We start from the raw sequence: 144179 nt of genomic DNA on the forward strand, positions 1-144179 counted from the left end.
AGCCATAATCACCAATATTAAAATAATAAAAGGCTTGCAATATTGTAGTTGATTTGTGATGAATCCAGAATGTTTGACATTTGTTTTTTTAATTGCATTACAGGAGATAAGGAATTTTATCACAATATTCTAATTTTCTGAGACAGTCCTGTATATATTTAATTTCTCATGTTAATTCCTTTTAATTATTGCAATGATCTCAATGAGAAAAAATAATTTGGCCTATATTATTTCTTTTACTTTTATGGAATAAATACAATCTAACAGGTCAAAAACATTTTTTAACAATTGCTAAATATTTATTTGTAATCCATGTTATTATAGCTCATATATTGAAATATAAAATGAAAATTGAAATTTTCATTATAATGTCATGTAAACACTGGACAGCTTTTTTACTGTTTATCCCCATTTATCTTACTGAAATGCAGAAAATCCAACAATTAGTTAAAAAACAAAAAACTCAGGTTGAACTTAGAAATAAGAAATTGTCAAAAAAAAATTGCAAAATTTTATATAAAAACTCAGGTTGGAAAAAATATTTAAAAAATGTACTAACTAAAAGACACCCCTCAAAATTAAATTGCCTAAAGTTTAAAAAAAATGATAAAATGTTCATGTATTTCACAAATTCTTTAAAGCTGAGCTCAGAAGGTATATTAGCATAACAAATTACTCCAGAATATGTACGGAATTCCCTTAAAGAAGTTTCCTCATGCTGGAAACTGACACTTCTTTTATCGTTGACATCACTACAGTTAACTTAGTTTGATAAATGGATTTCTAAAAACGATTCCTGAATATGATTTTTATTCTTTCCTCCAAGTCCTGTCGTTTGGAGGGGACAAATTTTCGAATCGTTCGTCTGGGCGAAAAGAAGTCAAACGAAAAAGCTGAAAAACCAAGGGCCTCTTTATTGAGTTACTTCAAAAGTCAAACAGATGACAGTGTGCGGTGGCGACGGCAAACTTCAGCAGTGAAGAGTGAAAAACACCACATTTATCGAACCCTTCGGGTGGCTTCGGGGGCCGACCGCCGCTTCAAAACAAACAAAAAAAGGTGTTTAAAAAAACAAACAAACAAACTCGTGCTTCGACCGGAACACCGCGGGCATGGGATGGGGATGGGATCACGGAAATGGTAAAATGTTACGTTAACGCGGAAAAAAAAATATATAATAAATCAACACATCGTGCCTGAGAACAATCTCCACCAAACTCACATGCAAAAAAAAACAAAAAAAAAAAACAAAATAAAACAAAAAACGTGGCGGAGCAGAGCTCCTGCTACTGGAGTGCGGTCGCCCTCAGCAACAGCTACAATCTTACAGTAAATGTCTCCATGTGCAAATCCACAATCCTGGTACATTTCTAGATGAAACACAGGCATATTTCCTTTTCAAAGTACCAGTAGAAAACTAAAATAAACCAAACATAGTGATTGAAAAAAAAAAAAAAAAAAAAGGTAGTTCCAACAATTCCTGGGCTTTACATAAAAACGTCAAAAGCATTATTATATATATATAAATACATATATATATATATATATATATATATAAACAAACCAAGAAAATACAACCCAAGATTTGTGAAAAAAGGAATATCAGTTCTTTTCCCTCAAGTTACTCTCCTGCAACTTTAAACTTTGCAAATCATTTCTCTGAGTGTCACATATCAGTAAATTATCCGTTAGACCCCACAAAACAAAACTTTACCCCTCTATAAAGTGTGCTCTAAAGTCCGATCCCTTCGCGTTTCGGTAAAAAAAAAAAACAGCCCATCCGCCGATTCTCGCGAATCGAGTTTAGCGGGCGGGAAAAGAAACCGCCTTTCCGTCCGTCGCTGCGTTAAAATAATACTGAAAGGTGCGGCGGTTTGCTCGCAGACGCCGCCGAAGTCAAACCGCCGGTTTCCCCTCCGGGTTGTAGGAAATCCACCGACGTGTTGTGAAACCCTGAGACACCCACACTTGCACGGTGGACTTGTTGTGCCCGACGCTACGACAACGATACGACAACCTCATGAACTTCAGCGGGTCGGAAGCGAGCGCCGCTAATATCTTCTCAAAGCCTGGCCTGCAGGGTCTTCTCTTAGTGTTCCGTTATTTGTATTTTTTTTGAGGTTCGACGCAAAGAAAACTTGTTGTCTTGAACGCGGTTATTCTGATGGATTAACATTCACTATTTCACTTGCTACATTTACTTTTCAACGGTTGCTGGTTGTTTATTGTCGCTGGTAGAGGAGAAAGCCCGCAAGCGCCAGGAGCGCTTTGGGCTTTCAGGTCGGTAATTCCAAATTAATTAAAAAAAAAAAAAAAAAAAAAATTCTCTGATTTTTACATGTGCTCTTAAAGGCTTAAAAAAAAAAAACCTTCAGATAATTTCTTCCGCGTGTTTTTTTTTTTTTTTTTTTTTTTTTTTATTTTTTGGGTCTATTTTCAAGTAAAATATTGCTCATAGTCTGAGGATTTTGCCGCAGATGTTTTCACAGACTTTCAGGTCATTTAAAATCAAATATATATATATATATTTGCGTGTAAAATTTTGCTCTTTGACTTCATCGTAAGAGGTATTATTATATTTGTCCTTCGATGCCCCCCTCACCGCTCCATTCAAACTCCCTCTGCAACCCGCGAGTCAAACACTGGTGAAATAAAACGCCATGCGGCCAGAAAGAGGTATCATATTATCTGACCTATGTGCCGAGTAGGAAACAAAACAAAAAAACAAAAAAATAAGGTGATAGACCTTTGTGCCAATAGGATTTCAGCAGCACGTGTCTAAATTGATTGCACTATACGTGGTGATGGATGAGCGCTGCTGCTGGTGAGCTGATAAATAGAATTAGCCAATAAAAGTGGCAACAAACCTTGTGCGCCGCCGACAGTTTGGTCAGTCTTGAAACGTGATAAAGCCGTGATATCGGCGACCGTTTGTTTGTTCAGTGCACGTGCGGTCGCCGCCGGTGACGACGACGATCCCGTCGCGGATCCCGAAAAAAAAAAAAGGCAGCTGGGGAATTTCCGATCCGGCGCCGTCACGTTTTTAAGGCTCTGCTCTCTCGTCTTGTGTAGCGGTGGACTTTTTGATTGAAAATTAAAAAAAAAAAAAAAAAAACGTCATCAAAAAAACAGCTGATTACACAAAGCGGGAGAAGACGAAGGTGAAACACTGGTGTTGACGAGTCCATCGGGTCTTCGGCTTGTTTTCTTTGCTGTGATCGCGGCTCGTCAGTCCTCTCGGGACAAATCGCCAATCGAATCGGCCAAACGTTGGCTTTGTCTCATTAAAAAAAATAAAATAAAATAGGAGTTTCCCACCGTGAAGCGAAAGGGTTCATTAATTCCGACCGGGAGTTAAAATTTCCCCCGAGGTTTCGGAGAAAGCCATGTCTGTAAACACTGGAGGACGACGCTCCTCTGACGGTCTCCAAGCACTTATGCGACAGGCTTGAGGACAGAACGTAAACACCTCCCCTCCTTCGTGAGCTCCCGGGTGAAACACATGCAGGGCAGCGGGATGGCGTCCTCCCGGCGGGAGATGGTGTTGAACTTGCACTTCTTGAGGTGGTCCGCCATGCTGGCGATGTTGGCGAACTTCCACTCGTTCACCGTTCCGAAAGCTGTGCTGAACCTCCACACCTGAAAGACAGAAAGCGCGGCGGGGCTATTAATTACTGATTTTCCGGACTATAAGTCGCGTTTTTTTTTTTGTTTATAGTTTGGCCGGGGGTGCGACTTATACTCCGGAGCTTTAATAGAACATTGATCGTCACACACGCATGCCAACCAATCAAAATTCAGCGGGGGCGGGTCATGGCAGAAGTGCGTTGTGAAAAAAGATGCTACCAGCGACTTCTGTACCTCTGAAAGTTGATCATTTCAACTGATCGCGCCAACTTCTAAAAACAACTGAGAAGGGCTGAACAAAAATGGCACCGAAAAGAAAATCATATTCTGCAGGTTGCAAGCTGGAAGAAGTTAAATATGCAGCCGGAAACGAGTAGCAGGGAGAAAGTTTGAAGTTAGTGAGAAACTTGTAAGGGACTGGCGAAAAGAGGAGGTTACTTTTACTAAAATGAAGAAAACTAAAAAAGCTAATCGGGTGCTAAAAGCTAGCTGGCCTCGGCTAGAGGAGCGAGTTCACACTTGGTGCTTGAACAAGGTGCTTCCAGGAGAGGCTTGTCAACACGACAGTTGCGTCTTCACACCCAGGTAGTTGCTAAGGAGATGAATAGAAATGAGTTTGCAGGAGGACCTTCCTGGTGTTACCGCTTCATGCAACGCAATCGCCTCTCTATCAGAGCAAGGACGCCGTCCTGTCGGGATCCAGAAAGGCTGGAATAATTGGAACTGCAAGTGACGATGACTCTGACGTAGCGACGTACCGGTAGAAGAGGAAGCGGCGCATTGTCTGCCTTCTGAGTTGGCGGAGTTGTTCAGAAGTGACACCGAAGAAGAAGATTTCGTTGGATTTAGTGATTAAGAGTGACATTGATTGTTTGGTTGTAGCATGTGCTACATGCTATCGTTATTTGAATGACTCTTACCGTAATATGTTACGTTAGCATAGCCTGGCAGGCACGTTCTCAGTTCGTTGTTTATGCGTCATATAGGCTATACTTGTTCTCCTGTTGTTCTATTTTCATTTTAAATCGCCTTTCAAGATGAATTCTATTCTTGGTGTTGGATTTTATCAAATAAATTTACCCCCCAAAAATGCGACTTATACTCCAGTGGGACTTATAATCTGGAGCGACAAATAGTTCAAAAAATATGGTACTTAAATCGCAATAAGGGGGGGGTTTCCGGACGCGAATCACTGTCAGACATAACTGCATCATCTAATTTTAGACTCACTAGAAGTCCGGATTTGAAAATCTGCCCTGCTCGGATTTGATTCGAAAAGATTCACTGTTCACAACACACCCTTTTCTTTTTGGTCGTAAAATTCGAGCCGTTACCGTAATTTCTGGACTATTGAGCGCACCTCAATAAAAGCAGCACCGGCTAGCTGATCGCTAACTGGGGCTTCCTCCTGCGCACTAAAAAAACGTCAAATTCGTCTTCTTCGGTTGAACGGACTCAGAATTTCCTGGTCATTTCATCGGTCCGATGTGACGAGGATAAAGCTCGTTAGCGTCCCCCACCCAAAAAAGTCCATATATTAGCCGCATCGTTGTTTACGTGAAAAAAGTCGCGGCTTATCGTCCGGAAATTACGGTAATTTATATGCCTAATGTCTATCGACGCTAATGTCTATCTATACTATCGATGCTTCTGCTAAATTTGGTCTTCACGTTGATTTTTTTGCACATAATATCAGCAAGACCTTCTTCTTTCGGCTTTTCCCTTCAGGTGTCGCCACAGCCAGTCAACTTTCTCCATCTAACCCTATTCTCTGGATCCTCCTCTCTCACACCAACTACCTTCATATCTTCTCTCACTACGTCCATAAATCTTCTCTTTGGTCTTCCTCCAGACCTCCTGCCTGGCAGCTCCAATTCCAGCATCCGTCTACCAATATATTCTCTATCCCTCCTCTGTCCATGACCCAACCATCTCAGTCTGGCTTCTCTGACCTTCTCTCCAAAACATCTAACATGTGCCGTTCCTCTGATAGACTCGTTCCTGATCCTCTCCATCCTGGTCACTCCCAAAGAGAACCTCAACATCTTCATCTCTGCAACCTCTAGTTCCGCCTGCTGTCTTTTGGTCATTGGAACAGTTTCCAGTCCAAACATCATCGCTGGTCTCACCACTGTCTTGTACACCTTTCCTTTTATTCTGGCTGAAAGTCTTCTATCACATAGAACTTCTGCCACTTTTAAAGACCATCCTCCGTGAGTTCGATCCTGGCCCGAGGAGTGAACCGCTTCTTTGACAGCGAACGTTCGGGGAAAGAGTCCGGGTTTAAAAAACATTGTGCGCGAAGCGATCCGATCCAAACCTTGTCCGTGATCTGCCAGGAGGGAGAGCCGTCGGCACGCTGCTTCTTCTCCCAGAGCAGGACGACCATGCCGCGCATCTGGAGCAGGCTGGCGCAGACGTCCCTCATGGTGCGGGACACTCTGGACAGCTGACACAGGCTGAAACTGTCCAGGAAGCTGGCGACGTGCTGCAGCACCTCGAACGGGAGGCCGCTGAACTGATCGCACCGCGGGCCGAAGCGCCGGCCGCTCTTCGGGAGGCCGTCGCCCGCTCTTAGCGGAAGGCCGGGCTGAACGCCGAAAGATCGGAGGTGGCGGTCGTGAATGATCCGGAAGCCCTGCACGGACGGGCAGAAGCGCCTCTGGGAGTAGGTGCAGCCGTAATAGGCCAGCGGGCAGCGCTGCTCCATCCAGCCGTTGAGTCCCGCGTGAATGTCCCCGTGGACGTTTTTGAAATGCGAGGAGAACTCGTCCCTCCGGAACAACTGGCCGCACACAAACGTGAACATGGAACGCTGCTTGGTTTGGTACCGGGCGACGCACTCCAGCACCAGGTCCAGTCGGAGTGTGTGGAAGGGGCTCGGGTTGGAGAGCTGAGGGCTGGCGTGGTCGCAGGCCGAGGCCGAGGCGATGTCTCCCACCATGGTGTTGGTGGCCAGGATGGCGGAGGGGAAGGAGAACGTCTGCGTGCCGAAATCGATGTGGTAGCCGTCCACGAACCTGCTGTCGGAGATCCCGCGGCCTCCCGGCGAGTCTCCCAGGCAGAAGAGCAAGGCGGCGGTGATGAGATCGATGCCGTGGAGCCCCATGGGGTCGTCCGCCACCTCCAGGTCGGACGTGTCCACGGCCTTGTCCTCCATCTGAGGTCTGAACCAGTAAGGGTCTGACAGCAGAGTGCGGCGTCCGGACGGATAAGTAAACACCTCCACATTGTGCAGCTTCCCCCCGAAGCACCTGTACCTGAGTTCGGGAGGAAGGTACGGCAGGAAATTGATCACCAGGTCGGACATCACGAAGGGCGATTCTTCCCGAGGCCTCGGAGGATGCGGCTCCGCCGCCGGCACGAAACTCGGAGGAATCTTCGGCCGGTCGGGGCCGGAATCGTCGACCGGCTCCTCGGCGTCTTCCGCCTTCTCGTCGAAGAACACGTCGGCGAATTCGTTTTCGTCCTCCCAGCCGATGCCGTTGTCCCGGTCCGTGGCGGCCGCGCGGTCCGCGCCGCCCACCGCTCCCAGCTCGCAGTCCGAGTCGGAGTCGCTCTCGTGCATGTCGACGTTCTTTCCTCCCTCGGCGACGTAGCCGGGATGACAGTCTCCGTTCCCCCCGCCGTGGATTCCCCCGTTCTTATCCGTCTTTTCCCCGTTCAGGTTGCCGACGATCACGTCGAGATCCTTGGAATTGTTCAGGAGTTCCAAGGCGGCCGTTTCCCAGGCGGCCCTGTACAACTCACTGCAAGGCTCCTCTTCCATTTCCACCGCGCCGTTCCCTAACGCGGCCTCCGTTCCGCCCGAAGCCGCCGCCGCCACCGCCGCCGCCATCTTATCCGCTTCCTTCTCCCCGTTCTTGGACACGGTGGTTGTGACCTTCAGTGACTCCAGCAGCATCCTCTGGTCCTGCAGGGCCAAGGCCATGTCCAGCTGCTCCACCTCGTCAAAGTCTTTGCTCAGGTTCTCGTAGGACTTGCGATCGGCGTAGCTGACGGGCCAGCGGTTCCACTCCATGGTGCAACACACGATGCTCGCCGGGCAGGTCTCCAGGTGCTGCGCCATTTTGACCCTGGGAATTGTGAACGGGCAGCCGAAGCCGCTGTTCAGACACGGCAGCCGCTCATACGGACACAGCAGGCGATGCTCCTGTAGTTTGCACGAGTGAAAAACCGCCCCGCACACCAGGGGGCAGCCGATGAGGTCGCAGGAAACACCCACCTCCGTTCTGACCATGCACCTCCTGTTGATGCATTTAAGGCAGTGGGGATGCAGAGACTCCATATTCGCCCGATCGCTCCGTTCCCCGCTGGTCGTGGCAGAAAAACGGCGTGAGGCGTTCGACCCTGAAACACAGAAAAAACACGTCTTGAGCTACGACACTCATTCTTCAGTTAAAATAACGCGGCTATCGATGAATTATTCTGTGCGAAAATATCAATGTCACAAAGAGTACGGCTATCACATGGCTGATTTTTTTTTTTATTTCGATCATTTCGAGACACAACTTTACTTTTTGTTTTTCATTGCTGATCTCAACCGTGGTGAGCGATAACTTTATAGTCATTCTGTTTTATTGCTCATCTCTAATTCCTTTTGTATTCATTTCATTGTTTGGAACGTGATGTTGAAAACACCAATGAAAAAAACTGCTAGTAAGTCATTCAAAAAACTGCAAGGAACAACTGGTAAAACACCACGATAATAGCCAACTATATCATGAACCGATCTTATGAATTGCCTGGAAATTTCTTGAAAATATTTAACATATTTGTATTCAGTAACAGGATGAATACCAAATATGAGAACAAAACATCTTATTGATAATGTTTCCTGATTAAATGATAAATTTAAAGTTAGTTTAGTGACTCTGCTGGCGTCACACTCTGTACTGAAATATTTATTTGAGCTTCACCCTTTTTCTGTTCCTGAGCTAACATATGATGACAACATATGATGTTCATTATGAAAATTGCAATACTATTGTCTTTTCCACTATTACGACATATACTTTGGAGGCAGTCCTTCTTGTTTTTCAAACAGACTTGCAAAAATTGAAAACGATTCACCGGTGGGCTGGCTTGTCCTTTTTAAATACCACTATTTCTGTCTGCGCGTCAGTTGAAGCACATAATCAAGAGATATTTTTCATGTTGTTTGGCATTCAAATCAAGCTAGCGTGGTTCTGTTTAGCATGTACCTTTTATGCTAATCACTTTCCACAGCAGCCTTTTGGACTGAAATGGACAGAAAAACAGAGCAGAGCCGGTGATAACCGGGGTATTATAAAACAAGATTCTGCTGGTATGGTCTCGCAACGTCTACCTCTGGATTACAATTGTTATAAAAGTGGTTCCCTTTTAGGAGCTGCCTGCTCTGAACACTTGCAGATCGACAAACAGATTGCAACATTCTGGTCATTCACATGTCACCACTCCTTGGAAGATGCGGTGGAACTGGCCCGCGACTCCAATCTTTCTGGATTAGTTTTCTTTCCTGCTTGCTGGAATTTAATTCTAAAGCTTTGTTCCCACTCAAACTTGTTCCTTTGTACGGCGATTTAGGTCCGATTATCAGACCTAAATTAAAGCTCTGCAGCTTGTACCTGCCGATTAAATAACATATTAGAGTGAGCATCATTTCAAAATAGCTTTCGGACATCAGTGTTTGCCAGATATTGAAATCATTCATATTGTCCCCGCGTCATAAAGACACTATGACAAAGTGCCACGATGGCAATTAATCTAATAGTTTAAAAAACATGACCAATTTCTTTCAATAACTAGTTTGTGTTGTGAAAAAAATGAAAGTATTTGATTCCATACAATGACCGGAAAACTTCCTGCATAATTCATCCTTTTTATGACATTGAATTTAGTGTATTTTGGGTTATTGTGACCATTTGAATGCAATAGCTTGAGTTCCGCGAAGCGCTGCTTTTCCGAAATTGCAGAAAATCATCAACATATTACCTTTGCTAAAGAACAATTAGTTTTGTGCAAGGATCGATTGAGTCTAGCTTTGATGACAAAAAAGGAATCAGAAATCCCGTCGCCTGTTATGACATTGCAGTCACACACACACCCTGATTTACCGGGAATTAATGATAACTTCTTGTTTCAATGCAAAATGGATACATTGAAACAGGTATCTCCTGCTATGTCATCTCCAACCAGTACCAGTGCATGTTTACAAACTCTTAAGGCTATTGACAGACATTTAACAAGACTATTTTCACACAATGTAATAGCATTTTCAGGACATGATCTTCACCTGGTAGCTGAAAATAAGTGCCAAGTGAAAAACCTGTTGCAGATGTCCTAAGTTTAGGTGACTCGCAACAAATCCACAAAGAAAAAACACGCGAATCATCATTGTGACACTGTAAATAGATCCGTGAGATAACGAAACCCAAGGTGGGACTTAAATGCCCCACAGCAACAACAACAACAATAACCCTGCAAGTCCGAACAACGACATCTCACAGGAAAGCTATTGTTGCGGGGGTTTGGAAAGAACCGCTAGGTAAATTACGCAAGCATGGATGGCAGGTTAGCAAACCGGGCTGCAATACACAAACAAAAATAACACCGGTCGTTTACCACCTTTTCCAAACAACAAGAAATGTTTGAGCGACTGCACGAACGATTTGATTCCTTATGCAATAAAGGCAGTTTCTTGTGACGAATGCGCTCACGATAAAAGGGGAACAAACAAGGCACAAAACTTTGTTCAACAAAAGAACACCAACAACATGGCCAGTCGGCTATCATGCTAGCACTTTTTTAGCCTTCTCAGTTAGCTGCTAGCCTCTGGAAAGTGCTCACCCGACAAACGGGGCTCCAAGACTGTCCTGTACGTGTTATTCCGGTAACGTCAGCTCCGTTAGCACCGACAGCAGGGGATCTACGGCTGGAGGAGCATCTCACGGCATCCGGTGTTAGCGACACCACCGCTGTTCTGTGCCGGCCGTTGATTTCACGCCACGGCTCCTTTCCTTCGCCGTGACTCTGATCCGGCTGCCTCCCCCCTCCCCTCCCAGGGCGCTGCGGGATTGCGTCATCACGTCATTACGTCTTACGTCATCACGTAAGCCACCAGCCCTTAAAGGTTTGTAAACATAGCAGAGCCCTGAAATAGCCGGAGCGGGGAAAAACCCCGAGGGAGGCCTTCGACTTTCAGTTAAAAAAAGTATTTCGACACCAGACAAGGCTTTTTCTCCCTCTCCCCCTGACATTTGTGTATTTTAACACTTACCCGACAATCTGGATGAAACAATCCAAAACCAGTTAGAAAAAAAAAAATAAAAAATGTAAATCTTGCCAGAAATGACAAAGAATGAGACATAGAAGAGTGACTACAAATCAGTGTTAAATCATATTAAGTTTTAAAACATTCTTTAAAAAATTAAGAGACATTTTTACACCGGACACTTTTCTGCACTTTACATGCAGCGCAGTAATCCTTGCACCAGCACTTTGTGAGTTGCACACCAAGCTGCACTCAAATGTCTTATTACTCTGCCAACACTGTTCATATCTATAATAATGTTACTATCATTGTTTCCTATCCATACATATCCAAACCCACAGCGGACAGTAAAGTTGGAATTTCACTGTACAGGGAAGCATATTTTCTGCACCGTGCAACAACAAATGCTTTGAATCTTGAAATTCTCCACTAACTCTGCACTTGCACTTTTTTCCTTTATTTTTAACGACTGACTTAAAACACTATGCAACTTAACCTTTAGGTCTTTGTCTTGACCTTGTTTTTATTTTTATTTTTGCACCCGTAGATCTTCCAAGCACTGCAATTTCAATCCTCTGTATGCATGCAATATATAGCGATACTGATAATTCAACTCGACTTTGACTGCACTTCGAAGGGTAAGAGGAAATTGTATAACCAGAAATTAATATCAAATCATAAGGAGAAATTACTAAAAATGACCAAGGTATGATCAAAACGTTGCTCAAAAATCACAACGAACAGGTCAGTGACTTAAGCAGTATATGTGTAAAAAAGGATTACCTTTTCAAATGTGATTTAAGCGATACGTGTAAAAAAGGATTACATTTTCAAATTCCTCCTTTAGCATGACTGAATATATCAGATCTTTTTATTTTTCTCATTTCAAGCTAAAACTGTCTTTGACAATATACCTACTTCATCAATGTTCATGTTCTGGAAGATCTGCCGACAAACGAATCCAGATTTTATTCAAAACTGTTCAAATGTTACCTTTCAATGTAAAAAAAAATAAAGAAATCGGAAAATATATAAAATACACCAATCAGGGTGCGACGGCAGATTCTCGTAGGGATATTAATGGTGCTTTGCGTTTAAAGAAGAGTTTTGATGACGTGGCGCCCTGTTCTGCTAATCCATAACCCTAAACTTTGTTTTATAGAGGGTTAAACAATCTTTTGCTTTGTGGATAAAGGCAGTTAGCCATCAAATAGATTTATTCGGGGAAAAAAAAAAAATCACAATATATTTGCGTCATCAAATCGACCAAACACACAGGAAGTACCATAATGGTGCGATAAGCAAATCTGCGTTTTTAAGCGTAAACATAGAAAGCGAGCTGGAGAAATATTTGATGGATATTTTTATTTAAGTTGATTCCTTACAAATGACGGGGACCATTTTTCCTTAAGAAACAATCCTCATATGTCCACATATGTCCATTTGACAGCTCCCCGTCTCACGAGGCCACCTCAGAGATGTGATGAATGTTGGACAGGGTGAGCTGGGCCTCGCGTGCCGGATAGAAACGTCTGGAGCGAATCCACAGCCTCCCAAACACCCCGCTGATCAGCAACAAGACCACCAGCAGCCCCCCGAGGACCAAGGTCTGCACAGGAGGGACTCCGCTTGTTTCTGCATGTAAAACAGCTGTTAGAATTTCTGGAAAAACAGCCACGGTTTCAGCCAGAAGATGCCGTTCTCCTCTTTTACAAGAGTATGAAACTGCTGGCCTACCTGCAAACATCACAAAACCGCTAACTTGTGCATTCACCGCTTTATTAAAAAAAAAAAAATAACGCAGAGTAGCAACGCGTCAGAAATCATCCGACAAAGTGCATCCTGGAGCGACTTTTCCGAAAAAGTAAAGGATTCAACCCATTCGCTTTCTCACCCATTCATTTATCTGTTATCTTTTTTATCCCGTTGGTCTCCTGCCTATCGTTTTTTATTTATTCTATTCTTATTATTGCTAATGTCACTCTGTTTATGTTGTCGTTTAGCTGCGGTTGTCTACTGTCAGTTTATTTGTGGACGTCTTTTGGTTTTTCTAATTGTCTCTCAATTAATATTCATATTTATTTGACATTCGACACTGCTGTGACAAAAGTATTTCCCCCTATAATTCCCCATAAAGTTTATCTTATCTTACCTGTGGATCAAATCGTCTCAATAGGGTTTGTGTTTGTGAAAAACGGATCAAAATGATGACAACGCCACTGTGCTGAGACTTAAAAAATATCAATATATACATGACGGCTTCTTGGATCTGTGAATTTGGTGATAACTGATGATTCAACACAGTTTATTATGAAAAAGTAAATATAACATAAAGTAAATAATATTATCGTCATTAAAATAAATAATAATATGCTTGGAAAGAGTGTTCAGGAGGTGTTTAAGATCCGAGTCAATATAAATGAACTACGAGGTATTTGTATGTTTCGAAAAGCAAGCGCGCAAACAAATGTAAAAGGAAAATGCATATAATTTATTTAGCAAATGGAAATGAATAAATGACACACGCTTTATAGAATCCAAAACTTAGTAAGAAATAATATGAATAAAAAATGTAAAACTGAATTATGAACACAAGTGGGAGTGCGTGTCAACTGCCAAGTGAATGTATAATATTAATATGAATAATAAATACAATTTTAATATTTAAAATGGATCAATGTAAGCCAAAGCTTCAGCCTCCATTTTTTTTGATCAAGGCAAAGTATTTTTTTTTGGTTTTGTTTTTTACGCACAACTATTTTCTCATGTATTTATGTGTATATATTGTTATTAATTAATGTAAAATGTAAAAAACCGCACGATGACAATTGTGCCTCGTCGCGGGCGCACGTAGAGGAGAGCTGCATCCGTCTTTCAATCTCCTCGGGGGTTTGTGACAAAAAAAAAATAAAATAAAATAAAAATTAAAAATATTATTTAGAAAAGTTGGCGAAACATACTCAGATCGGGCTTTTCGCTCTCGCTCAGAACTCGTCTTATCGGCCCGTAAGACACGGTGTGGGACACGGGGACGTCTCTGCGCGTCCTCATGAATACGTCCTCCGTGGAACAATTCTGCGAAAAACAAGAAAAAAAAACAACAAACCAACCCTTGAGCACCTCTGATATCACAAATTGCAAACTTTTCTGGCTCGGAAGGGTCGACAAATAGTTGTCGTGTCTATATTAAGGAGTTAAGCTGCACATTAACTAGCGGGCCGCGGTCCGACTCACAGGCCGGCAAAGCCCCGGCGTGTTGTGGCAGATCTGGACGTTGCAGTGGAGGAAGACGTCGGTGTAGGAGCTGCCGACGAACTTGAACATTTGTATCCTGAACGTGGCCTCCGGGCCCTGGCCGTTCTTCAGCACGCTCAGGGTTCGCTCGTTCGTCAGGACGGGGCAGCTGAGGGAGACGGCGGGGAACAAAATGAGATTTCGGGCGATAATAACAACATATTTCACAGGTTTTCTGACATTACGTGAGGTGCTTTTTCTCCTCTTGCATTGTGAAAACATTTCCCCGCTGTTGCTAACGGAGCCAAATACTGCCTTGTTGTCAAGGACGTGCACAGCTGTTGAAGTGACGCGCTCGTGGCCTCTCAGGCGGGAATCACATGACCCGGCTCTGAGGCTTGTTGTCTGGCCGGCTCTCTAAGCAACAAACTCTCTGATTTCAGATTTCAACAGCTCCACCATAAGAGGACTAAGAGCTCTTACGGTCGTGTGGTGAAACGGCTGGTGTGCACGACAACGGGCCGGGTTCAAAATACACACAAACAAATACATGATATCGAATCCAACCATTTAGCTGTGAGGTTACGAAACAACGGCCATGACGGTGCGGAGAAAACAATTATCTTAGTTGTTTTGATTGGAAGATCAGTAACTACAGTTTTATTGCATTGGCTGTGTTTTTGTTTTTAGCGGTGTTAAATCCAGCTTGGTGTTTTCTTTTTCCACGTGTGAGTGGAACGTGTGTGTGTGTGTGTGTGTGTGCAATATGTGAAGAGAGCGACACCATTGCAATGGTTGATTGATTCAGGCGTTCATTGATTGATTGACTGCTTCCATAAAACGTATTTTTTCAGTCATTTCAGTAGTAATAAACATCCCATTTTCAATCATTTTTGAGTTATTTAAATTAAAATAGTTCTCTATGGCCTCTCGTCAAACATTGTGGTCGGTTTAATCAATGATAATTTTTCTAGCATGAAAATATAACGTTTTCTTTAGAAAACAATTATGACAGTTTTGATTGGAAGATCAGTAACTACAGTTTTATTGCACTGGCTGTGTTTTTGTTTTTAGCGGTGTTAAATCCAACTTGGTGTTTTCTTTTTCCACGCGAGTGAGTGTGTGTGTGTGTGTGTGTGTGTGCAATATGTGAAGAGAGCGACACCATTTCAATGGTTGATTGATTGAGACGTTCATTGATTGATTGGCTGCTTCCACTATGCTCGTTTTGTAATTCCTAAAACTAATTTTTCAGTCATTTTGGCAGTAATAAACATCCAATTTTCAATTATTTTTGAGACATTTAAATCAAAATACTTCTCTACAGCCTCTTGTCAAATGTCGTGGTCGGTTTAATCAATGATCATTTTTCTCGCATGAAAATATTACGTTTTCTTTAGAAAACAATTTTGATTGGAAAATCAGTAACTACAGTTTTATTGCACTGGCTGTGTTTTTTTTTGTTTTTAGCGGTACTTAATCCAGCCTCGTGTCTTCTTTTTCCATGTGTTTGTGTGTGTGTGTGTGTGTGTGTGTGTGTGTGTGTGTGTGCAATATGTTAAGAGAGCGACACCATTTCAATGGTTGATTGATTGAGGCGTTCATTGATTGATTGATTGCTTCCATAATGCTCTTTTTGTAATTCCCATAACTTATTTTTTCAGCCATTTCAGTAGTAATAAACATCCAATTTTCAATCATTTTTGAGATATTTGAATTAAAATACTTCTCTACGGCCTCTCGTCAAACATCGTAGTCGTTTTAATCAATGAACATTTTTCTAGCATGAAAATATTACATTTTGATTGGAAAATCAGTAACTAAAGTTATTGCATTGGCTGTGTTTTTATTTTTAGCGGTATTAAATCCAGCTTGGTGTTTTCTTTTTCCACGTGTGTGTGTGTGTGTGTGTCTGTGTGTGTGTGTGTGTGTGTGTGTGTGCAATATGTGAAGAGAGCGACACCATTTCAATGGTTGATTGATTGAGACGTCCATTGATTGATTGACTGCTTCCATAAAACTTATTTTTTCAGTCATTTCAGTTGTAATAAACATCCAATTTTCAATCATTTTTGAGTCATTAAAATCAAAATACTTCTCTACGGCCTCTTGTCAAATGTCGTGGTCGGTTTAATCCATAATCATTTTTCTAGCATGAAAATATTACTTTTTCTTTAGAAAATAATTATGACAGTTTTGATTGGAAAATCAGTAACTGCAGTTTTATTGCATTGGCTGTGTTTTTGATTTTAGCAGTATTTAATCCAGCCTGGTGTCTTCTTTTTCCGTGTGTGTGTGTGTGTGTGTGTGTGTGTGTGTGTGTGTGTGTGTGTGTGTGCAGCGGGTTGGGTGCTTGGGTTTTGTCAATTTGCATCGATTTGAAGAGAGTAACAACATTTAAATGGTTGATCGATTGAGGCTTTTATCGATCCATTACGCTCTTTTTGTAATTCCTCAAACTAATTTTTTAAACTAAAACGCATCAAATTGTCATTTTTGAGTCATTTAAATGAAAGAAAACTTCATATTTTCATGTTGGAAAAAAATGATCACATTACCGTAAAACAGTGGTAATATGATCATTTTTCCAACATGAAAATATTAAGTTTCCTTTCGAAAACAACGATGACAGTTTCGATTGGAAGATCAGTCACTACAGCTTTATCGCATCGTTTTTTTTTTTTTTTTTTTTTTTTTAGCCGCGTTTTTCCGCGATTGCAGATGTTACGTCATTTAAATGATTTTCCGGAAACACACCTGTCCCTGATGAAGGTGTACTGAATGTTGCTGTAGGGGTCGCTGGTCGGCGTCGCCCAGCATCGCTCCATCCGCAGCATCAGGTGGGCGGGGATCTGAAAGACAGCGCAACTTTACGCAACCAAACACGTTCAAGAACTGCAAATGATGATTGACGGTAAATAAACAGCAGCTGATGTTACAGCTTCGCTTCAAGGACTTTTGTGTCAAAGGGGTGGAGTGTTGGATTTCCGGCGTCTGACCTCATTACTTATTGCCCAACGTCGTCTAGCGACGTGCTCCACCTGATCCCAAAATAGCCGTTAAAAAAGGAAAAAAAAAAATCTGTTTTCAGGAATTTGCCTGAAAATTCGATCAGGCATCACAAGTTCAGATTTATTTTCAATTTACTTTTAAAAGCTGCTGCTTTTGTTTACATCGGTATATTATCCCTGGTTTGTTAAGAAGAATAAGAATATTGTTGATCCATCTCCCTCTCTTTCCCCATCTTCCTTCCTCCTCGTCTTCTTTTTTTTTAATTTAATTTTATTATTATTTCATTATTATTATTATTATTATTTATATTATTATTTATTATTATTTTTCATTATTATTATTGTTTATATATATATATATATGTGTGTGTGTGTGTGTATATATATATATTTTTTTTTTATTATTATTTTTTTTTTTTTATTTATTTTTTTTTATTTATCCCCAAGGAAATTGTTGTGCCAGAGTTACAAGAAAAACATAACAATAATAAATAATAGTAGAAAATTGTATAAACAGTAAAAAAAAAAAGGGGGGAGAATAATAAATACAAATAAACTATTAAGTGTCTTAAGTAACAAGTGAAAACTATAAAATGTCTTAAGGTCTTAAGTATCAAGTGAAAGATAAGGAGTGCACAAGAGTATGAAAAAATATTGTACATGTAGCTGTTATGAAATATTGCAGTTATGAAAATAAATACAGATAAATGATTACAATTTACAGTGAGTGGGTGAGATTTAAAAAAAAAAAATTTTTTATAAGGTTTAAGATTTTAAGATTAGCTTTGTGCGACCTGACCTGACCTGTTTCTTGAGACGCTTGTTAAACTGAGATTTCCTCTGTAAACCAACAATTTATCAGTCTCGGAGGAAACATTTGTTTTTGTTCATGTGTTTTGGTTAGCTAGGATCTTTCAAGTATTAAAAAAAGTAAAACAATAAACCTCCCTGTCCGGTTTTGCATCGATTAAGTCCGATTAATTAGTCACTTAGTTAATCTTAATCGTCAATAATCTCACATTTTACCATCAGAAAAGTCAAGTTTAACGTTATCTTGGGTTCATCATCCGGGAATTGTGCGGCGATTTGCCAGATAAAACGGATTACCATGAAAACTTTGACAAAAACGTCCTCATTCAGGGTCAGCGAAGGCACTGTCATCCATTTGTTCTCGAAGGCTTCGTCTTTGTAGAGCAGCATCGACACCGAGAAGTTCCCGTCCTCCGTGTTCAGCGTGATGGTTCTGGACAAAGATGACGCCGTGATATTAAATAATCCGTAATTTCCAAGCAGGGATATCGATCTTTTCAGGAAGACCCGTGAAATAAAGGAAATAAATTTTCACGCCGATGCTTCGGCGGAGTCTCGTCAGTTCGACATAGATTTCGAAAGGATTTACGATCAACAAACCCGAACAGCAATAATTAAATCGAATCGTCAAAATAGCAAGAGTGGACTTTTTCATAAGGTCCAAATTTCGTTTTTTCCTAAAAAAATGAAGTTTTACTTACCTGACATCCACTCTGATCATGTTTTCTCCGTAAGGCTGTTGGACCATGTAGTTGATGGGATAGCGGCACACAAACGTTATGTTGACATAGTTTCTGGTTATAATTTCAGAATCGTTGTTGTGGATGGTGTTTATGAACATGATGTGTGTGTCGTCCGATGTCTGGGGGAAAGAACAAGAAGATACCGAAACATATTCGAGAAATATTACGATAAGACTATTTTTGTTGTTTTGTTTTTTCCTTGTTGTTCTCTCTGCTGTCTATTTATTTGTGTATGTCTCTATTTATATTCATATTTATTGGCACTATAACTGTTACACTGATGTGACAACCAAATTTCCCCTATTGGGATCAATAAAGTTGATCTTATCTTATATATTGAATAAATGGAATTATATAGAAGTGTTCAGAAAAGTATTTACTTAACAGGACTTGATATACACTGATCCAAAAAATAAAGGGAGCCTTAAAATAACACATCCGAGATGTGAATAAATGAAATATTCTTGTTAAATACTTTGTTTTTTTACATAGTTTGAATGTGCTGACAACAAAATGACTCAAAAATTGTCCATAGAAATCAAATTTATGAACCCATGGAGGTCTGGATTTGGAGTCACACTCAAAATAAAAGTGGAAAAACAAATGTAACGTCATTAAAACAAGTCAAAATGAATCCGTGTTGCTTCATTAATTAACACTTTGATTTCACACAAGTGTGACCAACTTGGAGTTACATTGTGTTGTTAGAGTGTTCCCTTTATTTTTTGGAGCAGTATATATATGCATATATGTGTGTGTATGTGTGTGTGTGTGTGTGTGTGTGTGTGTGTGTGTGTGTGTGTGTATAATATCCTTTCCTTCCTTTTTTTTCCTCTTTACCCGTCTTATCAACTGTAATTTTCACGACAGTGTCCTTTTAGATTTAAATCTATTTTGTCTTTTTTTCCTGTAAAATATTTGTTTTACTCCCGGCTTTTAAAAAAAAACACAAACAAACAAAAACTACTAGCTCTTATAATAAGGAAAAAAAGTTCTGCAGTAGTTCTAATTCCAACCAGACACTTAATAGTTTATTTGTATTTCTTACTCTCCCTTTTTCTCTTATTTTTTCACTGTTTATACAATTTCTCTACTATTATTTATTATCGTTATATATCGTTTTACTTGTGAAGCGTCTTTGAGTGCCATGAAAAGCGCTATACAAAACGTATGTATTATTATTATTATTATTATTATTATTATTATATTTTTCTTGTAACTCTGGCACAACAATTTACTTCGGGATAAATAAAGTTATTCTTATTCTTATTTAATTGAATTTGATTTTTTTTGATTGAATGATTTTTTTTTTTTTTTATTTAATGATCGTATTAATTCATAAAATATTTGAATTTGTCTGGGATCTGGTGTCACAAACATGACGGAGATGGAAGGAGGTCTGAAACCCTTCTGGGTAAAGAACAGAGAAGAAAAATAAAGAAAAAAAAAAAAACAGAGAAAAACTGAAAAGCCAGTCAGGCAGCGGTTGCCATGACGAAAGGATGTGCCAGAACTTGCGGACGAAGCGAGGATCGCCCAAAATGGATTTGGCGGAGGCGATCCACCCGGCGGCAGCTGAGAGGAGCGACGCGGGGCGTCTTTTAAACCCCCCGCGATGTTATTAAGAAGGACAAGGTGGCAAAGCGATTCCGAGCTCTTTTCAAAGCTTCCACACTCCAGTTCGCCGTCAGTCTCTCAACGTCCGTCAGCTCATTGATCCAAATCTAATCCCGGGGCCTCCTAACCATCCCGGGGTGAGTCGCTTTTACACAATGCAGTACTTTAAACGCAACGGGGGGGGGAAATCTGGATCCTGCCGACGGAGGAGAAGGGCGACCTTCATCCCCAGAGTCGTCCAAATCCTACATTTCCGGCAAAACTGCCAACCCCTCATCGCCACAGCAGCCACCCCGCGCATGATATATCTATTATATCAATGCAGAGTGAGTGGCCTGCAATTTGCACAATTTTGTACGGCAATTTATTAATACGTACACATATATTGAACCCCTAACTGCTCCCCTAGCGCGGGGTTAATTGCAAAGAACGAATTTCCCCATGGGGATTAATAAAGGAGAAACTATTATTATTATTATTATTATTATCATCATTATCATTAATATTATTATTATATTATCATTATTATTATTTTCACTATTATTATTATTATTATTATGATCATCATCATATTATTATTATTGTTATTATTACCATATTATTATTATTTTTTACCATATTATCATCATTTTTATCATCATCATCATATTATTATTATCATTCTTATAATTCTTATATCCTTCTGATAATATCAACATACCATTATTGTTATTATTATTATTACCATATTATTACTATTATTATTATTATTATTAATAAAAATATTCTTATTGTCATCATTGTATTATTATTATTATTGTTATTATTACCATATTATTATTATTATTATTACCATATTATTATTATTATCAATATAATCACCATCGTAATATTATTATTATTGTTGTTATTATTATTTTTATTACCATATTATTATTATTATTATTATTACCACCATCATCATCATATTATTATTATTATCATTATTATTATATTAGTATTATCACTATTATTATTATTATTATTATTATTATTTTTTTTTTTTTTAATTATTTTTTACATTTTTCTCTTTATGTTCACAATTGCCCAATTGCCCTTCTGGGAGAAATTACGTTTTTCTGATTCTGGTTGGAAGCTTCGTGTCCAAGCGGGCTCGGCAGTGAGACGGATGGATCATAGTTTGCTTCTCTGGTGAAAGTTCACCGAAAAGCACGTCACTTAATCCCCTTTCTCGCTCTGTAAATGTAACCCACTTCCTTCAACAATCTTCTTCTGGTCGCTGACGTGCTGAGAAGTGTTTAAAAAAAAAAAAAAAAAAAAAAGCCGGCGGATAAAAACGCTGCTTCGGTATTCTGTTCAGACCCGACTGGATCCTGTGAATTACCGCGAGCCCTCGACTTTTACTACCTCTTAACAAACAGCGCCGCGACCCAACAATGGGAACGTGTGTCTGCAGCAAAACAGCTCCTCATGAGGCCGAATTTAGGTGACATGAAATCTCGGCAAAGAAAAAAAAGACTTTAACACTTATAACTTAATGTGTATTTTTTTTTAACACAACATTCCTGCAAACTGCTTTTCTTTCTGAAAGCAAAACCCCCGAGCAACGGATGAATTCCTTCTTATCTTCTCCGATCTTCTCCAGCTCATCAGGTGGAGCTCCATCAGGTGGAGTTCAGCTATTTAGCATTTTAAACAAAGTTTTCCTTTCCTTTAAATATAGGCTGCTCAAAATAATAAAGGGAACACTAAAATAACACTTCCTTGATCTGAATGAATTAAATATTCTTACTAAAAAAAGTCGCTATTTATATTGTCATTTCCTTTCTGGTTGTGTATTTTTCACCCTTACCGTTCCATTATATTCATATCTCAATTTATATTAATTATTATATTATATTATTAAGAAAAAATATATTATACTATACTTGTTTTTTTTTTTTTCTTTTTTTTTTTTTTTCTGACATTATAACTGTAACACTGCTCCGACAAGGGAATTTCCCCTACGGGGATCAATAAGGTTTATCTTAAATAACAAGATAAGAAATGGCAGAAATTGTAACAGGCTGGGAGTCGCAAGTCGGTTGACCTTGAAACCAAGAAAAGCCATTTAGGTTTAAAAGTTTTTTTTTTTTTGTTTTGAAGGTGGTTCAGCAGCCGGGGACATTCTTCTCTTCTGGCAACACCAGCTGTCTAATCCAGCGGCAGGTTTACTCTCCGGGTTGAACCCTATAAAAGTGCTGAGTTGGAGCGCCGGGAGATTTCCTCCCCTGTACAAAGTTGTGGTAACCTCTTTACTCCAGAAAAAAAAAAAAAATCTTTTAATACTTCAAAAATTCGAGGGCACTGTAGAGCCGCATTTTGTAATAACGGTGCATTTTGTAATAAACGTCCAAAATGTAATAACTTTTTCATTTCATTTTGTAATAAAGCCGCATTTTGTAATAAACTGCCGCATTTTGTATTAAACTGCCCCAACGCATTTTGTAATAAATGTTGCCGCATTATGTAATAAGTTATAACATTTTGAGAAGATTATTACAAAATGCACTTGCAACTTTTTTATTCTCTAGGAAATGTAATAACATGGAATTTATAGAATATTCTCTATTAATGCAACCTTTGAATAGTGTACTGATAGTAATTGCTAAGCACTGCTACTGGGCTAATACAGTGATGCTAAGAATAGGCCTAGCTTTTACAAATACTTTAAAGTAAAATAAAATACAATTAACAAACTTATGCTTTAGAATTGTTATTACATAATGCACCATGTTATTACATTTCCTAGAAAATAAAAAAGTTGCAAGTGCATTTTGTAATAATCTTCTCAATATGTAATAACTTATTACATAATGCGGCAAAATTTATTACAAAATGCGGCTTTATTACAAAATGAAATGAAAAAGTTATTACATTTTGGACGTTTATTACAAAATGCGGCTCAACAGCACTTTTGCGCTTCATCTGGGATTTCGTTTCAATTCCGACGAATCGCGATTTAAGGGCTTCTTATCGAACGAACCAGACAAATAATCATCATTTCCATGTAAATCCACATCATCTGGGATTACAAGGGGACCCAAACAACCCCTCTCTTTTCTTTTTTTTTTCCTTTTTAAGTAAAGCGAACAACGCCGGCCTTCATCCCTGACACGCCGGTCCCGCCCCCGGTCCTCTTCGGCCCCCCCGAACCCCCACTTCTGTCTGGGCCGGCGGTGCGAACCCCCTCCCTGCCAGACTTATTATTCAACGCACTGACGTCACCGTTGGGTGACAAAAAAAAAAAAAGGGAGGGGGAGAATTATTCCAGATATTTATTATAGTGTTTTTGCACGCCGCGACCGTGCGTGTCGTAAAAATTTGAAAATTTACTCTGACGGGGATTTTTTTTGTTGGGTGTTGTTTGTCTTCCAATTGGCTAAACATGATGTCGTTCTTTTGTGCGGCGTCGTCCTGGAGGTCTCAGATCACACGCCGACACTAATTTAAAAGTTTAAAAGTCCCTCCGTCCAACTTTTACAAGAAATTTTTCGCCCCAGATTTCATTTTTTTTTAAATTTTTTTTTTTTTGAAAAAAGATGTTGTTTTCCCAAACATGGTTTACTTTTTGTTTCTTGAGAAAAGTGATTTCAAATTCTGTGCCGTTGAAGAAAATCTTTATTTGATTGTTTGTTGCTTATTTTGGCTGGTTTGTCTATTTGTTGATAAAGAATGCATTATTATCATTAATAAAATTAAAATTACTATCATCTAAAGTACTTTTGAGATATTTGGACAGCGTTTTAAACATTTCTATTGTTTCCAGAAACAGATTTGTTTGCAGCTTTTTTTTTTTTCTTTCCTGTTTTTTCAACTTTAAGCGGGATTTATTTTTTTGCGTTTCGCATTAATATGTGATAAACGCGGAGTCATACCGTCACCGTCCCGCAGTCGGAGAGATTGGTGTTGATGCTGAAAACGTAGCTGTCGTCCACCTCCACGCCGCGGCAGTCGGGATCATTTAAATGCAAATCCCAAACCTAAATAGAGGAAAAAAAAAACAACATAATAATTCAAGATGTGAAAACTTGGAAAGAGAAGACGTGATTGTGAAAGGCGTTGCGGCTCACTTACATAAACCGGTGGGACTTTACTGAGGAAAAAGGCGCTTGGAAGAACAACCTCCATGTGGTCGTTGGTGCAAATGACCGTCTCATTGAGCTCTGGGAAGTTACAGAAGGGTAAAGTTACACATTAACGCGTTTAAGTGATTTTTTTCTATTTTCGCTCTGCTAAATGGTTATCAAGATATTTAACAATAGGTTTGCTAGTGTTATCTTAGCATCTGTTGGGGAATGGAGGGAAATTTAACTCCGGTTTTTGGAGTTATATTTCTTTTTTATAGTTTCTGAAATGCAATCTGTATCTGATTTCACAAATATTGCACTGTTTGAATGCAACATGTGTCTTGAGTCGTAGGTTCACCTCCGACATACCTTTATTTCTTTCTTTTGATGATGACTGTTCTTTTTATTTTGATTATATGCTATTTATCCTTAATTTTTATGTACCTTTATTTTTATTTTGATCTTTACTATTCTTTTTCATTTTTATTATTCACAATTTAATTATTTATTTTTACATACCTTTAACTTCATCTTTATTAATTTCTTTCGATCTTTACTGTTTTTTTTATTTTATTTTTATTATTCTCTTTTTACATACCCTTAACTTCATTTTCAGTTCTTTCTTTCGATCTTTACTGTTCTTTTTATTTCATTTTTATTATTCCCTTTTTTTATTGCTACATACCTTTACCTTCATTTTTATTTCTTTCTTTCGATCTTTACTGTTCTTTTTATCTTACTATTCACTATTTCATTCTTAAGCTTTATTTAATTTCTTTCTCTTGATCTTTACTGTTCCTTTTATCCTATTTTTATTATTCGCTATTATATTTTTTATTTTCACATATCTTTGACTTCATTTTTATTTCTTTCTATTAATTGGTACAGTTAATTTTCATTTTTATTATTCACTATTTTATTCTTTATTTTTTCTTACCTTTAACATTGTTTATTTCTTTCTTTCCACCTTTACTATACTTTTTATTTTCATTATTTGCTATTTTATTCTTTATTTCAACTTTATTTTATTTATTTCTTTTGACCTTTACTGTTCCTTTAATTTTTATTATTCACCATTTTCTTCTACATACCTTTAACTTTATTTTTATTTTCATTTATTTATTTCGATCTCTACTAATCTTTTCATTTTATTTTATTTTCATTATTCTCTATTTTATCCTTTATTTCAACTATTTTATTTCTTTCTTTCGATCTGTACTGTTCTTTTTATTTTATTATTCACTTTTTTATTCTTTATTTTTACAAAGAGTTTGATTCTTATCCCCCCGACTGGGTAGCAGGAGCTGCTTTCACCGGGGGATCGATAAAGTATTCTGATAATTGTCTAATTGAAAAAGTCGCCACACCGCCTTTACCAGTACAAGTCATGATATATATCTAATAAATAATAAAAACCATATATTTTGTAAACTGTACACAACGCTTAAAATAATTCGCGCAATGTGTCTATCACCTTTTTAAGGGGGCAGATTGTGATTCTCGTTTTTTTCCTTACACTCAAACCAATTCCACACGGTACCGCTAACTACGCATCATTCATTCATTATTTATCATACTATTGTGCACTCCTTACCTCACTTGTTACTAAGACACTTATAGTTTTATCACTTGTTTGCTAAGACACTTTATAGTTTCACTGAGACACTTTATAGCTTTTAGTTTATTGTATTTCTAATTCTGCCTTTTTTCTTTTTATTATTTATTACTGTTATATTTTCTGTAACTCTGGCACAACAATTTCCTTCGGGATTAATAAAGTTGTTCTTATCTTATCTTATCTTAAACAGTATAAACAGTAAAAAAAATGAATAAAAAAAAAGCGGAAATAAGAAATTAGATGAACTACAAAGTGTCTTACGTACCAAGTGAAAGATAATGAGTGCACAAGAGTATGAAAAATATTGTACATGTGGCAGTTATGAAGTGAAATAGTTCAAAGTTATGAACATATATACAGATAAATTATTACAATTTACAGTAAGTGGGTGGGATTTTTTTTTTTTTTTTAACGTTTAAGATGTTTAAGTTGTTGTTTAAGTTGTTCTTATCTTATTCTTTCAGAGATCCAAAGCTACAAACTGTTTTCGCCGTCGAACGTTTCTCGCCATATCGACGCGGGTGTGAATACGACAAGCGTGTTAAGTTAGCATCACCCCAAAACGTTGCGCGGCGTTGCGCGAGCTCACCCTCCTCCCCTTGCGGCGGCGACACGGTCGACATCCCCGTCCTCGCGGTGACCAACAGCCAGGCAAAGACCAATCTGACAGGTGCCATCTTCCTCCGGATTCCCCTTCAACGCCGCTTCCTCTCCGGTATCTTCTAGGACGTCTCCCTGCGCCTCTTGAGAATCTTTCTCCCGAACTGGCGGGCGGGTTGGCGACTATTCACCGCAGCTCGCTGTCACCGCAAGACGTAGTGCCCCCCTCTTTTAGTCCTACCCTTGAAACAGGGCTCTAATGAACTGGGAGCCTCCCTCTGGCCTTAAAACACCAGCTTGAATGATGTCCCCGCCAACAATGAGATTCCGCACATGAATAGGGGGACCTGGGGGGAGTCCAAGGTAACACGTATGTCACTGCCTACCGCAGCCACGTCCTCTTGGTAAACATCTTACAAGTGTCCTCTTACTACGGGGGAGCAACGGGACGTCTGGTAACCATGCAAGGAGGAACAAGAGCGCCGAGCCGGTCGTTCTTTGTTGCCGGCGGCCTTTGTGCGAACATCTTTACTCGTGAAATCTTTACTAGCGCGGGAATCTCGGTCGGTCGGGCGAGAGGAAACTTATTACGGGTCAAGGGCAATTCAGGCAACGAGTGTTTGTGGTAGAATAGATAAAAAAAAAAAAAAAAAACACATTCGCGGAAGACGAGGAAAAGCGGGTTTTTTTTTATCCAATTTTAAAAATGCACTGAAAGACAGAAAGTAGCTTTTTAGAAAAGGACGGGATCTCTTCACCGCTGAGTGTTGCAAACTTTCCAAACGTTTACGACTTTAACTTTACAAGATGAGTTTCCAAGACACAGAATCGGATGTTTTTTTTTTTTTTTTTTTGTCGTGGAGAAAAAGACAATGATTGTCTGCTATTGTCTAAGCAGACAAACAGCTGAAAGAAAAAAAAAACAAAACAAAAAAAAAAAAAAACGAGTGCTGCTTCCTGCTCGCTTCCAGTTTCACAGTAAAAAAAAGGTAAATAAGGCCGAGCCCCGGCTCCCCGTGCACAGTTATTGCCCTAAATCGGTGAAAAAAGCACAAATCTCCCCATCGTAGCTTTAATGAAGCGTTTTCATCGTCTCCCGGTACAGTAAAGTGTATAAACGCACAATCCTATCAGTTCAACACAACATTATTGTACTGTACAGTCATGTGTTAGCATCAAGCAAACCCAGACAGCTGAATTATTATTGACGTTACAAAGTCTTCATCGACACCCGTGACAGCGAGGGATAAACCCGAAGAGATTTAAAATTTCCACTGATTTACAATTAAGAAACACGCCATTTTGTATCCCGTTCTCGGGGATAAAATGTCCTTTAGCGGAAACGCGCGTGTCAACTTCCAGGTCATCATTAAAAAAAAAACAAACAGAGTGGAATGTAGTTGATGGATCCTTACTGTGTGCAGGGCGCGGATGTGTGTGTGTGTGTGTGTGTGTGTGTGTGTGTGTGGGGGTCTGTCCTCGGCCGGAGAGGCTTCTTCTTCACTCCAGAGGTTCGGTGTCGTCGGTAAAAAGGTCAGCCAGGTCGGCCACCGTCAGGACGGCGGCCTCTGCGTGCTTCATGGGTGCGCTGGTGTGACTGCAACCAAAAACAGAGCTTCGAAATAAAGTGGGTTTAGGTGAACGCCGATCCAAACGGCGACAGGAATTTTGGACATTTTGGACGATGTTACACTTCCTGTTAGCCGAAGAGCACATTGTAAAAAAACAACGCGAAGCAAATATCGCCCGTCACGACGGGTATTCGACCGAATATCAGCGACTGATAATGAAATCTGTTAAATCCAATTACGTGCGAGTTAAGATACATTTGGATCTGTTGGTTCTACCTTTTCTCCGCAGTTTTCAGCATGGCTTGCATTCTCTCCTCTATGGTGGATTTGATGAGGAAGCGGTGAACAAACGTGGGCCTGGCGGACAGAGAACGTCAGCACAAACGGCACGTTAGCGTGTTTTCCGTCCTTTTACGAACGACAACTCCGAGAACACGTCATCCCCGGAGCCCCGTTGAGCCGCATTTTGTAATAAATGCGCAAAATGTAATAACTTTTTCCATTTCATTTTGTAATAAAGACGCATTTTGTAATAAACTGCCCCCAATGCTTTTTGTAAGAAATTTTGCCGGATTATGTAATAAGTTTGTTATAATGTTATAATAATAGGATTATTACAAAATTGCAACTTTTTTTATTCTCTAGGAAATGTAATAACATGGTGCATTATGTAATAACAATTCTAAAGCATAGTTCATTTGTTTGTTAATTGTATTTTATTTTACTTTAAAGTATTTGTAAAAGCTAGGCCTATTATTAGTATCACTGTATTAGCCTAGTAGCAGTACTTAGCAATCACTATCAGTACACAATTCAATGGTTGCATTAATTAAGAATATTCTATAAATTCCACGTTATTACATTTCCTAGAGAATAAAAAAGTTGCAAGTGCATTTTGTAATAATCTTCTCAAAATGTTATAACCTATTACATAATGCAGCAACATTTATTACAAAATGCGTTGGGGCAGTTTCATACAAAATGCGACAGTTTATTACAAAATGCGGCTTTATTACTGAACGAAATGGAAAAAGTTATCACATTTTGGACGTTTATTACAAAATGCGTCTCAACAAGCCCTCGGTGCTTTCTGTTGGCGATAGGTTTTCCAACTATTTGAGAAAAATACAAAAACAGACTCTTCCTTCTGATTTCCATAGCAAAGCGACGTCGAATCCAAAATGTTTTTTTCCTCTACAGACATCAAAATTATCTTTACCATCTGTAAAATTCCTCAAACAACGGCAGGTGCAGAGCAGCTCTGCCCGTTACGAGGAGGATTTGTGGGTTTGTTGGCAAACGCAACTAGCGCAGAATTTATAGTTTGACATTTCTGGAAATGCGCTTGTTTGCGTAATGTCTAGAATCAGACAATTTACAGGGCGGTTATTTCTGAAAAGGTAAATATGAAGCACGCAGTCTGGACACAGCTCGCCCAGCGCTGTCCAAAGGTAATAACACCAGCACGTCAGCAGCGCGGCTGCGGGATTTTAGAAAGAAAAAAAACAAAAACAACCTAATATTGAATATAGAGACTGCAATGCGGTTTCCATTTCAGCAGGAAAGACAAAAATAAAAATCATCATATTCATTTTCATTAAAAAGAAACAAAAATATATGCAGATAAGTATGAATCTTGCAGAGATCGGTGCCAAATAAGTGTTGAAAATATGATGTGCAACCATGTAGAGCCTCAGTTCGTGTCAACTTCCAAAAAAGCGACTCCCTGCGGTTTGACAAAGATAGGACTTTATATGAAATCCTGATTTGTGGTGCAAATGGATCAATTAGGCGTTTAAATAGGGGATATTTTTATGCTTCCATGTGGCACAATAAGGTCTAACACAGGTGTGCCCAATACGTCGATCGCAAAGATAGTGTGTGTATTAAAACGTCAACCGATCCTCCTCACTATGAAATTCGTCACTTGACGGATCTGACCTTTACTGACCCGGGCGTCACTGCGCACGTGCACATAACGGCGCGTTTTAGCAAGCTAGCCAGTTAGCCTCCAATCTATGTCATCCGCCGGTCTGACCTTGCTATACCGAAAAAGGGAAATGCGGAGCGGCATTTTCCGACCGTTTATAAAAACTACAACGCCGACATCCATCTGAAAAGTGAGCCGAGAAGAAGAAAGGTGAAGGAACTATCACCATCTTCAAGAAGGGTCAGAGACGAGGCTCAGATCTTTCAACGTCTGCCTTTCACACCACCGAGGAGCTCCACTGAACGCCACAGGACGTCTTTCCTACCTGAGGCTATCAGACTTTTTAATTCCTCTCCCTTCAGCCGCAGGGAATCTCAAAATCATAAACCTTAAAAAAAAAAAAAAAAAAAAATTCCACCCACTACTGTAAATTGTAATAATTTATCTGTATATATGTTCATAACTGTGAACTATTTCACTTCATAACAGCTACATGTACAATATTTTTCATACTCTTGTGCACTCCTTATCTTTCACTTGTTCTAATTTCTTATTTCCGCTTTTTTTTTTTTTTTTTTTTTTACTGTTTATACTGTTTAAGATAAGATAAGAACAACTTTATTAATCCCGAAGGAAATTGTTGTGCCAGAGTTACAGAAAATATAACAGTAATAAATAATAAAAAGAAAAAGGCAGAATTAGAAATAAAAATAAACTATAAAGTGTCTCAGTGAAACTATAAAGTGTCTTAAATAAAATTAAAAAGAAAAGTAGAAAATTTACGAAAGAGACACTAGGTGAGGAGAAACTCTGGCAGGCAGCCGCCCGAGGCAGCGCCGGAAGTGGAAGTTTATACAATTTTCTACTATTATTTATTATTCTTATGTTTTTCTTGTAACTCTGACACAACAATTTCCTTCGGGATTTTTCTCACAGCTAATTTTAACACAGCGAACACAGCTATTTACCAAAAAAGTGCTGTGTTGTAGTGTGCCGTACGGGTTCATGCAGTTATGCGAGATCCACCAACATTTATTGTGTCAAGTATACTCAGTAGATATATCAATAAATATACTGCTCAAAAAAATAAAGGGAACACTTGAACAACACAATGTAACTCCAAGTCAATCACACTTGTGTGAAATCATAGTGTCCACTCAGGAAGCAACACAGATTCATTTTGACTTGTTTTAAGGACATTACATCAAAGTTGGATCAGCCAGGAGTTTGTTTTTACACTTTAATTTTGAGTGTGATTCCTAATCCAGACCTCCATGGGTTGATACAATTGATTTCCATGGATCGTTTTTGTGTGATTTTGTCGTCAGCACATTCAACTGTGTAAAGAGCAAAGTATTTCATAAGAATATTTCATTCATTTAGATCTAGGATGTGTTTTTTAAGTGTTCCCTTTATTTTTTTGAGCAGTGTATATATAGCTGCAAACAGTTGCGCGGTTTCGTACTTGGTCTGGCCGATTCGATGCACCCGTCCGATGGCCTGCAGCTCGTGGGCCGGGTTCAGGATCGGCTCCACCAGCAGCACGTGGGTCGCTTCGATGATGTTCAGCCCGTTGGAGCCCGTATGCAGGGGGAGGAGGAGGATGTTGGTCTTATCCTGATATCTGAACGAACTCAGGTTCTCCTGGAACAGGAAAGTCCAGTTTAAATCAACTCAATCTGGTCTTCAACTGAAAATGTGAATCAATTAATTGTCATTTAGTTCTGGTTGTGTACTTTTCACCCATATTGTTTCTTAAAGTTGTCCATTAGTATCCCTGATGTTGTTGCTGCTGACTGTTTATTTGTGGATGTCTTGCTATCTTCTGCTATCTATTGATATTTATATTCATATTTATTTAACTTTTTTATTTTTTGACGTTATAACTGTTACGCTGCAAAGGAATTTCCCATATGGGGATCAATAAAATGAATCTTATCTTACTTCTCTTAATTGAACAATTGAGAAAAATGATATCTAACATTGAATCATATTCAAAACAAAACAAAAATTAAAAGGAAAGGAATTTTTCCATCTTTTGGTTCTGAAGACACTCTTTTGGCAAAAAGGAAGAATTATTACACGCCGGCGTTTTTGTTTTTTTAGCTATTTCATTATTATTTCTATTCCTTGTAAAGATATGTTTTATATTAAGATATTTGTACAATTCTGCAGAGATATTTATTACCCTTTATTTTGATGTTTATAATGTGATGCTTCTACCCCATGTGCACCCCAACCCCCTCAGGGATAACTAAAGTTTATTCTGATTCTGATTAAACTAAGCAAAAATACAGGGGTGTGTGTTTTCAGGTTGCACGAGGTAGAGGAAGGTAGAATGGCCGTCGTGCCGATAAAGACGTGACGATCCTGCGCAAGTGGCGAGAATTCATACCTGGAATTTGTGAATTCCGTTGATTTGAGAGAAATCCATGTTGTTGTCAAATAAGGCCTTCGCGATGATGTCCAGGACGCTCTGCCACTGCGCAGCCCAGAAAAAGGAAAACCGGGTTAAATCCGGACTCGCCGTCCCCGGGACAAGCCGGTACCTGATGGGAGTAGGGGGTGGTTGACCGTTACCGTGGAGAAGACCAGACACTTGGCCCCGGGGTCGGTCACCTGGATCTTTATCAGGGTTCGCACTACTGCCTCCACTTTTGTAGAGTGGCTCCCCTGAAATGCAAAGGGAGCAGAACCGAGTGGCTACAAACTGGATCCAAATCGGAGCCGCGGCAAACCGACGGCATAGAAGACAAATCCCCGAATCTCCATTCGCATCCTGTTTATTTTTGTCGTTATTGTTGTCGCTCTGTTGTCTGTTCTTATCCTTGTTGTCGTTTTGGTTTGTCTATTCTCACCTTTGGTGTCTTTTTTTTTTTTTCCCTCCATTCTGTTTATTCTTATCCTCTTATCCTTCTATTAATTTGTGGATATCTTTTGCCATCTTTTAATTGTCTCTATATTCATATTGTCTCTATATTCTATTGTAAGTCGCTTTGGATAAAAGCGTCTGCCAAATGCAATGTAATGTAATATATGCATATTTTTATTGATACTGTAATTGTTGCAATGTGACATAAGAATTTCCCCTATGGCAGACCTGGGAATTTTACACATTTTTTTTATCCAGCCCATCAAACTATTTTCTTCTTCTTTTCCAAGTATTTGCAATCCATATTGAATTTAGAAACTCCTTGTTTTTTTTAAATTGTGTTTAATTTTGTACGAGTGATTCCCTACAAAATAATGTCGGTGCATTTTTAAATGATCATTAATGATGTAAAAGTCGAATTGAAACGTCAGAAAATTTAAATATTTAAATTGCAATCTTCATTTTGTTCAGTTTAAGTGATACCTAATTGGCCCCCGCATAACAATTAAATAAGAAATGTGGCCCACCAGCCAAAATAATTGCCCACCCCGGCCCTATGGGGATCAATTAAGTATATCTTATCTTATCTTGTCTTATCTTAAAGCATCATTCCAACATCCAATACATCAAATCATTTTCCCTTGAAATGTTGGCTTTTATTTGTTCAATTAAACTTTTTTTTTTTAAACTAATAATCCATCAGGATACAACGTCTAACAAAACATCAAGATGGGAAATGAACATGACGTTGTATCAGTCATAATAATTTTCACTTCCTTTTCTGCAAATTTCTTTTATTTTAAAACATTTGCCATTTATTGGTCATTTTGCTGATAACCTGCTTGAATAGTTTATCCCCCTACGTCTTTAAAAGTGATGTATTTTGCAACTGACCACAATTTTGCAATTGTTTTTGACTCTCTTTGCTTCTTACCCTGCATTTAGTCCTTGAAATCCCGCTGCCATAAAACCACCTCATGCCACAACGGCGCTTTTGTCAATGCAAATTGTTCACTCTTTTAAAAACTTCTTTTTATCTTGACCTATTTGTGTTATGACACCAAAACGTCGTCGGAAAGCCAACACAAAACTGCGGACATGCAGGCGGGACTCATCGAGACCCCAAGCCTGCGACGCTGACTCGGAAATATCGGTTTAAGGACTTGTACCTCAGTTCAATCCCGATGTGAAAGGATGCTCGGCGATCAATGAGGACCGACCTTAACCGGGAACTCCTGGTCCTGACTAGACGTGTGGGTGGTGAACACGTAGGAGATCTCCGTGTGGGAGGTGGTCTGCCTGCAGATGGCACATTTGATGGCCCGCCGCCTGGATCCCACGCTGTACTGATCCACGATGATGGCGATGCATCCGTTACAGAAGCAGTGGCCGCACGTCAACACCGCCCACTGCCGGGATTCAAAATCCACCGCTCAGCGACACAATCGGTGGCAAAAATGTTCAGTTTTATTTCAGCTTGGGCTGTTTTCTGGTTATGGTGTGCAGCTGTGATTGGCCTGTTGTAACCTCACTTTTTTTTTTTTTTGAATCTTTCAATTACAGGTTTGAGACTGAAAGCTTGAAATAAACAAATGAGCATCCAAACAGTTAAGACCTTAAACCGGTGTCAAAGTTTACAAGGCAGTTTATTTTTGGTTATCCTTAGAGCACGAGTGTCAAACTCAAGGCCTGCATCTTAAACATGAGCTGCGGACATGCAGGCGGGACTCATCAAGTTCTATCCACCCCCTTGTACTTTTAATTTGATCACATTTTTTACTTGTTTCGAGTTTTATCCACTGCTTCCGTACTGTCTTTAATTTAATCTCATTTTCACCTGTTTTTAGTTTATCTCCTGTTTTTTAATTTGATCTCATTTTATTGTTGTGCTATGCGCTGCTTTGCTTGTAAACTTGTCGACCCTGAAAATGAGGGAGACCTCAGTGGTCTTACAAGTATAAATAAAGGTTATTATTATTATTAAACATCTTAAAAGGTCTGATTGTCTGATGTAAATAAGTGCATGGAGCATAAACTACATTTCACGCAATTCATGTCGATCATGTTACCCGTGAAGTGAAGGCATCTCGCTGTAAGATCGGCGTTAGATCCACATCAACGCCATTTTCAAAAAGTGAGATAGAGAAATAAAAACAATCCCTAAATGTCCAGGAAGAGAAAAGTCGATGCAGATGGAAGGCTGTTTCAGGAAAGATGGGAAGGCCAATGCATGTTTGTGCTTCAGGGAGAAAAAAAAAACGGTATGTCTTTTGTGTTGTGAGTACAATCTACGTTGGTATTTTGACACCAAACGCGGAGCTAAGTATGCTAAAGTTAGCTTTCCGGAAAAACAACACGTTGTACAAGAATTAAAAGCCAAACTAGGACGGCAGCAGAATGTGTTCACGAAAGCCGCGTCCAAAAACACCGCAGCAGTAGCTTTGTAATGAGTAAACATCATTTTTTTTTTACATCTATGCAAATGCTTATGTAACATTTTGGATTTGAATGAGTAATGCATTAAGTTACTTTAAGTAACTTAAGTTACTTTCTAAGTCACTTTTTACTGTTTATCCAATTTTTTTTTTTTTCTTTTTCCTTCTTTTATTTATTCATTATTGTTTTGTTTTACTTGAAACTCTGGCCCAACAATTTCCTTCGGGATAAATAAAGTTGTTCTTATTCTTATTCTTATTATTCGACATTACATTTGGTTACATTTCTACGGTTTCTGTTACACGAGGGCAATCATTCTGCTGATGCGCCCTCGGTGAAAATAAGTTTGAAAATAAGCTTCAGAGGATTCTTCTCCAACATTCACTGCAAATTTTCATCTTGGCTACACATCACTTCAAATTTTGGATTTTTTTCCGATGATCACGCACTGACCTCCTGCCCGAGCGGCCGAGCACAGATGGGACACGGCTCCGGGTTCAGCCCTCCGGTGGACTTGTCCTGGGACTGGAACAAAAAAATTCGTTCCTGAGCGTCCTGAGCGGTTCCGCCTTGAATTAAGAACGCGGTGCCGACAAATGTTTACCTTCTCCAGATTGGTGAGGTACAAAAACTGGCCCAGCTTCTTTTGCAGCTGAGACTTGGCCACCGCCTGGTCATTCAGGAGCTTAACTCTGTTCTGTTCCACCTGCCGAGGGCAAAGATCGGGAACGCAGGAAAAGAAATGTAAAGAGTGTTGTATCGTGCTTTCCGTAGATATTTTGTCTTTTAAACATTGTTTTGAAGAACTGACATCATTTAGGCCTGAAAAGTCTGCATTTGAATACCGTTACTTCCGGACTATGACCCGCTACTTTTTTCAAACTGCTGCTTAAACAATGATGCTGCTTATTTATGGATTTTTTGGGGGGCTGACAGCGAAAATCACGCCGCCAAAACATTTAGCAGCGTCACATCAGACCAATGAAATAACCGTCAGATTCTAGGCCGTTGGATGGACTTCTCCATGTATTATTTAGTTTTCATCTCTTTCATCATTTACATGCACTGTTTGGAAAAAAAAAGCACTTCCAGTATGTATGGTACGTATTTAGATTAGATTCAGATTAGATTCAACTTTATTGTCATTACACATGTAAGGATACAGAGTAACTAAATGCAGTTGGCATCTGATCACAAGTGCAAAAAGTAGAAGTGCATATGTGCAGAATGTGCGGTATTTACTGATAAATGCAGTATTTACAGAATAAATGCAATTTTTGGTGTTTTTTTTCCATCTCTTGTACAGTATCTCATAATAATATAGAGATGTTATATGAAAAATTATACAGAATATACAGATGGACCGAGAAAAGGAATGGATGGATGGATGGATGGATGGACTTTTTATTATTCATCTTTTTCATCAGCTACATGCACTGTTTGGAAAAAAAAAATCCAGTACGTATTTGTGGATGTAACCAGTATGTATTTACCGCAATTTCCGGGTGATAAGCCGCGACTTTTTTGACGTAAACAACGATTGCGGCTAATGTATGGACTTTTTTGGGTGAAGGACGCTAACGAGCTTCACGCCGCTAAAACGTTTATCCTCGTCACATCGGACCGATGAAATGACCGGGAAATTCTGAGTCCGTTCAACTCCGACACCGAAGAAGACGACTTTGACGGTTTCAGTGCGCAGGAGGAAGCCCGAGATAGCTATCGGCTAGCCGGTGCGGCTTATATTGAGGTGCGCTCAATAGTCCGGAAATTACGGTAATTAAAAGCTGGAAAACAATGTAAATATCTCATGTCACAACGTGGACGCCTGTAGCTTGTAGACAAGTGCGGGCATTTATTTTAGCCGTTGCAGCTTATATTCAGGTGCGCCTAATAGTCAGGAATTTGCTTAATCACATAAACACACTCATTTTTGGGTATCTCCAAAATAGCACAGAATATCACCGACCTCATGTGGCTCTATTATGTGCAGAAGTTTGGGCTTGGGCTCGTCGGGCAGGCGGACGCGGAGCCGCTCGGTGGCCATTCCCAGCTCGTCGATGGCCGACACGTGATTCCGCAGGACCATCCAGTACTCGTGCAGCACCTGAGAGGAGACACTTGCGGCTTTTCACCCGAGCTTTTGACGTTCAGACGGTAGGCCGGGGGCACTATTAGCACACCGACAAGCGGCATGTGCGGTTGACGGTTGCGAGTCTCTGTTACGCAACAAAAACTATTTACTCATTCATGAATTCTGCCTCCGTTACGAGTGAGTCAACCCGGATGTCCACAGGATCCCATGGTGTTTCCAGGACATCCGGGTTGACCAGTGTCTCACAGCTAGCATACATGTCCTGCACCAGTCTAACATACTTCTCTGCCACTCCAGACTTCCTCATACAATACCAGAGCTCCTCTCTTGGCACCCTGTCATATGCCTTTTCTAGGTCTACAAAAACACAATGCAGCTCCCTCTGGCCTTCTCTGTACTTTTCTATTAGCATTCTCAACGCAAATACTGCACCTGTAGTACTCTTTCTTGGCATAAAGCCATACTGGTGTTCACAGATGCTGACTTCTGCTCTCAGTCTAGTTTCCACTACTCTTTCCCATAACTTCATTGTATGGCTCATCAACTTAATCCCTCTATAGTTGCCACAATTCTGCACATCCCCTTTATTCTTAAAAATAGGCACCATCACACTTTGTCTCCATTCTTCAGGCATCTTCTCACTCTCTAAGATCCTGTTGAATAATCTAGTCAGAAAATCTACCGCTGCCTCTCCTAGACACTTCCACACCTCCACAGGTATATCATCAGGACCAACTGCTTTTCCACTCTTCATCCTCTTCAATGCCTTCCTCACTTCACTTTTTTTTCTCTTTATCTTCATATTCATATTTATCTGACACCTATAATCTGTTACGCTGCTGTGACAAAAGAAGGGGATCAATAACGTTTATCTTATCACCTACTTGTCAATCGCCTACTCGATGCACCGACCTTGTATTCCTTCTTCCAGTTCTCAAACAGCTCCATGAAGATGTTGCCCTCCTCCACCACTTCAGGGTCCATCCGTTTGGCCTTGGCGAAGGACAGGATGGCCTTCAACGTGCGCTCCATCTCGCTGGCGGCCCACAGGCCTCGGCTGGTGGTGGGAAGTCGATCGTCCACCAGCCCCTCTTCGTCCTCTATCATTTCTTCAAAGATGGCCGTCTGACCTTTCACCCTGCCGGGGGGGGGGGTTACGTTTCTGTTTAATCGTGAATCTTTTCTTCGCGCTGCACTTCGGCGAGCGTTCTTTTACTCACGTGTGCGAAAACAGCTTGGATTCGTAGTTGGTGAAAAGTTCATCTGCTTTGCAAAAAACACAGCTGGAACAAAATGACGGATGTGTTACGTTTTTGTGGAAAAACAATAACGTAATGTGTCGATCGGTTTGACAAAAGATCCGATCAGTCTTTTGTAGCTAAATTGTTTCAAAATCCTGCCATGTGTTACCACAGGGATTTTCAGATGCCTTTTTTACAACACGGCTAATGTTACAATGACGTCTTTCTGGTGATCAGACGTGATCAGACGTTCCTGTGCATCTTGTATTTGCAAGTGTATTTGCAGTCCCTATGTCCTCTATTGTAAGTCGCTTTGGATAAAAGCGTCTGCCAAATGCAATGTAATGTAATGTAATGTTAGGGGAATCATAGTCAAAGATTTGCAACTAAAATTAGTCCTTAATACTGACAAAACCAAACTAATGTTGTTTCCAAACTCTAGAAAGAGGCCGCAAGTTATTCCCAAGTGTCTTGCTTGATGACACTTTGTCTTTTAAGCCTCATGTTAAGAATCTTGTGAAGAAACTCATCGTGTTTTTTTATTCCGAAATATTTGCTGTTTTTTTTTTTTTCTTTTGAGGTCAAAAAGCGAGTTGTCACTGCAACTTTTTTTATCCATTTTAGATTTTTGGAGACCTTTTGTATATGAATGCTTCAGCTCAGTGTCTGAGTAAGGGTTGACTCGGCGTATCATGCTGCTTTAAGGTTTGTCACTAACTACCCGTTGCTGTGAGCTGTATTGTCGAGTGAGATGGTCTTCTTTGTCCACCAGATTTATTCACTGGTGCACTCTTACATCTGTAACTTAACCATACAGAGAAGTGTTGATTCTTATGGTTTACTTCACTGATTTGTAACTGTTTTATATGATTTGTATGTATTGTATTTTCACGACCATAAGGCGCAGTCTCAGCTATGTGTGCCATTATTGTGTTTAACACACACATAAGGCGCACCTGATTATAAGATTTTATATACAATCCACGCCCACACTAACGTTCTCAAGGTGTCCTCTACTACATCCGCCTTACAACAACAACACACACACACAAGCATACAAGTGTACGTATTTAAAAACAGAGCGGGAGCTAAACTGAGTTTAATATTCACTTTTTTTTTTTACCGGTAATCGTCATCAATCGAACCCATGGAAGTCCTCATCCTCTGTTTCTGATTTGAACAGCTGCGCTAAATCTCCATCGAACATGCCAGGTTCACTTTCTTCACTCTCAGAGTCACTTTCTGTGCCGCGCCGTTCCTCGAAAATGATGCCGGCTTTTGCAAAAGCTCCAGCAACAGTGCCAGCGGACACGTTAGCCCGAGCATCTACAATCCATTCGCAAATTGTGGCATAACTCGCCCCTTCCACTCTTAGTGAAGCCGTGGTCTCCAAGAAGACTTTTTGTACCCCGTTGTGCGTACCGCTACCGCGCTGGTCCCCTCCTTCTGCACAACGTGATTCACCGGGATGTCGAAAGTGAGCGGCACCTCGTCCGTGTCAGGGATGTGTTTGTCGGCGATGTGTTCAGGATTGTTACAACAACGATGTTCTGCATAACGCACACACCCGTTCTTTTAGATACAATCAATGCCCACACTTCCCCCTTTAACATACTCATGGTGTTCTCTACACAGGGCGCACTGCGCTATTGGGGCGCGCCGCACAATTTGAAGAAAATCTAAGACTTTTATATGCGCCTTATAGTCGCGAAAATACGATAATACAATGCTTCGGACTTCTGAATAAAATCACCGTTCTTGTTATTTCCCTGTTCATATGTTCTGCATTTAGAAGATCATAGTGAGCATTAATTTTATTGATTATTATTTTAATTATTATTTATTTTTATCTTATTTCTCATTTGATTTTTATGCACGGGCCCAGATATCGTGAAAATCGAATTAAATGAAATTTGCCTTTTAGTCGTGAAAATACGGTAATTTCATTTTAAATGTAACTGTATTCTTTTGCTGCCTCTTGGCCAGGACTCCCTTGAAGAAGAGGTTTTTAATCTCAATGGGACTTTCCTGGTAAAATAAAAAAGGTTAAGAATAAGAAAAAGAAATTCCTGACACCACACCCGAGGGCGATCGGTGACGTCTCACTTATTGAGCGGCAGTCGCATCGGCCTCAGGTGACAAACGGTGGCCTCGTCGATGACTTTTTGCGACGCCGGACCTTCGAGGCTCCTCACCGCGTCACGGACGGTCTTCTGGGATTTCAGCAAATCCTCCATTTGGCTGGTGAGCAGGAACTGCAGGCCGCAGCCGTCCCTGAACCTGCACAGAGTCACGCCGTCTGTTCAGGGACCGTCTTCACTCAGAAGCCCGTCTGGTTAGGTCGGATAAGCGCTTTACTTGTCGACCATGGAGAGCTTGTTGGCTTCCTGCTTGTAGCTGCAGGTCAGCTCGTTCTTGACGCGGGAAACCAGGTCATCGTCGCAGGAGTAGTGGATCGACCTCTGAATGACCTCCAGCCACCAAGGCGAGTTCAACTTGACCTTCGAAAACACAGCATACCTAATTGATCTTTAAAAGGTCAATGTTAAATAATCCAGAAGTTAATTTGAACTAGAAAATAAAGATGGGGTGTTTTAGCTTTTTCTCATTAACATGTCATCCTCTAAGTCTGTTGTCTTTTTTTATCCTTGTTGGTCTCAATCCATTCGCATCCTGCTTATGTTTGTTTATTCATTCTATTTTTGTCATCGCTATTGTCACTTTGTTTCTGTTGTCATTTAGTTCTGGTTGTCCGTTTTCTCTTTTTTGTCCATTCTTGTCCTCGACGTTGTTGTCTCCGCTGTCTATTTATTTCTGGATGCTATCCTCTAATTGTCTCTCTATTTATATTTACATTCGTATTTTTTGACACTGTAACTGTTATGCTGAAGTGATAAAAAAGGGGATCAAAGCACTTTAATTTATCTTAAATAATCATGAATGAATAGATGAAAATGTACTGAATAATACAAATTATGCAGTGTAAAAAAAATCTGATAAATATCCTTTAACTTTGCCTCCCGCTGGAGAACTTTCTTTTTCCTCCCTTTTTGATAATATGGTTACTTTTTAGACCCCCCCCCCCCCACCATTCTTGGTGCAATTACAGCACCAAAACATTTTAAATTCCTATTCGCTGTTCATGTCAAGCATTCCGGTATGACCTGTTATTACAATTACGTGTAATTTCGGGTTGTTTACCGGTTACAAAAATGAATGGAAAAATTGTGTTCTCACTTTGGTTTTCAGCTCCTTGATGTTCTGCAGCACCGGCTGCAGCGCTTGACGGGCGTCCGCCACCTCCGAGTCATACTTGGTCATGTAGTGCTGCCGCAGCTGCTCGGCCTGCGGAAAGAGGCGACGGAACGGCGAGGAAAATCACAACGGATGCGGGGAGGCGGCGCGGGATTAATCGAGAGGCCACGTGAGGTTATTCCGTCACGAATTACCTCCTCGCTCAGCCGGTCGTCTCTCAGCGTCGGAGGGATACCGGGATGCTTTGCATTCAGCAGCTCCATTAAGTTGTGAGTTGCATGTAACCTCTGTTTAATTAGAACAAAATAGCAAAGGCAATTAGCCGTTTTGTATCGATACCAATTTTGGACGTGGATTCTCGGCCTTCTATCTGGTACAGTGCTGTGCACTGGGGGAAGTCAGACTTGGTGCATCTTAGACCAGGGGTCAGGAACCTATGGCTCTTCTGGTGATGCCATATGGCTCCCAGACAATTTTGAGTTGAAAAAGAAAAAAATCAGTTTGGAACTGATTTTAAAATCTTTCTTCTTCTTCTTCTTTCGGCTTTTCCCTTCAGGTGTCGCCACAGCGAGACAACTTTCTCCATCTAACCCTATTCTCTGTATCTTCCTCTCTCACACCAACTACCTTCATATCCTCTCTCACTACGTCCATAAATCTTCTCTTTGGTCTTCCTCCAGACCTCCTGCCTGGCAGCTCCACCTTCAGCAACCTTCTACCCAGATCTTCACCATGAACACTCCTTTGTTCATGTCCAAACCATCTCAATCATCACTTCGTCTCGGTCATACGTGTCCTGCACCCCTGTGACAAATTTTTCTTTTCCTTTGGTCTTTTCCCTTCAGGGTCGCCACAGCGAATCCACTTTCTCCATCTAACCCTATTCTCTGTATCCTCCTCTCTCACGCCAACTACCTTCATATCTTCTCTCACTACGTCCATAAATCTTCTCTTTGGTCTTCCTCCAGACCTCTTGCCTGGCAGCTCCAATTCCAGCATCCGTCTACCAATATATTCTCTATCCCTCCTCTGTCCATGACCCAACCATCTCAGTCTGGCTTCTCAGACCTTCTCTCAAAAACATCTAACATGTGCTGTTCCTCTGATAGACTCGTTCCTGATCCTATCCATCGGAACTGATTTTAAAATATTTGTGATATTTCTTCATAATAATTTTAAGGTTGGATGGGGAAAGTTGATTCGCTGTGGCGACCCCTGAAGGCAAAAGCCGAAAGTAGAAAAAGAAGTATCTTCATAATACTGTGTCATTTTAAAGTAAACAGAAATTAGTTTTTGAAAATAAATTTCACGGGTCGCCCGTCGGTCGGGTTGGGAACCATTGGCTTCCGAGCACGTCTGGATCGTTGTAAAGGCGAAGAAATTAATTTTATCAAATAGCCGACTACTTTATCCGCATCAACCCTCGTAACGGAAAAGATGGCGACAAAAAAAAAAAGACGATGATTACTGTGCTTTCCAGGCTGCGCGAACAGAAGAATATGCATTTGGATCTGCGGTACGTTTAATATGCTATGATAAAATTGCATAGATGAAACGGTCAAATATAAAGTAGCACTTTGATCAAATCCATGCAGCACCAGAGGTCGCATTAAAAGTAAGACGTATTTCATTTTTTGCGCGTTAAAAATACTATATGGCTCTCGACGAAACATATCAAGAAATATTTGTCTTTTGTGGCTCTCCCAGTCAAAAAAGTTCCCGACCCCTGATCTCGAGTGTCTTTTGTCAGGTTGATATGGATAGAAAAACTCTTCCCGTGCTAATTTCAAATTCATGAAAAAAGCCCGAGTGGGATTAAGGGATGTACCTGTAATGAGTCTGTTTTCAGTCTTCCTTTGTGCTCCTCTGATGAACGCAGCACTTCTCTATACATCTCCGCCGCCTCTACATACTCGTCTGCGGGTGTGAATAGAGGTTACTGACACTCGATAGCGCGTGACGCTAATGAGGCGCGCTACACCGACCCCAAGCTCCGACACATTAGACATATCATTACCTTCACTTAGACGGCGGCGTGACGACAAATGGGGGAAAAAAAAAAAAAAGGCAAAGCGAGATCACGGGTTCTGCTTTGTCCGAACCGATTCCCATGGGAAACCGAGAGCAGGAGACGCGGGTTTTTTTTTTTTTTTTTTTTTTTTACCTCTGATGATGTGGATTCCTGCCAGGCCGTTGAGAGCGCACACCAATTGTCTGTGGGCTTCTTCACACTCCACTCGACATTTCTTCTGCAGGGACTTCAGCAGCTCCTCCATTGTCATGGTGCTAGAGAGTGCCAGGCAAACCGCGAATACTTAGCAACCAATTCCAGCGGAAATGTCCAGAACGGGTCGACTTTAAATAAACACAACCGTGCATCACGGTGTTCATGATACACCTTTTCTGAAGAGGCAGGAACTCCCCCCTCACGGCTTGCGGGTGGCAGCAGGCCTGACGCAGCCTCAGCAGCGGGTACAGGATGGTGGTGACGGTGCGACGGTCCAGGGTGCCGAGTTTCAGGCTCCAGTCGGAGATCTTCCTGAGTTTGACCAGAGCGTCCTGGGAGCAGACCTCGTGCTGACGGTGGTAGAAGTGACCCTCGACGGGGGAGAAATGAAGCCAGTGCACCTCCTCCGTCTGGGGGGGGATCTGGATCTGGGGGGGAAAAAAAAGAAGTTTATGATTTAAACCAAAAGGGTGCCAACTATGACTTCACTATAAATGAGCTTCAGTACAGTGTATTTTCTATTGAGATAACCTTAAAATGCATGTGTTTAGATCGTACCATAATTTCTGGACTATTGAGCGCACCTGAATATAAGCCGCGCCGGCTAAAAAACGCTGAATAAATAAATGTGTGTGTATATAGGCTGCACTTGTTTATAAGCCGCAGGTGTCCACGTTGTAACATGAGGTTTTTAAAAAGAAGCGTTTTTTTTTTTTTTTTAAACGTTTAATTAAATACATTCGCAAATATTTACCGGAAATGCTTTATTCCTGTAACACAGCTGATGAAAAAGATTAACAATAAATAACACAAGGAAAAGTCCATCCGTCCATCCCTTTTCTATCCCCGCTTTTCCTCCAGCTGATCGCTATCTCAGTCTTCCTCCTGCGCATTAAAACCATTAAATTCTTAAATTCATCCATTCTTATCCTTGATGTTGTTGCTGTTGTTCCCTCTGCTGTCTATTCATTTGTGGATTTCTAATTTTCTCTCTATTTATATTTATATTTATATTTATACGCTGCTGCGACAAAGAATTTCCCCTATGGGGATCAATAAAGTTTATCTTATCTTATCTTGTCTTATCTTATCTTATCTTAGTCGTCTTCTTCTGTGACTAAATGTTTTGGCGGCATGAAACTCGTAAGCCTGAAAAAAATCCATCAATTCGCCGTATTATTGATTAATCCGCGCTGTTCAAAGTGTGTGGAAAAAATAGCGTCTCATAGTCCGACGGTATTTAATCTGTTAATTTGTCAAACACTGATGGAAGCAGATAGAAAACATTATTTCTAAAGTGAAGACATTTGTAGGAATCCTAGCAGCCAATTATCTTTTCATTTGCTCAAACTTTTTTTTTTCCTCTGTTCGAAGAATGAATTCTTTTGCGCACAAGACAACTATATATTCTTATCGTTAACTTTGTGCAAATGAGCAAAATAATTAGTTGTTTAAATGAGAATTTATACGTACACGCTAGATCAGTGTTTCCCAACCTTTTTTGAGCCACGGCACATATTTTACATTCGAAAAATCACACGGCACACCACCAAATAAATATGTCCAAAACATTTTTTAACAAATTAGGATGAAACCGTAGTTTCAATTTACTTAGTGTGATATCTAATATATCTAATGTCTGTAGATTCATCAAGTTGCAATGCAAATTTCCCACTGATGTGCGACTTTTCCAGAACACTTTTTTCAATGTCTGAAGACATGTCATCAATATGTCTGAAAATGGTATTATTTGAGAGAACTGGCTATTTCTTTATCAACGCCAGAGCCGAGCATTTCTTCTACGATGATTTTGCCGGCAGGTAGTATTAATGTTTTGCTGTTTGGATTTAGAGACGAGTTCAGCAACTTTATAGCAGCTTTCACTGCTTTCTCACTCGTCTTGGTAGTTTTCAACAACGCTGCCTGTTTGTTTACGCAGATACAAGTACTTTTTATTTTAAAAATGTATCACGCAAAGCGTCACTAATCCCTCTGATACACAGATGCACAGATTAATTCCCTACCCGTTGCCATGGAATGGACACGATGCCCACATAGACATAGGAAGACACATTATTTGCGTTGGACAAATAATTTTCGGACCAATCAGGTGAAAGTGGGCATTTTTCCACGGCACACCTGATGATCTCTCACGGCACAGTGGTTGGGAAACACTGGTCTAGATAAATCATTTTTTCCATTGGACAGAATGATCCTGCTCCACGCGAGCTAGGAAAATATAAACATGTGACATATTTCTATGGATTTCTTGGGACTCGCCCTGCTTTACAGGTTCAGTAGGACTTTAAGAGCAATTGCATTGTTTTTTGTTTAAAGCAGTTGTTTTTCCAGTATGTTTTTACTTTAAACAGGCCACCATCACTTCCAATTTTCCCCATTCCTGCGAAATGCAAGAATGAACCGTCGTTCTCCAAAAATCCAAGACGTACCTGATCGATGACGTCTTTCTTGGCCGACCTCCACAACAGCTGCGCGATTACGTTGTACAGTGGCTCCGTGTTACCCCGGCGATAGGGGCGGTAAAGTAACTGGTCCCACCAGTGTTTGACCCAGAATGGGTCCACTCCCAGGAAGAGCACCAGGCCGTAGAGATCTACGCAGACGACAGGGTTGTTTTACTGCGCGAACTGTGCCGATGGCGGCTTACGTCGGCTGAACTTCAAAAATCCGTTACCCTCCAAGCCTCTCTGGACAGGCGTGCCGCTGACACACCAGCGGTTGGTCGACGCCAGACGGAGCGCCATTTCTGCAGCCTGGGGGGGAAATGAGAGAGCGATGGGCAACTAAACCCGGAGAACGCTGGATAAAAGACGATATAAACACGATTATTTCGTCATTTTAGACTTTTTATCCTTTAGATTGCATTATGGATTGAACAAAAATAAATCGTGTCGGTAAAAGTGGCAAGAAAAAACCCTATTCAGTAAAAATGACAGAGAACAGTTGCTAATTTTTATTAGCAACAGTTGTTAATTTTTATCAGCAACTGTTCTGCACTTGCAGGATAAAGATTCTGCTTTTGAGAATGTAGTATTGAATACTTTTCCCGCCTTATATAATTGAGTTTTGGACTTTCTCACTCACTGCTCACAGTATGTTCCATTTCTTCATCCTTCTCTAAACTTTCACGCCATCTGCAGTTTTTGACCTTTTTTTTTTTTTTTTTTTTCTTTAAATACCTGAAATGCTCACGATATCGTGTTGTTATCACGACAAATATGAATTCATTTTATTTCCCGGAGGACATTCGAGTTGTTGAGGAGAATTGTGGAGCGCTTCGTTTCGGTGGCGAGACACAACCTTAAAATTTCATTGAATTGGTTATTCTTTTACGGCGCGACGACATTTCCCCCTTCTCCGCAGCTCGCGCTCACCTTCGCCGTTGGACATTCCACCATCTGAGCCTCGTCCAGACAGATGCGCCACCACTCCACCGCCACCAGAGGGCTGGGGATGGCCATGTAGCGCTTCTGGTTGCGGAAGCGGCGCCCGTCCTGGCTGTTGCTGTGGGGAATGTCGACGTAGTTGAGCTCCGAGCGCAGCACGTCGTAGGTGGTGATGACCACGTCCTGCTGGGCCAGCATGTGCGGCTGGATGAAGCCGTGCTTCTTGACTCCCTGATAAACCTGAGATATCGCATGAGGATTACATAAGAATTACACTCATAACTGTATTCTGTGTTTGATTTCAATACCAGTGCAGGGATATCCCATCGAGGGTCATCCCGCCCAAATAAACCATTCCCGGCATGACAGGTCACTTCAAATCTTGCGAAAACTGGTCTGAGTTAGAGCCATTCATTCATTCATTCATTCATTCATTCATTCTCTACACTGTTGATCCTAAACCGATCCCATCTGTGAATGGGCGCGAGTCGCCCGGTGAAATTGTCAAAAAATCCACGTTAATTAAGGTTACGAGTTTGAGATGCCACTTCTCTTTCTGAGTACCGTATTTTTCAGACTATAAGTCCCACCTTTTTTCATGGTTTGACTCATCCTGCGACTTATACTCAGGTGTGACATATATTGTAGGAGTTCTGGGATTTTTTTTATTGGCTGTGAATGTCATAATTGTTATATTATAATTATTGTTATTATATGTATTTAATTTAATTTATTTATGCTTTTAATGTAATTTATTCATTATTTATTGATTTTTTTTTTTTTTTTTTTGCTGCCCCTCGTGGACAAATGAACTTTTTCCGATTCTGATTGTTATAATAAAGATAAAGTTTGTTAACCAGGAAATTGTCATTGTTGGCCACGTCCACTCGGATATGACGCTATTAAAATATACAATTTCATATGTTGTATTTTCACACTGACAGCTGCGAAAGTGCGCTCTAGGCTTGCGTGCCAGTAACTGCTACTCCCATTTCTCCTGCACCGCTAGAAATTTCAAATTTAAACATCAACGTTTAAAGACAGCTGAGAAAGACCGAACACAAACGCCCCCGAAAAGAAAATCATATTTTTCAGATGACAAGCTGCTAGTAGGGATATTTGCTGCTGAAAATGGTAAGCAAGCAGCAGAAAGAAAGTTTGGAGTGAGCGAGAAACTAGTGAGGGACTGGCGAAAAAGAGGATTCCATAACTGCAATGACCAAAACAAAAAAGCTAATGGCTAAAAGCTAGATGGCCACAACCAGTTTGGTAAACTTGTTATGCTACGTTGTTTATGCTAGAGTTATCTGAATAACTGTTAATATAGTACGTTAACCTACAAGACACCTATTCAGCCTGTTGTTCTCTATTTTATGGTTATAACAATAACTTGCCATTCAGGGAGAAACATCTGTTCTTGGTTTCTGATTTTACAAAATAAATTTCCCTGCAAAAATGCGACTTTTTTTTCTTCATTACGCATTTTTGGCAGGTGCAACTTGCATACTCCGGAGCGACTTACGCTAACTGTCTTTTTGGGAAAAAAACAAAACAAAAAACTGCATCTTCTTTAAAAGCTTTTGAGCAGCATAAATAAAGTAGAGAACACGCACGTGTGTCCTTGACCTTGCAGAAGGTCACATCTGCGAAAGCAGGATTCCTTTTTTTTTCTCACCAGCACCCGGAGCGAGGACGACCTGATGTGTCGGTTGATCTCCTCCACCCACTGGTGACAGATGGAGCTGGGGGAGATGATGAGGGTGGCGCCGGTGGAGACGGGCGTCATGGCGACCAGGCAGTGCGGGCAGTAGAAAGGAGTGGTCTGGAGGCTTTCCTCTTTGTAGTTGACGCAGGCGGCGTGCTGCCAAAGCTGGCATTTCATACACTGGACCTGAGCTTTGTAGTCCATGATGCCCAGTTCCCCGCAGATACACTCAAACCTGTAGTCCGGACTGCTGGAGGGGGCCGTCGACGCGCCCTCCGAGTCCGACGGTTCGGCGCTAGCCCTTATTTCGGGCCGGTGTAACGTTCTCTCCGGGTCCGATTCGCATTTACCCGCGGGCGCCTGTAAACCCGTGGTGGAAATATCCACCTGGTGGTCCGGCTGATCCGGTTTCTCCTCCCCGGGTGCGGCGGGTTTGGACGGAGGGGGATTCAGATCGCTTTCGTCTTCGGCGAGGGAGTGGTGGAGCGCCGCTTCCGCCTTCTCCTTTGCCCGTCTCTTAAAGGCTTTCCTGGGCGAACTTTCTGCAGGCTTAAAATTCTAGCCAAGAGAAAAAAAAAACGGATGAAAGTCAACCTTTCACACACCTTCATCTTTTTTTTTTTTTTTTTTTTTTTTACTTCTCCTTACAGATTTGGACGCCGCCGCCGCCGCCGTCAATGTCTTCTTGATGTCTTTGGAATTTTTTCCCAGCCGGAAAGAGCCGGCCAAGCCGCGACCTTTGACCCGGTTAACCAGCCCTTCGCCGATCAGCTTGTCCAGGGTTTTCCTGATGTGGTTGCGGTTTTTTAACAAGTTGTAGCCGTAGTGGGCGCGGATATAGGCGAAGACGGCGTTGACCGAGGCTCCGCTGCCGGACCGCATCTCCTTTATTGCGGTGAGCAGCATGACTCGAAGGGCTGGGGAAGATTCGATCTTTTAAGAGACACGTCCGGCGAAATATGCAACGTCTCAGGGAAAAAGCGTCTCCACCTACCCGGATAAGACGTTTTCACTTTAGGCTGAGCTTCAGGCTTGCGGCGAATTTCGTTTTGGAGTTGAGGAGTGGGAACAAAATAATTGACGGACTTTCCCTGCGAAGCCAACAGAATACGAGCTCATGAACAACATTGAAGCTCGATACACGAATACCACTTTACGAAGACAACAAAGAAAACACATGACCTGCTATTGGTTAAGGATGAAAAAAAATTAAAATAGAAAAACAGCAGGGAATTTTCTTTCTAAAATTCAGCAATAAAATATCGGACAATTAAAATCGTATGCGTAAGCAAGGATCAGGTTAATATCTGCAACTGGTATGACATGTTTAAAGATGAAATAACAATTTTTTTGGATATGTTTTCTGGGTTGAAAACCCTTTTAAAAATGTAATAAGCCGAGGCAAAGCTAGTGTATATTTATCAAAAAAAAAAAGAGGCTTGCAAAATCAACGCTTCGTTTAGATTAAAATCCCCATTAATATGAAGCGTTATTGAGAAATTTCATGATAAAAAAGATGCACACGCTTACACAGCCACACACACACACACACACACACACACACACCAAAACCAAACTGAGAACACTTGAGGTCAACTTGTCAAAATGTAATTGCTTCTTTTAACTGTTTGTAATATTGTTCTGTCTTTAACTTATTGCTGCCTCTTGGCCAGGACTCCCTTGTAAAAGAGGTTTTTTAATCTCAACGGGACTTTTTTCCTGGTTAAATAAAGGTTAAATAAAATAAACACACACACACACACACACACAGGGCAGAGGATCCTGACCGGGGGCAGGGTGAGCGCTTCCTGTTCCAGATTGGGCCTGGTGTGAAACAGGATGAGAGCCAGAACCTCCACCGTCTTTCCGAGCCCCATCTCATCAGCCAGGATCCCGCCGGGCCACTCCACGCCGGCCCGCGGGAACTCCCGTAACACGCTGGTAAAAACACGAAACAGAAAATAACAATGAAAGTAGAACGGGCTCCTGGGAACTTTAACTTAATGGCCTGACAGCAGTATTATATTTATAAATCTCAATTGCAACTGATTTATCATTACAATACGCAACTATAGGTAATGTAATCTATTACTTCTTCTTTTGCATTTGGCTGTTTCCTCAATCTAACCCTGTTGACCGCATCCTTTTCTCTCACACCTCTTAATCCATAAATCTCTTCTAATGTCTTCCTCTCGTCCTTTATCTACGTAACATCTAACATTTGCTGTTCACTCCCAAAGACAACCACAACATCTTCATCTCTGCTATCTCAAGCTTTGGTCGCGGATGCGAAGCCAAAAGCAGTTCCAATCGAAGTGGCGGACGCGGTGTTTTGCGGCGTGCTTGGAACAAGCATCGCTACAACTAGGGAGAGGAATCGTCCGTCCACATATGTCGGCGTATTTAGACCGCCGCCATCTACTTGTGTCTCTTTCTGCCGTCTGAAACAAAATGTGAAACTAAGGATTTGGAAGTTGGACTCTTAAACTGCACTGCCCTCCAGTGGATGCACCGCTTTGCAACTTAAATATGCATCGGAAGCACGATGGCTGTGACGCTCGACCTTAAATACGGATGTTCACGTACGTAACGTGAGCGTAGATGAGCCTTCAGCGATGGGATCGATGTGAAAAAGGCTAAATAAAGCAATTGAGTTCTTACTGTCCGGAAAAAGGATTGTAGAACAACTTCTTGCCACACAAGGTGACCATCTCCCGCCAGAGGAAATGGAGCGATGGCTCTGCAAAGCACAAAGCAAAATTATCGCAATTAAAAGAAGTCTGCATTAGCATTACAGGCCTCAAAAATTGAAATGAAATTTCCGCCTTTTTTGTAACCCCCTGAAAGTTCTTCAAGACTGCCTTACAAAAAACATTAAGGTCCAAACGCACCACAATTTAAATAAAAAAAAAAAAAAATCAAAATGATGGCAAGCAAATACACGCATATTTTCCTCAGAGACTGAATCCTGAGCAGAGATTTACAGTCCTTCAATTGACAATATAAAAATAAAACAAAAGTAATAAAATAAGATGTCAATTTTTCAAGATATGAAGCACAAATTTGAACAAATTTTATCCTTGAAATACACAAAAAAATTCACAATATGAATGTGAGAATGAGAAAATCAAAATGCGAAATTAGCGCGCTACGCTTCACAACGCTGAATTGGAGACTTGCAGAATCCTGAATTGCTTCCAGCGTCCCTCGTCCACTTCTTCTGAGTAGTTCCTATCTCTTATGTGGCATCATTTTATAACTTTATGTTTTTTTCTTTTATTTCCTATGGAAAATAAGCACAAAATAATAGCGACGCACGGACGATATCGCATGTGAATATAATCTCCGGCTGGGACGAATTCATTTGTTTTCTGTTATTCTAAATGGGGTAAAATCATTTAAGATCCGAAAAAAAAATCAACATTAAATTCGTATATTAAGGGACCTTAAGTGCCAAAAGTAATGAACTCCTTTTGTCAGGCATTTCCAACTTTATAGCGCACAAAATGTAACTAATCTTACCATGTAATGATCCCCGTAATTTTGTGGCGGCACAGATCTTGACTGCTGGTGTAGTTTATAGTTTTATTTGCAACCATTGAAAACAAAACGTAAAAAACGACAACCCCCGTAAAAGCTTCATATCAAAAGTAGAAAAATAAAACTTCGCATCGAGGATGACGTGACTTTCTCTCGTAAGCGCTCTCGCAATACAACAGTTTTTTTCCGGCGGAAGTAAGAAAATAAAATCCTCTTACCAAAATAAAATGTCAAATTCGGAAAACACAATCAAACAATTTACCTAAAATAATAACACATTTCAGGTGGTTATTTACATACCAATTGAAAGTGTTTCGGGTCCGATAATCGCCTTAATAGGCTATAAGTAATCCGGGATTGTCGGCTTTTTGTGCAAGAAGCACACTGCAAAACCAAAACCGCAGGAAAGAGGGGAATAAAAAAAAGAGATGTTTAATTATAAATCCAGGAATGAGTCACCTTTGCAGACGATCCTGCCGTAGTTCTCCCTGCGTAGCATCCAGTTGACGGCCTGGCTCTGGTAAGGCCTGAGCACGGGGATCAGGGCCTTGTGCTGGACGTCGTGCGTCAGTTCCTGGCCTTCCCTCTGGTGCAGACGCCTGACGTAGTCGTAAAGGTCCTCCACGCTCTGCCTCTCCAGGTCCGTGTCGCACTCCTCCTCCTCGTTCTCCACCGCTTCTACGCCGAAAAAGTGTTTCGAAGCGTTTCACACACACACATACACACACGGTTAAGAATGCATTGATCGGATTGGATGCAGTTCCAACTGACATACGCGCAGATGACCTTTGACCTCGGAGAATGAGGAGGAAAAAAAAAAATTCTTTTCTTTTCTTTGTGTTATTTATTATTCATCAGCCGTTTTACAGGCAGTGTTTGGGAAAAAAAGCATTTCCGGTGTGTATTTTTGGATGTTACACCGGTATGAATTTAGATTAGATTCAACTTTATTGTCATTACACATGTAAGGATACAAAGTGCACAAAATGCGGTTGGCATCTATTCAGAAGTGCAAAAAGCGGAAGTGCATATGTACAGAATGTGTGGTATTTATTGATAAATGCAGTATTTACAGAATAAATGCAATTTTTGTGTGTTTTTCCCTGTCTTATACAGGAGCTCTATAATAATATAGAGATGTTTTATGAATAACTATACATAATATACAGATGGACCAATAACTATAGAGATGTCTTATAGAATTCAACAGAATGGATAATATAGAGATGTTCTATGAACAACCATACAGAATATACTGAATTTCAAAAATTATACAAGTATAAATAGTATAACCAGATGAGCGGCTCTATTGAAGAGAATATGTTATTACCAGTTATACAGCTTTGAGAAATAGACTGCTAAAGAGCAGTGAGGAGTGCAGTGAACAGGTGCTGGTGAGGATAATTTGATAAAAAGATGTTTCAGTGTAACGTCTTTCTGTGTAAATATCTCATGTTACGACCTGGACACCTGCAGCTTATAGACAAGTGCGGCCTTCATATGTACTCGTATTTATTTAGTGATTTTTAGCAGGTGCGGCTTATATTCAGGTGCGCTCAATAGTCCAGAAATTATGGTTGTAACTCTAAATGACTTTTGGGCTTTGGAAAATGACGGCTTTGTTGACATCGGCCAAAATCCTAATGAGTACGACATCAGCGAGCGGCACGTACCAGGAATGATGAAATCGTAGAAATACTCCATTATCTTCTGCATGAGCTGGTCTGCCTTCTTCTGCCGACCGTTTCCCTCGCTGACAAAGTCCGGACTCCCGAGTCCAGTTTCCAGCAGGTAAATTCCCACCTGACAGAAGCACAAAAGTTATAGCAGAGAAGTACGTGTTAGAGACACTGTTGCAATGTAATGGTCCTGGAAATCATATATGCATATATATGTACATATATATATACATACATACATATATATACTGCTCAAAAAAATAAAGGGAACACTTGAACAACACAATGTAACTCCAAGTCAATCACACTTGTGTGAAATCATAGTGTCCACTCAGGAAGCAACACAGATTCATTTGGACTTGTTTTAAGGACATTACATCAAAGTTGGATCAGCCTGGAGTTTGTTTTTACACTTTAATTTTGAGTGCGATTCCTAATCCAGACCTCCATGGGTTGATACGATTGATTTCCATGGATCATTTTTGTGTGATTTTGTCGTCAGCACATTCAACTGTGTAAAGAGCAAAGTATTTCATAAGAATATTTCATTCATTTAGATCTAGGATGTGTTTTTTAAGTGTTCCCTTTATTTTTTTGAGCAGTGTATGTACACCCATATATGTATACATGTGTGTACATATATGTTTTAAATTTATACACACACACACACACACACACATATCAGACTTTTTAATTCCTCTTCCTTCAGGGAATCTTCAAATCTTTGCACTTAAGACCTTAAAACACTTTATAGCCTTGACTTTGACACTTTATAGTTTTATTCATATTTCTTATTCCCCCTCTTTTTTTTTACTGTTTATACAATTTCTTCTTTTATTCATTATTGTTATGTTTTACTAGAAACTCTGGCACAACAATTTCCTTCGGTTCGGGATGAATAAAGTTGTTCTTATTCTTATTCTAAGCACTCCAACCATTTTGGGGTAAAAAAAAAATAAAAAAAAATCGAACAAAAAAATAATCACATCAAGTATACAGGACTGTCTCAGAAAATTAGAATATTGTGATAAAGTTCTTTATCTTCTGTAATGCAATTAAAAAAAACAAGAATTATTTTTTCGTGATATTCTAATATTTTAAGAAAGGATTTTTGCGTTTTCTTAAGATGTAAGCCATAATCAGCAATATTAAAATAATAAAAGGCTTGCAATATTTCAGTTGATTTGTAATGAATCCAGAATGCATGACATTTTTCTTTTATGTAATTGCATTACAGAAGATAAAGAACTTTATCACAATATTCTAATTTTCTGACAGCCCTGCATGCATGTTTTTTGGTTTGCTTGTTCAAACATGTATTTATGTAACTGACACACGTAATCTTGCTTTTTACAAAATCTATATATCAATTGTGTTAATTCTTACCGTATTTTTCGCACTATAACGTGCACTTAAACTCCTAACATTTTCTCAAAAATCGTCCGTGCACACTATGATCCGGTGCTGTATGAATTCTTGTTGTGCTTACTGACCTCTAACCAACATTAAGCGGTCCACTGCGCTCAAACATCTGTCAAAATGTTTTAGCGCTACTTCGGGAAGCGACGAAGCCGCTCGGCTTGATTGATCGTCGTCCCGTTCCCACCTGACACGGGGACGGCGTATTAAAGTCGGTCCTGGGTTGAATCTGGGTTGCCACGCCAGACAACGTTAGATAACTAATTATGTAGCTCTGGAATAAAACGTCGTTCCAACGTCACACTAACTTCAGGCGTCAGCGATCCATATGGAGTATGTAATAGCGATACATACTGCGCTTAAAGTGAACATTACTCTGCATTTGTGTGTTTGAGGGTATGAGGACCCCGAAAATGGCGAAACTCAAAACTCAAGGCTTTCAGTCACGCAGGAGATGATGGGAACTGAGCAGCCACGAAAGACATGAATGAATCAACGGTACGGAAGTGGAGGAAGCAAGCAGATGAATAAAGTTTGACGACACTGACTGTTTTGTTTGGCTGTGGTCCGAAAAATACTTCATTTCGAACAATGTCGGACATTTCGATGAAACAAATAATAATGAAGCCACTCAGACCTTGAAAGAGTCCTCTTGGTGGCGGTGGCAGAGCTGCACCGTCCTCCTCTTTTGCAGCCAGTCGATATCCTCCAAGGGGATCCGACTGAGGCTGCAAAAAGCGGCGCAAGTGTCCTCCTCCGGCCGACACCGCGGCCCCTGGTTCTCCTCGAAGCTGCTGTACCTGAGGCAGAGTTGGCCGTCCTCCATGTGGAGCGTGAACGCTCTCCGGTCGCAGTCCGGCGGGAGGCGCCCCGGGAGGACGCTGAACTCCCCTATGAGTGCCGTCCAGACGTGGTCCATCTTGGAGGCCGGCGCCACGGTGAGGGCCAGTGACGCTGAGGTAGAGGTGCGGACAGACGACGTGCCGGGGAGGTCCTCTGCGCAGCAGGCAGAGCCGAGGGAGGCGGCGTCCGTTACGTCGCCGCCGGCGGACGGAGCGGGACCGCCGGACGAGGGGTCGGCGTGAAGGACGGAGAAGGCGGGCGGCCGGTCGTCATTCTCCTCGATGGACTCGTTCCTTCGGTCTTCCAGCATGTTCCATGTTAGCCTCTTCTTCGCCTCCTCGTCGACCCTCACCGGAGGGGCGCGCTTTCTTCGGTTACTCATTGTTAAACTAACAAAAAAAAAAAAAAGAAGAAAAAAACAGATTACAAGAGAGAAAAGTAGCCTTGAAATGTCTAAATCTTCTTTTTGGGACATTCAAACTAAATCTCACTTGTTGCAAACTTGCAAAATTTGCAGTAAATAGGATCAAAACAAACCAACATGAATTACCTTGATATACCTCGAGTTATGAGTAAATGCGGGATTAAAATAAAAAATCCAATATTCAGACAACTGGTTCCCAATTTCTATGTTAAAATATTTATTCAGATATATGATCAGGGGCTGAAGATGAGGTGTCATATGACAGGAAATCTCACAGTATTAATTATACTGATCAAAAAAATAAAGGGAACACTTAAATAACACAACGTAACTGCAAGTCAATCACACTTGTGTGAAATTTTGTATTTTTCAGATCGAGGATGTGTTATTTTACTACTTCTTCTTTCGGCTTTTCCCTTCAGGTGTCGCCACAGCGAGTCAACTTTCTCCATCCAACCCTATTCTCTGTATCTTCCTCTCTCACACCAACTACCTTCATATCCTCTCTCACTACGTCCATAAATCTTCTCTTTGGTCTTCCTCCAGACCTCTTGCCTGGCAGCTCCAATTCCAGCATCCGTCTACTAATATATTCACTATCCCTCCTCTGTCCATGACCCAACCATCTCAGCCTGGCTTCTCTGACCTTCTCTCCAAAACATCTAACATGTGCCGTTCCTCTGATAGACTCATTCCTGATCCTCTCCATCCTGGTCACTCCCAAAGAGAACCTCAACATCTTCATCTCTGCAACCTCTAGTTCTGCCTGCTGTCTTTTGGTCATTGGAACAGTTTCTAGTCCAAACATCATCGCTGGTCTCACTACTGTCCTGCACACCTTTCCTTTTATTCTGGCTGATAGTCTTCTATCACATTGTACCCCTGACACTTTTCTCCACCCATTCCAACCTGCTTGGACCCGTCTCTTCACCTCTTTTCCTCACTCTCCGTTGCTCTGGACTGTTGACCCTAAGTACCTGAAATCGTCCAGCTTCTTGATCTCCACTCCCTGTAGCCTCACCGTTCCACCCGAGTTCCTCTCATTAACACACATATATTCTGTCTTGCTGCGACTAACTTTCATTCCTCTCCTTTCCAGAGCATACCTCCACCTCTCGAGATTTTCCTCTACCTGTTGTCTGCTCTCACTACAGATCACAATGTAATCCGCAAACATCATGGTCCATGGGGATTCCTGTCTAACCTCATCTGTCAGCCTGTCCATCACCACTGCAAACAAGAAGGGGCTCAGAGCTGATCCCTGATGGAGTCCCACCTCCACCTTGAACTTCTCTGTTACCCCTACAGCACACCGTACCACTGTCTCACAGAGAGCATACATGTCCTGCACCAGTCTAACATACTTCTCTGCCACTCCAGAATTCCTCATACAATACCAGAGCTCCTCTCTTGGCACCCTGTCATATGCCTTTTCTAGGTCTACAAAAACACAATGCAGCTCCCTCCGACCTACTCTGTACTTTTCTATTAGCATTCTCAACGCAAATACAGCATCTGTAGTACTCTTGGGATGTGTTATTTTACTGTTCCCTTTATTTTTTTTGAGCAGTGTATAAAAATTCAATCACACAAAAAAATTCCACGCCTGATTTTTCTTTTTTTTTTTTTTTAAATAGAATTTCCCACCAATTATCTCAGGGAATGTTGGGATTATTTCAAAGTGAAATTCTGTTCGATCTCAGAGGATTTATAAGCCATCGAGTGAAACGGTTAAATAAAGCGAATAAATAAATAAAGCGCCAGCTGAGGCTTTGAGTCTGAATCCCTCTGGAGTTTCCCAGAGCCGCACTGACACCGACCTCCTGGGATCCTTAACAGTCTCTTAGCATCGATGTCAGATAGGAGCTCACAGCCCCTCGAGGCTCCCGGTTCCAAACCCAGTTCCCGCCTTGTCAAACGGGCACTAGGTGACACTGCGGAGGCACAACGGAAGGGATTCTTACGTTTAACACACTTTTTCTTTCTGATTCTCCACCTCACCACAGGGGATCATCAGTTTCCATCTCACCATGTCACAACTACTAACTTTAAGTCCTCTTTCACCACATGCACAAATCTCCTCTTTGGTCTTCCCCTTCTTTGCAGCTCTGTCTCCGACATTCTTCCAGACACGTGTGAGTCCCACTATCCTGTGGTTTAACTAATTTCATCCGAATCAATCTAAATGATGGCAGACATGGCTATTTTTCTTTGCAAATTTTAAAATTGCCTCTTGCTGCTTTTAATTATTGTTTTCCCCTGGTTTTAATATATAAAGGTACTCCCTTGTTAAGGCTTTGCTGCCTCCTTCCTGTTTTTTTTTTTTTTTTTTAATTTTTTTTTATAGATAAATTTGTGATCAATTCTTTCGAGGCCTGCACACTGCATGATGATCAGCCCTGTGGGCGAGTCCTTGTCCTCGAGTGAGCGTCAGACGAAATGTTGACTAAAGACATTATAGCTTTCTTTATAGCAGTGTTTGTCAACCACTGTGCTGCAGCACATTAGTGTGCCGTGGAAAAATGCCTCCTTTCACCTGATTGGTCCAAAAATGATTCATTCAACGCAAATTATGTGTAATTCCTACGTATATCTATGTGGACAGTATGCAGTGGCAGGCAGAACAATGAAATACCAACAGGTAGCGAATGAACCTGTGTTTCTACCTGCTGCTGCTCAAACGGCAGAGGAAGTAGTGATGCTAGGAGTGAGACGGCGACATGGCAGCGACATGCCAAGGATACGAAGTTTTAAAAGAAAAATTCTCAATGGACCCTCTGGTCCTGAAAAACATTGTGACCCAGATGTAGGCCCAAGTATGAGCAGAGGTCAGCAGATAGTAAAAAAACAGGAGAGCTACAGACAATGCAATGAAAGTGAGATTGCGTTTTCTCACTTCCTGCAAAAATATCAGCTTTGTGTTCAACCAAACAGGGCTAGATTTCACACTGAGTAAGTCAATTGAGAGTATAGTTTCATTCTATTTCATTAAAAATGTTTTTGACATTTATTCAGTGGTGTGCCGTGTGATTTTCTAATGTAAAATATGTGCCGTGGTTCAAAAAAGGTTGGGAAACACTGCTTTATACCAACATGCTATACTATATAGCACTATATAACTAATATATAGCACTTTCTCGCGCTATTCATTGGTGCAACCGCCAGCTTTCCCACCCGCTGTAGCGACTGAGCCACAGCTCAGTACTAAATCATGGACGCCAATCACCCCTGAATGGAAGAAAAAAATCAATACCCTTCCCTTATCATGTTTTATCCGCTCAAAAGAGATTAACAAGTCAAAATTTAAAGTCGAGGAAACAATAAAGCAACACGTTCTGTCCGTGATGCTGCAGGAACAGGGTCACTATCCCGCTGGGTGACTAATAAAGGAATTTCTTATTTTACCATTAAACGTTTTTATGAATGTGTGGGGTTTTTTTTTGCTAAAATTTAGAAAATGTCTGGTGAGATTTTTTACAACTGAAACCTATCAAATGATGAACATCTATTAGGTTAGAGTGGTGAAATGTCCAATATTACAGATGAACATTGCAAAGGGGGCCTGCTGAATAATGAGATATTCACTTGCATCCAGGTTACTCAGTGCTACTTTCCACCACCACATTTCTTGTGACCCTTGAATTTCATCTGCAATAACTATTTATTTCTACTTTTGGCTTTTCGTATTTTACAGCAAATTCTAAGCTATTTAAAATGGTAACTTGTCGCCTACCCATGCACTATTCAGCACAAGCTAACATTACATCACCAACTTTAATCCGCGCATAAACTTGCGGTATTCCCAAAACAATATCGCGGGTGTTCACATTCAAAGTGTATCAATCTTGCAAACTGAGGGTATTTCTTTTATTTTAGTAAAATAAATCATTTTCTACGGCTGCACAGACACCAGGGCTGCACAGTAGGCACGTCCGGGAGGCAAGCCAGACACTTGGCTAGGTCTTTTGTCGTTAAAATGTGTTTTTTTAAGGGCGAATTTAAGAGAGCGCTTACTTTATAAGTCTCCCGCCGACTTCTCTGACTTCTACCGCGGGATGAGAAAACCTGAAAAATCCATGCGGCGCTCGATAAACGGTCAGGAAAGCATCAAAACACACTTCATTTAGCGACTTGTGTGTTTCTGTCCGCCATTTTTAAACACCGGAAGTGACGTATAAAAGCGGGTGCGCGAAGGCGTTCCGATCGAAGTTGATTAAAAACAAAAACAAAAGGACGAGCTTTAAAGAATAAATACAATTTATATTAATATCCGTTTAAAAATCAAACTTTTTTATTATAAATGACAAAGTGAGAGAAAATGCAAAATAGTACGAGTTAGGTTGGCGAATAGAGAAAAAAAAACATCAGTAAATACATTAATAAACTATGAAAAATGCATTTAGAATAGACTGTAATTTTGACTAAATAAATTATATTCGAATTAATACCGAGCGGTACACAGTGGTACTCTTTACAAAAATCTTCTCATAGCTGCGCCTTCTTATATTCATGCGTTGTCGTCTTATATTCATGCACATGTAAAGTCTACTGCCCACTTAAACTGCGCTCATCCTTGAATCTGCACTTTGTAAGTCGCACACCAAGCTGCACTCCAACGTCTTATTACACCGCCGCTGTTCTATTGCACTGTCCATATTCATATCTACATAATCATATTTATAGTAATGTTTACACTCTTCCTATTAGCACATATTCAAATGCACTGCAGGCAACAAAGTAGGAATTTCACTGTACGATGAAACATGTTTCTGCACTGTACACCTGAAAATAAACGCTTTGAATCTCTTGAATGGGTATTTATAATGATTAACTGGGGAATTATGATGATGATGATGATTATTATTCAGGAATGGGTCCATCAGAGGAAGTTGGATGTTTTGGAGAGATGGTTGGGTCATGGACGGAGGAGGGAAAGAGAATATATTGGTAGACGGATGTTGGAATTTGAGGTCTTGAGGAAGAACAAGAGAAGATTGATGGATGCAGTTAGAGAGAATAGTTACAGAGAACGGGGTTAGATGGAAAAGGTTGATACCGTGGCGAACCCTGAAGGGAAAAGATGAAAGAAAAAGAAGATGAAGACTTATTATACGTCAGAATTAATCAGTACAAATTTAAATGCCCTTTTCGAAAAATCTGTTATTCCATTTTTTTTTCATTACAAGTATACAAATTCAAATTCAACCTTCGTTTAAGAGAATCTGTTTTAGAGAATCTCGAATTTACTTCTTCTACCAAAGCACCAACTTGGAGCGCCCGCTATTATTGATGCAGTAACAAAAACAACCACAAGATGTCAGCATTTCCCCGCTTTTTTTTTTTTTGTTTGTTTTTTTTTTGCAGTTCTGCAGCTCTGAACTGGAAGGCGCAACATATCCGTCTCTTAACACGACGCAGCAGCACTAATGCATGTGAAGTTCAAAACCTGCACCTTCACAGTTTATAATCCCGAAAAGCGACACCCTCTTGTGCAACCCCAAAACCTTCCCACCCCCCCCCAACCTTTCCCCTCGAAATGAAAATACTTTTCAACACCAGTGTGCATTTAACCCCAGCACTACCCCCCCCATGTAGCACCTCCGAGTGTGTGACAACTGCGGCTTCAAATCAGGGGCACTGCAGCGAGTGTGACCCGCTTTCAAGATGCAGAGAGGAGAGGCAGAAAGGGGGGAGGGAGAAAGAGGGGGGGATCAAGATCAGCGCAGAGAGAAAGAGAGAGAGAGAGAGTCAGTCCCATCGTGTTTTCTCGGCGGAAGCTGGACTCCAGTCTGGCTGCTCCAGGAGAGGGGCAGACCCCGCCGCCTTGCCCCCCAGGTAAGACACCCCCGTCACCGGTCGCGATTCTCCGTGAGACGTGCAGACATGCAACCCCTCCCTCCTCCTCCTCCACTCTTTTCCCTTCCTCCTCCCCGTGCACGTTAACGTTAATTAAGCTTTGTTAATTGGGATGCACGTGCACGACGCTGTCCTGTAAGTGACACCCGGGTTGTGGGAGTGTGTGTGTGTGTGTGTGTTGTCAGAACCTTCATCGTTCCCACGCGTGATTTGTCTCTCGGGTGGAGGGTGAGAGCGGGGAGCTGTCCGTGGTTCTGAAAGGATTCTCTATAGTGTGAATAATTCATCCACTAAATTCATAATTTATTGTCGTTAAATCTCGTCATACTTGTTCATCATTATCGCGATGGTTTGATTCAACTCCGTTTTTTTTTTTTTTTTAATAATCCCATCTATGGTTGGATGGAAGTTTTTTTTTTTTTTTTTTTTTTTTTTTTTCGTGCAGCCGCCTGACGGGAAGAAGGTTCCCGGTTGGATTCCCAAGGAGTTTGCATGTTCTCCCAGTCCAAAAAAAAAACAACTCAAAAATAAATTGGAGACTCCAGATGTATAAATGTTATTTGGTGTCTACACGACATGTGAAGGGCGAAGTGGTTGGAGCTTCGGCCTCACCGGTTTCGATACCGACGAGGGTTTTGGGGGAACCTTCCTTGGCTCCGGCGGTGCAGGAACGGATTCAAGGTTCAAGATTCAAAAAGCGTTAAACAAATGAGGCTCTGCGGAGACCTACAAACCTCCGGATGAATTGGAAACGAGAGACAAAGTGCCCGTTCTAATCACAACCCTGTTGCCTATCCGGTGAGTCTGCAGACGGTTGCCCTCAAAGATTTAGCTCCAAAGACGATCGGTCCACCTCCTGCGTCACCTTTCTCGTAAACCTGCACGGCGTAGAAGTGATTCCTACTTTGCTGTCTGCAGTGCGTTTGGAGATGCGCCGGTAGAAGAGTGGAAATGTGATTATAGATATGAATGTGAACGTTGCAACGGTGACTGTGCAATAAGATGTTGGTGAGGATGATGTGGGAATGGTTGTTTGTCTCTAAGTGTGGCCCTTTGATTGACGGGGACCCGTCCAGGGTGCAGGATGAGCGGTACGGATGATGGATGGATGGATGGATGGATGGGCGGGGTCTATTTTTAACATAATTTTTGGCAGAAAGTAGAGGAAAAGTTGGGCGAAAATAGGAGTTAATAATCCGTCTCGCACACAGGTGGCGACGCTGAAGGAGAAGCAACCCGGTTTATCGATCCTCAAGTCAAACAAGGATTGATGGACCTCCATTATGGCCAAGTGGACATGATTCTGCATTCAGAAGCTGCGGCGCCATGTCGAATATGATCTACCTGACGCTGCTATGCGCGTTGCACCTGCCCGTTTGGCTGTTCGAAGCGTTCGTTTCGTCCAAGGGCAAGTATGAGAGGTCGGTGGTGCCGAGTTCGGTGTCCCGCCTGGTGGCCAGGATGGACGGGGACGTCATAATCGGGGCCCTCTTCTCCGTTCACCACCAGCCCTCGGCGGAGAAAGTGGCGGAGAGGAAATGCGGGGAGGTGCGGGAGCAGTACGGCATCCAAAGAGTGGAGGCCATGTTCCACGCCTTGGATCGGATTAACTCGGATCCCAACCTTTTACCCAACATCACGTTGGGCTGCGAGATCAGGGACTCCTGCTGGCATTCCTCCGTGGCTCTGGAGCAGAGCATCGAGTTCATAAGAGACTCTCTCATCTCCATCCGGGACGAGGGGGACGGCTCCAGGTGGTGCATCGAGGGCGAGCCTTCCAGGGAACCGCCGCCGACCAAGAAGCCCATCGCGGGGGTCATCGGGCCCGGCTCCAGCTCGGTCGCTATTCAAGTCCAAAACCTCCTGCAGCTGTTCAACATCCCGCAGATCGCTTATTCCGCCACCAGCATCGACCTCAGCGACAAGACTTTGTTCAAGTACTTCCTCAGGGTCGTGCCCTCCGACACCCTCCAAGCCAGGGCGCTTTTAGACATCGTCAAACGGTATAACTGGACCTACGTGTCGGCGGTGCACACAGAGGGTAAGACATCTTTTCCCCCGATCTGGTCCAAATCTTCTTTTCTCGGCAACCGGACTTGAAATTCCGTCTCCGTCGGTCCTCGCCGATGTTGTGTCGACCAAACCGGGAAGAAACGATATCGTTTCTTTTTAGCGGCGCGAGTTCGGTTTCCTGGACGTTGAAGCGCGTCCGTCTTATGTGTTTTCGGAAACTCCCCTAAAGAAACCTCTCGGACGAGCGAAGAAATTCAAATCCGGTCGCCACGATAAGAAGATGGTTCATTTTTGGGACAAGGGCGCAGCGGAGACGGTTGAAGGCTGGCCGCCGAGTCGCCTCACATTAGCTTGAAGAAGCTGCAACTTCTTCCGACGGTTGCTGCAGACCCGAAGACGGCTTTCGGGAGCGCCGTCCGACCGTTGCGCTTCAAGGAAGTGCTAGATAACAGCATTTTGAAAATGACAAGGTCATGGAAACAAACAATGTGATGCAGTGGGTAGATTCCTCAAAGTATTACACCTTAGTGGTTTTTCATGTCCCTCTTACCCAGATTAGTATTTTATCCCTGTGTTCTGACACCTAAACTGATACGATAAAGTTTATTGACCCCATAGGGAAAATTCTTTAGTTACAGCAGCGTAGTGGATATAGTGTCAAAAATAAAAATGAATATAAATGTAAATAGAGAAACAGTTAGAAGACAGAAAATAGAAAACAACAGGGATTAGATAAACAAACAGTAAGGGTGAAAAATAGACAACCAGAGCTAAACAACAATAGAAATAATGCGACATTAGCAATGACAATAATAAAATAAATAGACAAAAATAGGCAGAATACGTAAGATAAGATAAGATAAGATAAGATAAGATAAGATAAGATAAGATAAGATAAGATAAGATAAGATAAGATCAGATATGCTTTAGTGATTCCAGTAAGGGAAATTCTTTTGTCTCATCAGCATAATGTTTACAGTATGAATAGATATGGGTATAAATATAAATAGAGAGACAATTAAAAGACATCTAAAATAAATAGACAGCAGCGTGAAACAGCAACTAGGATGATAATAGACAACAGAAAGGAGAAAAAAAGACAGCAAATATTATGATTATTGTGATGATGATTATTATTATCTAATAATAACAATAACAATAACCATAATAATGATACTCATAATAATAATCATAATAATACTTGTAATATGAGTTATACTTTATGAATCCCTCGAGCAGTTGGCTGCTGTCCGTCAGCGCCAGAGCAGCTTTTCGAGATTCGGTATCTTGTTAAACAGTACCTTGAAACACAAGTTCATTTTTTCCAAAAAATATAATTTATAATTATTCACGATTCATCACCGGTTTCATAAAGATATTTCTTTTTGGGTGCATTTTTTCAGCATCTATTCAGGCACCATTACAAAACCATCACAAAAATAAATGTTTTTTTTTTTTTTTTTTTTTTTAAAACAATAATGTCAATGAAACATATCACGTAAATTCAAGGTTATGAAATGGTTCAATTCCGTTTATGAAGTTGGACGCACCCTCGGATACTACGATTCGGTAAAATCCCATTTATCCGCAACTCACGAGGAGTCGGAAATACAGTGGCCATCGTCCTGGACCATTTTAATGTCGCTCTCTTGTTATCGCACTGTGGCAGCTTCCATTTTATTTCTAATCGGGATTAGATTAGCCTCCATAATCCCGCTTGTACAATGTTCCCTAGATAGTAAGCAGCCTATTGACAAAGTGTACAATGTCCACCATTCATACTCGAACCCAGGGGTGCCAAACTCAAACACACAGTGGCGAAAATTTATTGAAAAAAAAATCTTCCTCTAGATATAACAATGAATGTTTTCATGGGAAAACAAGTTTTGCTTAAAAACTGAATATGGAACAAGCAAAGGTCAATACCATACAATATATAACTTAAAATTGCACACATGCAAAATTGAAATTCATTAAAAAAAAAACACATCAATGGCATTAATTTCTGAAATAAAGATTAAATAAAAATTGTATGCCTCTTTTTATTTGCAGCCTTCTGAAGGCTAATAATAAATGTAAAAATAAAAACAATAATAAACCGATAAAGTAATAATAATAATATACTTCAATGAACGTGAAATTATTCAAGGCTATGTCTTGGAGTAGCAAGAAAAAGCGCATAAAGAAAAGTAATTATAGTTATAGCTCAGTTTGCTACACACTGATCTTTTTTTTGCTATAAGCATGGTGCAAGTATTAGCATATTAGCATTAGCATTAGCATTTTGACACCTATGCTCACATGTGTCAAACTCCAGGCCCGCGGGCCAAATGTGGCCCGCCACGTCGAGAACGGCTTAAATGGTCCGATTGTCTTCAAATAAACAAGTCAAACACGTTCATTGACCGTAAACTACATTTCACATAATCCATGCTGATCATGTGACGTACATGATTCCAAACATGGAGCTAAGTATGCTAACCTTAGCCTTCCAGAAAAACAACTAATTGTCCAAGAATTAAAAACCAAACTACGGAGGCAGCAGAATGTTCACGGAAACCGCACCCAAAAACACCTCAGCAGTAAAAGCTAGCTTTGTTACAGAGCAACTAATACATATATTTTCTTTTTACATCTATGCCAATGCATATGTAACATTTTGGATTTGAATGAGTCATACATTCAGAGTTATTTAACATTGAGGAGTTGTTACAAGCACTTGTTGAAATTGACATCGATGTGTATACACTGCAATCTAATGTTGGGATGCCGTCGCATGAGAGACGTGAAGTGTGGGAAATGTAGTTTATGGTCATTACACAAGTTTGAGTTACTTATTTTAGGACATTCTTGCGAGCAAAATTTGGCCCGCGGGCCTTGAGTTTGACACATGTGGTCTAGAGTAGACCCGGGTATTTAACGGCCCATATTGAATTTAGAAACTCCTTATTTTTTCCTTTTTGTTTTTTTTGTATGGATGAATCCATACAAAATAATGACGGTACATACAGTATATGATCATTAATGATTTTGAAGTTCAATTAAAATGCCCAAAAATGTAAATATATAAATTGGAATTTTCATTCAATATTTTCAATCCATATTGAATTTAGAAACTCTTTTTTTTTCTCCTTTTTGTTTAATTTTGTATTTAATTTTGTATAGATGAATACATACAAAATAATGTCGGTACATTTATGTGATCAGTAATGATTTTAACGTTGAAATAAAACGCCCCAAAATTGAAATATAGAAATTGCAATTTTCATTAATCCATATATGAAAATAGACACTCCTTTTTTTCATTTTTGTTTAATTTTGTATGGATGAATACATACAAAATAATGACGGTACATACAGTATATGATCATTAATGATTTTGAAGTTCAAATAAAATGCCCCAAAATGTAAAGATTTAAATTGCAATTTTCTTTCAAAATTTTCAATCCATATTGAATATAGAAACTCCTTTTTTTAATTTTTGTTTAATTTTGTATTTAATTTTGTACGGATAAATACATATAAAATAATGTTGGTACATCTATACAACATAAATGATTTTGAAGTTGAAGTAAAATGCTAAAAAATTTTAAGATTCAAATTGCAAATTTCATTCAATATTTTCAATCCATATTGAATTTAGAAACTTCTATTTCCTTTATGTTTCATTTTGTACTTAATTTTGTATGGATGAATAAATGCCAAACAATGTCAGTACATTTATGTGACATTAATGATTTTAAAGTTGAATTAAAATGCCAAAAAATTTAAATTTTTAAATTGCAAATTTCATTCAATATTTTCAATCCATATTGAATTTAGAAACTCCTTATTTTTTCCTTTTTGTTTATTTTGTACGGATGCATACATACAAAATCATGTCACTACATTTATATGATCATTCATGATTTTAAAGTTCAAAAAAATGCCCAAAAATGTAAATATTTAAATAACAATTTTCATTCAATATTTTCAACCCATATTGAATTTAGAAACTTCTTCTTTTTGTAATTTTGTATGGATGAATACATGCCAAACAATGACATTAATGATTTTAAAGTTGAATTAAAATAACAAAAAATTGAAATATTTAAATTGCGATTTTTATTTTGTCCAATTTTTATGATACCTAGTTGGTTCTGCGCATAAAAATTAAATAAGAAATGTGTCCCGCCAGCTAAAATAATTGCCCACCTCTGGTCTAGAGGAAGACCAAAGAGCAGATCTATGGATGCCGTGCAGAGGACATGAAGTTAGTTTATTCTTTCACGGGTGGTGATAGCAGTTACGGGTTTTGACATAAGTCTGAGTTCAACAAACATCTTTGTGGCATTTAAATGAACAGGGAGCTGTTAGTATCACCATGGCAACCTTCAACTGCAGCCTACCGGTTGATTCAGACCGGCCGACCAGACCTTTTCCACGTTTATTAACATTTATGCCAATCTAACCTCTACTTTTACTCAAACCCATCTTAATCTCCGGTAAACAATTTTTTGCCGTTCTTTGTGAAAATATAGTTTGCTGTTGGTGTTGCATTCTTCCGTGATGGCCTTTCCATGTCGAGAGCTGGAAAAAAAGAAAATGGCACCACCTGCAGTGAAAGAAATGGTTTGTTTCGTAATCACAAGAAACACCGGTTTCCATTTTATGCGCAAGGCGACTTATAAATCAGACTTTCTTTTCTGTTTCCCAGTGTTTCTGCGGTCTAACTTTGGTTCCTCTGTACAAGCAGCTGTTACAAGCTGTGTTTGAACCGGCATAAAAAACAACCCTGCCCTATTTTCTATGAAATGATCGCTCCAAGTTGACACTCTTGCACTCGCCCAGAAAAAGCTGAGAAAATCCTTGCGTCTCGCAGGTAAGATGATAAAAATAATTAAGCAATCGTTGCGTAAGCCGACGATTATAATGCAAATTGAGATTCCGCCCACAGAAAGCACTCGCAAGAAGTGTAATGTTCACTTGTTGTCCACACGCCGCACCTTGCAAGTGGTGCCGGATAAAATCCGTCCTGATTATTAAATATCCACGTGTGTTATACATTCATTGACATTGTGTGTCTGAATAAATGCTGGAAATAAAGTGAGGGATTATTTAGAGGGCTTTTGCTATTATTGATGCACATGCAGAATGTGTGTGCTTGGAACAACATATTTCTCACACACTTGCAGATTTCTATTTATATTCATATTTATTTTGCTTTTTTTAATTTTTTTTGTGTTTAGAACTGTTATGCTGCTGTGACAAAGGAATTCTCGCGATGGCGATCGATAAAGTTTCAAGTTTATCTGATATAAAACATAAATTTAAATTCAACATCTTGCCGATTCCTGCTTAAACTGTCAGGAGGATTTTTTTTAATGCCGACTGCCAATTTACTCATGGCGTTTTTCCATGATTTGGAAATAAAACAAGTCAATTTGCAAAGCAAATTAAAATTAAATGTACTCAGTGGACAAAAAAAAGCTTTTGATTTTTTCTTTTTTTTTTTTTTAGCCTGGCAAATCCCCAGTGTTAAGAGTCACACAGTAAATCAGAATCACAATCAGAATACTTTATTGATAACTTTCATTGGAAGCAGTTCCTACTTCACAGTCAAGTGGGGAGGAATCAAAATAGAGCTCTACATAAAAATAAAAGAATATAGTGCTAATAATAATATCAATAATAATAATAATAATAATAATAATGAAATAATAATAATGAAAATTATTATTATTATTATTATTATAAGAATAATAAAAGAGAACAGTCACGATTGTAAGGTATGCAAAAAATACAAACATAGAAAAATAAGAAAATATTAAAAAAATGAAAATATAAAAAATATTAAAATTTAAAAATGTTAAAATAAAAAATAAAAATATAAAGATATTAACATAAAAAATAAATACATAAAAAATATAAAGATATAAAAACATTAAAAAATTAAAAAAATAAAATGTGAAAATATAAAAATAAAAAATGAAAATAGAAATTTAAAGATATAAAAACATCAATAAAATAAAAAAATATGAAAATATAAAAATGTAAAAATATAAAACATAAAAATATAAAATATATAGATGTAAAAACATAAAAAAAATGAAAATATAAAAATTGTAAAAATAAAAAATTATAAAAATCTAAAAATAAAGAAATATGAAAAAATTGTTCATTATCTTTTAAACAATATAACTGTTTATACCGTATTTCCACGACCAGTAGGCGCACTGTACTAAAAGGCGCAGTCTCAGTTATGTGTGCCATTATTGTATCTAACACACACATAGGCACACCTGATTTTAGGGTGTGCATTTTATATACAATCCACGCCCACGCTTCCCCCTATTGCGTTCTCATGGTGTCCTCTATTATGTCCGCCTTACACAGCAACAACAACAACACACACACACACACACAAGCATACAAGTGTGCATTTTTAAAAATAGAGCGGGAGCTAAACTGAGTTTGGTATTCACATGTTTTTTACCGGTAATCGTCATCAATCAAACCCATGGAAGTCCTCATCCTCTGTTTCTGATTTGAACAGCTGCGCCAAATCTCCATCAAACATGCCAGGTTCACTTTCTTCACTCTCAGAGTCACTTTCCGTGCCGCGCGGTTCCTCGGAAATGATGCCGGCCTTTGCGAAAGCTCCAACAACAGCTCCGGGATGCCAAAAATGAGCGGCACCTCGTCTATGTCGGCGATGTGTTCGGGGTTGTTAAAACGATGATTTATCTGCATAACGCACATACCCGTTCTTTTATATACAATAAACGCCAACACTTCCCCCTTTAACGTTCCCGTGGTATTCTCTACTTCGTTCGCCTTGCAACAACAACGCACACAGGGCGCACCGTTTTATGTGCGCCTTATAGTCGGGAAATTACGGTAATGTTATATACCTCTCCTCTGGTCATCCACAGGCAACTACGGCGAGAGCGGCATGGAGGTGTTCAAGGATTTGGCCTCGCAGGAAGGCCTCTGCCTCTCCCACTCTGACAAGATCTACAGCAACGCCGGGGAGAAGCAGTTTGACAGGCTGCTGCGGAAGCTGCGGGAGCGTCTGCCCAAAGCCAGGGTTGTGGTGTGTTTCTGTGAGGGCATGACAGTCCGAGGGCTGCTGATGGCCATGAGGCGGCTCGGAGTAGCCGGAGAGTTCCTTCTAATTGGCAGGTTTGTCCGGATCTGTCCGTCACGCTTGTCGGTCAAGACACAAACACACGCTTTTCCACTTTTTTTATCGATCTACAAACTTCTTTCAACTCTTAGCTCGGATACACCGCAAACTAATTGGCCTTTTCGAGCAAATCCACGCACATAAAATGTAAAATCATTTTCCTCTTGTCTTCAATCGAGTTCTAAAATAAAGGGTACTGTTTGGGAATACAAGATGCGATAAAGGAGCCGAAAAATAAAAAATGGCAATTGTAAATTATCAGTAAAAATAAAGTTTCAGGTTGAAATGCGAAGAAAGAAAGTAGGGAAAGGGAAAGCGTATCGTTTTCGAGTGTAGAATTAAAGAGAACATGGTCATATATTTACAGCTGAATAATACAAATTTGCAAAATTTAAATGTTTTTCATTAGAGAAAAGAGACCGTATGGTCTCTGCTGCATCTGGAAAATTAAAAAATCAATAATAATAATAAAAACAGAATGGAAATGAAGATAATTAAAAGGATTAAAAAGTCAATGGTCAGAGGTTGAGGCCTCTAATGAGAATCTTATTTACTGTATGGCTCATCATAGGTATGATTAAAAATGTATTTGAAGAAATATTCAGCCAATGTAATGGAATAAAAAAACCTGGGTGTTTTATACAGTGGATTTAAAAATAACAGGCTGGAGAAAAAAAACGAAAAAGTAATTTTCTAATGTATTTTTTGTTTTAAAATTTAAAAACAAAATTATTTTTTGGATGAAAAAACGTCTAGTGCTTTTGTCAAAATCTTTTCTTTCTTCTATAAAAAACACAAAAACTATTGGAAAAAAAAACGGTTAAAACTAAATAGACTGATTTAATAACCAGAATAGCCTTGTAAATATTATATCCCCTCTTAAACATGCTACCAATCCATTTTCTAATAAATTCTAGTGGCAAATTTTCCCACTATAACAAGATTGTCTCTTTTAACTCAACAATATTTTTAGGGTGTAATTTCATCAATTTTTTTTTTAGTATTCATTTTTCATATTAATTTGTCATGTTCTTTTTTTTTAGAGCAAAAGTTAATCATAGATGAAGATTTTTATAATTTACCTGTTTACCTCCTTTACACTAAAACAAAGGAGCAATTTGGACTTTGTGTTACTTCTAGCAAATGATTTTACTGATTTACAGACATATGAACCCGACACAGTAGCTTAAGTGCCGCTCAACTGGTGAACTCGGGCTTAAATTCTTGTCAAAATCTTGTCGTCGTGGCAACCACACTTGAATTTCGTCACTTGCGTACGCTTCGAAACAAAACTCAAAGAAAGAGAAAAGGAAACGATGAAGGTGGAAGACTTGGAATGCATTGAAAGGCATGATATATGTTGGAAAATGTGGAAAAATGTAGAGAAGTATGTTAAACTGGAGCAGGACATGTATGCTCGCTGTGAGACAGTGGCACGGTGTGCTGTAGGGGTAACAGAGAAGTTCAAGGGGGAGGTGGGACTCCATCAGGGATCAGCTCTGAGCCCCTTCTTGTTCGCAGTGGCGGTGGACAGGCTGACAGTTGAGGTTCGACAGGAATCTCCATGGACCATGATGTTTGCAGATGACATTGTGATCTGTAGTGAGAGCAGACAACAGGTGGAGGAAAGTCTATAGAGGTGGAGGTATGCTCTGGAAAGGAGAGGAATGAAAGTTAGTCACAGCAAGACAGAATATATGTGTGTGAAAGAGAATACGTTGCTGTGAGAGAGGAGGATACAGAGATCAGGCTTACATGGAGAAAGTTGATTCGCTGTGGCGAAAAGCCAAAAGAAGAAGAAGAAGACACTTACCTTTACACTTACAAACAACTATAGTGTGTTGCCAATGAAATCCACATAGTGCTGCAGAGAAACTTTTATTTTATTTATCTAATGGACACATTTTGAACATTTCGACGTTTGACTTTTTATTGTTAGCCGTTTTTTTCTCCACAAATTAGGCAAACTGGTTGGCCGCTCTTGTCAGAAGTAAACGCAAACGAATCTGCCCAGGCGTCATTAAATGTTCTGTTTTCTTCAGATATTTTTCTTTTTTTACATTTCTCAACAAATCTCAACAAGTGGACGGCATTTTGGCGGCTATACCAGGCTTCCGCAAGCGTGACGTTTTATTTTGAGCGTATTTTAATATTTCAAGATCACGATCTTCCGATTTAGAACTAAAATTAAAAAAAGGAACTAACGCAAATAAAATACACTTCAATTAAATATTTATAATTTATTTTCCCAAGCCACTCGGAGCCGGAGTGTAAGGATTTTTTTATTTTATTTCACTTTTTTTTTTTTTTTTGTTCAAGGATTAGCAAGTGAGGTTTTATTCAGACAAAAGAAAAAAATACAAACTATTCATTTGGGGATTTTTTTTGATGGTCTCTCGTGTCCAACCCTTTTTTTTTCACGCTATGTATGAAAAAAAAAACACGCCTCATATTATATCTATTTAATCTTTTATATTGCAGTTGTACACTGATGGCAGGTGGAAAGATCAATACAATATGTGTGATAAATAAGATAAAATGAGGATCAAATAGACGTCTAAATATCACAATAACATGAAAACCAAAAGTCATGTGTTCAAAGAAGCAAAGATTAAATCATAAAACATAATTGAACTCCAAAATAACCAGTTGGATTAAGACGTCCTATGATTTAACTAAGTTAAAAAAAACAGAATCGTAAATTTGAATATGCATAATGTTCGTGAAAAGAGAATGTAACTAAATTGATGAAACCGTTATTTAAATATGTGTCAGGTTACAGAGGATGGATAATAAAGAGAAATGTTTTTTTCCATTTGCTCTATAAATATTATTATTTATATTATATCTTTATATTTATATTAAACCTCCACATAACCATGTGGAAACATCTATAAACAATACAATATTGTGAATTTTGGGCCATTTTTTTTTTTTTTTTTTTTTTTGTGAGCTAAAGCTGCTTTCGAAAAATAACCTCCTTCCAAAAATCGTCGCTTTCGGAGGAACGGCTTTTTTCAGTTTGAGAGTAAACTTTCTGTCACCCCTTCCACTTGATTTTGCACGGCAGCTTAAACCTCCACGGAAGATAAAGAGGGCATGAGTTTGGTGGAGGGAGGAGGAGGAGGAGGAGGAGGCGTTTTTATTTTTATTTTTTATTTTTTTCCTTTCTGGGTCAAGGTGACTCCGACATCAGGGTTTTTTTGTTTTTTTTCTTCCCAAAAAAAAAGAGATGCAGCGGGTGAGCGTGCACGACGAGGTGCAGGTCACCGTCCGTCGTCGCCTCATAGCTTTGGAATAACGATAAAGATAAAACGGTTTGGTGGTTTGATTCTGTTTCTCGTGGGATGAACGACTAAATATGAGGCTTTACGTTCCTGCCGTGCAGCACTGGTGCGTTCAGGCGTCATAGCTGTGGGCTGTTGGCACGCCAGGCGTTGGACAATGATGAGGAGGTGTGTGTGTGCGTGTGAGTGTGTGTGTGTGTGTGTGTGTGTGTGTGCGTGTGTGAGCAGATGGCCAGGTGGTGTTGACGCTGTCACATCGGACAACCAGGTCCGTCCTCTTCCAGGCGGCGGCGGAGCCTAAAGAGCCGTTGGTTTTAAAATCAAATGTTGCATTTCGAAGGTTGTCGCCCCACAAATTTATTGGATTTGTGGATTTTTCGGTTTCCCTCCCTTGAATATGACCCGTCGCTGTTTGTCCACTTGTCAGCTTTATTATTGTTTATGCAAAGCCAGAAGCCGAGGGTCTGGCCTGGTAACAGTTTTCTTTGCATATTTTATGAAGTATTTTCAATCCATATTGAATTTAGAAACTCCTTATTTTTTCCTTTTTAATTTTGTATGGCTTATTACGTACAAAATTATGTTGGCACATTTGTATGATCATGAATGATTTTAACACTGAATAAAATGCAAAAATTTTAAATATTTAAATTGACATTTTCAGTCGATATAATCAATCCATATTGAATTTATAAACTCCTTATTTTTTCCTTTTTAATTTTCAATGGCTTATTACGTACACAATTATGTTGGCACATTTGTATGATCATGAATGATTTTAACACTGAATAAAATGCAAAAATTTTAAATATTTAAATTGACATTTTCAGTCGATATAATCAATCCATATTGAATTTATAAACTCCTTATTTTTTCCTTTTTGTTTCATTTTCTATGGATGATTACAAACAAAATAATGTTGGTATATTTATATGATCATTATTGATTTTAATGTTCAAATAAAATGCCAAAAAATTTGAATAGTTAAATTGCAATTTTGAGTCAATATTTTCAATCCACATAGAATTTAGATACTCCTTCTTTTTTCCTTTTGTTTCATTTTCTATGGACGATTACAAACAAAATAATGTCGGTACATTTATATGATCATTTGTGATTTTAACATTAAAAAAATATGGCAAAAATTTAAATATTTTAATTGCAATTTTCTTTTGCAATTCTTTTCCTTCTTTTTCCCTTTTGTTTAACTTTGTATGGAAGATTATATACAAAATAATGTCCTTACATTTACATGATCATTGATTTTAAAGTTGAAATAAAATGCCAAAAACTGGGTATCATGCAAATTGCAATTTGCTTTTCAATTTTCATGATACCCAGTTGTCCCGTGCATAGAATTTTAATAAGAAATATAGCCAGCCAGCCAAAATAATTGCCCATAATTGGTAATTGGTCTAGAGGCTCATTTCAACCGTCAGTTTGTCTAGGATGAGTAAGACAAGGGTCTGCAAACCAAGGAATTCTAGAAATGCACCTTTTCTTGGAGGACATCAGCCTGTTGGCCGCGATTCTCTGAAGAATGACGAGGAGATAAAGCGTTTTCTCTTCATGGAGTGTCATTTTATGTCCTGCTGCTTAGCTTAGCTTAGCTTCGCTTAGCTTAGCTTAGCACAATGTATGTCGATCCACAGGATCAGCAGCCAGCGCCGAAAGTTAACACTTTATTTAATTTCCTTTAAATCCCAAATATTGTGCAATGTTTTGATCCCCCATCATTTTATTGTCGCTATTTGCTAACCTTCCACTGCTAGTGCTATCACCAAAAGATTCGAAGGATATTTCGGTTTTTTTGCACATTTCAACTTGATTCCATTATTTATTTATTTTTCAAAAATATATATGAATTTACTTTTAACACATTTATTCTCAGATATTTTTTTTCCTTATTTCCACATTTTAATACAACCACTGCTACTACAACCGCTGCTCCTGCTGGTACTAGTACTACTACTAATATTTATGTTTCATGTTGATAATTATAATGATTACAATACCAACTATCATAATATAATAATGAAAAAATGAGCAATAATAAAAATATGACTTATATTTACAATATTAATAATATTAATAAATGAATAAATAATGTACATAATAATAATAAAATAAATAATAATATTATTAGAAGAATACTAATAACAATAACAATGATAATCATACTTATTTTTCATATTTAATATTATTAAATATTTTAATATGACATGACAAACATGAAATGGAGTATTCATGTGTCTCTTGGTGGCCCCTGCTGGCCTGAAGCCCCTGGGCTCTCACCCAAAGCCATACATGGATAATCTGGCCCAGATTAGAAGAGAGCACCCTAATTGGGATAGAAATTTAGCATCATGGGATGGAGGTGCACTCAGAATAACTCTGTTGACCTGCAGTTAGCCCCCCCACTAACCCAGATAAGCAGTTTATCCACTTATTTGTTCAAGGTTTTCCTCAAAATCACTCACTTTTCATGCATTCATTTAAACAAAAAATTGCATTGCTAAATGTTTCCCTACTGCTATCACTTTTTTTGCAACCGCACCTGAGCACACCTGTGACTTTAAAAAACCCTACAATATCTACCTGTCCTCTGTGACAAATTATTTGTTTGTTTGTTTTTTTTTACTTTTGCACTGTTGTTCTAAAAGTAACACAATTTCAATGCTCTTTATGTGTGAACATATGGCAGTATTGATAATAAGAATAAGAACAATTTTATTTATCCCGAAGAAATTGTTGTGCCAGAGTTTCAAGTAAAACATAACAATAATAAATAATAGTGGGAAATTGTATAAACCGTAAAAAAAAAAAATGTTATATATATGTTTATATGAGAACTATATGAGAACTATATTACATTACATTGCATTTGGCAGACGCTTTTATCCAAAGCGACTTACAATAGAGGACATAGGGACTGCAAATACACTTGCAAATACACGCAAATATATGAAAACTTTGATTGGAAAATCATCACCTCTTCTCTCTGCTGATGCAACCTTACGGTGACATCTTTTTTCAAAAATATATTGCTTTAAAAAAAATTAGGGGAACGCTTTAACAGCACAATGTAACTGCAAGTTGTGTGAAATCAAACTGTCACTTAGGAAGCAACACGGATTCATTTTGACTTGTTCTAAGGACATTATTTGTGTTTTTCTACTTTCTTTTTGCGTGGGAAAAACAGATTACAAGATTAAATATCGACGACGCTCACATTAGAAAAGAAAACATGTGGATCAGTTGTAAAGTTTTGCAGCAAATGGGATCAAAACAATCCAGCAGGGATGTTTGTTAAACATGAATTCCCTTGATATTCCTTGAATTATGAGTGAATGTGGGATTGAAAAAAAAATAAAAAAATCCTATATTCAGACAACTGAATATAAATATAATTTACTGAATATAAATATAATGTAAAAATATTTATTATGATATTTGAGCAAGTGCTGAAGATGATGTATCATATGACAGGAAATCTCACACTGTATGAATTATACTTCTCAAAAAACATAAAGGGTGTTTATTTTTTTTTAGCAGTGTATTTAATTCAATGACACAAAAAATTCCACCCCTGATTTTTTTTTATTTTTTTTCCTATTTTTTTGCAGGATTTGGAAAAAATCCATACATCAAAAACACGCTCCAAAAAGACGTTTTATTTTACATAGAACACAAAACACTTCTTGCATGCATGAAGTATTTGATAAGAATATTTCATTCATTCAGATTTCCCTTTATATTTTTTTGGAGCGGTGTGCATTTGTTCCAACGGCGGGACCTTGTTTGTGCGGATCAGATAAATCCAGATCTGATATTTGCAAAATACTGGTCACATGTACTATAAATACCGTGCAAAGACACCATAACACCCGTAAGGGTCTGAGTGTTGGGGCTGCTTTCTGTCCCGCTACAAAACCAATCTGTGAATTCTCACCGGACTTGTGATTGTGTTGCAGGCTGTTTTGCTTTGTTTCTCTCCCTCTACTCGTCTTTCCTTTCCGGCGCAAGTGCAGTTAACACTCCACGCCCTCAGCGTGAAGGCTGCCAGCCAAAGAAAGGCAGAGGAAAGGGGAAAACAAACACAAAATAAATAAAAAATAGGAGGGAGGAGAGGCCGCGTCTGAGGCCGGACCTGCAGCAGCATCACGTCAAACACATGACAAGTCGACAAATAAGAGATCAGCCCTTCACGATCTGAATATCTGGGAGGGGAGAAGCACAATATTTATGATGCAGCGGTTAGCGACCTTTCTGTGCAAAGCCTGCAAAAAAAAAAAAAAAATTCTTGCACATTTGAGGGTTAAGGCAGGGGTCCCCAACACTCGACCCCCCCCCCCAAAAAAAAAAAAAAATACTAATCATTTTTTTTTCCATTGGACCTTCCAGAAAAAAAAGGGTTAAAAAAAATAAATGCACGCACATCCGCTGCCCAGTTAGGTGCTGGATCCAAAAAATTTGACGTTGTAGAGCATACCAAAAAGGAAAGATTTATTTGACATATAACACAAAACAGTTATTCTTGCATGTGTGACGTTTCGTGTAAAAAAAATTGGCTTTTCCGCAAAAATGTTAACAAATATGTTATTTTTCAAGAGAATAGAATTATCGTGTGATCGATTCCTTCCTTTTTTTTTTTTTATTCATTTTTTTTTAAATAGAAAATACAATTACACACAAAAAAAATTCCATCTCTGATTATTTAATTTTTTTTTCGTAGAGTTTGGAAAAAAAATCCTTAATCTGAATGAATGAAATATTCTTTGAAATACTTTGTTCTTGACACAGTTGAATGTGCCGACAACAAAATCACACACAGGACTGTCTCCGAAAATTAGAATATTGTGATAAAGTTCTTTATCTTCTGTAATGCAATTACAAAAACAAAAATGTCATACATTCTGGATTCATTACAAATCAACTGAAATATTGCAAGCCTTTTATTATTTTAATATTGCTGATTATGGCTTACATCTTAAGAAAACTCAAAAATCCTATCTCAAAATATTAGAATATCATGAAAAAGTCATTTTAGTTTTTTTAATTGCAATTCAGAAGATAAAGAACTTTATCACAATATTCTAATTTTCTTAGACCGTCCTATAGAAATGATCAAATGTGGACGTCTGGATGCCAAATTAAAATGGAAAAACACATGTAATGTCCTTAAAACAAGTCCAAATGAATCCCAAGTGGACACTTTAATTTCACAGACTTGGACTTACATTGTGTAAGTTTAATTGTTTTCTTTTTGAGCAATATATGAGATGAGAGATGAGAACAACTTTATTAATCCCGAAGGAAATTGTTGTGCCAGAGTTTCAAGTAAAGAAAACAGAAAAGACGACAACTTGGCATAGTTGAAATCCCCAGAGACGGCAATGAAGGCACTGGGGTGCTGAATCTGGAGTCTTGCGACCGTTGAGCTGATCATCGTTATATAAATCGTTGCATTCAGTTGAAATGCAAAGATTTCTAACCTCCAACATGCTTGAACCGATCCCTGGTACAAAACAAATTCCAGGACGGCCGCGTTTTTCCAAAGCCGATGCGTTTTTCTGAAGGAAATCTCCTGTCTCCGCAGCGACGGCTGGGCCGACCGGGTGGAGGTGGTGGAAGGCTACGAGCAGGAAGCGGTGGGCGGCATCACCGTCAAGCTGCAGTCCGAGGAGGTCTCCTCCTTCGACGACTACTTCCTCAAGCTCAGGCTCAGCACCAACAGCCGGAACCCCTGGTTCCCCGAGTTCTGGCAGTACCGCTTCCAGTGCCGCCTTCCCGGTCACCCGCAGGAGAACCTGAATTACGCACGGAACTGCTCAGGTAGTCCCACGTCCCGTCGGGCGGTTGTGATTTTTTTATTTTGTTTTTTCGCACCCGACTCGGAGCGTCGCCCGCGGGACGGAGCCGAAAGTCTCCCGGAATCTAGATCGCGTTCTTTAATTCTGAATTAAAGTGCCGGGGGGGGGGGGGGGGGTGAGTTTCTCTCCAGGTCAAACCTGTAACACTTATTTTTCTTCCGTATCGTTCATTTCTGTGACTCTTGGCCTTTCAGAGGATGATGACCTAGGTAAATTAAACCCCCTTCTCATTTGCAAAGGCACAACGTTATGAATGCATTTTTCCTTTTTTTTTTATTTTCATTTTTTATTTTTCCTGGTTTCCGGAAACAAAGCATGTTTCCGCTGTGTATTTTTACTCACCTCTCACACGTGTGTGTGTTAAATATATGTGTATATATATATATATGTCGTCTTATACACCCGAAACATTCAAACATGTCCAAAAATGTCCGTCAAGGTGCTTTAGGTTGCTTTAAAAGAAACGCAACGCTCAGATGTAAACATAAAAGTGTTTTAAAGATTAAAAAAAAAAAAGGGATTTTTTTTAACAAAACTGGTACCGTAACATTGACATGGACAATATTTCAATCGCATTATTATCGCGTATTTTATTAAGTTATTGTTAAATAACGGTCGCTGTCGCACTGACTTTATGCTAGCGGTGTTAAATTTGAAATAACCATGAAGATTTTTGCTAACGATCAATTTCAACTCAAATCCCAGCTGGATTATCGGAACGGACATGTTTCAATATTTGGCGTGTATCGAGAAACGTCTTTTTTTTATTTTTATTTTTTTCCAACATCCCATATGATTATAAGTGTTATGCCTTGGCTAAGCTTATAAAAATGAAAACATAAAGGGTAAATATAAAACGATGCATGCGGCAAAAATGGAAAACCATTTGTTTGTGTTGGTTTTTATTTCAAATGAATTGATTTCTACCATTTGCACTTTATTTGTCTTTTTTACTCTAGTTAGATTGAAGCTTAATTCTCATTAACGTCAGGTTTTATATACAGTTATTAGAGTGTTATTTTCTTCCTCATAAGTGTCGATTATTGGCTGTTTTGTCACTTGTTTGCTTTTTTTTTTTTAAAAAAAATCTTATATTATTATTTTGTGTAGAACTCCAGGACGGTGAGTTAATCCCCTTGAATGAATGGAAACGCTCCTCACGTATTTTTATTTTTATTTTTTTTTAATATACGTAGAGGTTAACTGATATTAAGTTTCTATCACGTGCTTTCAGAAAAAGTTCAGTGTGACACGTCATGACTTTTCTCTTCAATTAATCTCAGTTGACCTCTAATATATGAAGCTATTGGGATGTTATCTTCCAGTTTCTTGCATCAGAGTCCGGTGAGAGAAAACAACAATTCGGTCCCCGGCCTCCCTTCTCTTACTTTCTACTCTCACGCTTTATCTTTCTGTCTCACGAAACAGCCCAATAACATTTCCGTTGCATGCTGCGGCAGAAAAAAAAAAACAAAAAAAAAAACAAAAGCGGCTGGCCGAAGCTGGCGTCTCCCAAGACGGCCCTCTTGGATTTTTTGCCTTTATTTCAACTCGCATTTTGTTGCGGGAGGGTTCGGCTGTCGCGCGTCCGATGGATGGCGGCGCTCGGCGGCAGCACGTCCTCCGCTCGCCTGCTGACATCATGATTTCATTGCATCATAAGTGAAGCTCCGCGGCTCAGCGAGGGAGGAGAGCGCTGGAGCCGAGGAGCTGATAAACTAGGTCATCACCAGAAGCTCCCATCGGACGCTCGGCGAGCAGCGGGCAGCTTCAACGCTTACTTTACCGGCTTCTTTATCTCCCCCAGGAAAAGAACCCTTCTGTTTTATTTTTCTCCTTTTTTTTTTTTAAAAAAAAAAAAGATGGTTTCATTCAAACGCAGCCGCTAGCTCGTGCTCATAAAAAAACCATCACCGCCGTGTACGGTATGTGTAAAGATCATCTCTGCATCTGCAAGGCTCAGGAGAAAAAAAAAAAAAAAAAAAAAAAATCAGAAATAAAATAAATACATGGATTAAAACAATCTGAATAAACTATATTTATTTAATAATAAATGAATAAATCCGAATACACGTTATTAATTTAATAACAAATAAATAAATAAACGTAATATAATGTAATCAGTATAAACTTTATTTATTTGATAATAAATAAATAAATCAGCATAAATTTTATTGATTTAATATTAAATAAAATTAAAAATCAGAATAAATCAAATGTATCTAATAATAAACAAATTAATCTGAATAAATTTTATTTATTTAATGACAAATAAATAAATAAACATAAATTAAATCAGAATAAACTTGATTTATTTAGTAATAAATAAATAAATAAATCAGAATAAACCTTGTTTATTTAATAATAAATAACATTTTAAAAAAATCAGAATAAGCTGTGTTCAATCATAAATAATAAATACAAATAATACAATTTAAATTATAATAAAAAATATATGTATAAATAAATTACTGTGCAGAATTGTGCAAATTGTACGTAGATGATGAGAGGTTTGCAGGATCGCTGAGAATTGCAGAACTGGACGGCTCTGCAGACAAAGGTTGCCCTTCTGCAAATGCAATTATTGAGTCAAATTGTATTTTTCTAAGGGTAAGAAAATAGCTATGAACTCAGAGTCATACCGCGCTTCTTCTGTGCATTTTAATGGAATTACGACATCAAACCGGGGTTGAAAATAAGGAAAGGCGACAGAGAAACGCCACAAATACGATAATATCCGCACAAAGATTAGCGAGCAAGAAGTAGCAGGCTAGTTTAGTAGTAAGTCGGTTTTCCGAACGTAAACTATCGGCCGAGAACAGCCACAGTTGCGGATCTTCTCAGGGTTTTTATTTCTAACTAAACTAGAGTATATATGTGGTATCATAGGCTTGGGACAAATGACCTATTTGGGTGGGAGGACTTGTGGGTTAGCCGCCACGTTACGCTCCATTTCCTTAGAATTAAATATTAACCGGGAACTTTTGGAAGAGATCCCGGTTGACAGGTGGTGAAAAGGAGGAAGCGGTGAATCACTGTATTTGTATCGCCTTCAGTTATCAAAAGGTAAAGGACGCTCGCGCATTAGCGTCGTTACGCAAGAAATCCTCCACGGTTAAAACCCTGTGAATCACAGGAGGAGGCGCCGTCGATGTTCAGGGGTCAGGAGATGAACGAAAGAATCCCGGAGCCGGATTATTCGGCGGGAGAAAAGGATTAAGATAGCGGCCGCCTCGTTTCGGAGCGCCGAGTTTTGAAGTCGGGCTCGTGCCGCGGCAGTGCCGCTTGATCCGGAGGAAAAAACTGAGCTTCCCCGCGCTCTCATTTCTGTTTCCAGCATCAGTTTAAGATCCGGCTCACTGGAAAATCACTTCACTCGCTCGATGCCACGTTAAAACCCCATCCTGCGGAAAGCACGGGAATGCAGCGGAGGTTCGGCTTAATCGTAAAAAAAAACAACCGATTCAATTTTTTTCATGGAATATCTTTTAAATTAGCAAATTATTTAGAGATATCAGAATTTTTTTTTTTTTTTTTTTTTTTTGACAATATTTTTTCACTCTCCTCCCATCCCCCAAATAATTGGGGATACTTGCTTATTTTCTAATTATATATATATATATAAGGAAAAGTTTTTTCTTTCATGACCTAGATGTTTTTTCAAATTTATTTATTTCTATTTATTTTGTACGTATAATTAAAGTTTGAATTGAGTTCGCTCTGATCACATCCTTCCGGATTCCCGATTGGTTCACCATCGGCTTCAGCGATTTCTTTGTTTTTCAGCTTTAAAATGACTTTTAAAATCTCAGCATCCATTTTTAGAGACTAAAATGAATTGATTGGCAACTGGAATAAAAAAAAAAAAAAAGCGTGAAGTTGAACATTGAGATGTTGTTTGATGCTTCTGACAGACGACCAGTTGAAAGAAAGAAGCGAAAATACGACAAATGCATGATTGAGCTCTAAACCTGCTGACTGTGCTGCTAGCTTGCATTACACTGAACTGATAGGGTGCGTTTTCACAATAAAATAACAATAAAACGCGCAATTCCATCATTACGCTCACATCCCGAGGTCTTAGATCGCATTCTAACGGTTTTATCCGCGTCATTCTCGGCCGAAACACGAAAAAAATCCGCGTATTTGTAAACAAAGTCAGCGAATCCCGTCTCAGGAATGCAGAAATGGATCGTCTTGTGATGGCAGCAACGTTTTATTCGACGCCATTTTACGAGAATTGCATTTCTTTTAAATCCGTCCTCCCCCCCTGCAGAGGCAGGGAAGCCAGCGTCTCGCAGCTGCCGGGATTTTTCAGCTGTTAGAACGTATCCTTCAGCACCCTATCACTCCTTTGTAATACGTTACATCATGCTAGAAAAAAAAAAATCCCCCCGAAAAACAATTTTTTTTTTTTTGTCCGCATCACATGACATGCTTTCGCTTGCGGCGATGACCCCTCCTTTCCCCCCCCGTCTCCCCCCTCCGAGTTCCCCCCCCCTTCTTCGTACGCCGATCCTGAGTCTTCGCTCTCACGGGTGCAGGTTACGAAAGTCTGGAGGACAACTACGTCCAGGACAGCAAGATGGGATTCGTCATCAACGCCATCTACGCCATGGCTCACGGGCTGCACGACATGCACTCTGACCTTTGCCCCGGCCACGTGGGGCTCTGCGACGCCATGAAGCCCATCGACGGAAGCCACCTGCTGGATTTTCTACTCAAGACGTCATTTACCGGCGTCTCCGGAGAGGACATATGGTTCGACCGCAATGGGGACTCACCTGGGAGGTAGACTCACATGCATGTACACGCTTCTTTTAAATTTCTGCAGAATTTGAAGTCTTTATCTTGTGATTTAAGTCCAGATCGAGGAAACATTCACGCCACGTCGGTGCTTTGAGTTGAAAGTTGCGACCTTCCGAACTCAGCCACGACGTCCCAAAAAAAAAAACAAAAAAACCCAAAAAGTGCTTCTGAGTCGACGGTTCGATTGGGATTGATAGATCGCGTCCCTACATTTGGATTTCATGCTGTATTATAGTTGGGTTTTTCTGGCGTCGGAAATATTCACATGACTGTTTCGCAAAAGAGTACCGTTCCAGTCGGTCCATCGAAGGACACGTCCAAACTGTCCAGCGAGGAGACAAAAATATATGAAAACCACCGCACGATCTGCCTTGACTCACATAAGAACTCTAGTGACTTCCCATTCCTGATCCATAAAGTTTAATCTGACGTGGGTTCACCCTTTGCAGCTAGAACAGCTTCAACTCTTCTGGCAAGGCTGTCCACAAGGTTCAGGAGTGTGCTGATGGGAATTTTTGACCGTTCTTACGCAAGTGCATTTGTGAGGCCACACACTGATGTTGGACAAGACGGCCTAATTCTCTAATTCATCCCAAAGGTGTTCTATGGGGGTCGAGGTCAGGTCGGTCAAGTTCGTCCACAGACTCTATCATCCATGTCTTCATGGAGCTTGCTTTGTGCACTGGTGCACAGTCATGTTGGAAAAGTTGCGAGCATGGAATTGTCCAAAATGTCTCGGTATGCTGAAGCTTTCAGAGTTCCTTTCACTGGAACTAAGGGGCCAAAAACATAATCCCCACTCCGCCAAACTTTGCACTCGGCACAGTGCAGTCAGACAAGTACCGTTCTCCTGGCAACCGCCAAACCCTGACTCGTCCATCGGATTCGTCACTCCAGAAAACGCGTCCCCAATGCTCTAGAGTCCAGTGGCGGCGTGCTTTACACCAAAACTCCAACACTTTGGTGATGTGTGGCTCGGATGCAGCTGCCCAGCCAATGCAGAAAACCAGTTCTAAGAAGCTCTCTTGAGTTGATCTGAAGGCCCCGTGGAGTTTGGAGGTCTGTAGCGATTGACTCAGCAGAAAGTTGGCAACCTCTTGGCACTACCCAAGCGTCCGCTCCGTCAGTTTACGTGGCCTACCGCTTCGTGGCTGAGTTGCCGTCGTTCCCAAACATGTTTTTCTTATACAGCTGACAGTTGGAAAAATTTCACAACTGGATTTGTTGCACAGGTGGCATCCTATCCTGATTCCCATTATTTGGACGGGTGAGCGAATACATTTGGCCATAAAGTGTATCGCCTCTTTGACGCTTTAAATATTTTGTCGCTGCTTCTCGTTCAGCCGGAGTAGTGTTTCTCCAGGCTCTTCAACGTACATTCAAAGCTACCTTTGGGATTTTGTCGCGGCCAAAATAACTCTTATTGGTTCAAGCTGCGATTTCTGAGGATTTCAGTTCCAAGGGCCGGTACCGGAAAAGCAACCTTTTGGGGAAACTCCCGCTTTTCCTTCTCAGCTCGCAACTTTCCGTCGTTTCTTCAGGTACGAGATTATGAACTTCCAGCACGTGGAGCCCGGCGTCTACGACTACATCAACATCGGCTCTTGGCACGAAGGCATCCTGAGCATCGACGACGACATGATCCAGATGAACCGTAGCAACATGGTCCGCTCAGTGTGCAGCGAGCCCTGCTCCAAGGGAGAGATCAAGGTTAGGACAAATCATGTGGCCTCGCAGCTCCACCTAGGATTAAATATACATACCGTAATTTCCGAACTGTTGAGCGCGCCTGAATACAAGCCGCGCCGGCTAAAAATAAACAAATATATAGGTCACGCTTGTCTAAACGCAGCTGGTGTCCATGTTGTACCCTCTTCCCTTGGGCTCATCACATCCGACCAACGAAATACCCGTGAGGCCGTTCAATGCCGACACTGAAGAAGACGATTTTATTTGTTTTAGCGCGCAGGAGGAAGTTCTGGACGTTTTCTAGCTACATTCATGCACCTCTTGCGATAAAGAGAAGTTCTCCTGACATGGCTGACCATCTGTTTGAGTCAATTAGAATGACTGCCTTAATTTCTGGACTATAGGGCGCACCTGAATATAAGCCGCACCAGCTAAAAATAACTACATGAATATGTGTGCATATATAGGCCGCACTTGTCCACATTGTAACATGAGATATTTACGCAGAAACTTTTTTTTTTTTACTTTTAATTAAATACGTACCGGTAACATCCACCAATACGTACTGGAAACGCTGTTTTCCAAGCACAGCCTGTAACACGGTTGACGAAAAGGATGAATAATAAATAAGAAAGTCCATCCATTTTCCATCCCCGCTTTGTCCTACTCCAGCCGATCGCTATCTCGGTCTTCCTCCTGCGCACTAAAACCATTAAAATCGTCTTCTACGAACCAAAATGACGACAACGATAGACAACAACAAGGGTAGAAGTAGATAACAGAATGCAGGATACAGAATATCATTGATATTATCCGTAGAAAATGTCAATATGCTCAAAAATCATGTTTGACGGCAGTATTTTCTGTCGTTTCTACACGAGAGAGGGTGCGGTATTGATCGTTATCGCCCGATCTTTGGTCGAACCAGGTGATCAGGAAGGGGGAGGTGAGCTGCTGCTGGATCTGCACCGCCTGCAAAGACAATGAGTTTGTGCAGGACGAGTTCACGTGCAAAGCCTGCGAGCTCGGCTGGTGGCCCGACAGAGAACTGGAAGGTACGCTCGTCCTGGATCCCTCTTCTTATTTTAATATACATCAGTTAAGATAATATTTGGGCCGCGCTATTAAGGCTATTTAGGAAAAATAAAAGGTGCCTTGTTGCAGAAGTTCCGGACTCACCCTGAAGTGTCCCAGTTGAAAATCGCAAAAATGTCAAAATGAGATTTGGTGACAAACAAGAATAAAAACAAATGCACATTAATCGAGCTAAGAATATTTGTTTCAAATAAATGCTATCGCAACAAATTGAATTCCTAAATATAATTTCCATAAAAATTACCACTGACCTATTCATCCATATTATTTGATTATCTAGCTTAATAAGATAAGATAAACTTTATTCTTTCGTCACAGCAGCGTAAAAGATCAATAAATATGAAAAATATGAATAAAAATAGACAGAAAATTATATGATAACAAAAGACACACACAAATTAATAGAAAAATAACAATAATGGCAACATCAAGGATAAGAATAGACAACAGAATGGAAAAAAACAGCAAAACAACCCAATAATTGTATAATATAATATGCAGGACTCTGTCAGAAAATTAGAATGTTGTGATAACGTTCTTTATCTTCTGTATTGCAATTAAAAAAAAACAAAAATGATTTTTTCATGATACGCTAATATTTTGAGATAGGATTTTTGAGTTTTTTTTAAGATGTAAGCCATAATCAGCAATATTAAAATAATAAAAGGCTTGCAATATTTTAGTCGATTTGTAATAAATCCAGACTGTATGACATTTTTGTTTTTGTAATTGCATTACAGAAGAACTTTATCACAATATTCTCATTTTCTGAGACAATCCTGTGTAATAATAATAATTGTGTAAGATGTGTAAGAATAAAAAAGATTAAAAAAAAAAAAAAAAATGTGTAAAATTTCTTGCCGAAACATCTTCGAGCGAAGAAATTCAACCCCAGTCGCAACAAAACGATGATTTCGACGAGAATTCACCCTGACGTGGACGACCAGGAACGTGTAAGACGGATATAAGACACGGCGTCGGTCAACGTCTACAGATTTTGAAAGAAAACACTAAAAAATAAATAAAAAAAAGAGCATCTTCCTTCGCTTTATTGCGTTTTTGTTTTTTTTTTTTTTTTTAAAGTTGTCCTCCTCCATTGCACTACAGTACAGTTTGTCCTGCCAAGATTTTTCTGCCCATAAACCCGCTCCGTCCTATTTTCATCGCTTTCCCGTGACACCTGAGAGCCATTCATCGTCCCCGCCGGTCGTCCCGATGGCGGCCCGATGGCGGCCCAATGGCGGCCCAATGGCGGCCCGGCTTTTCTCGGCGTTCCCGTGGCCCACTTTCAGAAACCCTTCTGTGCGGCTCAAAGACGAGACACTTTCCAAACAGGACCGCTTTTTTTCTCCGGACACGGCGAGAGAAGGAACCGCCGTCGACACGGAAACGATTTTTCGGCGTTCGCTTTATTTTATCGCCGCGATGAAAAAGGAGGCCTTGGAATCGGACACTGCGATTTTCAAAAGTGGCAGATAAGGAGATTTTATTTAGATCCGTCGGATGATTTACTTTGTCCTGCCGTGTTGCCCCCCTCCAACGTTGGCCGGAGCCCAGCCGGCCGTGGCTGACTAGAAGGGGGGTTTATTTATAGTTGAGCTAAAAACCTACTTTGAGACTTTACTGTATTTTCAAAGGCTGAGATGCATTGGAGTCTTTTAAGCATCCTGGGAGAAAAATCCGGGGATGTGATTTATCCCGTGCGAAACACATATTTGGATGTTTTTTTTTCCTCTAAATGTGTTCATTTATACCCCAAGTGCTGACATTTTTTGTGATCGAATAAAGGCATGATATCATGCGAGTAGTCAATCACAATATATCTTGTATATATATACACAATATATACAATACAATATATGTATATGAATATTTCATTCATTCAGATCTAGGATGTGTTATTTTAGTGTTCCCTTAATTTTTTTGAGCAGTGAGTGTATATCTATATATTATGAATATAACATGTAATATGCATGATAATGAAATAAAATACAATTTAAAAAAAAAAATTAAATTAAATTAGGTTAAATATGAACTGAAAATTTTCATATACTTGTTTTTGTCAGGCTGCGAGCCGATCCCCCTGCATTAACTGGTGTGGAGTAATTTCATTCATTTAGATCTAGGATATGTAATTTTAGTGGTCCCTTAATTTTTCTGAGCAGTTTATATATATATTATGAATATTACATGTATTATGCATGTTAATAAAATGAAATAGAATTAAAAAAAAAAAAAAAAACTAAAATATGGCAAAACAAAACAAACAAAACACAATAAAATAAAATAAAATAAAATAAGACAAAACACAATAAAATAAAATAAAATGAAATAAAATAAAATAAAATAAAATAAAATAAAACAAAACAAAACAAACGAAACAAATAAAACACAATAAAATAAAATAAAACAAAATAAAATATAATAAAATAAGACAAAACAAAACAAAACAAACAAAATGCAATGAAATAAAATGAAACGAAATAAAATAAAATAAACAAAACAAAACAAAAAAAAATTAAATAAGATAAAATAAAATGAAATAAAATAAAATAAAACAAAGTTGAATTGAATTAAATTAAATTAAATTAAATTAAATATGAACTGAAAATTCTCATTTACTTGTGTTTTTTTCAGGCTGCGAGCCGATCCCCCTGCGCTACCTGGAGTGGAGCAACCCGGAGTCCATCATCCAGGTGGTTTTCTCCTGCCTCGGCATCCTGGTCACGTCCTTCGTCACCTTCATCTTCGTCTTGTACCGAGACACTCCGGTGGTGAAGTCCTCCAGCCGGGAGCTCTGCTACATCATCCTGGCCGGGATCTTCCTCGGCTACCTTTGCCCCTTCACCCTGATCGCTCGCCCCACCGTGGCCTCCTGCTACCTCCAGAGGCTGCTCGTCGGACTCTCGGCGGCCATGTGCTACTCCGCCCTGGTGACCAAAACCAACCGCATCGCCCGCATCCTGGCCGGCAGCAAGAAGAAGATCTGCACCAGGAAGCCCAGGTTCATGAGCGCGTGGGCTCAGGTGGTCATCGCCTTCATCCTGATCAGCGTCCAGCTCACTCTGGAGGTCACTCTCATCATCATGGAGCCTCCGGAGCCCGTCAAGTCCTACCCCAGCATCAGAGAGGTCTTTCTCATCTGCAACACCAGCAACGTCGGCGTGGTGGCCCCGCTGGGCTACAACGGCTTGCTCATCATGAGCTGCACGTACTACGCCTTCAAGACTCGCAACGTCCCGGCCAATTTCAACGAAGCCAAATACATCGCCTTCACCATGTACACCACGTGCATCATCTGGCTGGCGTTCGTGCCCATATACTTCGGCAGCAACTACAAGATCATCACCACGTCTTTCTCCGTCAGCCTGAGCGTGACGGTGGCCCTGGGATGCATGTTCACGCCGAAGATGTACATCATCATCGCCAAACCCGAGCGAAACGTCCGCAGCGCTTTCACCACCTCCGACGCCGTCCGCATGCACGTCGGCGACGGCAAAATCGCCTGCAGAAGCAACAGCCTGCTCAACATGTTCAAGAGGAAGAAGAACACGGAGAACGGCAGGTAGGTCCGTTAATTGAGTCTACGAGTCTTGCTCCCGCTGCACCTCAGGGATGCTGGTTTTACTGTAATCACTCTCAAAGGGAACCACCCGTATTCAACCTCATAGCGGATTTAGGTCTGTTGGCGAGTTGGAAAAACAAGCATCTCTGCGTGCGAAGGGACACGAGCCAAGTATCGGGGCGCCTTCGAAACTTCCGCACAACCGAGTCGCGTAAAGTTTTAAATCTGCCATCGTTCGCTAGCTAGGTTAGCAAATTAGCTTTACTTCAATTATATGGCGAGGTGATTATATTTTGTTTGTTTCGTCGTAGCGATGGGAATTCCGGCTCTTTTTTTTTTTTTTTGGAGAGCCGGCTCTTTCGGCTCCCAAACGGCTCTTCAGATTTTTTTTGTTGCTTTAACCCTCGTGCGATCTTAACATTGTGTTTACTTTCCTTGTCCTACGGGTCAAAAATGACCCATAAGACAATCTTTGCACCCTAGTGGTGTACAGCCACTTATGGAAACGGAAAAACAAAAAAGAAGTATCATTTTTTCTAATTATGGGGTCTCTTCAGGAAAAGTCATAAAATTTCAAGTTGGAAAAAAAACAGGTTAAGGTGTTTTTTCTACAGCTAAACATGATAGTGGGTCACTTTTGACCCGCAAGACAATACAAGGGTTAATCGACATATTACCAATAATAATGTAACATCATGCACAAAATGAATGAATAAATAATTTTAAAAAAATGTATTATACTACTATGTTATAATAGCCTTTATTTTTTTCACTCTACAGTGAACTTTTGACTCATTTAAACTTTTTATACTCAGCAACTTTAAAGTCAAGCAACACAGAATCCCTGAAAAACACGCGACTCAACAAAATGTAAATTAAAAATATCTACTTTGCAGTGTAACAACAAATAAACTATGAAATACAAGAATGAACTTTTAGCTTTTTTATACGTAACAAATTTAAGGTGAAACACAGGATCCCTGAAAAACACACAAAATATTAATTAAAATATATACAGATCTACAAAAAATAAATTATAAAATACAAAACAAATTTAGCTTTTTATACACTCAACAAGTTTAGTCAACCAACAACACAGAATCCCTGAAAACAATGCAAAACAACAAAATAAAATAATCAAAAATTGAAAATAAATTAAATATTAACTCTTCAGTGCTATAAATAAACTATAAAATACAAGAACTTTGAACTATTTACCCATCAACTTTTAACCAATTCAGACTGAAACAACACAGAACTCCTGAAAAACACGCAAAAAAATGAATTAAATATTTACAGATCTACAAATAATAAATTATTAAATACAAAACAATTTTAGCTTTTTATACACTCAACAAATTTAAAGTCAAACAACACAGAATCCCTGAAAAAAATGCAAAACAACAGAATAAACCAATCAAAAATTAAAAATAAATTAAATATTAACTCTTCAGTGCTATAAATAAACGAGAAAATACAAGAACTTTGAACTATTTACCCATCAACTTTTAACCAATTCAGACACAGAACTCCTGAAAAACATGCAAAAAATATAAATTAAAATGTGTAAAACAAAAAGAAAAACATCAGCAGTCTCTACTGAAGATTGGGATGGAGAAACACCATGTGCACAGAGACAAAGCCACGCATATTGACCAATCACGTGCGTCTTGAAGGGAGCCGGCTCCTGATTGGTGGGGGAGCCGGCTCCTGATTGGTGGGGAGCCGGCTCCCGTCGCTCACTTCAAAGAGCCGGCTAACAAAGCCGTCAAGTTCGCGAACGACACATCACTATTTCGTCGGTTAATTGAGGCGAACAAAAACAAACTCCGAAGTCGAGTAGTTTCTTGTGTTTTGTCCGCGACGGATGGATCAGCCACGGGTTTGACTTACCGTCGTTTCGTTTCGAGATCCGTCGGCCGTTGGTTTCGTCTCCGCGGACAAACAGGCGGCGTTGGGACTTTTAGCTAGAACTACAACGCTGCTCGGCAACAACCGACAGAACATCGAGCGGCCGAAGTTGTGCGAAAGTTCGGCGCGATTTTCGATGGCGCCGGACATCGGAACGAGCTTGACTGATTTTTTTACACGAACCAGAAACGCTGTTTCTTTGTCTTCACTTTTCTGGGTTCCTGTGAAGTAACAGTCGTCTTTATTGTTTTCATAGTTCTAATGGAAAGTCTGTGTCATGGTCTGAACCAGGTGCAAGACATCCTCCAAAAGGGGATCACATGTGGCACAGACTGTCAGTGCATGTGAAGAAACAGGAAGCAGGTTCCAATCAGATGGCCGTCATCAAACCATTAACTAATACCTACCAAAACACAGCCCTGGAATTCTCAGACCTCAGCACAAAGACCTTGTATAACGTGGCTGAGGAGGACGAGGGCGAACCCGTCATGTACAACCCTCCCCCCATGACGGCGCGCGGGCAAACGCCCGCCGGCGGCCTCTCGAAGGACGTGGTCGGGGAGGTGGAGCTTTACGCTCCTGAACATCTGCAGCAAAATAGCATCGTCCCCCAACATGTCGTTCTGGAGAACCTGCAGGAGGAGGTCGGGGGAAAGTCCCGCCGCGACGTCCTCGAGTTAAATAACGCGATTAGCGCGCCGCAGCGCGCGAGCAGCGGCATGCCGGTGTACCACCAGGCCCACATGATCCAGCGGGAACCCGTCCTGCCCTCGCACCTCCACGCCTTTAACGACGAGCCAAACTCCCCTCTGGAGGAGGAGATGGAGAACGAGCATTTCGGCCTCCTCCGGGGCTACTTGTGTAACGACGGCCGGATCCCGGAGGACGAGGAGCCGGTTCGGGTCAAACCGGCCGCGGAGGAATCTCTGGCGCTGATGCCTCCCTCCCCGTTTCGAGATCGTCCCTTCCCCAACTCGCCCGTGTCCGAGTCCATCTTGTGCACGCCTCCGAATCTGACGTACGCTTCGGTCATCCTCAGAGACTTCAAGCAGAGCTCCTCGACTCTGTGAGCTTTCTACGAACTGTACAATATCGCAGAGGAACGTCTCATTTTGTAGTCTGACCTGTGTTTTTTTTTTTTTTTTTTTTTTTTCCCCCGCTTTCGTTAGTGAGTAATGAGGCGCCGCGTTTTTAACTGGGTCCCCGTTGTTTTACGGGACTTTTTCAAGGTCATATTCACCGACAGTCTAGCTGGCGCTAAATGCTAACGCCCCTCCCCGCGGACGAGCTCAGATGAGGTCGGCCTTTTCTAACCATTACACCGATTAAACACGATATTCATTCGGAAATTGGACCCTCTTGATCGAAATGTACAAGAGACAATCGTTTCTAGAAATACACTGTTGAAGTGTATTTCTACACGCGTATTTTACGAGTTCCCAGGTTTTCCGGGACGTGTGAGAACCCTGTTCAAGCTCTTTTAGACGTTGCCTATAAACATTACAAACATTACGAACTATTACAAACGTACGGTATCGTACTATGCTACCATAAACTTCGATAATAAACTAGGACGTCCGCTTGTGAGAGAAACAGTTACGACCATCCGTGTGAGTGCTAACATTAATAATCATTTAAATAGATTTATTTGATCAATAAGGGACGGAACAAGCAGATGACTTCTTTTCTAAAACTTGATGTTGAACCTAGTTTGTATGTAAAAAAAAAAAAAAAAAAAAAAAAAAATCGATAAAGTATTTTATAAAGTCACAAAATAGGGGTAATTTTTTTTGTATAGGAAAAAAAAAATTGCGGTTTCATGTCATCGCACAAGATTTTAGTAAATACTTGCTTTGTTTACCTACGAGCCTGACAGAGATGAAGAACATGCTCATATTTGTAAAAAGGAAGCCGGACAGTAGATCTTGTGAAGTTGAAACGGTAAAAGCCTCTTTGCAAAGTGCTGCGCTTCCTTTTCTTTTTCTTTTTTGGACTGAAAAATCCCATTCACACACACACACACGCACACACACACACACACACACACTCAACCTACATACATCGGTACTAAAATTCCCATGTCGGCGGAAATCTGGACTTATTTTAGTGGCCAGTCTTTGTCATGCGGAATGTGTTTCAGGAATATCCCGAATATCTACTATTATTTATTATTTATTATGTTATTTATTTATTATATTATTATTTATGTATTTATTTATTTATTTATTTATTATTTTATTATATTTATTATTATAAGTTGTTCTTATTCTTATTCTTATGATACAGTTTCTCTTTGTTTATGTAATGAACTGTTCCTCTTAAAAAAATACATGATGAATTAATATTAAAAATGAATATTAAAAAAAGAATTGATGAAATGACACCCTGAAAATATTGTTGTCACGGTGGGATTTAGAAAATGTATTGTTAGCATGTAAAAGAGGAGGTATAATGTTTACAAGGCTATTCTGGTTATCAAATCAATCTTTTTAATTTCGCCTTTTTTTTTTTTTTGCTATTGTTTTTTTTGTTTTTTATAGAAATAAGAATAGATCGTTTTAACAATGTCACCAGATGTTTTCTCATCCAAAAGTCATTTCGTTTTCAAATTTTGGAGCAAAAAAGTTACTTTTTCATTTTTTATTTGCCTGTTTTTTTTATTTTTGAAACCCACTGTATAAAACCCCCAGATGTGAGAAAAAAAAAGCGCGGGGCGCATAAACACAAATATTTATCTGAGCGTCTGACACCCCTGACTTACATCTCAGGTTCCCAAATTGCAAATTTCAAGCTTGCTCATAAAACCCTGCACAGGTATGAGTTGTGGTGTTTATCCTCCTGTCTGATTCTCAGCTGAAAAAAAACAAATTTTATTAAAAACTGAAACCGTTCCTCGAGGCAGAAAATGCAGAATATAAAATAACCGCGTAGGGAATTTTTAAATGTGAAACGGCAGCCGACATAAAACCTTGACGTTCGACGGATACGGTACAGACCGGGAAATCGGACCGTATCACGAATGTAGCAAAGTTCCACGTCCAAGTGCCATGTTTTTCATTCTTTTGTATATTTAAGTCGTACAATGCTCTTGAAATGCACCATAAACAAGTCTCGCATTTGTATATTTTATAAGTACGCATCTAATTTCATAGCTATATAGAATATTGTGCTTTTTAAATGGCATAGATACTCTTTGTTTGGTGAATGTATGAATTACTGTATGTATTATATTTGGGTATTTGGGGGAAATATGCATTATATACATGACAGTATTAGAGTGAATTCATTAGATGTGTATGCTTCTATTGTGCAGTTGTGTACACTGACAAGTAAGCTGTAAAATGTGATAAAGTGCTCCTGTTATCTTTAATATTCTGAATAAGCTACTTGCGGCCTGACATATACGGTGCGGTATAGATTAAGTCTGCAGTTTTAAACACTATTCATTGTTGAGCATTTGAAAGGACATTGTCTGACTGGAGTAAATTAAATATTTTTATGCTTTTTGTCTCCTGTTGTTCGTGGTAAAAAAAAAAAAAAAAAAAACCATCCCTGCGGTCGTCCAGTCTTGGTCAGCCTGCAGCGGTAACTTTTCGAAAGGTCAAAGGTTTACGGCTTCAGAAACAAAAACAGAATGTGAAAGCCAACCGACTGCATTGAACGACACACAACCGGCAAAAAATAAACACACAAACACGAACTCAATAAACCCAACCGGGTTTTCGCTCTGCACCCAAACTGTTATTCGGGTTTCGAAAAGACGACCATAAATGCATTTTATAGGGAGAGGATGACAAATACACAACGGGGGATTATGAATCAGTGTGTGTGTGTGTGTGTGTTTTTGATGAAGTTGTGCGGCAGCGGGCTGGCAGGTCGGCGCTAATGTGGACTTTAATGACAGGCGGCTCAGAAGTGAAGAAAGCCAGCATTGAGCTCATGGTTATAAATGTTTTCATAAAAGAAAATAAGCGCCATTATAATAATCTACAACAAGGTCGTCTCGAAAACAGCTGAGCGTGACGTTATCGCGGTTTCGTCCATGAACATCATTAAAAGCGACCTTGCGGCCGGCAGAAACAGAAAAGCAGAAATGACTTCATTCCTTGAGCCCGCTGCGACTGAGAACAATTGTTTGATATTTTTACAGCAAGAGACAAAAAAAAAAAGCAACTCAAGATTTGAGCAATTAGCTGATGTTCAGGATCTCCAATGAACGCAATGCGTGTTATTGTTATCCATGTTATCCATGGAAACGATATTTTATTTATTGGCTTCTCATTTGTTGCATAGCATTTTAACACATTTAGCATTTAGCACAACTTTGTCCTTGGAAACGATCATTCCTGGTTCGATAGCCTGTGGCCGCGTTGTTGGGCAAAACCAGGGGTCGGCAACCTTTAACCAAAGAAAACACTGAAGCCGCAATTACTTTTTGACGTCTAAAATAAAGGTACCACTGTATATATTGCGTTTTATTACCTTTACACTTGGTATAAACAAGTGTATAGTGCAGGGGTGCCAAACTCATTTCTCATCGCGGGCCACATATGGCCTAGGTAGATGTCAAGTGGGCCGGACCATTAAAATAATAGCATATTCAACAATAAATAACCAAAATATCATGTCTTTCCTCTGTTTTGGTGTAAAGAAGTACAAGGACATTAGAAAATCTTGGAATTTAATGACCAATCCCTTTTAAAAACATTTCATGAAACACCTCATATTTCCTTAGACAAAAGTGCAATTTACTTCTATCATTCACATGTATGAATCATGAGATCTCACTGATCGTACAAAGGCACAAAACTTTAACAAGTAATTGGTATTGAAAAACATAGTAATGCACTTTAAGATTAAATGAGACTTATAAAGAAAGGGATTTTTAAACCATTGACACATGTGCATATAAAATCTAAATTGAATCCCTGCCTACACCCTCCAAACTAAAAAGTAAATGTGTAAGGATTGGAGTATTCACCTGTCCTGTAAGTGTGTAAACTTCATCCATGAAACATGCATACTCAAACAACACATAGTGAAAATGTATGGAGTTGCATCATACTAGTTTGTAGTGAAGCTGGTGACTTAACTTTAAATTGCACATATTCGCTAGCAATTAGCTAGCTGGCTTTTACCGCTGCGTCACTGATTTCTCGGCTTTGGGTGAAAGTGGACGCTGTTTCCTCAGACCCGCCAGCGATTCGTTGATCTTATCTCTTCTCAGTCGTCTTTGCAAGCTGTCATATTTTTCGCTCTGATGAGTCTCGTAGCGGCGCCGTATATGATATTTCTTAAATACCAAAACTTGTTGCAAACACGCTAAGCACAAAGGTTTCCCGTGCGTCTCCGTAACTAAATAGGACGTAGTCCATTTTTCTTTGAAAATTCTACACTTTTTAACTACTTTTCTCTATTTTGATAACGACATTTTGGCTAATGAGGGCGTAGCGGGGAGGTAGAGAACAGGGTAGAAACAACGTCACAACAAGCAGCAGGTGGTGCATTGATAACGTCTGCTGATTGGTCCGTCTCAGTGATCCGGATTGTCGTCTACTCTGACCAAAATAGTGCGCCTCCTAGCGGAAAATTCTCGAATTGCACTTAATTAAAAAAAAATAAATCCTTGTCTTTTATGCATTTTTTCACTTTCAAATTATCCTACGGGCCTGGTCGAATCCCCTTGCGGGCAGGTTCCGGCCCGCGGGCCGGATGTTTGACCCCCCTGCTGTAGTGTGTTGCTTCTGAAATTCAAAACGTATTACAAAGAAAATTAACTTTTATTTAAGAAATGAACTCATTTTGAGCTTTGGGCTTTCAGAGCGTGTAGCGGAGCCTTGACCTGAATTTAAAAAAAAATCGTGGAAAAAAAAAATCACTGTGTCAGTAAACAATAAAAAATAAATATTTGCAAAATATCTTCATAAATATTTATTTTACCTGGTTTATGGGACTTCTGCTCCTGAACTTCTGCGCACAGCATCTGCAAATCGGGACTTCCGCGAGTGTGACGTTATTTTGAGCGACGAAAAATAATAAATATAATTTCATTTGACATTCCAAGATCACAATAATCTTCCAACTTAGAACTAAAAGTTAAAAAAAGGAATTAATACAAATGAAATACACCTCAATTAAATATTTATCATTTATTTTCCCAAGCCACTCGGAGCCGCGGGCAAGACGATGGATTTAATGCATCGGTCAAATTCGGCTGAAAGTGACAATTAATGTCTCTTTGTGGAGGGTCTCAGTCATCCCATTTTAAAGTAAACAGAAATCAGTTTTGAAGATAAATTTCACGGGTCGGGAACCAAGGCTTCCGAGCACGTCCGGGTCATAAATCAATTTTATCAGATAGCCATGTAGTTTATCCGCTTTAACACTTGTAATTGAAAAGATGGCGAAAAGAAAAAAAGAGGATGATTAACCGTGCATTCCAGGCAGCGTGGACGGAGGAATTTGCATTTTGATCTGCTGTATGTCTAATATGCAACGATAAAATTGCATCGATAAAGCGGCGCTTCGAACAAATTCATGCAGCACCAGAAGTTGCATTAAAAGTAAGACACATTTAATTTGTTATTCATAAAAATACTATATGGCTCTGAATGAAATATATTTCGAAATATTCAGCTTTTGTGTCTCTCCCGGTCCCTGGTCTGCAGAAATAAGGTCTATAAGCATTTAATAGAAGTGTATTTTATTTGTGTTTGTTCCTTTTTTAATGCTTGTTCTAAATAAGAAGATTATGGTGATCTTGAAATATTAAAATAAAATTATATTTCTTATTTTTCAAAATAAACATATATTTGGGGCCCCAATTTGCAGATGCTGTGCACCGAAGTTCAGGAGCAGGAGTCCCATTAACCAGGTAAATAAATATTTATGAAGATATTTTGCAAATATTTATTTTTTTATTGTTTACTGACAAAACGATTATTTTCCCGATTTATTTCTAAAATTCAGGTCAAGGCTCCGCTACACGCTCTGAAAGCCCAAAGGTCAAAATGTTCAAAATGTGTTCATTACATAAATAAAATGTAATTTTCTCTGTAGCACTCTGGATTTCATAAGCAACACACTACACACTTGATTATACAAAGTGTAAAGGTAACAAAACGCAATATATATACACACCGGTACCTTTATTTTAGACATCAAAAAGTAATTGCGGCTCCCAGTGTTTTCTTTTCCGTGCAAACCGGGTCCAAATGGCTCTTTGGGTGTTAAAGGTACCACCAGGGCAGTAACACTTCATGTGTTAGCGTAGCCCCGTTAGCATAGCAACCCACATTGGACCTAATTTCTGCAGATCTGCACACAACCCCGACCGTCCCGAGGTGCATCTGTGCTGCTTCCACAACCTCACTACCTCACTCTGCTAACTTTTGTTTATTTTATTCTTGTCATTGCTATCGTCGCTTTATTTATATTGTTGTTTCCTTCTGGTTGTGTATTTTTTCATCCTTGATGTTGTCCGTTATTATCCCTGATGCTGCTGCTGTCTATTTATTCGTGGATGTCTTGCTATCTACCATAAGCCGCGACTTTTTTCACTTTTTTTACTTTTTTCGCTAAAACATTTATCCTCGTCACATCGGACCTATGACCAGGAAATTCTGAGTTCGTGCAACTCCGACACCGAAGAAAACGACTTTGAGGAAGCACGAGATAGTGATCGGCTAGCCGGTGCGGCTTATATTGAGGTCGCACCTCAATGTAAGCCTCAACTTTTTTCACTTTTTTCGCTAAAACGTTTATCCTCGTCACATCGGACCAATGATACGACCGGGAAATTCTGAGTCCGTGCAAATCCAACACCAAAGTCGACAACTTTGAGGAAGCCCGAGATAGCGATCGGCTAGCCGGTGCGCCTTATATTGAGGTGCGCCTTATATTGAGGTGCGCTTAATAGTCGGGAAGTTACAGTATTCATATTTATTTACTCATAAACTGTTACGCTGCTCTGACTAAAAAAAATGTGTCCCCTTTTGGGATAAATAAAGCTTATTTTACCTTATCTAATTCTTCAGTTTGCAAAATAAGCTACTGTAATGTAGACCCACAGGTCATTGGAACTGAACACGCCTCTCAGTTGCGAAAACAAGAAGATTTCAACAAGAATTAAGGTCATTCTTTTTCATAAAGTCAGTGACAGGAATCCATAAGCCTTCTGCCGAGGATGCCTTTTCTGAAGCTGTGAAAAAATGCAGCTCGAAGGGCTCGCGTGCGGCGACAAGCAGGAGATTTAAGAGGACTTGATGGTGCTATCAAGAAGCGGCGGTGATCTTTGCTATTACAAATAGCCGCACCTTGGCGGCTGCCTTACAGCGGACGCTGGCGGCAAATGTGAGGTGACAGGCGGGAGACCGCTGTCCTACCTGGACGGCTTCTTTAGTGACAGCAGCCTCCTGGGACGGATCCAGACATTGGGAGAAAAAAAAAAAAAAAAAAAAGGGAAAAGCATGCAGTCGAGCAGCGCGTGTCACTGACAAGAACCATGTCGTTTGCGAACTTTTATTTTCAGGACAAGAAAAATAACGATTTGCTGTTTGACTGACATTTCTATAAATAATGAACGAAAGCAGGAGCAGAGGTGGACGGGTCCCGCCGAAGAGATGAAGGTGACAACATCTCATTAGTCAAACTAATACATGTCAGGTCAAGTCAGGTCGACTTATGCATCCTAAATTCCCCACAGGCTGTATTATCTGTACAAGGTATGCAAGGTATGAATAATTCGCAACTGGGAAAACATGGAGGGGAACTTCGGGCAGAGTATTCCGGCATATTATTCTGAAGATGGGAGCTGAGAATGTCCAAAAGTCTCAAAGTTTACGAAAGCAAACCGGTATGGAGACGCGGCGCTTCTATCAGGCACGACCAAAGTCCGGCCCGCGGGCCAAACGTGGCCCGTGTTCAAATTAAATAAAACGAGTACCGTACTAAAAGACTAAAAGTCTCAGTTATATGTGCCATTACTGTATTTAACAATAGTGTATTTAACATAAGGCGCACCTGATTATAGGGCGCACCTGATTATAAGGCGCACCTGATTATAGGGCGCGGGTTTTACATACAATCCACACTTCCCCCTTTAACGTTCTCATGGTGTCCTCTACCACGTCCGCCTTACAACAGCAACACACACACAAGCATACAAGTGTGCGTATTTAAAAATAGAGCAAAACTGAGTTTGGTATTCACATGTTTTTATCGGTAATCGTCATCAATTAAACCCGTCGAAGTCCTCATCCTCTGTTTCTGATTTGAACAGCTGCGCTAAATCTCCATCAGATGATGGCCTTCAGTTTAAACTGTGCTTCGTAAGTGTGTCTTCATTATTAATTCATTATTAATTATTATCAATTTATCATTTAATTTATTAATTTTTTTGGCATTTTATTTCAACTGTAAAATCATTGATCATTATATACCGACTATATATTTTATGTAATCATCCATACAAAATTAAACAAAAGTGAAAAAATAAGGAGTTTCTAAACTTAATATGGATTGAAAATACCGAAGGAAAATTGCAATTTAAATTTTTGGGCATTTTATTTCAATTGTGAAAGATCATATAAATGTACCGGCATTATTTCGTATGTAATCATCCATACAAAATTAAACAAAAGTGAAAAAATAAGGAGTTTCTAAACTTAATATGGATTGAAAATACTGAAGGAAAATTGCAATTTAAATTTTTGGGCATTTTTTTCAACTGTGAATGATCATATAAATGTACCGGCATTATTTCGTATGTAATCATCCATACAGAATTAAGCAAAAGGAAAAAACTGAAAATACTTTTTCAATTTTATTTTCCACGATGTTGAAATATTTATTGATGCTTAAAATATTCAAAGACAAAGTTCTGAAGACACAAATGCTTTTCGTTAAGGTGTCACCATTATGATCTTACTTTGTTAAGTATTTGTGACAACATACATTTGCCTGGTTGACCTTACTCCGCTGAAATTTAAATATTTCAACCATAACTTCTCGAAAAAAAAATCTCATTATTCCATACATCTGATGGGTTTCTTCTGTGCTTTTGTTTTGTTTTTTTTATGTTTATAAATTGCATATGCTCCATTTTGCCTCACCTCTTGCACCCAAAATTCGAATTCCACCAGGTGATATGGACTTTAACACCGCAGCTGTAAAACCCAAAACAAATCTAAATAATAACACACGGCAACAACTTGCCAAGGTTGGGGACGCTGATTCACTTACGTGAACAGATGCATGTGTTTCTAAATCACATTTCCCCTCGCCATTTATGAGACAATATAAATATTGATGGGGCCGGTGGCTTTGCCCGTCCAATGAAAAGCGCCAACATTAAATAGCGGATAAATAAATCCAGCGTCAACAAATCACAACCTTGTTTCTAATCCAGTGGCTCTGCAGATGCTGCAGATGGTTGCCCTCGAAGGGCCACGTGTAAGATTAAAAGCGTTTCTTGTCACATGTACATTGTAGAAACGTTTTTCGCCGTATGGTGAAATTCCTACTTTGCTGTCCGCAGCGCATTGGGAGATGTGTTTATAGGAAGAGTGTAAATATTATTATAAATCTGATTATAGATATCAATATGAGCGGTGCATTGAGTGCAATAAGACATTTGAGTGCACTCACAAAATGCAGGTGCAAGGATGAGCGCTATTTAAGCCGTAACAAAATGTAATGTAAAATATATGTAACTACAGTGTACCCTTTCGCATTTTAGGATATACAGGACTGTCGCAAGTTAAGAATATTTGTTTCGAATAAATGCAATCGCAACAAATTGAATTCCTAAATATGATTTCCATAAAAATTACCACTGACCTATTCATCCATATTATTTGATTATCAAGCTTAATAAGATAAGATAAACTTTATTCTTTTGTCACAGCAGTGTAAAATATCAATAAATATGAAAAATCTGAATATAAGTAAAGAGACAATTATGCGATAACAAAAGACATACACAAACAAATAGACAGCGGAGAGAAAAATAACAAGAACAGCAACATCAAGGATAAGAATAGACAACAGAATGGAAAAAAACAGCAAGACAACCCAATAATTGTACAATATGATATACAGGACTGTCTCAGAAAATGAGAATATTGTGATAAAGTTATTTATCTTCTGTAATGCATTAAAAACAAAAATTACTTTTTTAATGATATTCTAATATTTTGAGATAGGATTTTTGAGTTTTCTTAAGATGTAAGCCATAATCAGCAATATTAAAATAATAAAAGGTTTGCAATATTTCAGTTGATTTGTAATAAATCCAGACTGTATGACATTTTTGTTTTTGTAATTGCATTACAGAAGATAATGAACTTTATCACAGTATTCTAATTTTCTGAGACAGTCCTGTATATTACGCTCCCCACACTCTTATACAGTACACTAAAAACTTTTGGATAATTGTACAATAAACACTGAAATACAGTACAAAATGTACTGTAATTTATAAATTATAATTATATTAATCATAAATTTATGCATTTTAGTTTAATTTTAGTTTAATGTTACTGTTTTTTTTTTTTTTTCTTTTTAGGCTAGAATATGGCTATTTCATTCTGAAAAAAAAATGAAATACTGCAAAAAAAAAAAAAAAAGAATGATAAATCGCCAGAGCCATATTACAAAAAAAATCTGCAGGGTGCCAATGCCCAACTGCGAAGTAGCGAGGGTTGAACTCTGAATTTATTACCAAAATCCAAAATGTTACATTTGCATTTGGACTGATGTTAAAAAACAAAACAAACAAAAGAAAAAAATAGTGTTTTTGGATGCAGTTTTTGCGAACACACGCTGTTGCCATCTTAGTTTGGCTTTTAATTCTTTGACAATTTATTTTTCCAGAAGGCTAAATTTTGCAAATTTAGCTTCGCATTTGTTGTCAAAATGCTGATGCCGATCGTACTCTTTGACGCTGCCTCATAACACAAAAGACAAACCGTTTTTTCTCCTCGAACCACAAACATACATTTTTCCTGAAACAGCCTTCCAGTTGCATCCACTTTGCTCTTCTTGGACATTTTAGGATCATTTTTATCTATCGGCACGAACTGTGGGAAACGCAGTTTAAGGTCAATGTACGTGTTTGATTTATTTTAAGAGATTCTCGCGGGCCACATAAAATGAGGTGGCGGACCACATTTGGCCCGCGGGCCTTGAGTTTGTGTTCCAAGTGCACAACGGTTGGATTTGTTTTTCACTATCCAAAATAATAAACACGCCATTTTAGCAAAACATCCCAACATTTTTCTGTTGACAATCACAGGACGATTTCAATTATCCTTGTCAATTTTTTTCTTTTTTCTATGACGTCGCCCCAAGGTCATATATGGATAGTCCGGCCCAGGCACAAAACTAAAGAGAAAGCGAGTGTTTGATTCCACAGCTAGGGGAAGCTATCAGAGATAGCGGCTACATATGGTCACCAAGTTGTATTTGTATTTGTGCATCGCCAGTTTCTCTGCAATGTGCGAAATGTGCGGGTTGCCTCATTAACACCTCCGCGGAGACGTTCGAGCTTGTTTCTGCGACGATCCGCCGATACGGTCGAGCTAATAAACAGATCAGCATGATGCACGTCCCACTGGGACGGGAAGTCTGCGACTTCTCCCGCCGCCTCGGCGACTGACCTACAATAACGAAAGGCCAGAAACTGCGAAAGAGCCCGCGCAGCCGTACACCCAAACAGCCGCGTACGCCGAGCTGTCAAATATTCCCCGATAGATGACAACCTTTTACAACGGCTCTGTCTGTTATGCAACACATTTGTGTGATTATCTGTTAATCACTTCGCACTGCGATGAGCTGCGACACACACACACACACGAGTCTGTCCGACTTGATATGGCCAAGAGTGAAGGAAAAGCATCAGCATTACCTGACGTTTAATGGGTGGAGGGGAATATTTGAAAATGTAGCATGTTGCTAAAGAAAGACAGGAAGGAGATGTGCGTTTTTGCCCTTTTTTGCTTAAAAAACTAAAATCCCATTCGTGTCATAACAGTACTATTTGCTCTTCTGTCACGCTGCTTCACGTTTGAATATTTCGTAAAAGCTCCATCTCCTCTCTGGTTCGCTCATTCGGACGTTTAATCACAGATGTAGTTTTTTCTTCGGTCAATAGGAGAGAAAACGGTCGCGAGCGCTACCCGGGTGTCGTTGGCGTGAACGAATTCCCGTCCTTTACGCCGTCTATTTTTGCACACCGATCTGTTCTTCGCTGTTTTACTTTTTCGACGTCCTTGCCGTGCATCGAGGGAACTGCTCCACATCCCGTTGCCGCACAACAGCCCGAAATCCAGACTCGAGGTCTGTCCATGTGTGTCACCAAAACTTTTGAAAATCCTTTCTTGAAACCGACGATCTCTCCTAGAAGGGGCCGGTACAGTTTGCTGATCGGCGGGCTGCGAAGCGAGAGCCGTAGAGGTAGTTAGGGAGGGAAACCGAGGGCAAAAGTAACACGCTAATTTTGGATGTCTGTCCCAGATAGTAGAGACCTAAATTCAGGAGTCAAACAGGGATATCGGCCCCGATAGTTTCTCACATCTCACACAAAAGCTCAGCTTCAACTTGTTGTTCATAAATATGACAGTCTGAACGCTCTTCGCGCTCTTCGCCATAGATCCCATTACTTATGAATTATTGATATCGCCCTATTTTATCCGCCCTCCGGTGCACGGCTTCGTTCATATATTCATGATCGGATGAAAATTCGAATTTAGTAAATAGGCAGACGGAGAGTAAAGCGTTATAGGTGGGTCCGATGTGCCTCCGTCTCTCAATATCCCTTGACCCATTTTATGACGGCCCGGCTCGATTAAATATTCAACATAAATACCGCGTCGCTATTTCAACATTCAGATTTGCCGTAGGGGGGGATGGATCCTTCTGACTCGGGCGAAAAATCACTCGCAGGAATTGCCGGAGACCGAGGTTTGGCTTAAAATCGTGATCTAATGCAGGTAATATCCTGTCTCATTGTCAAATAAACCAAATGGTTCTGTCCATGGTGCTGAATTTTGGCAGCAAGGAGTCCAGCAGCACCAAGAGCTGTCAGGTTGCAGGATGACTGGAGGTAAATAAGACACTGCCATCCAGCGTGCAAAATATGCAAGTGCAAGGACCACCTCAGCAGAATGGTTGCTTGAAAATAGAAATGTAATGTAAAATAAATCGAACTACTTCCTTAATGTTAAATAACTCATTCAAACCCAAAATATATTATACATAATATTTCCTGTGCATCGTGTATTTGCAAGTGTATTTGCAGTCCCTATGTCCTCTATTGTAAGTCGCTTTGGATAAAAGCGTCTGCCAAATGCAATGTAATGTAATGTAATGTAAAATATTACATACAGGACTGTCTCAGAAAATTAGAATATTGTGATAAAGTTCTTTATCTTCTAGATAAGTAATTGGAGTGCACTCACAAAATGCAGGTGCAAGGATGAGCGCTATTTAAGCTGTACCGAAATGTAATGTAAAGTATATGTAACTACAGTTTACCCTCACTTTTCGCATTTTAGGATTTACAGGACTGTCTCAAGTTAAGAATATTCGTTTCAAAAAAATTGCAATTGCAAAAAATTGAATTCCTAAATATAATTTCCATGAAAATGATCACTGACCTATTCATCCATATTATTTGATTATCAAGATAAATTGTATCCTTTTTTTCACAGCAGCATAAAATATCAATAAATATGAATATGAATATAAATAGAGAGACAATTATGTGATAACAAAAGACATACACAAACAAATAGACAGCAGAGAGAAAAATAACAAAAACAGCAACATCAAGGATAAGAATAGACAACAGAATGGAAAAAAGCAGCAAGACAACCCAATAATTGTACAATATAATACAAAGGACTGTCTCAGAAAATGAGAATATTGTGATAAAGTTCTTTATCTTCTGTAATGCAATTAAATAGACAATGTATTTTTAATGATATTCTAATAGTTTGAGATAGGATTTTTGAGTTTTCTTAAGATGTAAGCCATGATCAGCAATATTAAAATAATAAAAGGCTTGCAACATTTCAGTTGATTTGTAATGAATCTAGAATGGATGACGTTTTTGTTTTTCTAATTGCATTACAGAAGATAAAGAACAGTATCACAATATTCTAATTTTCTGAGACGGTCGTGTAGGTCAGAAAAAAAGTGCAAAGATGATGACGTGAACTGAAAAATGGTGATGAATTATCATGTGTTTTTGGTTAAATCAAAAATCGAAATAACTTTTTACTTATTATTACTTATTTCAGGCTGACCGTAAAAAAAACGCAGGTCACGATTACACATACAAACTGGTGATAAATTATCAAGTGATCTTATTAAAACCTTTCATCGTTCACAGCAGTGCACAAACATAGAAAGCAGAAAGGTCATTCGAGGCTATGGTCGCGTCCTACATTGTCCCATGTGTATAAAATGAGATTCATAGAATATATTTGTAAGCCATAATCAGCAATATTAAAATAATAAAAGGCTTGTAATATTTCAGTTGATTTGTAATGAATCCAGAATGTATGACATTTTTGTTTTGGTAATTGCATTACAGAAGATAAAGAACTTTATCACAATATTCAAATTTTCTGAGACAGTCCTGTACAGGGTTTTTCAGTGAATAAATCCCTTCCAGTCTGTCATAAATATACCCTCATTTACCTTTTTGATTGTCCTGCCTTTTCAGATTATTACAGACCTAAACCTTAATCTCAAACGAACAACTATGAGTGAAAATATGGCTAAATGGAAAAATAATGTCAGAGGTCACAAAGGTCACCAAATAAGAATAAGAATAAGAATAAGAATAAGAATAAGAATAAGAATAAGAATAAGAATAAGAATAAGAATAAGAATAAGAACAACTTTATTAATCCCGAAGGAAATTGCTGTGCCAGAGTTACAGAAAATATAACAGTAATAAATAATAAAAGAAAGGCAGAATTAGAAATAAAAATAAACTATAAACTATAAAGTGTCTCAGTGAAACTATAAAGTGTCTTAGTAAGCAGTGATAAAACTATAAGTGTCTTAAGTAACAAGACACCTATAGACACTTATAAACAGGTTTTCATGCATTGACCGGATTTTCAGGTTCTTGAATCCTCAGCGGATGTAAAACAACCTCCTTTTCCCTCCTCTGGGACTGAGTCGAAGGAGGAAGCAGGGCCTATTTTTCAAGAGCGCACAATAGAGGGGATCCTTGATTTGGGTCCAACAGCAGATCTGCCCTGCTATCAAGTATCTGCGGGAAGCATCTTTTGCAAAACAGTAACTGCAGACACTGGACCGGTGTTACAAGAAACATCTGCTATACGTCTATATGTTGTTTCCAAAAAAAGAAAAAAAATAATTTTAAGATTTTTTTTAGAGGCTTAGAATGAGAGGGAGGCTCATATCCTGGATCCAAGTATTAAACTTCCGCGCTACTTTTTTTAGCCACTAGGGAGCGACTGCGCCCATTGAAAAAAGGTGAAGGTAACTGCACCAACACTGCCTAATAAATAGGAGATTTTGATTTATGGAAATTGTTCCTACCATTTAGATCACTGACTTTATTTAAAAATAAAATAAAATGAAATGGAACCTTCATGCTGCTTTGTATGTCCATCAGCAAAGCAACTCCAACAAACAATACATTATGACTTTGTTAAAAAGGAGGTGTTTTCTGTCAGGGATCATCGGATGATTCTCAAGAAACCAAAAAAAAAATGTAATAATTCAGGAAATATTCTCACTTTTGGCATTAAAGATGTGGAGACTTAACCGATACATGAACATATCTAAAATTAGGTGAGACGTCCTCCAATAGCTAGTGCAATGTTTTTCAAAAAAATAAATAAATAAAGGAGAAATTATATGCTGGAAATGGAAAATAATAAAAGCAATAAATAAACAAATAATATAACGTCAAGTTGAAATTAAATGAACAAAAAAATCTGTAAAGCACTCCACTAATACCCAACAAAAAGTTGTAAATAGAAATAGATGCATCAATAAATCATAACATACATGCATCCAAGAAACCAGATGAAAATGTGTTAGTATTTATATACATAAATATACATTGAGCATTTGCAATTTAAGAAAATATCACCTAAAGAAGAGAGAAATGATCATATAAATATTCTCAAGAAAACCTTTTGGGCACACACACAGACACACACAAACACACAGACACACACACACAAAACATATTTATTAAATTTTCAGCTTTTCCGGGTTGAAGCATTTTAATTTAAAGATGAAAATCCCTCTGAAGTCGCAATAGAATAGAGAAATAATAGAAAACACGGCTTTGTAACGCGTTTGTGTCCAGATTGCGGTCAGTGAACGCATCGGGTCACAGAACGCGCTGTAACGCTAGTCCTCCTACATCCGGGTAACCGCAGCGCGCAGACTCAGTCCGCGCTGCAGTTCACTGCGTTTCCGTAGCCAGTTTGCTACCCGCTGAGTGCTACTGCTGCTGCTGCTGCTGCCTCCGCTGCCGCTGGGGGGGAAACGGCTCACGGAAACGATTGATCTCGGTCGAATAACGCCAAAAGCTGGTCACATAAATGGCGCATTAAAACGGACACCGGAAGCGGCAGGCTAGATCAATGTTCGTGACTCGGGTGGGTTTGGAGTGTGCGCTGGCAACACCCTCCGTAACCTGTAAGATGTATCCCGAAAGATATTAACTGTGCGTTATTTTGGCTAACTAGCTACAAGCTACCCCCGCCGCCCCTTCCCCCTCCCCTCACCGACACTCTATCCAATTTATGGTAGCTCGCTCGGTGTGTTTTCTCAACCGTCGCGTCTTCACCGGAGGAAAATGAAGAAGTTCAACATTAGGAAGGTGCTGGACGGCTTGACAGCGGTCTCCTCTGCCTCCTCCGCGGCTGCACCGTCGGGGACTACCAAGGAAAACGATGTTGTCCAGGAGACTCTCCAGTCGGAGCATTTTCAGCTCTGCAAGGTGGGTAATTTTTTATCCCCCCCCCCTTCTTTCTTCGTCCACAAACCGGCGGCTCCCGTTTAACCCTCCGCTTCCACGCCGTGACTGTCAGATGACAAGCGGCGTGATCCGACACCGGCGTTGGTTTCCGTCTAACTTGAATGGGCCGATATTGGACTCAAAACGCGCAAAAGTCTACTCTGCAACTTATTTTGGGAGTGTCAAAATGAAATAAAGTGGTGGTTTTCTTTCGGCTAACGTGTAGATATTTGTAACACCGCGTCTGTTTGCGTTGCACTGACTCCGTCGCTGTTATTGTTTTCTGTTTTTAGCTTTACTGTTAGCCAGCAAAGTTAGCTAGCAATTTTATCTCAGTGACTCAGACAGGAAAATATATATTTTTTTAAGTTAAGGGATATAACAACGGTTGTTTCTCTGACACTAAACTTTAGTAATTATTACCATTTATACTAATTTATGCAATGTGGTCAATGTAGTGAGGGACTCCTGAGACCTGTTATTGGTACATTTGACTTAAATTTAACTTTCACTTGCTCACTTAGTAAACAGTTAAACAGATTTAAGTGTTGGCGACTAAACAGCAAAATGTTATTCCTGTAAATATCAGAGCACTGCTTTACTATTCAGCTCAAAAGGTTGAAATATCATGTTGATAAGTGGTATAATGTGGTATAAGAGGAATAATTACATATACAGAATGACTGTAACCTGATTGTATTTGGAAGTCCAGGGACGGAAAATGGCACTTGGCGTTTTGCTTTATCTGGTTTAAAATATAAACTTACACTCTCCCTGTTTTGCCTCATAACATTAAAATTGTGACCTGTGCAAAGCTATGATAATAGACTATATTGCCATGGCATTTCAAGACACTAGAAAACTGAATTCACTTATCAGTAATCCAGTACTCCATCATCGCATAAAATCCATATCTGTAGACAAATTCGGATAAGATTGTTAAAACAGAAAGATCAGAAGAAAAAATAGTCATATAAAGTCCTTAAAACAGTGTCTTGTCTGGAGCATTAGCAATTAATCAGCTGGTTGTCGACTAGTGACTGAATCACCAGCTATTTCGGGAATTGATCAATAGGTGTGAGTCAGTTTTTAAAAACAAAACTTCAAATCCTCACCCTGAATATCATTTTCAGTTTTGTTATCTTCTTATGATTGGAGGTAAATTTGGATTTTGGACATTTGTGGATGTCATGTTGGATTGTTCCCCCACATTTTATAGAGTATTGGTAGACCGTTCAAGAAAATAATTTGACATATTCTTACATACGTGAGATCTTATTAATTACAGGCCTTAGACTGATGGGAGGTACATACTTGATTGTCAGTGCATTGTAAAATGCCATAAATAGATGAAATTGTGTGTCGCTCCATTCCTCCAATGAGCATAAAAATCTCTCGATAAACAATAAGATAGGCTTAATTAAAGATGAATTAAATTGTGAAAATGATTTGTCATCCTTATAGATTTTAACAGAATAACCAATCATTCTAAGAGTTTCAACATTGTCCGCTGTTGCACATAATTACCGTGTTGCGCAGGAATGATAAACATGCACACTGACTCTGAGTTTACAAACTAATCCTTGAGAAAATGTGCAGCACCATGTGATTTCCATATTTTCAGTCACGCACAATTTGATATTGCAGCCTGTTAAGTCTGGCAGGAAAGGATTTAGCCTTTGTGAAATGTGTGGATAGACGTCTTGGAGACCTGGCCCACCAGCTTTCTGTCCCAGTGGGGGGAGCAGAGTAGGTCAGGTCCCTAAGGTTACAGGGCCATGGCATTACCTGTTACATAATCCTGCTGCAAGCTGTGCAAGGCTCATGGATGGCTGGGCAACATTTCCAATTGCAAATAATGCATTTGTAAATGCCTGATGATTCCAGCTGGGTGGGTGTGCTCGACAAAACATTTAAATCAATAAAATAATAATTTGAAGGTGTTTAAAAAAAACAAACAAACACTTGAATAAATCAAACCTGATATTCAATGGACAGTAATAAGACATGTTTTATATTTTGAAAATTCCCGGGCATTTTCATCCTATTGCTTTGAACTAATGTGTTTCCAATTTTTATTTCATTTTTTTTTAATTTATTATTGTTATTTTATGCCAATGTTAAGTCAGTGGTAGTTTCCTTTTTGGTCTTTTTATACCTTGCTTGATCATTTCTGCTGTATAGTCCTGTATTTTATTGCTTATTTTGATGTGACAACTTGCTAATGCATGTGCAATTATTGGCCATATTTTCTTTGTCTCTTTTCATTTTCAGGTAATCTATTGCCACTGATGAAGTATCTATTTATTGTTTTTGGTCATTCTTATCTTAAGTTTAACTTGGTGCATGGTGACCCATTCCCAAATCGCTGATGGCATTGTCCTTTGAATATGAAAACACCGGAGTGGTTTTAACTCACTTTATTCCTATATTTTCTTATTGGTATTTTGCCCAGTGTTACGAATGATATTATTTTGATGACTGCAAGACTTGAACAATGAAATTGGGATTAGAATATGTGTAAAATAAGTATGTTACGCCTGTTTTGCTAGATTTAGCTCACAGATATGCTACGCAAATTCAAAATGGTATTGACTATCTCCATCTGCGCTAATGCTGATTCTTCATCTATTTCATTTTGATCATTTTCCACAGAGACAGATTGCATTTCTTGGAGGTTATGATAATGTTGTTGTTTTTTTTTTTCCTCCAGAAATGCCAGCTTGACTAAGTAGCGGATGATTGATTAGCTGGCCCAAGGTCTGATATAAATTCTGCTCCTTCCTAGACTGTGCGTCATGGTTTCCCATTTCAACCGTCCTCCATGGCTTTTGACCCTGTGCAAAAAATCTTGGCCATTGGGACTCAGGCCGGAGCTTTAAGACTGTATCCTTTTTGCGAAAAATGAAGACATCCACACAAGGACGGTAAGGTTTGGACGCACACACATTTTAGCTTGCCTACACCCGTTCTGTAAATGTTAGACGGTCACGCCGCCTGTCAGCATTCCAATATGCCTTGGGAATCCTTAAAGTTACCCTTTTTGCCTCCTGTCATGCACCAAACCGCATCGAAGGAAGCGAAAGGCTCAGAGGTAGACTATCTAGGATGTGCTCTTCTGCAGCCGGCAGCCTGCTTCTCCTGGAGCACCCGGCCTCATTAGTGGTATCTCTGCAGTAGCATGAGCAGTTCTTCTGCCATATGCCGAGGAGCCAACCTCATCAACTGCACTGCCCAGCCAGTGCCAGGATGCCACTTCACACGCGCTGTAAACATCAGCGCTCCCGCACACGTACAAACAAGCTGCCACGTTGCCCCCTCGCACTTGCGGTAGTCAATTTTGAATTTGTTTTGAGTTTGAGGATTAAGATGAGTTTGTGTTTGTTTGGTCTTTTTGGCCACAAAATGCCTCCTCTCCCCCCCTCAGTTAAACACTGCATGTACTGGTTAAGTCAGTATTCATGCGATTCCTACACCCACCCACCCCCACCCACCCTTTAACCTGGTGTTTTTTTTATATATCATCATATCTGCTTTGATACAGGAAATAATGTGTTTGATTCGCAACAAGAATAATGAAGTGACTGTGTCCTGAGGATAATGTGGAGAAGTTAATTTCCAGTTGAATTTAAATGCTTGTCAAAGACCTGAAAGCAGCAAAACTGATGAGACCAACCGATACATTAACAATTTCCCATCTAAATGTTGTGACCACGTTGTTGCCTTTTTTTTTTTTTTTGGTTTTGTTTTGCTTTTATTCCTAAAACGATTTCTTTTAATTTTTCCGGTTCGCCGCTGCTCATATTTGTTATTTTATCCTGGTTGCAGAAGATTCTCATCCATCTATTTGTGATAATTGCTAAAATGCTGGCAAGTGGGTTTCTGAAAAACATTTCAGTGACTTATCTCCTCGATTTGGTTGGCCTCTCGCTGACTGTCTCTTCAATTCCCCTTTCTCAGTGGTTTTGAGAAGTATGGATCGAAACTCAAAATTCTAGCAAGCAGAGGACCCAAGTTTCTGCCTTGTTTGGAGACGTCCTTAGCCACCATCATAAATCTTGCAAGTAAATGATATGGGTTTGTAACCACTGTAACATCGCCCATAGTTTTAGGGCCTCATTTTTGCTTTCCCAACTCTGGTACATTGGAAGTACGTTGGACGGCCCTGCTGGGGGGGGAGGGGCAAACTCCAGTACTGGCAATGGAAACATAGTCAATAGCACTTTTGTTTGGGGGAAAAAAAAAACAAAACAGCCCATTATCTCTGCTAAACTTTGCGGAAATGAGTGTAAATACTCATGGATTCCCCTTAGTGACGAAAACCCCGCACGTGTGACCACCCGCGCGTAATTCAGTTTTCGACTGGACGCGTCTCCATCCTGGTCTTCGCCCCCTCTCCAGATTAAGAGAGTATCGTGTTTTAGAAGGCAACTCCCAGAGAACACACTTGCTCCTATGTTGTCCTAATGTGCAAGGTGGAGCTGATGGGATTACTGTCACTCAGGCAATTGGCCCATTTATCAAAAGACAGGCTGAATCGATCCACCTCATTGCCCCTGGAGTTTGGAAACGCGGCCACAGCTCAGTAGACATAAGCTCAATGAGGTGTCTACAAGCAATAAATGTCTGCTTTTACAAGATCTGTCTCTACTACAGTGTTTTAATCTCTTTTACTGTAAACAGCTCCCTGCTCTTACTCATAATATGCGCTCCCTATTACAAGTCGAGGAGGCAAATTGAATATATTCGCCACCCCGGGAGAATAAGTGTCATTGAAAATGCTTGCGCAAACTGTGGGTTTCCATAATCTTACATTTTATTCAATACATTCCCGCAGCTGACCGGCCACGCCGAAAGTCGGAAATTAGGCTTGATAAAGTTGCTGGCGCCGTGCTATTGTTTGAGTTTCTCGGCTCCATTACCCCAGCTGAAACGCTAAAGACGCGTAACCGGATTATTCAGAGACGTTTTTCTCGTCAGCTTTGCGAGCCTGTATGTTTAGGACAACTTCCTGCATCTGCGCGTGTCAGCTGACTACACCAGGAAACCTGCTTATGTTGAAAGGCTGTGGTCAACCATGTCGGTTTACCAAACACGGATGAGTTGATGTAGAAGTGGGTGTTGCTGACGTATTATGGACTTACAGAACGGAGGGAAAAGTCGCCGCGAAAGAGAACAACAAGTTCTTACAGGGTTTGATCCAAACCTTTTTCTTACTTTCCGTTCTAATCATTCGGTTTGTCAAAGAATCAGTGATAATTAGACCGAAAGACACACATTGTCTTTGTGAATCTTTTGTAAATCCCTCTTACAAGTTTTAATGGAAAAAAAAATGATTTAAAAAATGGAAATTAATTGGAAAAAGAGCAAGGAATTGGATGAAAAGTGAGTCAAAATGACTTTTAACTGGACAATAATAGAAAGAAATCAGATACAGATTTAAAAACGTAATGGAAAGTCAGTAAAACATAACTCTCGATTAGCAAAAAAGGGTTTGTTGCAAATTTAAAAAAAAAAAAGGACATGAAAAGTAACTAAAATTAGCAACAACCACAGAAAATGAAAAACTAGAATATAGGAAATATTGAAGAAATGACCTAAAATGTGATTCATTCATTCATTATGCACCGCTTATCCTGTCCTGAGGGTCACGGGGTTGCAGCCGCCTGTTCCAGCTGTCATGGGCTGAGAGGCAGGACTCGTCCCGGACCGTTCACGGCAAATCCCAGGGCCGCGTATGGAGACAAACAACCACTCAATCTAATTCACACACATCTGGGTGACTTTCCTTTTTTTGTTTTTTTCCCCAATTCACCTTCTGCATGTTGTCAGGCCTCGGGTGGAAACCCAGGTAGACACGGGGGAGAAAATGCAAACTCCTCACAGAAAAGCCCGCTGTGGGAATCAAACTAGAATCCTGAGATATAAGGTTTTTTTTTTCTTTTTTATTTAAGGGAAGTGTCCACATTGTCTACAAACGTACCGAGCCTATTAATTCTTGATACACTGCGAAAAATAGAAAGTCCCGCAATAGTTTTTACCTTTCTTTCGCCTGTGTTTAAATTGCAGTATATTGTGCAATATTTGTGCCGCAAACTGTAGCTTCACTGAAAACTAGGCGTGACTCAGATTCGCTGTAGCAGCAGCGTGTGTGCGACACATGTAAGATGCATGTCCGATGCAGGAAGTTGCAGCTTCTCTCACATATTTGCTTGAGTCAAAACTGACAAGAAACCACACTGTAAAACAATACGTTAAAAAAAACAAAGTGCCCTGTAGGTATTCTAGTGTCCGTCAGATAAACGAAGAAGTGTTGCGACTAATCCAAACCCTTTCGAATGACTCTCATTTTTAGACTTTTTATTTCCTTCCTGTTGTAATTGCTGTCGGTTAACTTGAACGATTCACGTTTATTCAGTCTGGAACAATATAATAAGCATTCTGTGATAACAGACCTCACTTACTGATTCATGATCATAGCGAAGGTTTCGATCATCACCCCTTTTCAGCGAAACTGTCACATGATAACATCTTGTTTTGTGATTAGTCATTTCCTGCAAACCTTGAGCATAGCGTGGCTCTGAAACCGTGCGGAATGCACTGAAATAAACTGGCCTAGTAATGAAATCTGTGTGTGGAAGAGATGCCCGCTGTCCTGACACGATATCCTAAACCCCACCTTAGTTTGCTCAAACTGCTGCACGATTGTTTGATCAAAGCTCGGTTAGTCCTCTTCAGGTGTATTCTGCTGTGTCAGCTCTAAATACAATCGGGCGGTAACTCCATCTGTACGAGAACCAGCCCCTTTTTTTCGTCTTTGTCTGGAGGTTCTCCTTACGATAAGATCTGGCGCAGCTTCCTTCTTTTGTGCACGGCTTCGTGCACATACCACCTCTTTGAAAGTCATCACAAGCAGATCGAAAACACGGAGCCTTTCCTCCGCTGCCGCCACAGTATCACCTTTTCCATATGTGCAATAAATATCTTCCATCGTGCTTCGCAGGCACTCCAAATTGATGCCTGCAGACGGTTGCATGAATGGGTGAGCCGGCTGATTTTGGAATAAGCAGATTTAGCAGAAGAGGATTGTCTTTGCTTGATCTAAAGTCAATAAAGAGTGGTGAGAGTTAAGTTAATAATGCTCCCGTCATACTGGCTGACGCATGTGAATAAATAAGGCAGACCGTGCCCACTGACTTTATTTATAGCTCAATTGTTTGATTTGTTTCTGTCCTCTTGGAAATGCCTGCTTAGGAATGCAAGCCGGGAATTGCAGACTTTCGTTCGGACAAAATACAACCGAAAAGCTTTAGAGCTTTTTTTAGATTGAGATGATCGGCGAGCTTAACCAAAACTGAATTTTCAGGACAAATATAATGAAAGGGGTGATTCATCGATCAGATGCTTTTTGAGGTCTAAATGTTGCGTCATCACAGCGCTGATTATAACACGTGTAGCTGAAGATTATTAAGCGCTGTCAGTCCAGCACCAGAAAGATGGTGGGCAGAAAACCGTATTGTTTGAATCCATTGTGTGACTGATAAATCGACAAAGCACTGATTTTAAATGACATTAAAAGGTACTATTTTCTGCACACTAACCTTTGGATTACAGAAAGTAGCACGACGTAAAAAAACACAGTACTACCATCAGCTATCCAATAGTTAGCGTCACATTTTCTGACGCTAACTTCACAACCTACATCGCACAAGAATTAGCATTGCATCATTTTATTTCCTTGTTGTTCAATGGCTGGGAATCTTTTTTTGTTGCTATTTTACAAGTAGCATCCTAATGTGGAGATTGTTCTCATCGGGCCATCAAACACGCGGATACTGACGTTTCTGAAACGGCAGTGCCAGTTGATAAGTTTGGCTCACGGTCTGTCGGTTTGGCAGCCGTTACGGAAAACAACCAGAGCGGGCTGGTAATAGCTTCAGGAATTGATCAGTAAACTTATCCTCAAGAATGCATACGTTGCTATTTCATTCGCTGCGTTGGGCATTTATTTCTGAATTCACGATAGCTGCAACGTCCAGTGTTCCTTAACTGAGCCAACTTGAAGGTTTGGCTATGCCGGTGTGGAGTGTTACTGTCAGCACGAGAGCGGCGCTGCCGTCATCCAGCTCCAGTTCCTGATCAACGAGGTTTGTTGTTGTCATTTCTCCCCCGTTTTACTAAACCTGCCTATGAACACCTGCATCCAAACACAAACGTTCCCCTCCGGCTGACGCCAATCATCGTTCCGTGTTTATCGGCCATGAATCGCCGCTATTTGTGTGAACCTATTGATGAACATTAAGTTTTTTTTGTTTTGTTTTTTTTACCCAGATGCCTCTGTAATCCCCCTCTTAACTGTGCAGTGGTAGTACAACCCACCAGCGAGCCGTTTCATGCACGCTAATGTCGTCGTAAACTCCGTGTTTCTTCCCCTTCTGCACAGGGGGCGCTAGTAAGTGCCTTAGCCGATGACAGCATCCACCTGTGGAACCTGAGGCAAAAAATCCCTGCTATTCTGCATTCTCTCAAGTTCAGCAGGGAGCGGTATGGTTACATTTTCTCTTTCTGCTTTGTCATTCTGTGAAGAGCGAAGGGAACTTGGCTCTCACAGCCGGTCGCAAGCTCTTCAGTTCGTCCACCTTATTTTCCATTGATACCGATACATTTAATCGCCGCCTCGTCTTCTGCTCTCACTTAGCACGTCCCTGCTATGTTCTAATGCAGCCAAATTCATCATTTAGTTTCATTTACATATCTTTCTTTTTCTGACTGAGGAATGTGGGTGACAAACTGCTTTTATGATGGCCCATTAATTTAACAGCTGGACAGATTCATTCATTCTTGAGTGTCTGCGCTACAGCGACAAAGTTGTTTGTTTACAGTCACAACAGTGTTCTGACACTATCAACATGAATAGAGGTGAATGACAACAGCTCGTGGGCGTTTTTCTGTGTTGAAAATAGGCAGAGGTGAATAGCAAAGGAAGAGTTCAACCAAAATTGTCTACAAACCATCATTCTGAGAGATGTAGCGATGGGACTGATTCAATATTCACTCATTGGATATCACGCTAATGCCACTTATCAATATTCCCGATTTATATTTCATTCACTCAATCCTGTGGGACTTTTAAAAAAAAAATGCTGCCTCCCCCCTCTCTGTCCGCACGAGGGTTTAGCTTGAGCAGTTGCCAAATAATGGCACGCGATGAAATCTCAGCCATTGAAAATTGCAACTACTGTGTGAAGAGATTGTGATTGACATAGATTTTCTGGAGTTATGTAAGGCGACGGGATCGGAAATGAGAAAACGTTGATCTGTGCATCTCTAGCAAAAAGGTCATCTGGTGTTTCGTTGTCCACAAAACACGGAAATCAATGCCAATTAGATCAGTGAGATTTTTTTTCCAAAGGAAATATGGGTAGTTTTATGGAACTATAATTTAAAGTATTTCATAGAAGCGCTGCAGTGTGATTTGCAAGCTAATGTTACATTCACATTTTAATGCTCGGTGGAAGCAGATAGCATCGTGACTAATCAGGCGCGGCAAAACATAAAGGAGTAACTCCGGGTCAAGATAGCTAAGTCTATTAGCTTTGGCCAAACAAACAATTTAGTCTACATTGTTCTCATCCAAAAAAAACAACTCAGCATTCCCAGCCAACATTCGCTGCGAGGCATTTATGTTATCCAATGAAAACCACGCATTACCTTTTTTTTTTTTTTTTTTTTGGCTCGGTCAGAAACAATAAATCAGAACATGGAGCGTCTACTTACTCAGTCATTTTGGCCACCTCGAAGGGAAGGTGGCTATACATAGAAAGGTGACTTGCTCACTAACGTGACTCAATCCCCGTTAGTCAAGTTGATGCCCCAAATATGACAACGAACAGAGATGATCTAGCTTATTTAATTTATGACGTAGGGTGTATCATTTGACAGCATGCAGTTTTTCGCCCCTGGCCTGAAAGGCGCTAGTCGTGAATGCAAATGTCGGACTGGACTCTTGCCATTTTTGGGTGAAAGGGAATTATTCTGTGTTTAACACCGGTACCGCTAACGCCTGACACATAAACAGACAACCTAAAAAATTATATCGAGCATCTGTTTGGCAGCAGTATTTACTCTTAGTATTACTTCTCACTACTCTACATGTAGTCCGCCTGTATTAGTGTGACACGGGGCAAGGGCTTTGTAATTAAATCATAGTCACTGGCTACGTCTTCCAGCTGGACCCCAATGGTTTGGACAACAATGTCGCGATTGAGTCTTGAGATAATAAAAAGCCGCGTTATGACGGATCCTGTTCTTCTCTTGCAGAATCACATACTGTCACCTGCCCTTCCAGAGCAAATGGCTTTACATCGGCACAGAAAGAGGAAACATCCATATCGTCAATGTGGAGTGCTTCACCCTCTCGGGCTACGTCATCATGTGGAACAAAGCCATCGAACTGTGAGTCTGTAATTCACAAAACACCCCTTTTCTCGTCTCTTGACTTTATTAGCGTATCTTTTGCGCGCAGTTGATGCTCTACCGGCAAACTCCGAAATGTAAAAGAAGGCGGAGGCACGTCTTGGCAGATGTCCTGGAGGATGATAATACCGCAGCTCCGATTAGTCTCGGGGGCGGGGATTCGGCCGCACTGGAACTTGGTGTTGAGACTTGCGGAGGTGTTCGCTGTCTGATTCAACAGAACATCTGTCACGGGACGTGCCCACTTCATAACTCCAGTGACTTATCCTTATGTCACCCACTCCCCCATGTTGACACCTACTGTAAGCATCACAAGGAGTTTCACATTGTGTTCTGCACAGTGGTAAATATTGTATAACACTGACTGCAGCGTTAAAGATGCAACCTGGCAAGCGCGGCGTGCAAATAAACTGGACATTCTGTGGATACAATCTGTCACACCATGTTCCGAACAGTATCATCTTACCTGTTGAAGCTGATGATGTGCTTGTAATAGCCCAAAAAATTGATATTTAGACTCAGTATGCAGGGGGACAAAAAAAAAAACTGACGGTCAGCATAGTCTTTTTGTTGCTCGGCGACACTGAGCTGAAATAGCCAAGAGGTTTCAGGCGGAGGCTGCCAGCCCAAGTTGGAAGTTGTTGGCGAAATATGACAAACATAACAGTTGAGTTTGTCGAAATATTTCATCTGAGAGAAATGTCTTTTCTCACCGTAATAGCCTGTTGGGTGCAAATTTGCGTCTGCATGAACTGAATTCTATCTTGTCACAACAATGCAATTTATGGTACTTTCCAATGAAATTTGCCAAACACCTAAATGAAGTTTTTGGTTAAAATGTCGTGTCTAATGTGAGGTTGGCCGGGTGTCCTGAAAAGTGTACTATAATATTTGGATAGAGCTCACAGACAGCATGTGTTTCGTGTAGATCGGCGCTCCCTGTTTGTTAAAGAACCCCCAAAACGCCAGCTTTGAAACACCAGCTGCCACAGACGTTTTCCACCACGTCTGCCTCCCATCTCCTTCTGCCGGAAGTCCCACGTGAGGCAACTCGCTTCACAGCCTCGACCACAGGAGCCGGAGAGAATGAATGGAAAGAGGGAGGAAAATCAGACGAGTAGCTCAGAAAACACACTGTGATACAAAGCTGAGTCATTAAGGACGTAGCAGTCCTGTCAATTCACCGAGAATGCAGCGGTTCAATAAATCCAAGATATTTAATAAACAATATTCTGTAATCTGTCATTTTTTTTCTCTAAATTTCCTAGGAGTTACTTTACTCTCTAAATTAAATTACAGTGCAAATTGATTCGTTTGTTTTCCCCTCGTGAAAAAAGTTTATTTTTTTCCATTCTCCCCCGATTTGCCATTTTATTGACTGTTAAACAATTTTTGAACACACGCTTTTGCTTTATTTTGTTCCTTTTTTTTTTTTTTTTTTTTTTTCCAAACATCAGTGCCAAATTTTCCAAGAATTTATTCATAAGTTGTTTTGCGTAGAATTATATTTTCAGTTTTTCCATCCAGTGCTGACCTGCGGGGCCGCAGGGTCAGAGGCAGGTCAGTGTGGATAAACTGCTGCAGCGCACAAAACCGCCCACGGTGCGATGATTAAGAATATGTATTTTAACAGTTAAAAAAAAAATGAACAAACTCGTGAGTACTTGTAAATTCATGTCCGCTTTGCAGGCCAAGAGATACTTAATACATACATTTAGTGTAATGCCTGTATATCCATTTTTTATTAATGGAATCACGGCGTGGTAATTACAGACTGGAGTTCATATATTAGTCCGTCCCTGCCTCTTAGCCACCGCCGCTACATCTCCGACAGTATCGACGCATCAGCAGCAATGAGATCATTAGCCGGTGGAGCCAGACCACATTCACAGGCAGCAACACTTTCTTCAGCTCAGACCTACACTTCCTCAGTGCCCCTTGCTCCGTTACCACGGAGACGCTGTCTCCTCTCGCCATAATCTCTCACAGACCCTCATGTGACCCTGCTCTCCCTTCCTCTCTCATATGTCATGCATCTCCCTGCGTCGCAATCATTTTCATTTCGTTCGGATCGGGCGCTTTGTCTTCGCTTTGAATTTGTATTTATTCCGGTTTTCTTTTTTTTTTTTGGCTCCTCGAGTTGGTTCTCCCTCCAAACAGTGTTTCGCAGCCCTGGTCTTTCGCACCACAGATATTAAAATTAGTCACATTGACTTCTACCTAAGGTGACTTGACAAGTGAAATCACTTGTCTGAGCTCATCAGATTTAATATTTAATATAGGCTTTTCAGAATGAAGTACATTTGTCAGGGAATGTCATTAATCTTGGATTGATTCTCTTTTTGGGAGGGCGGATTAGAAAACAGCTGAACGTAAGACAAGGCTCTACGATGATGTATGAAAGCCGACACTGCGACATCCGACGTTAGAAAGGCTAGTTTTTATGTCAGCTTCATAACACAGTCTGTTTTCCCGCAATAGGCTGGTGTTAATGACATTTTCATTTAGACGGTCATTCATTAACGATTTTTCTCTTTCGTAAAGGGTAGGGACACACAATATTGGATTTTTTTTTTTTTTTTTTTTTTGCTGATATATTATAGTTCTCAACCAATAATACTATATCTATATTTTGTTTTTTTCCACCGGAATTGCAGAGAAAATCCAATAAAGGAATTACCTCATTATTACGCCAATGTTCATTTTCACTGGGAAAAATTAGAAGGAAAAAAAAAAAAAATCCTCAATTTGTTCATATGGTTTTTGCTGACACATTTATTTGGATATACTTTCATTTCGTGCTGTTGATTATTGTTATTTAGCTAATGTCTTTAGACAAGCTAGGCATCCAGTATTAAATGCAAAAGGTGATTTTTGTGAAGTATTCCTTGACCATCCAGACCTGTCAAGCTTGTCAGAGTACAGATAAACATTTTATCAGTCAATTCAACACTGATATTCTGAAACTGATATGTTTTTTTTTTTCTTTTTTTCTTTTTTTTCCTTTTTTTTCCCCCCCTGCTTCCTCTCTAAGATCCACTAAGACACATCCAGGGCCTGTGGTTCACATCAGTGATAACCCCATGGATGAAGGAAAGGTAACTGGCGCAACACACACACATAAACACAACACACATCCACATAACAAAGCACGTGGCATGGAGATAACGTTCTACGCTAAAATCCAACGTCACCCCCCACCCATTCTTAGATGTCCTCTGTTTTTCTGTGGATTTCGGACCCTCCGCGGTTGACAGAAGGTCAATTACCCATTGTGCGGCTGCGCCGGAGAACAATAGCAGGTCATCTGAGCTAATTAAAACATGAGCGATTAAGATATGAGATGAGATTTTGATGTCACAATCACATGGCTGGATTTATACCGAAGTTACGCTAACAAAAAAAGCTAATGGTAAATCAGGCGCCGGTTTTCTTTTTTCCGCAACATTGAAATTCACCACCAGATACTGAATAGACGTATTCATTTAGCGCCGCCCTGACAGCTTGTTGCAGCGAAGGGATGCTTTACAGATGAGGATTAGACAGGAGAAGTGGCAGGACCCCCAGCCCTCCCGGTCCCTTTTTCAGATCAATAAATCTGAATGGATCGGGATGTATCTCTTCAAACATTTGAGCCCGTCCAACTGTTCTTATTACGTTCGTCCTCTACACGTTTTGGTTGACCGCAACGTGTGAATTCTGTACCTTCTTGCATTTCATATCAAGCGTTGAATATTTATTCATCGAAATGGTTCAGGTTTGGTACAATAGGTTTGTGGCAAATGCCACAATTGTACAATTGTCAGCTGCACAAGGTACATCCTCCGTCTTTTAGACCTTCCAACTGAGGAAAAGTCAACTATTGCATCAACAAAGAATCCAAAAAATCTGGAAGTCCTGGAAAACTCCTGACCAGTTGTTTAGTCATAGGAACAACGTGACAAGTGAAAGGATAACCATACAAGGGATTTGTCCCATTTTCGGTCTTCTAAAACTTCAGTCTCTTTTTTTTTTACACAGCATAGATAGTTTTAAATCAGTACCAACAAATCAACGGAATTCTAACTGATCACAGAAAAGCAACCCGGCGAAGATGCAATTGGCAAGTAGCTAATAGTTGAATATGCACAGATTTCTGCAACGCTCAAAAGAATAAAGGGAACACGAAAATAACCCATCCTAGATCTGAATGCATGAAATACTTTGTACAAAAATGATCGACGGAAATCAAATGTGTGACCCCATGGAGGTCTGGATTTGAAGTCCCACTCAAAATGAAAGTGGGGAAAAAAAAACACACGACAGGCCGAGCCGACGTTGATGTAATGTCCTTAAAACGCGTCAAAATGAATCCGCGTTGCTTCCTAAGTGGACACTTTGATTTCACACAAGTGTGATTGTCATTGTGCCGTTTAAGCGTCCCCTTTATTTTTTTTTTCTGAGCAGTATTATCTGGAAGGACGTCCGCAACGGCTGTCGAAGGCTCGCGTTTCATGGAAAGTCAATAAATGAGTCGGTGCTTCTCTTTGTGCTGACTAAGACATTGCCTTTTCCCTATAATTAGCACCAAATTACATAGTTCTTTCATCTTGGGAAGCAATTAAAAATCAGGGCCCCAAAAGTAAAGCGATCCGGCGTAATCGCGAGGAAGATCTGTCCATTGGAACGGAGAGAGATGAGAATTAACACCCGTGTCGTCGATAACGCGCTCGGTTGTCTGCGCCGGCTGCGGTTTTTGACGCCGCCTTTCTGACCCGTGCCTTTCTCCCCTTCTCACTACAGCTCCTGATCGGATTTGAGTGCGGGGTTGTGGTGTTGTGGGATTTGAAATCCAAAAAAGCTGACTACCGCTACAATTATGATGAGGTAAGGTGTTACTTCCCCTGCAGCGGCGTCTTCCGAGGGCACCAGTTAGTTTGTTTAGGATTTCCTCAGTATTGTGTTAACAACATGTTGGCTTGGCCCTGTGTGTTGCTTCCGTAACAAAAGGCTCTTGCATTTTCATGTCATTGAGCCTGGAAAGGGGCGAAGGAAACACTTTTCTTTTCCAATAACATTAAGGATTTTAAGCTGGTGCGACATTTGCGTGTTGTTCTTGAACAGTTACATAATGGTGCCCTGCTACTGTTAGCGTCGGCTGCTTTTGGCGCAAAAATATTACGAGCAAAAATATTTGCCAGTACAAATCTATTACTTAATATTTTGAGGCCTCTAAAGTCCACCGTAAAGTTCACTCTCACCCACCACCACCATCAGTAAACCCACTTTTCCATGTTTTTTTTCTATAATCCCCTATAGATCCCTTCCAAATATGTTCCTTTATATGGTTATGATGTGTTTCACGAAAAAAGCTAAATGGCAACTATAATACGGCAATATGAAATTCACACAAACACACTTGGTTGCAAATATCATATTAAGACACCGTCACTAAAAAAAAATAAAATAAAAACAGGTTTATTTCTGGGAGGAGTGAGATGACACAATGCTGTTTGCATTCATTTCTTCAATGGTCACTGTAATCTGGTACAGTAATCTGGATTATCCATATGGTTGGGCGCGAGTGTGTAAGGCTACCAGCCTGTCGGGACATCTAGCGATTTGGACGACACGACATTTAAATATTTGTCGTGGGTTTGTTAGAAAGGCACTGGAAGAGTTGGGAACAGGTGCTAAATTAATATTTAAGCGGGCATGGATTAGGAATGCATGAGGCCCCTGGGCAAAAAGCCCAGAAAGATATTATAAATTTAAAGGTCAGATCGGTGATGCTTTGAAAGCGAAAAATAAAAACCTGCAAAAATAAATACGCAGAACGACTACGCAAAATATCGTGAGAGAGTATACCCTGGAAATCAAAATAGATTGCCGCGTTAGAAGATATTTAGCCTTCTTTCAATTCCAGCAGGGCTACTTTGGGGCACCACAACTGTTGATCCGGGCCTGGACGGGGTTTTATTTATATTCCCTTCCCACTGTTGTCAAACGTTAATTCCACAGAGCTCAGGACTGTCGGGAAAAAGAAGAAACATAAGGCTTCAGCCGAACCGTGCACCTTTAGTGAACTTGACAGAATTGAATTGCACCGTAACGTCAGGCCGAGCCTTTTGAAAAAAAGGCAAAACCGTTTACTTGCCCCACGGCCGCAGGAATCGAACGCGCTCGATGTTTCACGCCCGTGACGCGGCGCCGTGTTTTGTTTTGTTTTTTTTTTCCCCCCCCCCAGGCGATCCACTCCGTCGCCTGGCACCACGAGGGCAAACAGTTTGTTTGCAGCCACTCCGATGGCACGCTGACCACATGGAACGTACGAGCTCCGGCCAAGCCTGCGCAGATCATCACGCCGCACGGTAGGGACTGCTGCGAACTCACAGTTGCGTCACGGTTTAACGCAGGAATACGGAACCGATGTCACGTGCAGCTCGAAAAGCGTGCATTATAGCTGGAAATATTCAACCCAGGTGTCGGGCACACACGACAGATGGTGTCTATATCATCACAGGATGATATAAGGATTACATTCCACTGCACGAACACCCTGGTATATACCTTAAATCTCTTGCGTTCTCGCTATTTCATCTCACCAGGAAAGCAGCCGAAGGATGGAAAAAAGCCAGAACCGTGCAAGCCTATCCTGAAGGTTGAGTACAAAACAACAAGGGCCGGGTAAGTGAAGTGTGACGGTAAATCACAGCGGGTCAACACCCATCCCGTGTCTTACAAAGTGTTGTGAATCCATGTCCTGTACTGAGACCAGACCTTCCTGTTGTTTCATCGCAACGCTCCCGTTGACAGGATTTTTATGCGCTTGGAATGTGGGTGTAGAGCTGGCGAGTTTTTTTTTTTTTTTTTTTTTCTCCAAAGCAGTATTCATGTAAGCAATTTTTAGATTGTGAGAAAATACGAATCGCCACCGATGGACAGATGGTGGAGTTTTGGAGCTGATATCGTGACGTAAAGGAAAGGAATGTCAAATTAGCTGAAGTTAAAGCCACATTTAAATATTGTCTAACTGTTCTGTGCCGCCAGGCTACACCAGACAGAAGTGTGACATAAAATGTGTGACATTATATTTCGGTCTACAATGAAAATCCATAAAAACTGGAACATGTGGCATCAAATCAAAATTAGCCCTGATTCTGGCATCCAAAGTGTCTTGCCGAGTGTAACATTTTGATTTTGGGAAAATAAAATAGATTATAACAGACTGATGTGTTGATTTTTTTTCATTTTTTTTTTTGTTTGTTTTGTCATTAGATTTTTTTTTAACATATTTGACAAAAATTTAAAACGTTAACTTCATATTTTAGATGAGTATTTCAGAGTTGTAGCATCAGTGAATTCACAGTCCTCATGACAAATGTGTTGCAGTGAGAGCTCAGAAGGTCGGATTCATTCTGCCCGTCTAAAGGATTAAAGATTAGACTCGCCCAATCATCAAGTTGATGTGGGGCCAGGCTATCACCAGTGAAAGCCAAAATCATTACACACAGAACCTTTTCAACTTTACGACAAACTCAGATTTATGGAACGAGCGATTAAAGCGTTTGCGTTTCCCAAACTCAGGGATCCGTTTATGGTCCTGTCTGGAGGACTGTCCTACGATACTGTGGGAAGGAGAGCTTGTCTGACGGTGATGCACGGAAAGAGCACCGCTGTCCTGGAGATGGACTTCCCCATCGTAGACTTCCTTACGCTGTGTGAAACTCCGTACCCCAATGGTGAGCTCCGGGTTTCATTTCTGACACCAAGTATGTCAGACAATTTAAATGAACATTTCGTCACGTTGTTGTTTGCTCCCCCTCCCCCAGACTTTCAGGAGCCGTATGCCGTGGTGGTCCTCCTGGAGAGGGATTTAGTTGTAATAGACCTTGGCCAGATCGGGTAAATATACAGCTATCTCACGGCAGGCCAATATTTATCAATAATTATCAAGCGTCGTCTGACTGTGATAATGTACAGGTGGTCCTCACTTAACGACGGGGTTACCTTGCAAGGGGTCTGTCATTAGGCGAGTTTGTCGTTTTTGCGTTTGCATAAATATCGTCCGTTTGCACCGTGCTATTTTCCCTTTTTTCCCCTTTGATATTTATATTTGCGTGAATGCGGTCGAATTATAAGAGTGTACAATACATACTCGATCACAACTCTGCTGCCAGCACATTCCGCGCATGTTTTAATATTATCGCAAAGCCCGTCGTTCAGTGAGGACCCCCTGATAATCATCATGCATTGCATCTTTAATGTCTCCATTTTTATTTTTTAGATATACTCACTTCAGTAGAAACTTTCCACACCTGTAGTCAGCTACTAAAACAGCAAAGCACTCCCAACGAGTTTGCAAGAAATGACCTCGGTTATCATTTGCAAGAAAATAATCCGAAAACTGTTTGCGAATGATTATCGTTGAAATAATTGAATGTCGGGTCATTTTTGCATTTTTCAAATAAATGTCGTAAAAGCGTTCAAGTCAAGGTGGAATGAAAGACGTGCTGTTTGTGTGCATCTAGGAATCATGAATAATGATATAGTATGCAAAGGAAGGGTAAGGAAGCAAAATGGGAGAATCATTTATATATCATTTTAGTCAAAGAAGGACACATTTGCAATTCGAATAGATTTACTCAAGGAAATGGACATGAAAAAAATGACCACAAGTCTCTGGAAGTGTAATAATGAATGTTTCGAATACACAACAACTCTGTGGAGCCGCTCAACCGACAGCAAATATAATAGCATCCTTTACTTTGTTAGCCCAAATTTAATTGATTGGCATTCAAGGATTGCAACATGTTTTATTTTTTCTGTTAGCTTTAATAGGAGTGTTACTTTGATGCTTCTGTGTACTTTCCCTCTTGTTCACCACAGTGGAACCTCCAGCTTTATTGAAATAAACGCATCCTGGTACCTCAAATTGTGACTGCCAGCGGTTGCAAAAAGTAATCCTACTTTCCTGTTCCCTTTACAGGTACCCCATATTTGAGAATCCATATCCTCTGACTATCCACGAGTCGCCGGTGACCTGCTGTGAGTACTTCGCCGACTGTCCTGCTGAACTCATTCCCGCACTTTACTCCATCGGCAGCCGGCAAAAGAGACAAGTTTACAGCAAGAAGGTCGGACACTCCTCTTCTTGCCAATCCTGGCTAAAATGCTACTTTTGTTGTAACGTAACACTAAATGTTTTACCCGAATGTCGCGTCTGCACAGGAATGGCCCATAAGTGGAGGAAACTGGGGCCAAGGCACGCAAAGCTACCCAGAGATCATAATAACCGGGTGGGTAATTAAGAGTCAGTAAAACGGAGTCAATTTTGCACTACTTTGCAGTGAATGAGATGAGAACAACTTTATTTATCCCGAAGGAAATTGTTGTGCCAGAGTTTCAAGCAAAAACAAAGCAGTGATAGACAACGGCAGGAAGGAGGGAGAATAAGAAATACAATAAAATATAAATTGTCAAGGTTAAGGCTATCAAGTGTTTTAAGGTCTTAAGTACAAATGCACCGTAATGAAATTATTTGACACATTTGTTTGTCCTTTCACCCCCAAAATAGACATGCTGATGGGTCAATCAAATTTTGGGATGCATCTGCATGTAAGTAGCTGTTTATTTGTTTCCATTTATGTGCGTTGTGACGTAAAATGTACATCATGATCAGCACAATGTGACGAATTTGATGATATTGAACAGGCTAATTCAACCGTGTTTTTATTCACCGATCCTTAGGTGACCATTGCACCGGGCAGACTATATTTTGTTTCAGTATATTTATACGCAGTGGACTCCCTGGTTCTGTTTAAATTATATACACAGTCTTACAACCACCTGTGCAAATCATGAGCCCTGGTACTTGTTTTCTCACGTAACCAAATAGGCCGTGGGTTTACACATCGATTTTCCTGCTTTTCTAAAAGTAATGCTTCAAGTGCTGTACAAGCTGAAGACTGCCAAAGTGTTCGAACGGGCTCGCGGCAAGGAGGAGAAGCCAAACACGGACATTGTAGAGGAGGACCCGTTTGCTATCCAGACCTTGTCGTGGTGTCCCGAGAGCAGGATGCTCTGCGTGGCCGGAGTCTCTGCCCACGTCCTCATCTACAGATTCAGCAAACAAGAAATCACCACCGAAGTTGTGGAGGCGAGTAACTAACTAGTTGTTACCCCGGAAGCGCCGCGCCTCCGGCTAGTTCCGTTCTTAAGATACCCTTGCATGTTTTTAGAAGTTTGTTTTAGTGACTCCTCTCTGGCTGCGAGTTAGTCTCTCTCGACGATGCTAACATGTGCGTGTGATGTGCAAATGAAGAGGGGTCAGGGTGACTGCAGCACATAAACAGAGCTCCCAAGAATCCTGGAAAAGTTTGCCCGACCTCTCCGTCAAAGGAAAAACAAGAAGAAACGCTAATTTTCCAAGAAAACGTTACGAGAGCCACTAAAATCAGAATGGTTGCTTACGTGGAGGATGATATGAATGTTCCAGTAGTAACTGATAAGGAATCCAGCTAGCTGTTCACTTTGAGACGTGTATTTCATCTTGTTCTCAAATAAACTTTGATTATTTTTTCTGATAGCATAATTGATAAATAGAATTCTTCACTGAATAGCTGATAGCTTGCAGCCCTAATAACTGGCCCCACAGAGGGAAACAATTAAAATTTGGGGAAACACCATTACCAAGCTCAAAGTATCTTTTCAAGTTTTCGGTGAAAGGACAAAATTTTAACTTCCAGACCAAAATGAGATAGATCGGTAATGGGATTTCGATCACTTTTTAAAGTCCGTGATCTTACGTCGACGCATCTCGGCATTATTATGCGGAAACTTTATTCTAACAAACACTGTTACCCTCAAAAACCCGTTCATTCCTCTCCAAAATGCTCATAATGTTGTCCGTCCAAGCAGGTCTGCAGTGTTTCCTAATATGGAATAAGTCTACTTTGAATTTGCACGCAGTAATTACGCGTCGGATGATGAGAGTTCGGCTTTGCTCTCAATGGACTGACTAGCTGAGGAATATAAACATGTGGCCATAATCCTAGTTCTGACCTAAATCCTTCCTCTGACCCTAGAGGGCGTTCATTTTCGATCTTGAAACTTCTCCGGCACTTGTTTTTTGTTTTTTTTTCCTTCACACTGTTTCTGCAGCCTCCTCCGTCTCTTTGTCCGGATTCCTGTAAACCCCCCCCCCCCCCCCCCCCCCAGCCCAGAGCAAAGAGACATGTTTTTCCTGCAAAGGACAATAACAAGGAAGACCTTCCTCATTTCACAGTCAAACATACCTTTCGCCATCTTTGTTCAGCTTCTGGAGGTGCGGATGCTGTGCGATTTTAGCGACGTGGACTCTCCTGAGCCGGGGGGAGAGCAGACCCCAACCCTGCCCATCTCCGGAGCTTCCACCAGCCCCCAGGAGAGTGAACTTCACACTCAGCCGTCCACCGGCAGCAACTCCTCCGATGGGCCCCGGGACAATATACCCTGCCTACAGTAAGGACGGTTCTGTTCTTCTGCTCTTTCTGCAAGAAAGTTTGATTGAGCTCTGTTTTATTTGTGTTGAAAAAGAATCCGGATTCCACATGATCAGGTGTTTTCAATCGTCTCCCCGTTAGCGTCATTACTCAGTCCCTCACATACCGTCTGCATTTATTTACAGCAGCGGTGTCAAACTCGTTTTGGCCACATATGACCTAATTTGATTTCAAGAGTCGGACCAGTAAAATTATTACCTCGAAGTAACACGAAGTCTGAATTTTTCCTTTTTTTTTTTTTTTTTTTAGTGTAAAGGAGGTAAACAGGTAAATAATAAAAATCTTCATATGTAATGAACTGTTCCTCTAAAAAAAAAAAAAATGTAATGAATATTAAAAAAGAATTGATGAAATGACATCCCGAAAATATTGTTGAGTTAAAAGAGAAAATCTTGTCACAGTGGGAAAATTTGTCACTAGAATTTATTAGAAAATTGATTGGTAGCATGTTTAAGAGGAGGTATAGTGTTTACAAGGCTATTCTGGTTTTGAAATCAATCTTTTTAATTTTGCCCGTTTATTTTTTGCCATCGTTTTCTGTGTTTTTTATAGAAAGAAGAAAAGATCATTTTAACAATATCACTGGATGTTTTTTTCATCAAAAAATCATTTTGTTTTCAAATTTTGAAAATACATTGCAAAGTTACTTTTTCATTTTTGTCCTTGCAATTTTTTTTTTTTTTTTTTTTTTAAAACCCACTGTATAAAACCCTTAGATGCATGCGAGGAAAAAAACGAAAACAAAAAGATTTGATTCCAGGATATAAGAGGAATTTGAAAAAAAAAAAAGCGGATAGTGTCATTGCCACTTCCCGCTAAGCATAGGTTGCTGTCTTTCTGACGCAGGGTCCGGAGCTCCCCGCTGAAGCAGTCTCCAGGATACCAGGTGGAGCTGGTGATCCAGCTGGTGTGGGTGAGCGGGGAGCCACCTCAGCAGATCACCAGCCTGGCTGTCAACTCCTCTTATGGCCTGTAAGTCTCTGCAGGGGGAACACTTGATATTTGATGGGGCTAATCAGGTCAGTGGTTTCCTTACCTGTGTCGCTGAATCCTAGCCTCGCTGAAATGTTGATGTCAAGAGATTTTTTTTTTAATAGCATGCCGCCGCCGCAGCTTTCGGCGCGGCCAGGAATTATGTAGCAAAACCGGCGATAGACGCCTCAGCCAAGAGCGGTAAATAATAGTGTCTGCTTCCTGCTGTGCTACAGCGTGGTGTTTGGGAACAGCAGTGGTCTGGCAGTGGTGGACTACCTCCAGAAAACGCTGCTTTTCAACATGGGCACATCGGAGCTGTACAGCCCGTCTGAGCCCTACCAGCGGCAGCCCCGCTCCCCGCGCAAAACACGCCAGCCTTCCGGAGGTGAGTTGAACAAGGCCTCACGTTCAGCTCAACAATCGAGAAAATGCCCCGTCAAGGCGGTGAGGAGAATTATATGTTTTTCTGAAAAATATGCATTCGCGTCGGACGGATACGGAGGTTCCCGCGAGACTTGAATAGTCAAGAGACTTTGATCACTGTCTTAATAAACATATCTCAAAGGTTTTGAATATTGTTTTGGGGAACCTGTGCGGACTAATCACAAATTGCTTTTTCTGCAAACCGAATACTACATTGAATTTATTTCAAAATGCCATGAATGAACGTTTCCCCTACACATACAGTATACAACAACAGCCAGTTCGGAGCAAAAACACAGAATTCATTTGTATACAATCCCTATAAACGGTGTTACTTTTAAGCCGCGAACACAGTTTTATGCAGTTTCCAGATAAGTCCTGTGTGCTTTTAGACGTGGCTTATCTAATTCTTGGCATTCGTTTCGACGACGCTCCGTGAACGCCGCCCCTGCAATGTCTCCTCGCCCTCAACAGGGGGCAACACTGACAGATTCTCCATCTGTTCAGTTGGACGGCGCAGAAAACATACGCGGTCGTGATCTACGCGCCAATAAGGGATGCGTCGTCTCCCTGCCCTTCGCTTTATCCGTTTCAATACACAAGATCAGTTCAGTTGCGTGTCGCAGTCTTATTTCTGGCGTGTCTTATTGTTTTTCTCTCTGTTATAACATCCTGTCATTCACTGTTTCTATTCATCCTTTTCAGTCTCAGTGGCCTGATGCTAGATTCAACGCTCTTTTTTTATTCAGGTTCTCAGCCGTAACTCATTGCTCTAAACTGCAAGTGAACCGTCTCTGAATTATAACACCACGATCGCTAATCACCTCGATAGACGCAGCAAGCTTCTGAGACTTTCTCTTTATGTCATTTATTATTTTTGGTAATTTTTTTCTGTCTGACTGTTTTTCCTGTCGGTCTCTCTGTGATTTGGTTAAGACATTCCACCTGTGACGTCTTGCATGTCCAGACTTTCTAACTTGTATACTGAGTCTGTGAAAAAACTGCGCTCGTCTCACCTCAGTAAGTCATTTTGTGTCAGAATTTCTCTTTCACATGTTGTTTTTTTTGTCTTAACTAATCCCCTTTTGTATTGTAAAGTGAACTCTCAACTCCTCGCTCGCTTGTAGTTAACCTCGACATTTAACACAAAGTACTCGTTGGTCTGAAAACCTGTCACTGAGCAGTGTATCTAAAAATATAGGACTAGATTTGTGACATTAAATCTACTGTTGCCACTAAAAGTGTAAAGTTGCAGAGCGGCAAAATATATGATAAAAAATAAAATTCAGAAATGTGAAATATGAAATGTATGATCATAGCGAGAAGCATAAATCTAAAGATCCTTGCTCACCTGATCTGTATTTCACCTTTAAAGAACACGTCAGAATGTCTCATTCTGCATTAGTTCATTGGAAATTAGAAAAAAAAAGGAGCATCGAACATTTTGTTTAAAATTACATGAAATTTCAAAAAAAAAAAAAAAAAAAAAAAAATAGCTGTGTTGAGTGACCAGAAAAAAAATAGCTTAAGAAAAAACAAGTTCTGAATTGAAGAGCAAATAACCGCAAGAAATTACAAACGCGTCTCGGTAGGTTAACATGAATGGGCCAGACCATATTTTACCAGCACAACGTGGAAGAAATGTCTGAAAAAAATAGCCGGAAATAATCACAGATTAGTGAAAAAATAATGACGAAATTACCATTCCAATTTGTAAAAATTACTTCAAGGGGAAAAAAAAAAAAAAAAATTATCATCAAAATGATCATCCGCATCAAAATTGGCATTATACATTCATTTTATGATGCCCAAAAGAAACCAATAGACAAGAAGGAAAAATCACAAAGCTCTAAGCCGCCAGTTTGTTTGTCTTATTTCTTTGTTAAATATATCCTGGGTGTATTGAGCTGTTCTGTGACAATAACCTCCTCAAGATTTCCCCCTTAATTTCCTGTTAAGTTGTTTTAACATCAGCTAAAATAATTCAGCGTTTTAATTCCAATCTCTGGCTCCACACAGCGCTCTGTGATTCCAACGACGGGCCCAACGCCTCAGAAGACCGATGCAAATCCCCCACCTCAGGTAAGCCTCTCCCAAGTCCGGTTGCTTCACCAGCACCGAACCCCCCGGCGGAACCGGAGTCGTTTGAAATGCCGCAATTTTTTTTTTAGGATCTACCTCACCCTGCAATTCCGACGAGGAACGAAAACCGAAGTTCATAGAAAAGGGTACCGTATTATTAAAAGCCGCACGTCCCCTCTAATTTGAGCATTAATGGAACGGCGGCCGTCATCTGATTTGTCTCTCTGAACCCTATTTTCAGTGAAGTTCAAAAGCAGACGTTTTTCCAAGACGGTTGCCAATGACTTTGGTACTGTATCATCTGATCCGTCCCTCTTTCTCTCCGAACGATCCCGATCTAACCACACCGTGCCTCCCGTCTTTTCTCAGCCTGCGCATCCCCGTGCCAATGAAAGTACATAGTGCATTCAAGAAATTGTTTTTACTAATCATGTGCTTCGCGGGGTCTGATGGTTGATTTGTAAAAAAATTCAGCCGAATTTTTCTGAAAAATAACTGCATGAAAAGAAATCTTTCAGTAACGTCAGACCTTCGGAGTTTCTGCGACACACCGATCGAAAACGTTTTGACACGTATTTCCCTCCCACTTACGGAAAAGCATGGAAAATCTGCTTCGAGCCTTTCCGAAACAACCGTCTGGACATGCCGCTAAAGTGCCGCGATCTCTAATTCCAGGGCTTCAAAACACTATCGACTCTCTGGCTGCTCACTGATTTATTTTTTCCTCTCCTTCCTCGTGGCCCTTTTCTGCTTCATGTCCGCTAAATGATAATTGTACGATCGTCCCTCGCTTCGTTTTGACATTACAGGGCTTTCGGCCGCCCGAGATGTTCCTCTGTGCCCTCTGGGCTTCTCCAAGGGTGGTGTGAGACTGCAGGAGGCCACTTCGGGGGGGGGGGGGGGGGGGGGGTTATATTTTAAAATTAATTCCTGCACAACGGCAGCATTTAACGAAAGAGCGGGCCTCATTTGCGCCCGAGCGCCCCGGTTTTCCCAGATGCAAAGTAACTTTTAATCACAGTCAGGAAACGCTGGGGGAGGGCGTTTTTTAAACCGCGATCCTAATCACATTGGGAAATGTCCGTTAATATCAGAATGGCAATGACTGACCTTTTGACCTTTAAATTCTGCACGAAACGACTCCTGAAGCTGAGGAAAATATCCCAAATTCACCAAGAGATGACGTGAAGGATTGAAAAGAAATGAACCGCCGTTACAGGCACGCTCATCAACGCTTTAATATAAATGCGCAAACGCAGTGACTGAGATAAAGGCTTCACACCGGGTCGTCAAATTGAGCCAAAATGTCTTTGAAACAATCAAATCAAGCTTTTCCTGAGTTTTTTTTCCCCTCCCATATTTTATGTCCTCAACAGTCGTCTCGCAGAAAATCCCACCACCCTTGCGTCTGACTAAAACCCGACCCGTCGGGCGCACCGCCGATCACCGTAAAAAAAGAATAACTCGCATTGATTTTCAAAGACATATTCGTCGGGGTGTTTTTTTTTCTAGCAGTTATTTCCCCTCACAAAAGAGGCGTATTTGTTTTTGTTACAGCTAGGATGTCACGGAAAATTAGTTCGTCTAATGAACAAAAGCCAGACTCCGGTAAGCCCGCACCTGTCATCTCCTCTCAAAATCTCCACAGTGTCTTGCAAGTGTGTCATTTTTTGCAATCAAATACTCTGCTTTATTTAGAGATTACTGTGCTTTAAGGTATCGTGAGGACAAGTTTTAATGTATATCAAACATTTTGCATTTGTGAGACTCAGTTTGGGTCATTAACTATTGGTTGAAAAAAAATAACATGCTGAATTTTTAATTCTTTGCCTATTTATTGGCGCTAATTTAGCTCTTGTCCTCCTCAGGAAACTTTTTTTTTTTTTTTTTCTCAATCTAATTGACATTAGTCACCCTGAAAAAAATTGCCAACTAAAAAAGAAAATTTGATACAATCAGCATGAAATAGAAAATATTTACAGGAAAGTTATCTTGTAATTATTGAATTAAATTGTTAAAATGACCTGTATTTGATGTTTGCCTCACCTATGCTTTGTGGCATTTATTTCAAAGTCGATTTATCCGTATTTGTGTTTTTGCCAATGTGATTTTTGACAACAAGCAGAAATCTCCACAGCCGCGTACAGATCAGCTCCTCGGCGTCGCGATCGTCTTTTTATTTTCTTCCGATCTTCCCGACCGCGAAAAAAAAACGCAGTTTCCGGATGTCGCACCGCACCGCAGAAGGTCCGAGGGTGGCGCTCTCGCACATGCGCAAACCACTTTTGTTTTTTTGAATGAAGGCAAGGCGACAGCCAGGATGAGCCAGAAGGGCGGCCTGGGTATGTCAGGCCCCAGCTCCAGTGAGTGGACCCGGCCTGACTTGGGTTGAAGTGGGATGGCTGGTACTAACCCTCCTCCTCCTCCTCCTCCTCCAGAGCCGACGCTTCTCTTTGAGTCAATTTGACACATGACACTAATCCTCTCACAGCAGCGTTTGCCTTCTCCTTGAGGAAGTTCCTCTGTCTGAGCAGCAGTCGGTGTTGGTTCTTTCTCTTTTTTTTTTTTGTTTACAGTTTTTCCCCTGTGGAAAAGGCACCTGAGAAACCCCCCTTTTTTTTTTTTTTTTTTTTCTCTCCACGCTTTGTGTGTCACAAGCCTTTCTGGTTTCCCGTTAGCTTTTTTTTTTTTCAAAAAAGCTCAGTTTTTCCCCCCACACCGGGAATTAAATCCCGTTTCCTTCCTCACCGGTTTTTTTCTCAGGAATTATTTTTAACATTGAGAACGTTGTTGTCAAATTCCGTTAATGTCAAATAAAGAAAAAAAATAATAACCCCTGAATACGAAGCGCAACGTCTCAGTGTCAAAAAGCTGTTTGGTGCTTAAAATGAACGGGTTTGCTTGTTTGTCTTGGGTCACTGTAGTGAAACACCGTAATCTGTGTGTGGATTCATTTCTCTGTATTCATAGCAGCTACACTTTGCGAACTGACCGGACGCCGTTAACTTCTCAAAGCGTCCCTTTTTGTCGTTTGAACGAAAACAAACCCCGCCGTGAATTCCTCTAATGTCTTTGTCTCTTTTTTTTTTTTTTTTTTTTTTTTGTGCTCGCTCTCCCGTCCAGATGCAAAGGACAACTCGTTCAGTCGCTCTCGTAGTTCGAGCGTAACCAGCATAGACAGGGAATCCCGAGAGGCCATTTCCTCCATTTTCTTCTGTGAGAGTTTCCCCAGGAAGACGGACAGCGTCCTCAGCCCGTGCGTGATGGTGGGAACCACCCAGGGCTCCGTAATGACGGTGGCGCTCAGCCTGCCGCCGGGCGGCGAGCAGAGGCTGCAGCAGCCGGTCGGCATCTCCTCGTGTGGTAAGAACCTGAAAGAAAACAAGTGCGTGACAGAAATCCAGCATGAAATGAAAATCCAAAATGATGAATCCCATTCTCATTTTCGCCGCGATCTTTGAGCGATTCCATATTTCGTAAAACCCCCGGATCCCCCCGGACCAATTGTCTCGGGATCCTCGCCGATAGAACTTTCAGAATCTCCGTTCTCCGTGTCGCGCTCGGTTTCCAATCTCGCCGTCTAAATGTTGCTCCTCCTGCAGAGGATGATGACGTTTTTTCGCTCCAGGCACACGATAAACTCATCAACACACTCTCCCTGCTGTGAGTCCGTCGGAGAAAGCGCCGCCGCGCCGCTCATGGACTCGATCTGCTAAAACACACTTTGCAGTCGAAAACTGGTCCCTTAAAGAGCTTTTAATGTCTGCGCCGACATATTCTCACGTTTTCTATCTCCTATTCAGCCCATCTGGGTAAACTAGCTTAAAAGCAGTGTCACATTACCTGGACTGTCATTTTTTTGGTGTCAGATTACCGAAATTACCTGAAAATGAAATGGCGTAGAACAAATTAACTCGGAATTGGAAAGCGACTTTTATCAATTTGCATGAAATGATCTGAAAATGAACAGTTGCCTGAAAGTTCGGGAGGATTACATGCACAGTACAAGTACTTGCACGCGTTACATGGCCGAGCACAACATACATTAAGACTGTATGTTGTCTGTTGATGCTGGTCCAAATATACACTGCTCAAAAAAATAAAGGGAACACTTAAAAAACACATCCTAGATCTAAATGAATGAAATATTCTTATGAAATACTTTGCTCTTTACACAGTTGAATGTGCTGACAACAAAATCACACCAAAATGATCCATGGAAATCAATTGTATCAACCCATGGAGGTCTGGATTAGGAATCACACTCAAAATTAAAGTGTAAAAACAAACTCCAGGCTGATCCAACTTTGATGTAATGTCCTTAAAACAAGTCAAAATGAATGTGTGTTGCTTCCTGAGTGGACACTATGATTTCACACAAGTGTGATTGACTTGGAGTCACATTGTGTTGTTCAAGTGTTCCCTTTATTTTTTTGAGCAGTATATTTTGCACTTTCCTGGCGCTCACCTCGGCATGTCAAAAAAAAAAAAAAAAAAAAATTAGAAATCCATGACAAACTGTCTGAAAATGAGAAAAAGATGACCTGATTTTAAGGTGGATGACAAATGAAGTGAAAGCTTTAACTTTCTATCTTGCGCCGGAAATTCAAAAGTGAGAATATACATTGACGATCAAACTGCAAGCGCCATTCACCGTCGAGCGTCATTCTGAAACCGCTTTGTTTTTACGTGGGTTCTTAATATCGAATCTTATTTCAACGATGGGTTTGAGTCGTTGTTTGAGATGATCGCATACAGCGAGATTTTAAGAGATCAAAACAGTCATTTCAAAATAAAATGAAAAACCGTCAGAGGGTTTCCTCCCCGCCACGATTCGGACCAATATATGGTAACACAGAACTTGCGTCGTCCGGCTTTTTAAATGGATCGGACGTTGCGTGATGACGATTGTATTATTCTGCGACGGCACGTAATTCCACTTTAAAAGAGGAAACCAGGTTTTACCTCAATGGTGCTTCGCTTAAAGAAATGAGAAGCTTGCACTGAGGAGACCCTTCACCTGGAACTTAGCTGAGTTGGATCTGAAAATACACCTCTGATCATCATGTCCACTTTGAGACTGAAAATAACCGCTACGTCTAAAGATAAAATTCCTCTCGGTGGGGATAACCGTAATTGTCAGTTTTGAATGATTCCATAAACAAGATGTTTTCCAGCCAACATATCTGAAGTGACTGTGGTATTGTACGCTGTACGAAGTAGAAAAAAAATCAAATAAAAAGCGTGGGAGGAGAAGAATGGAGGTCAGTTGTGGTAGCTTGAAATGCGCGCGTCAGGAATTTTGCTTCCAGAAAGACGCGTCGGCCAAAATGTGAGCTCATTCCCACAAATGTCTGCATCCCGTTAAGTTCTTTTTGAGTCGTTTACCGTATATTCATTAACAGGCCTATCAACACCACACAGACCGTGGTATGCTATTCACTGCCATGTCAAACAGAAACGCAACACCCGGTCTAGTATTAGCAAATACCTCGATGGCCACATTGGGGTTTACGCGGGTCCTCTTTGCTTCTATTGGGTCCAGATGGCGCTGTATGGAAAACCAGAACCCTCAGATAAGAACGCATTCTGGTGTGTTTGTACAAGCGCGAGGCAGCGGGCTGCGCCGTTCATCCTGTTTCACCTCAAATCTGGAAAGATTCACGTGGCCGTGTCGTGTTAGGGAAGGAGAGAACTAAACAAATGTATTAGCGCAAACACAGATCTCCTAATATCTTGCCGTACTCGACTCTTTAGGCACTATGGCCCGACTCAAGGGAGGTATCCTGACCATGGCCCTCCTGGACGCCACTGGAACTCTGCTGCCCCCCTCCTACGAGTCGTGGTACGACACCAACGCCTCGGACGAGGAGAAGGAGAAGAGCCGGAGGCGCCGGCCGGCCTCCCCGCCCTCGTCTCAGGACGGCCAGGACGCGCAGTTCGCCGTGCTGTGCTCCGAGAAACAGGCCAAGGTGTTGGCGATGCCGTCCCAGACCCGCGTCTTCAAACACAGCATCACCGAGGCCTCCTTCGTGCTGAGGGCCGATGTGGTGCAGATGGCCGGGGGCAACTGCATCGCCTGCTTCTGCGCTAACGGGCACATCATGACCCTCAGGTGCACGCCGACCGTCGCCGTTTGCCTCGCTCGTTCGGGATATTCACAAAGAGC

The 144179-nt window shown here is 40.2% G+C and overlaps 5 protein-coding genes across 12 annotated transcripts in view; 2 read left to right on the top strand and 3 right to left on the bottom strand.

The window, feature by feature from the left end:
• Positions 1-894: 894 nt before the first annotated feature.
• fbxo30a (F-box protein 30a) lies at positions 895-10676 on the bottom strand. Its single transcript, XM_086157512.1, has 3 exons — positions 10459-10676; positions 5948-7977; positions 895-3639 (listed from the first exon to the last, which is right to left on the bottom strand). Exons 2-3 carry the CDS (start codon positions 7913-7915, stop codon positions 3436-3438), a joined length of 2172 nt encoding a protein of 723 aa, XP_086013638.1. The 5' UTR covers positions 7916-7977; positions 10459-10676; the 3' UTR covers positions 895-3435.
• A 1100-nt stretch (positions 10677-11776) lies between these two features.
• Positions 11777-27931, bottom strand: LOC147238012 (pancreatic secretory granule membrane major glycoprotein GP2). 2 transcript variants are annotated; one of them, XM_086157555.1, is made up of 9 exons: positions 26593-27931; positions 24393-24481; positions 24194-24298; positions 18639-18673; positions 18235-18370; positions 16874-16968; positions 14117-14285; positions 13843-13957; positions 11777-12517 (listed from the first exon to the last, which is right to left on the bottom strand). In XM_086157555.1, exons 1-9 carry the CDS (start codon positions 26678-26680, stop codon positions 12342-12344), a joined length of 1008 nt encoding a protein of 335 aa, XP_086013681.1. In that variant the 5' UTR covers positions 26681-27931; the 3' UTR covers positions 11777-12341. The 2 variants fall into 2 exon arrangements, with proteins under 2 accessions (XP_086013681.1, XP_086013673.1); XM_086157547.1 differs by having other exon boundaries at positions 18639-18799.
• A 139-nt stretch (positions 27932-28070) lies between these two features.
• On the bottom strand, positions 28071-61391 carry shprh (SNF2 histone linker PHD RING helicase). 2 transcript variants are annotated; one of them, XM_086157535.1, is made up of 30 exons: positions 61262-61391; positions 56618-57212; positions 54556-54685; positions 53342-53557; positions 52004-52082; positions 51130-51280; positions 50337-50433; positions 49991-50259; positions 49313-49900; positions 47626-47877; positions 46926-47004; positions 46681-46844; positions 44402-44658; positions 44168-44289; positions 43832-43920; positions 42198-42290; positions 41986-42093; positions 41107-41249; positions 40855-41028; positions 38728-38790; positions 38420-38645; positions 37382-37519; positions 36017-36118; positions 35866-35937; positions 34197-34385; positions 32685-32777; positions 32500-32586; positions 31570-31748; positions 28451-28531; positions 28071-28200 (listed from the first exon to the last, which is right to left on the bottom strand). In XM_086157535.1, the coding sequence occupies exons 2-30, from the start codon at positions 57203-57205 to the stop codon at positions 28104-28106; spliced, it is 4926 nt and encodes a 1641-aa protein (XP_086013661.1). In that variant the 5' UTR covers positions 57206-57212; positions 61262-61391; the 3' UTR covers positions 28071-28103. The 2 variants fall into 2 exon arrangements, with proteins under 2 accessions (XP_086013661.1, XP_086013652.1); XM_086157526.1 differs by having other exon boundaries at positions 53342-53560.
• Positions 61392-62982: 1591 nt separating this feature from the next.
• grm1b (glutamate receptor, metabotropic 1b) lies at positions 62983-98016 on the top strand. The gene is made up of 9 exons (XM_086157567.1): positions 62983-63082; positions 64315-65144; positions 72031-72280; positions 81171-81406; positions 85989-86235; positions 87795-87963; positions 88871-88997; positions 91675-92602; positions 94770-98016. Exons 2-9 carry the CDS (start codon positions 64430-64432, stop codon positions 95581-95583), a joined length of 3486 nt encoding a protein of 1161 aa, XP_086013693.1. The 5' UTR covers positions 62983-63082; positions 64315-64429; the 3' UTR covers positions 95584-98016.
• Positions 98017-111941: 13925 nt separating this feature from the next.
• Positions 111942-144179, top strand: part of stxbp5b (syntaxin binding protein 5b (tomosyn)) — a 39424-nt gene continuing 7186 nt past the window's right edge. The window contains exons 1-25 of one of the 6 annotated variants that reach the window (XM_086157579.1): positions 111942-112514; positions 115321-115418; positions 120598-120679; positions 120976-121076; positions 122853-122987; positions 126043-126106; positions 127791-127874; positions 129235-129358; positions 129596-129674; positions 130575-130729; positions 130820-130892; positions 131977-132124; positions 132219-132286; positions 132565-132605; positions 132926-133146; positions 134305-134489; positions 135377-135502; positions 135739-135890; positions 137948-138010; positions 138100-138156; positions 138252-138299; positions 139568-139618; positions 140314-140373; positions 141134-141373; positions 143768-144125. In XM_086157579.1, the coding sequence (XP_086013705.1) occupies positions 112371-112514; positions 115321-115418; positions 120598-120679; positions 120976-121076; positions 122853-122987; positions 126043-126106; positions 127791-127874; positions 129235-129358; positions 129596-129674; positions 130575-130729; positions 130820-130892; positions 131977-132124; positions 132219-132286; positions 132565-132605; positions 132926-133146; positions 134305-134489; positions 135377-135502; positions 135739-135890; positions 137948-138010; positions 138100-138156; positions 138252-138299; positions 139568-139618; positions 140314-140373; positions 141134-141373; positions 143768-144125 (2957 nt within the window). In that variant the 5' untranslated portion in view covers positions 111942-112370. The remainder of the gene's footprint in view (positions 112515-115320; positions 115419-120597; positions 120680-120975; positions 121077-122852; positions 122988-126042; positions 126107-127790; positions 127875-129234; positions 129359-129595; positions 129675-130574; positions 130730-130819; positions 130893-131976; positions 132125-132218; positions 132287-132564; positions 132606-132925; positions 133147-134304; positions 134490-135376; positions 135503-135738; positions 135891-137947; positions 138011-138099; positions 138157-138251; positions 138300-139567; positions 139619-140313; positions 140374-141133; positions 141374-143767; positions 144126-144179) is intronic. The other 5 variants (XM_086157587.1, XM_086157605.1, XM_086157596.1 and 2 more) reach the window with 5 other exon arrangements.

The sequence above is a fragment of the Fistularia commersonii genome, chromosome 1 (genome assembly GCF_037954325.1).
Source record: "Fistularia commersonii isolate RoL2024-O1a breed Wild chromosome 1, RoL_Fcom_v1.0, whole genome shotgun sequence".
Classification (NCBI taxonomy): Eukaryota; Metazoa; Chordata; class Actinopteri; order Syngnathiformes; family Fistulariidae; genus Fistularia; species Fistularia commersonii.

Bases quoted from the DNA above. Each gene is read 5' to 3' on its own strand.
- LOC147238012 (XM_086157547.1), bottom strand. From the start codon at position 26,680: ATGGCACCTGTCAGATTGGTCTTTGCCTGGCTGTTGGTCACCGCGAGG. The intron at 13,958-14,116 runs GTGAGTCGGACC...TGTTTTTCGCAG, and splicing joins CGCCGGGGCTTTGCCGGCCT to AATTGTTCCACGGAGGACGT. The intron at 12,518-13,842 runs GTATGTTTCGCC...TTTTACATGCAG, and splicing joins GAGCGAAAAGCCCGATCTGA to AAACAAGCGGAGTCCCTCCT.
- grm1b (XM_086157567.1), top strand. From the start codon at position 64,430: ATGTCGAATATGATCTACCTGACGCTGCTATGCGCGTTGCACCTGCCC. The intron at 86,236-87,794 runs GTAGACTCACAT...TCGTTTCTTCAG, and splicing joins AATGGGGACTCACCTGGGAG to GTACGAGATTATGAACTTCC. The intron at 92,603-94,769 runs GTAGGTCCGTTA...TTGTTTTCATAG, and splicing joins AAGAACACGGAGAACGGCAG to TTCTAATGGAAAGTCTGTGT.
- shprh (XM_086157526.1), bottom strand. From the start codon at position 57,205: ATGAGTAACCGAAGAAAGCGCGCCCCTCCGGTGAGGGTCGACGAGGAG. The intron at 42,291-43,831 runs GTACATCCCTTA...CTAATTAAACAG, and splicing joins TGAAAACAGACTCATTACAG to AGGTTACATGCAACTCACAA. The intron at 35,938-36,016 runs GTAAACATTTGT...TTTTTGTTCCAG, and splicing joins ACCTCACCAATCTGGAGAAG to TCCCAGGACAAGTCCACCGG.
- fbxo30a (XM_086157512.1), bottom strand. From the start codon at position 7,915: ATGGAGTCTCTGCATCCCCACTGCCTTAAATGCATCAACAGGAGGTGC. The intron at 3,640-5,947 runs GTTTGGATCGGA...TCTGTCTTTCAG, and splicing joins CCTGGCAGATCACGGACAAG to GTGTGGAGGTTCAGCACAGC.